At 53.0% G+C, this 141,669-nt stretch overlaps 2 protein-coding genes across 7 annotated transcripts; one reads left to right on the top strand and one right to left on the bottom strand.

Moving 5' to 3' along the window:
* Positions 1 to 75,992: 75,992 nt before the first annotated feature.
* On the bottom strand, positions 75,993 to 97,406 carry DCAKD (dephospho-CoA kinase domain containing). Of its 6 annotated transcripts, none has more exons than XM_077806378.1 (5): positions 97,376 to 97,406; positions 86,928 to 87,045; positions 84,219 to 84,422; positions 77,807 to 77,894; positions 75,993 to 76,923 (listed from the first exon to the last, which is right to left on the bottom strand). In XM_077806378.1, exons 2-5 carry the CDS (start codon positions 87,037 to 87,039, stop codon positions 76,638 to 76,640), a joined length of 690 nt encoding a protein of 229 aa, XP_077662504.1. In that variant the 5' UTR covers positions 87,040 to 87,045; positions 97,376 to 97,406; the 3' UTR covers positions 75,993 to 76,637. The 6 variants fall into 6 exon arrangements, with proteins under 6 accessions (XP_077662504.1, XP_077662508.1, XP_077662507.1 ...); XM_077806382.1 differs by having other exon boundaries at positions 86,928 to 87,040; positions 97,376 to 97,395; XM_077806381.1 differs by lacking the exon at positions 97,376 to 97,406 and adding an exon at positions 96,412 to 97,349 and having other exon boundaries at positions 86,928 to 87,040.
* A 1,525-nt stretch (positions 97,407 to 98,931) lies between these two features.
* NMT1 (N-myristoyltransferase 1) lies at positions 98,932 to 134,465 on the top strand. Its single transcript, XM_077806116.1, has 12 exons — positions 98,932 to 99,085; positions 113,057 to 113,168; positions 115,134 to 115,275; positions 118,747 to 118,865; positions 120,402 to 120,493; positions 125,149 to 125,265; positions 126,090 to 126,260; positions 127,193 to 127,301; positions 128,887 to 129,057; positions 129,491 to 129,658; positions 130,215 to 130,352; positions 134,133 to 134,465. The coding sequence occupies exons 1-12, from the start codon at positions 98,958 to 98,960 to the stop codon at positions 134,151 to 134,153; spliced, it is 1,488 nt and encodes a 495-aa protein (XP_077662242.1). The 5' UTR covers positions 98,932 to 98,957; the 3' UTR covers positions 134,154 to 134,465.
* Positions 134,466 to 141,669: the final 7,204 nt, after the last annotated feature.

Here is a 141,669-nt window from a genome sequence, read left to right as displayed (position 1 = left end):
TGGTAGTGATGCACAGCCAGCTATGTTCTGCTGCAACCCACGGAGAGGGGCCACGTGGTAATGATGCACAGCCAGCTATGTTCTGCTGCAACCCACGGAGAGGGGCCACGTGGTAGTGATGCACAGCCAGCTATGTTCTGCTGCAACCCACGGAGAGGGGCCACGTGGTAGTGATGCACAGCCAGCTGTGTTCTGCTGCAACCCACAGAGAGGGGCCACGTGGTAATGATGCACAGCCAGCTATGTTCTGCTGCAACCCACGGAGAGGGGCCACGTGGTAATGATGCACAGCCAGCTATGTTCTGCTGCAACCCACGGAGAGGGGCCACGTGGTAATGATGCACAGCCAGCTATGTTCTGCTGCAACTCACGGAGAGGGGCCACGTGGTAATGATGCACAGCCAGCTATGTTCTGCTGCAACCCACGGAGGGGGCCACGTGGTAGTGATGCACAGCCAGCTATGTTCTGCCGCAACCCACAGAGAGGGGCCATGTGGTAATGATGCACAGCCAGCTATGTTCTGCCGCAACCCACAGAGAGGGGCCATGTGGTAATGATGCACAGCCAGCTATGTTCTGCTGCAACTCACGGAGAGGGGCCACGTGGTAATGATGCACAGCCAGCTATGTTCTGCTGCAACCCACAGAGAGGGGCCACGTGGTAGTGATGCACAGCCAGCTATGTTCTGCTGCAACCCACGGAGAGGGGCCACGTGGTAGTGATGCACAGCCAGCTATGTTCTGCTGCAACCCACGGAGAGGGGCCACGTGGTAGTGATGCACAGCCAGCTATGTTCTGCTGCAACCCATGGAGAGGGGCCACATGGTAATGATGCACAGCCAGCTATGTTCTGCTGCAACCCACGGAGAGGGACCACATGGTAATGATGCACAGCCAGCTATGTTCTGCTGCAACCCACGGAGAGGGGCCACGTGGTAGTGATGCACAGCCAGCTATGTTCTGCTGCAACCCACGGAGAGGGGCCACGTGGTAATGATGCACAGCCAGCTATGTTCTGCTGCAACCGACGGAGAGGGGCCACATGGTAGTGATGCACAGCCAGCTATGTTCTGCTGCAACCCACGGAGAGGGGCCACGTGGTAATGATGCACAGCCAGCTATGTTCTGCTGCAACCCACGGAGAGGGGCCACGTGGTAGTGATGCACAGCCAGCTATGTTCTGCTGCAACCCACGGAGAGGGGCCACGTGGTAGTGATGCACAGCCAGCTATGTTCTGCTGCAACCCACAGAGAGGGGCCACGTGGTAATGATGCACAGCCAGCTATGTTCTGCTGCAACCCACGGAGAGGGGCCACGTGGTAATGATGCACAGCCAGCTATGTTCTGCTGCAACCCACGGAGAGGGGCCACGTGGTAATGATGCACAGCCAGCTATGTTCTGCTGCAACCCATGGAGAGGGGCCACGTGGTAATGATGCACAGCCAGCTATGTTCTGCTGCAACCCATGGAGAGGGGCCACGTGGTAGTGATGCACAGCCAGCTTTGTTCTGATGCAACACACGGAGAGGGGCCGGAGCAGGTGCTCCAACAGCAGCAGTGGAGAGAAGCCTTCAAGCTGCCTGTTCGTGTGATGCGGTGGCTCAATACTGAGCTGGGACACTGGAGACCTGGTTCTAATCCAGGGGTGGGCAAACTTTTTGGCCCTAGGGCCACATCAGGCACAGAAATTGTATGGAGGGCCGGGTAGAGAAGGCTGGGGGAGGCTATGCCTCCCAAAACAGCGAGGCGTGGCCTGGCCCCCGCCCCCATTCCAGCCTCCCGGAACTCCCACCCCAATCCAACCCCTCCTGCTCCCCACCCCTGACTCCTACATCCTATCCAAACCCCTCCTGCTCCCCACCCCTGACTCCTACATCCTATCCAAACTCCCCTGCTCTCTGCCCCCCTGACCACCCCCGGGACCCCCGCCCCATCCAATCTCCCCTGCTCCCCACCCCCTGACTGCCCCCCTGGGCCCCCCCAACCCCTATCCAACCCTCCCTGCTCTCCCCGCCCCATGTTACCTGTGGGGTGGGGGAAAGTGGGGCTCAGTCCTTTCCCTGTGCATTTCCCCTGCTTGTTTGGCTGCTCTCCCTGGCAGTTGGGCAGGGCTCACTCCCTGTCTGGGCTTGGCTGCTGGGGACGGGGGCCAAGCATGCTGGAGGTGGAGGGGGGCCCTGGCTTGCTCTGCACCTGTCCCCAGCAGCAGGGCCCAGGCCCCTTGACTGCCCCCTCCCTGCAACCGCCCCTGCTCCTCGCCTCCCCCCCGAACGCCCCCTGGCCGTGCCGCCCTGGAGCACCAGATCTGGCGGTGCATAGCTGTGCCAGCCGGCAGAGCTGCAGCCCCGCTGCCCGGCGCTGGGGGACCTGTGGCTGCGAGGGCAGCAGGGAGGGAGGGGAGCAGAAGGGGAGGGGCCGGGGCTAGGCTCCGCCCCGCTCACCACGCTGCCTTTGGCTGGCTCCTCTGCAAGCCTGTCCTGACCCCGTTCCCTGGCAGGAGCTCGGGGGCCAGAGGGGAAGGGTCCTGTGGGCTGGATGTGGCCCGCAGGCCGTAGTTTGCCCCCCTCTGTTCTAATCCCAGTTCCTGGACTGACTGTAGGCAAACCCCTGCTGCTCCCAGCCTGTTTCTGTTTCGACTGTCTGCTCTTTGGGGCAGGGCCGGTCTCGCTCTTTCTACCATACCGAGTGGGTCTCGGTTGGGCCTCTACGCACGACCTTCCTGCTTGTCATCAATGCTGCTAACCTGCTCCTTAACAAGGCCAGATCCAGCTGCATTTCTACCAATGAAATTTGGAGACAAACACTGTGAACCTGCCTTTCCCGTCACTCCAAACAAGCCTTGCTCCGTGAGGACATGTGCACACAAGACAAGATCTTCTCCGGACAGCGAGCGGGATAAGGCAGTCTCCCTCCTTAGGCCAACCATCTTGGGAGTGACGGATCTTGGTAGCCAGCCAAGAGACGGGGAATTTGATCTCCGCTTGAGGGAGGCCCAGCATGCACAGGCATGGATGCTCTCGTGTCACCGGCCTGTGACCATGGCTTTGCCCCTCTGATGCACACAGGTCATTGGAGACCTGGGGTATCTCCAGTGATCAAAGACTTTTTGGGAGAGGGCTCACCTTCAGGGAGAGGATGATCCAAAGGGGTCAAGCATGGAACTTCCCCGTTGGCTATGTCCACTCCCTCCAAGACTAGCCGAGGAGGGAATTCACATGATGAACTTTAAAGAAGGAAGCACATATGTTTGGCTACAAAATCCACTGGCAGAAGCTATTCCCATCCCCAGGCACTGTAACTTGGCCTTGTGTTGGCCTCCACATAAGCAGGTCACGACTTTGTGTCAGTTGCTGGGGAAGTGCCAAGAGGAGCTGCTAATGGAGACACATGCTAACCTTCGTCGGGGTTAAGAACATAGGAACAGCCACACTGGGTCAGACCAAAGGCCCATCTAGCCCAGTATCCCGTCCTCTGACAGCAGCCAACACCAGGTGCCCCAGAGGGAATGAACAGAACAGGGAATCATCAAGTGATTCATCCCCTGTCGCTCATTCCCAGCTCCTCGCAAACAGAGGCTAGGACACCATCCCTGCCCATCTTGGTTCAGCCAGTGGAGCTGTTCCCCTCGGGCTAGTGAGGGCCTGGAGTTTGTGTTAGGGAAAACGATAACAATCAAGGGGGTTCTGTCCGCCCTAGGGGCAGCCCCAGTCTGACATTCTGGTCAATTACAAACAGGGACCTGGTTCTGTGTCGTTAGTCACAGCAGCACAGCGGGGTGTAAAGTGCCCCCAATCAGCAGGGCAGGGGGGTTACACACTTCAGCACTCCCTTTACACAGGTGTCGTTGGCTGCCCAGGTACTTGCCCCCAAGTCCCTCCCCTAGGTATTACCCTACAATCAAGTGCCCACTCTGTTCTTAAAGGGACAGCTCCCATTGACCAAAACCCAAAGAATGGCTTAAGTTCAGCAAAGAACCCAAGCCAGGGGCTGCGGGCTGGCTGCCCCAGCTTACTGTCACCCAGGGACACCCCTGTCCAACAGGAACCCCCAGCTTCCCCATGAGGGCAGCTCTTCACTGCCAGAGCTGCTGGAAGGGGCTGAGGATCTGGCTCAAACGTCAGAATCTGCTGCCCAGCCTCTGCCTGCTCCAGGCCTGTTCTTAAGAAAAGCTCAGGACGCCCCCAAGGACACACTGCTGCCTCTACCAGGCTGTCATGCCAGGGCACTGGCCCTGTAATGGAACGCTAACCACTAGGTAGCACTGTGTGTAAAATACCTTATTTAATCAATCTCAGCCGTACCTGGCAGAGCGTTAAAGAATCCTACATTGAGCACATCTGGAGGGTATAAGTGAGCTCTGTGGCCAGTCCAGACCTGGTAGAGAGGAATGGGACACGGTGTCAGGAGCAAACTAAGAACAGAAACAGAAGGCAAACAGCAACAAAGGTTGCAAACACACTTGTCTGTGCCCCAGAGAACTTCAGCTTTGTCAGACTTTCCCAGTGGACAGACTGGAAGCAGTATTTTGCAAGATTTAGAATTGCAAATGAATCCACAAAGAAACTGGAGATACACAGGTATCTTCTTTAATTTATGCTATGGGAAAGCAAGCGGAGAATTTCTTTAAATCCTTTAATGTTACTGAAGACAGTCACCAAGATGACTGTGAAAGGGTTCTGGCTATGTTTGATGCATACTTCATACTGCAGAGAAATATGGTTTATGAAAGAGAATGTCTTCACCAGAGAATTCAAGAACCAGGGGAAAATGTTGAATGTTTTATAAGAGTGCTGCAGACATTGGCTGAAAACTGTGATTCTGGGAACATGAAACACATGAAAATATCAAAAAGAAAAGGAGGACTTGTGGCACCTTAGAGACTAACCAATTTATTTGAGCATAAGCTTTCGTGAGCTACAGCTCACTTCATCGGATGCATACTGTGGAAAATACAGAAGAAGTTTTTATACACACAAACAATGAAAATATGGGTGTTTATCACTACAAAAGGTTTTCTCTCCCCGCACAAACCCACTCTCCTGTTGGTAATAGCTTATCTAAAATGATCACTCTCCTTACAATCTGTATGATAATCAAGGTGGGCCATTTCCAGCACAAATCCAGGGTTTAACAAGAACGTCTGAGGAACAGTGGTGGGGTGGGGAATAATAAGCGAGGGGAAATAGGTTACTTTTTATAATGACTCCATTCCCAGTCTCTATTCAAGCCTAAGTTAATTGTATCCAATTTGCAAATTAATTCCAATTCAGCAGTCTCTCGTTGGAGTTTGTTTTTGAAGTGTTTTTGTTGAAGGATAGTCACTTTGAGATCAGAAATCGAGTGACCAGAGAGATTGAAGTGTTCTCCGACTGGTTTATGAATGTTATAATTCTTGACATCTGATTTGTGTCCATTTATTCTTTTACGTAGAGACTGTCCAGTTTGCCCAATATACATAGCAGAGGGGCATTGCTGGCACATGATGGCATATGTCACATTGGTGGATGTGCAGGTGAACGAGCCTTTGATAGTGTGGCTGATGTTATTAGGCCCTATGATGGTGTCCTCTGAATAGATATGTGGGCACAGTTGGCAAGGGGCTTTGTTGCAAGGATAGGTTCCTGGGTTAGTGGTTCTGTTGTGTGGTATGTGGTTGCTGGTGAGTATTCGCTTCAGGTTGGGAAGCTGTCTGTAGGCAAGGACTGGCCTGTCTCCCAGTATTTGTGAGAGTGTTGGGTCATCCTTCAGGATAGGTTGTAGATCCTTGATAATGTGTTGGAGGGGTTTTAGTTGGGGTCTGAAGGTGACGGCTAGTGGCGTTCTGTTATTTTCTTTGTTGGGCCTGTCCTGTAGTAGGTGACTTCTGGGAACTCTTCTGGCTCTGTCAATCTGTTTCTTCACTTCCGCAGGTGGGTATTGTAGTTGTAAGAGTGCTTGAGAGAGATCTTGTAGGTGTTTGTCTCTGTCTGAGGGGTTGGAGCAGATGCAGTTGTATCGCAGAGCTTGGCTGTAGACGATGGATCATGTGGTGTGGTCAGGGTGAAAGCTGGAGGCATGTAGGTAGGAATAGCGGTCAGTAGGTTTCCGGTATAGGGTGGTGTTTATGTGACCATCGTTTATTAGCACTGTAATGTCCAGGAAGTGGATCTCTTGTGAGGCCTGGACCAGGCTGAGGTTGATGGTGGGATGGAAATTGTTGAAATCATGGTGGAATTCCTCAAGGGCTTCTTTTCCATGGGTCCAGATGATGAAGATGTCATCAATATAGCGCAAGTAGAGTAGGGGCGTTAGGGGACGAGAGCTGAGGAAGCGTTGTTCTAAGTCAGCCATAAAAATGTTGGCATACTGTGGGGCCATGCGGGTACCCATAGCAGTGCTGCTGATTTGAAGGTATACATTGTCCCCAAATGTAAAATAGTTATGGGTAAGGACAAAGTCACAAAGTTCAGCCACCAGGTTAGCCGTGACATTATCGGGGATAGTGTTCTTGACGGCTTGTAGTCCATCTTTGTGTGGAATGTTGGTGTAGAGGGCTTCTACATCCAGAGTGGCCAGGATGGTGTTATCAGGAAGATCACCGATGGATTGTAGTTTCCTCAGGAAGTCAGTGGTGTCTCGAAGGTAGCTGGGAGTGCTGGTAGCGTAGGGCCTGAGGAGGGAGTCTACATAGCCAGACAATACTGCTGTCAGGGTGCCAATGCATTCCACACAAAGATGGACTACAAGCCCTCAAGAACACTATCCCCGATAATGTCACGGCTAACCTGGTGGTTGAACTTTGTGACTTTGTCCTTACCCATAACTGTTTTACATTTGAGGACAATATATACCTTCAAATCAGTGGCACTGCTATGGGTACCCGCATGGCCCCTGCGGAAGTGAAGAAACAGATTGACAGAGCCAGAAGAGTTCCCAGAAGTCACCTACTACAGGACAGGCCCAACAAAGAAAATAACAGAACGCCACTAGCCGTCACCTTCAGACCCCAACTAAAACCCCTCCAACGCATTATCAAGGATCTACAACCTATCCTGAAGGATGACCCAACACTCTCACAAATATTGGGAGACAGGCCAGTCCTTGCCTACAGACAGCCCCCCAGCCTAAAGCAAATACTCACCAGCAACCACATACCACACAACAGAACCACTAACCCAGGAACCTATCCTTGCAACAAAGCCCTTTGCCAACTGTGCCCACATATCTATTCAGAGGACACCATCACAGGGCCTAATAACATCAGCCACACTATCAAAGGCTCGTTCACCTGCACATCCACCAATGTGACATATGCCATCATGTGCCAGCAATGCCCCTCTGCCATGTATATTGGGCAAACTGGACAGTCTCTACATAAACGAATAAATGGACACAAATCAGATGTCAAGAATTATAACATTCATAAACCAGTCGGAGAACACTTCAATCTCTCTGGTCACTCGATTTCTGATCTCAAAGTGACTATCCTTCAACAAAAAAACTTCAAAAACAAACTCCAACGAGAGACTGCTGAATTGGAATTAATTTGCAAATTGGATACAATTAACTTAGGCTTGAATAGAGACTGGGAATGGAGTCATTATAAAAAGTAACCTATTTCGCCTCGTTTATTATTCCCCCCCACCACCACTGTTCCTCAGACGTTCTTGTTAAACCCTGAATTTGTGCTGGAAATGGCCCACCTTGATTATCATACACATTGTAAGGAGGATGATCACTTTAGATAAGCTATTACCAACAGGAGAGTGGGTTTGTGTGTGAGGGGTGGGGAGAAAACCTGGATTTGTGCTGGAAATGGCCCACCTTGATTATCATAACATTGTAAGGAGAGTGATCACTTTAGATAAGCTATTACCAGCCGGAGAGTAGGGTGGGGGGAGAGAAAACCTTTTGTAGTGATAAACACCCATTTTTTCATGGTTTGTGCATATAAAAACTTCTTCTGTATTTTCCACAGTATGCATCAGATGAAGTGAGCTGTAGCTCATGAAAGCTTATGCTCAAATAAATTGGTTAGTCTCTAAGGTGCCACAAGGACTCCTTTTCTTTTTGCGAATACAGACTAACACGGCTGTTACTCTGAAACATGAAAATATCAGTGACAGGCTGGTTAATGAGTTAACAGATAAAAACCTTTCACAGCAGCCACAACTGAAGAGAGATTTAACCCCAGCCACAGCTATACAAATAGCAGAGCAGTCAGAATTAGAATCATAGAATATCAGGGTTGGAAGGGACCTCAGGAGGTCATCTAGTCCAACCCCCTGCTCAAAGTAGGACCAATCCCCAATTAAATCATCCCAGCCAGGGCTTTGTCAAGCCTGAATTTAAAAAAACTTCTAAGGAAGGAGATTCTACCACCTCCCTAGGTAACACATTCCAGTGTTTCACCACCCTCCTAGTGAAAAATTTTTTCCTAATATCCAACCTAAACCTCCCCCATTGCAACTTGAGACCATTACTCCTTGTCCTGTCCTCTTCTACCACTGAGAATAGTCTAGAACCATCCTCTTTGGAACCACCTCTCAGGTAGTTGAAAGCAGCTATCAAATCCCCCCTCATTCTTCTCTTCTGCAGACTAAACAATCCCAGTTCCCTCAGCCTCTCCTCATAAGTCATGTGTTCCAGACCCCTAATCATTTTTGTTGCCCTTCGCTGGACTCTCTCCAATTTATCCATATCCTTCTTGTAGTGTGGGGCCCAAAACTGGACACAGGACTCCAGATGAGGCCTCACCAGTGTCGAATAGAGGGGGACGATCACGTCCCTCGATCTGCTCGCTATGCCCCTACTTATACATCCCAAAATGCCATTGGCCTTCTTGGCAACAAGGGCACACTGTTGACTCATATCCAGCTTCTCGTCCACTGTCACCCCTAGGTCCTTTTCTGCAGAACTGCTGCCTAGCCTTTCGGTCCCTAGTCTGTAGCGGTGCATTGGGTTCTTCCGTCCTAAGTGCAGGACCCTGCACTTATCCTTGTTGAACCTCATCAGATTTCTTTTGGCCCAATCCTCCAATTAGTCAAACAATAAAAGGCAGGAGTAACTTGAAAAACCTGAAACTAGCTTAGAAACTGTAAACAGACATTTGAGTATTGAAAGTCATTATCATAAAATCCCTGAGGCAAGGAGAGAGAACTCCACTGCTGAGAGGGACAAATTCTAACTAACTTGCACAAGGTGTGGAAAAATTCATATCCCAAGGGATGATGCACATCCAGCCAGAGGCTCACAATGTATTAAACGCATGAAATGTGGATATTTTGCAGCTGTTTGCTGCACCAATGCAGTCAGGGAGTTGACTCATGTTAGAAGACAATCAAGAGCCATTGTTTCTGGGATCTACCACTGGTGATGACATAGAGCCTGCCTGGAGAGTGAAATTGAATATTCTTGGCAAGACAATTGACTTTAAAACTGACTGAACAGCTGATGTCACAGTCATCTCTGAAGGGACTTACAATCACTTCCAACCCCGCCCAGAGCTAAAGTCACCTGACACAGCTGTGACTAGCCCTGGAATGGATTCTGAACTGCATGGGCCAGTTCACCACAGAAACAACTTACAAAGACAAAAGCTTTGCATTCAGAATGCATGGGATCAAAGACTAACTGCCTTTTCAGCTGCAGCATGGCAGCCATGACGGGCCTAGCGAGAAAGATGGAAGAACTCGAAGGAGGATTTGATAGTACTAGACTTTTGAAAGGGGATCCAGTACAAATCAACTGAAGAAACAATGCTGAATCATACAGTGTACAAACATCTCTACAAGAGAGACTTTGGAAGAGACTAACTGCAGATTTATGCAGATCCAGAGGACAAAGTTACCTGGTCATTGTGGACAATTTTTCCGGGTATATAGAAATAATGTACACAGAGACATAATATGTCACCGTGTTATCAAGAAACTGAAGTGCACTTTTGCTCACTTTGGTATTCCAGAACAACTAGTGATGGACAATGGACCACAATTCATTGTAGCAGAATTTAAGTAATTCCAAACGAAATGTGATTTTGATCTATTACTAGCAACCCACATTACCCACCAGTGAATGGAGAGGCTGAGAGAACTATATAGACAATCAAGAAAATCCTACAGCAGGAAGACCCATTACGCCTAAGTTACAGATCAGCACCAATAGCAGTTACTGGACATAGTCCAGCACAGCTCCTAATGGGAAGAAAACTCCAAACTGCTATTCCAACTTTGGAAAAGAACCTATTCCAAAGAGGCCAGACATGAAGATAGTAGCCAAAGCAGATAAACAGGCTAAGATAACATATGGACACTTATAACAGCTGTTCATTCAGTTAGCGAACAGCCAGGTCTAGAACCTGGTGACCACGTTCATGTCAAATTGATGGCGAGAAAGGATGGACAACTCCAGCTCTCATAAAGAAAAAAGATTAATCTTCTGGATTACATGTGATTGAGGCAAACAGTAGAGAGGTCAACAGAAACCGTCGACGTCGGCAGTTTGTGCCTCAGAAAGAACAACCAACAGCGCAAATTCTACACATGGCAGATGAATAACAAGAGGAAGAAGACTCAAGGATCCCAAACCGACCACAGCCAGTCATTGCAAGTAGGGGACAGCCAGCTTTGTTACGTGGCCAGGTCCCGTAATTAGAAAACCAGGACGATTTAGAGACACTCAACAGACTGATCCATACTGAAATTCACAGACGGCGTGATAGTGTCAATGGTGGGATGTAGAACTTAACGGGAGACGGAATGGAACGCTAACCTGTATGACACCGTTCCTGCACTAGGTGGCGCTGTGTGTAACATGCCTCATTTACAGAAGCCTCAGCCAGAACTGGCAGAGCATTAAAGGATCTTGTGCTGAGCGCAACTGGGGGATACCAGCAACCTCTGTGACCAGCCCAGATCTGGTAGAGGAAAATGACAGGCCACGTGCCCTCGACCAGGCTGCTGTGTGTGGCATGGGCCCCGCACTCTCGACCAGCCTGCTTTGTACGGCACAGGCCCTGTGCCCTCGACCAGGCTGCTGTGTGCGGCATGGGCCCTGCACCCATGACCAGGCAATGTGTGGCATGGGCCCCGCGCCCTGCTGTAGCTACTGATTGGAATGTATCAGTCCTGCTTCACTGTGCGCATGAGGAGGAGCGAATCTTGCCCTCTGTGGGTGACCAGTTGCAGAAGACATTTCAGCCCCAGTTTCACTGTAGCTGACGGCATGGCCCTTAGAACCAAGGTGTCCGTGTGACTGCAGGGTACGGAGGAGCTGACCCCCCCCAGATGTGCCTGCAACCCCAGAATCACTGCACCTTGGGCCCTGTCCCAGCCTCGGTCTCTGTCTTTATGCATGGGAAAGGCACCTGGCGGGGGGAGGGCAGCCAGGGGAGTCACCATCAATGGCGGTGGAGGGCCTGCTCCGAGAGGCTCGGCTCCCCCTTGCTGTGTGTCACACCCCTGACCTCCATCATGTGTGGCCACAGGACTGTCTGGGTGCTCATGGGCCCTGGACAGTATGTGACATTCCCCCCCGCAGCCCCAGCTTGCTGCCCAGCTGCCTTGTGCAGCTCAGCTCCAGGCAGAGGGAAGGGGCCTTGCTCCAGCAGCTAGCAAGGGAGCAGGAGGAAACACTAACCAAGAGGCTCTGGTCGTGGGCTGGGCTCTCCCTGCACATACTGGGGCTCTGTCCTGCTGCCCTTCCCAACTGCTAAAGCCCTCTGAGCAGCCAGGCAGGGGAATGCAGCACAGCAGCCCCCAGCAAGCGCCATGGGGAACACAGCAAACGAGAGCTGGAGAGGGCTGGCCAGAGTCGAGTCTAGTGTGGGCAGGCACTGGGCAAGCCCCCCGCACGCAGCTGTGCCGGTGCCCCTCACTCCCGACCTTCAGCCCCTGCTTTCCCAGTCCTGGGATCTCCATTCCCATGTCTCCTCTTCCCCAGCAACGCTGGTGCACCTCAGTCCTGACCCACACCCCTCTGCTATGCCAGCCCTGAGCACCTCCCCAGCACTGAATCGCTTTGCAATGACTCCAGCTGCCAGCCAGGCAAGGAGAAGTGGTTGGAAGGCGTCTGGCTGCAGTCAGAGGGGGGCAGGGGCTTCTACCAGCTTTTCCTAAGCCTGCACCTGTGCTGTGTGCCTGGCAGGGAGACCCCAGAACACCCAGCGGTGGGCAGAGCTCCTCCCCTGCGGTCAGTACTGAGTGCTGCCCACAGCGGCCATCCTGCAAGGGGACACAAAGCCAAGGGCCTCGGGAGCTGTAGCTCATCACGATCTCTTGGGAATTTTCATAAGAGGTGGAGCATTAACCCTTAACTCCCTGGCCAGATACCAGTGTGCCTCCCGAGGCTCCCCTGCCCGTTCCGCTGGCTCCAGTATTCTGCAGGCCCATGTGCTGACAGCTGCTTTGCTTCATGCCAAAGGTGGCTGGAGCTCCCTGGCACAGCAGGTGCTGGGACCCATGGAGATCTGTTCCCTACGTGACAGGGTTGCTCTGAGCCATGGTTAATTCATGTTTACCAAGTGCTTTGAGATCTCCAGATGGAAAGTGTTACTGACAAGCAGCGCGCTCTCCAACCAGCGCGGTGACAGACGCCCAAGGGAAAGAGGCTGCCATGAAACGAGGATCTAATGATGATACATTTGGATGTTTAAATGTGACAACCAGCCATGAAGGCAGCTGCCTTGCTGCAGCAGGACCATCTCCCTGATCACAGCTTGTCTGCGCAGCAAGACGGCCCCTACGGTGACTCTTGTGCACCCCACAAAGCATCCCTGATACGAGCACCACGTGCTGCAGTCAAACTGACAGAACCAGTCCCCATTGGGCTGGGTCCATTGATTTCCTTCACAGGTTGGAGCTTAAACATGTCTTCAAGCCTCTGCATGCAACTGAAGTATAAGTGCTGGGCTCAGGACTCTGGATCCAAAACCCTCAGGGACTGGTTTAATATTCAGGCTGCAGAAGCCTAAAATATACAGATCAGTGGCCACTTAAAAACAAAGTGATCGGCCATCTGGAGAACCTGGTGTCTGATTCACCACACGGCACGAGTTGCTGAGCATCACAGTAGTGCTGGAGGGCCTGTGTTGCTCTAAGCCTCTGCATTGCTGAGCATCTTGGGATCATGGCCACCTGGCAATGCACAGCTGGGAATCACAGAGGTCTGTGCATGCCCGTCAGGCAGTCACGGTGCAGCCATGCATCATGATGCAGCAAGAGGCGCTAGGAACCCCCAGTCACTGTGCAACCAACCATCTGCGCATCACCTCATCCTTACGCAGCGTGGTGACTCCTGAGTCCCTGCACATCTGCATGTGGCTGTGTATCCACGAGTCACTGCACGTCCATGCATGGCTGTGTATCACTGCATGGCTGCGTACCCCCACCTCATGGCACACCCGTGCCTGGCTGCATATCCCTGTGTCACCACACCTCCACACTTGGGTGTCTGTTTCTCTAGTCCCTGCCTGCCCAGATCATCTGTGGTGGAGCTCCCCATGTTTGTAACACTAATTGAATGCAGCAGGTGCTGGGCTAGCCCCCTGGCAGGGTTTTGCTGTACGTGAAGTTTGTGTTTTCTAGGCTGCTGTTGTCAGGAGAGCTTAGCGATATCTGCAGCATCCCAGCACTCCAGACAATCACAGCCCCGCCCGCCGGCCCTGAAACTCCCCAACACTCATGGATCACGGACTTCTCCACAATCTGGCCAACTCCTCCTTCCCACTCCCGCTCTTCCCAGCCTGGTGTGACAGAACTCCTGGCTGCGCGCAGCCTGTTAGCACTCTACAGGCTGGGACTCCTGAGGGCATGGGGGCGCTTACCCAAGAGCTGGGCGCTCATGCTTTCCTGGCCCAGACTAGCCTCACTCCAGCTGTTACTGTTAGTTTCTGATTGGTATTACCTAGTGCTTGAGCCCCAACTGCAATCACGCAGGGGGCTGCACAGCCAGGGAGAGACAGGCTCAGCCCCAGAGAGCTCAGAGATACAGCGAGGGGCAGTAATTTGCCCTAGGGGCAGAGCTGAGAAAAGAGCCCAGGTCCCCTGAGTCCCTGTCCAATCCATGAAATCACCCTTCCGCCTGGGTGACGGCTGTGTCGGGCCATTCATTTCGGTGGCGTTACCACTGATTTATAGCCCACAAGTGGCAGCAGAATCCAGCCTCTGCCAACCTCGGTGCGCTGGGTATCGGCTCCTCGCTGGATCTTACTGCATTTCATAGAATCATAGAATATCAGGGTTGGAAGGGACCTCAGGAGGTCATCTAGTTCAACCCCCTGCTCAAAGCAGGACCAATCCCCAATTAAATCATCCCAGCCAGGGCTTTGTCAAGCCTGACCTTAAAAACTTCTAAGGAAGGAGATTTTACCACCTCCCTAGGTAACACATTCCAGTGTTTCACCACCCTCCTAGTGAAAAAGTTTTTCCTAATATCCAACCTAAATCTCCCCCACTGCAACTTGAGACCATTACTTCTTGTTCTGTCATCTGCTACCACTGAGAACAGTCCAGATCCATCCTCTTTGGAACTCCCTTTCAGGTAATTGAAAGCAGCTATATCAAATGCCCCCTCATTCTTCTCTTCTGCAGACTAAATAATTCCAGTTCCCTAAGCCTCTCCGCATAACTCATGTGTTCCAGTCCCCGAACCATTTTTGTTGCCATCTGCTGGACTCTTTCCAATTTGTCCACATCCTTCTTGTAGTGTGGGGCCCAAAACTGGACACAGTACTCCAGATGAGGCCTCACCAGTGTCGAATAGAGGGGAACGATCACGTCCCTCGATCTGCTGGCAATGCCCCTACTTATACATCCCAAAATGCCATTGGCCTTCTTGGCAACACGGGCACACTGTTGACTCATATCCAGCTTCTCGTCCACTGTCACCCCTAGGTCCTTTTCTGCAGAACTGCTGCCTAGCCATTCGGTCCCTAGTCTGTAGCGGTGCATTGGATTCTTCCGTCCTAAGTGCAGGACCCTGCACTTATCCTTATTGAACCTCATCTGATTTCTTTTGGCCCAATCCTCCAATTTGTCTAGGTCCCTCTGTATCCTATCCCTGCCCTCCAGCGTATCTACCACTCCTCCCAGTTTAGTGTCATCTGCAAATTTGCTGAGAGTGCAATCCACACCATCCTCCAGATCATTTATGAAGATATTGAATAAAACCGGCCCCAGGACCGACCCTTGGGGCACTCTGCTAGATACCGGCTGCCAACTAGACATGGAGCCATTGATCACTACCCGTTGAGCCCGACAATCTAGCCAGCTTTCTATCCACCTTATAGTCTCGACCCCCCCTCTCAGCGGAGAAAGACTCCTGGAAAAGGCATAAGGACACACCCACCTGCTGAGATGCTCGGGGTTACCCCAGCAGCTGCCACTGAGGCAGGATTCCCCCAGCCTCAGGGACCTTGGAGCCAGCTGTTATGGACAGACCCAGGACTGACCCTGGCTGCAGACCTCCTGGAACTCTGAGGCAGGCCCCGTTCCAGCATGCAGCCGAATGGCGCACCGTGTGGACCTGGCGCTGTGACCCTGGGCTGCAGAGCAGATCCCAAACTCCCCTGGACTTTGGGGCAGTTCTGGGCTCTGTAACTCTGTGCAGGACTTTGCTCCTGCCCAGCCTGTGAGCCCCGCGGGCCAGAGGGCTGTGCTCTGTAACTGATCACTGACGGGAGGCCTCCCCGGCCCTCAGAAAAGGACAGTGATGGAGCATCGCGAGTAGCAATAAATGAACGACATTAATGAATTAGTGACTCGTGCTCCAGGGAATTGACGCCAGCAGAGGATGCAGCCCGGCGCCTGGCCCCAGTGCGACAGGAGTGATAGATCAGCCCCGGAGCTGGGAGGAGAGGTAGGGGTCGGGGGGGATTGATCCAGGGATGTAGATAATCTGGCCAGGATGATCCATTATTCAGTCCCGGCACCCAGCAGCAGAATAAACATGCACAAAAACCACAGCTGATGCCTCTCTTGCGGGGTGGGCACGGCTCCCGCTGAGGTTACAGGATGAAAGAGCAAAGACAGGGACTGGTTGTGTCCTGGGGCCTGCATGACCACCCAAAACTCAGCCTCCCTGAGGGCCTCCCTCCGTGTCCTTTCAGCTGGGGGCTTTGGCTGCCTGTCCTCAGGGTGGGGGTTGGGCTCAAGGCATATTCCATGGAGGCCCCATGCAGAGAGGTCAGCTCACTCCCGGCAGAGCCCAGGACACCCGGGGGTCACGGTGCTGAGCCCAGGACACCCGGGGTTCTCTGGAAGGCATGAGCCATGGAAATTGCCTGGAGCCCCCCCACATCCCTCCCACTCACCACGGCCTCAGCCACACAGCAGTGATGGGAACTCCCCAAAGCAGAATGAAGCTGTGGAGTGACACTGGTTTTTCACTCAAGGCCAAAGGGCGGGAAAGACCCCGTATTACTGCCTTTCACTAACTGGCTGCTACAGCACTCTGGGGACTTGCAGAGTCCCTGATTCGGGACAGGATCGTCTGCCGTCCGTGGGCTCACCACCTGCCGAAGCGCCTGTTCTGGGAAGGGGATCTCACATTAGGCAGATGCTTAGACACGGGGCATGCAGTGGAAGCAAGAGGGGGAGTCCCATGGCCACTGGAGACCATTTGGAAAGCACAGGGGGATGTTTTCGAAGGCGGCGGGTGCCTTGAAGGAAAGCTGTGATTGGACATAGACCCCCGCAGTGGAGAATTCCAGTGGCAATACGTAGCCCCCTATGCAAGGAGCTTGAAAGTCTGCAGAGCGCGGGTATCCTACCACTTGTGGAGGCCAGTATGGCTGGGTAAGCAGCATGCTGGTGGTAACGAAGCCATCCTGCAGATTACACAGCTGCATAAACCCAAAGCCACTGAACTAGGCCTTGAGAAGATGCCACTCTCCACTGCCCGCAAGTGATGACATCTTGTCAGAACCCTCCAAAGCCAGAATCTCTGTGGTCCGTGAAGTGAGGAATGGGGTTTGGTACATAAGGCTGGGTAGAGGGTCCACATGCTGATGACATTTGGTCACTGCAGATGGCTGCGCATGTCAATAGGCATGAGCCCAGCACCGGAGGTATTCCAGAGGAGATGCAGCCAAGCTCTGGACGGACTGTCTGGGATGAAAATAAATGCAGCCGCTTTCCTCCTTGCAGGTGAAAGGAGCAAGGACACAGACACTGAATGAGACCATGACAGAAAACCAGAAGCCTTTCTACACTGATGCAGGGAGAGGATCATAAAACTCAACCCAGTACAAATGTGACTCGAACAGCATGGGTTGACGTGCGTTGGACATCTGCTCACAGCGAGATTAAGGCAGAGATGTGCCCAGCTCCAGTGCATGTGAAAGAGGATCAGAGCTTCGTAGGAATGATAATTTTCCTGTCCAAGTTCTGTTCACACCTGGCTGCAGTAGCAGAACCCACAAGTCAGCTCACAAGGGGGGATGTTGAGTGGCACTGGGCAGGTCCCCAACAGTTAGCATTTGACACGCTGAAACAAATGATAACGGATGCCCCATCCTGAACCACTGGCGCTCCTGTGTGATGTATCACAGAAAGGATTGGGTCGTGTGGAGGTGCAGCCCGTCACTCAGCCAGCAGAGCCTCTCACAGACTGACCAGGGGTACCCAAGTAGAAAGCGCTTCTGGCTGTGATATTTGGGGTGCAACGATTCCATTAGTACAGCTCCGGCCACCCCGTCATTGCCCAATCTGACCACAAACCCCAAGAGACAGCCACGGCAAAGCCTCTTAGTGCTCCAGAGAGATGGCAGCTCATGGTGTCACAAAGTGTGGGGAAGTCCAGGCGATGCACCCCTCTTCCTGGGATTCACCATGACTCTCAGCCAGCCAGTAAAACAGAAGGTTTATTGGACAATAGGAACACAGTCTAAAACAGAGCTTGTGGGTACAACCAGGCCCCCTCAGTCAAGTCCTTCTGGGGGAGCAGGGAGCTTAGACCCCAGCCCTGGGGTTCCCTGTGTTCCTCCACCCAGCCCCAAACTGAAACCAAAACCCCTCCAGCAGGCTCTCTCCTCCAGCCTTTGTCCAGTTTCCCGGGCAGAGGTGTTACCTCCCCCTCCCCGTCCTGGCTCAGGTTACAGGCTCTCAGGTCTCCCATCCCCAGTGAAACTCCCCAGCCACATTCCCAGGTCAACACTCCCCCCTCCCTGCTGCATCACATCTCCCCACTCCCTACTGCATCACATCTCTCTCCCCTTCAAGACTGAACTGAGCGGGGTCACTCTGACCAGTGACCTGGGGAAGTTCGGGGCCCCCTCTCTGGGACAACACATCTGCTGTCATGTTGGCACTTCCCTTCATATGGACCACGTCCATGTCATAATCCTGCAGGAGCAGGTTCCACCTCAGGAGCTTGGCGTTGGCGCCTTTCATCTGGTGCAGCCAGGTCCGGGGAGAGTGGTCGGTGTATACGGTGAAGTGTCGCCCGAAGAGATAGGGCTCTAGTTTCTTGAGGGCCCACACCATGGCCAGGCACTCCTTCTGGATGGCCGCGTAGTGTTGCTCCCGGGGTAGCAACTTATTGCTCAGGTACACGATGGGGTGTCTCTCCCCCTTTTCATCCTCCTGCATTAACACCGCCCCCAGTACCGTGTCTGAGGTGTCGGTGAACACCACAAAGGGCTTGTCAAAGTCTGGGTTTGCCAGGACTGGGCCACTGACCAGAGCCTCCTTCAGCGCCCGGAAAGCCTCCTGGCACTGCTCGGTCCAGACCACCTTGTCTGGCTTCCCCTTCTTGCATAGCTCAGTGATGGGGGGTGGCTATGGCGCTAAAGTGGGGCACAAATCTTCAGTAGTATCCTGCCATCCCAATAAAGGCTTGGACCTGCTTTTTGGTGTGGGGAGCGGGCCAGTCTCTGATCACCTCCACCTTGGCTGGTTCCGGCTTTAGGCGGCCGCTCCCCACCCAATGGCCCAGGTAAGATACTTCAGCCATCCCCACCTTGCACTTCTCCGCTTTTACAGTCAGCCCAGCCCCCTGGAGTCAGTCCAGCACTTGTCTAACCTGGGACACGTGGTCCTCCCAGGTCTGGCTAAAGACACAGATGTCATCAATATATGCCACGGCAAAACTCTCCATCCCCCTCAGTAGCTGATCCACCAGGCGCTGGAAGGTGGCCGGCGCTCCCTTGAGGCCGAAAGCCAGGGTCAGGAACTCATAGAGCCCCAGAGGGGTGATAAAGGCCAATTTCATCTGCATCCAGCGGCACTTGCCAGTAGCCCTTTGTAAGACCCATGGTGGTAAGGTACCGAGCTCCTCCCAATTTGTCTCGGAGCTCATCAGGCCTGGGCATGGGGTAGGCATCAGATACAGTGATGGCATTGAGCTTCCGATAGTCCACGCAGAACCGGAGCGACCCATCCTTTTTGGACAGCTCCACCACATAGTTTACCTCATTGAGCTGCTTGACGACCTTGAAAGAGCCCTCCCAGGCGGCCTGTAGTTTGTTCTTTCTCACGGGGATGAGAACCATCACCTGATCCCCGGTGGCGTAGGCACAGGCCCGCGCCGTGCGGTCATACCAGACCTTCTGCTTCTTCTGGGCTCTGGTCAGATTCTCCCTGGCCAGGCCCATGAGTTCAGCCAGTCTCTCTCAGAAGATCAGGACATACTCCACCACTGACTCTCCATCGGGAGCGGGTTTTCAGCATCATCTTTAGCGTCCCGTTAAACCTCTCCACCAGCCCATTGGACTGGGGGTGATAAGCTGAGGCCCAGTTGTGCCGGACCCCACATTTCTCCCACAAGCACCGGAGCAGGGCCGACATGAAGTTGGACCCTTGGTCTGTCAAGACTTCCTTGGGGAACCCCACTTGGCTGAAAATGGTCAGGAGCGCATCTGCCACGCTGTCTGCTTCAATGGAAGCTAAGGGCACTGCCTCGGGGTAGCTGGTGGCGAAATCTACCACCACCAGAATGTATTTTTTCCCTGACCGGGTCGTCTTGCTGAGAGGCCCCACGATGTCCATGGCCACCTTCTGGAAAGGCTCCTCTATGATGGGCAAAGGTCTCAAAGCTGCTTTCCCCTTGTCCCGGGCCTTCCCCACCCTCTGACAGGGGTCACAGGATCGGCAATACTGCCGGACAGTGGTAAAGACCCCGGGCCAGTAAAAGTTCTGTAGCAACCTCTGCCGGGTGCGCCGGATTCCCTGGTGCCCTGAGAGGGGGATGTCATGGGCCAGGTACAGTAACTTGCGGCGATACTTCTGGGGGACCACCAGCTGCCTCCTGATCCCCCCGGGCTCCATTTCCCTTGGGGGAGCTCATTCTCGGGACAGGAACCCCTTCTCCCTCAGGAACCTCTCCTGGCAGCCTCTCCCCATGGTCTGTACCGCATTGAGGTCAGCCAGATCCCTGAGCTTCCGCAAGGAGGGATCTTTCCTCAACTCGGCCTGGAACTCAGCGGCTGGGGAAGGGATGGGGCCCGGTTCCCTCTCGCTGGCCGGGTCAGAAGCTGCAGCCTCTCTGAGCCGTGCCCCTCGGCGCTCCCTCCCCACCAGGGTAGGGTCCTGCGCCTCCGGTGTGGTACCCTCCCCAAGGTCGGGGCACAGTGCCCCTCGCCGGCTCTGGCTACGGGTCACGACCAGGGCGTTCTGTGGGTTGCTTGGCCAGTCCTCTAGGTCCCCCCCGCATCAACACCTCATAGGGCAAATGGTGGTGCACCCCCACATCTTTGGGGCCCTCCTTGGCCCCCCATTTCAGGTGTACCCTTGCCACTGGCACCTTGAATGGGGTCCCGCCCACCCCCGTCAGGGTCAGGTAGCTGTTGGGCACCACCCGATCGGGGGCCACCACCTTGGGCCGGGCCAGCGTCACCTCCACGCCCGTATCCCAGTATCCATTGACCTTCCTCCCATCCACCTCCAGGGGAACAAGGCACTCTCTCCGGAGGGACAGCCCCGCACCCGCTCTGTAAACTGAGAACCCTAAGTCCAGAGCCTCCAGCCCTCCGGAGGAGCTGGCCTGGGGTACTCTTCCCTCCTGAGCAGATGGCAAGCTGTCAGCCCCCCTTGCCTGGGCTGTCTGCCCCTTGTCCAGCTGGGTCCCTACCCAGTTAACCCTGGGTAGGTTGGGTCTGCTCAGTCTGTCCCTGAGCCTGGGGCACTGGGTCCGTATGTGGCCTCTCTGGCCACAGTGATAACAGCTCAGGTCACGTTGGTCCCCTCGAGCAGCTCAGAGGGTTCTGAAGCCAGGCGTTCCCCTTTGGAGGGGGTTCTCCATATTTCCCCGCTGGGAGGTCCAGGCCTGTTCTTTTGAGACTCCTCCCTGCTACCCCCTGACCGACTGTTCACAAACTCTTCGGCCAGCTGCCCTGCAGGCTGGGGGTTCTCTAGCTTTTTGTCCACCAACCAGAGCCTCAGGTCGGAAGGGCACTGTTCATACAGTTGGTCCAGTACGATTAGGTCAAGCAGGTCCTCTTTAGTTTGGGCCCCAGCTGTCCACTTGCGGGCATATCCCTGCATCCGGTTGACCAGTTGTAGGTATGTGATCTCAGGCATTTTACGCTGACTCTGGAACCTTTTCCGGTACATCTCGGGGGTCAGCCCAAAGTCACGGAGCAGGGCCTGTTTGAACAGTTCGTAGTCCCCTGCCTCCGCCCCTGTCATTCGGCTGTACACCTCCACGGCTTTGGGGTCCAGTAAGGGGGTGAGGAACTGGAGCCTGTCTGCAGGGTCAACCCTGTGCATCTCGCAGGCGTTCTCAAAGGCCATCAGGAAGCTATCTATGTCCTCCCTCTCCTTACGCTGGGCCAGGAAGCACTTATCAAAGCTCCTTGCAGTCTTGGGTCCCCCCGCACTCACCACAGCCGGGGCCCCACTGCTCCTCAGCCTGGCCAGCTCCAGTTCATGCTGTCTTTGTTTCTCCTTCTCCTGACATTCCCTCTCCTTCTCCTCCTGCTCATGTTAACGTTGTTTTTCATGATCCTCCAGCTCCCTCATTTTCATCTCCCTCTCCCATTCCAGCCGCATCCGCTCCAGGGATGGGGAGCTCCGCCGGGAGGATCCCCTGCTGGCTGCCGGGGTCAGGGTGCCCTCAGTATTCGCTGGGCTTCCCCCAACCCCTTCCCCAGGCCTAGGTAGGAAGGGTCTCGGGATGTCCTTGGCAACAGTCTGACCCATCCCAGCCCGGTCAGGCCCCAGGGCCTACGCTGCGTCCGCCGGGCGGCTTCCCTCCGGGACAGGGATCGGGTCATCCAAGTGATCCTTCTCCTCCAACTGGGCAATCAGCTGTTCCTTGGTGGACCTCCCAATGCGCAGCCCCCTCTGCCTGCACAGCTCCACCAGGTCACTCTTAAGGCGTTTAGCGTACATCTCCCTGCTGGCCACTCGCAGGCCTGTGCAGCTTTCCACAGTTTCCAGGAAAAGCCCTTAGTGTGCCAGTCCTTCTTGAGGTCACCACCTCTTTGCCAGGGTCGAGCTGCAGACTCCTCCGCCCCTGGGACCGCTCGCTGCGATCCCCCGGGGGACCCTGTTACTGCAAAAGTCCTTCTCTCTGGTCACACACTCCCAGGGGTTAACCGCCCCCTGAAACCGTCTCTCTCTGAATCTTCAGCACGCCTGGTCCCCGTCAATCCCCCTTCGTTTTACTGTTCCCCAGTCACTTACTGCAGGAAGCGCCGTCCACGGGGTGCAGTAGATCCCACCGCTGCCACCAGTTGTCACGGAGTGTGGGGGAGTCCAGGCCCTGCACCCCTCTTCCTGGGATTCACTGAGACTCTCAGCCAGCCAGTAAAATGGAAGGTTTATTGGACCACAGGAACACAGTCCAAAACAGAGCTTGTGGGTTCAACCAGGACCCCTCCGTCAAGTCCTTCTGGGGAGCAGGGAGCTTAGACCCCAGCCCTGGGGTTCCCTGCGTTCCTCCACCCAGCCCCAAACTGAAACTAAACCCCGCCCCCAGCAGGCTCCCTCCTGCAGCCTGTCTTCACATTCCTGGGCAGAGGTGTCACCTCCCCCTCCCCCTCCTGGCTCAGGTGACAGGCTCTCAGGTCTCCCACCCCCAGGGCACATTCCCAGGTCAACACTCCCCCCTCCCTGCTGCCTCACAGGGTGTGACACCAGCTGGTCCTGTGATCACCACCAGCAGAAAGAGAACCTGTTACCACAGGAGCTGCCCACCTGACCCCGGGAAAAGCTGAGAGCAGGCTTATTGACCGTCAGTGATTTCAGTGGGCTCCTATTCGCACCAGGGAGGTGAACGCGTGAGGAGTTGGGCTGGAAGCAACACAGCCACCGGGAGAGAGCAGGGCAGGAGCTTCGGACAGTTCTGCTTCTTCCACTGCACCTGCCTACAGCTTCCCTCTACAAATGAAACACTGCTGAGCCCGTAGCTCACCGGGGGTCTCCTCACTGAGCCCATAGCTCACCCGGGGTCGCATCGCTGAGCCCATCGCTCACCGGGAGGTCGCATCGCTGAGCCCGTCGCTCACCGGGAGGTCGCATTGCTGAGTCCGTAGCTCACCAGGGGTCGCATCACAGAGGCCGTAGCTCACCGGGTGTCACGTTGCTGAGCCCGTAGCTCACCAGGGGGTCGCATCGCTGAGCCCGTAGCTCACCGGGGGTCGCGTTGCTGAGCCCGTAACTCACCAGGGGTCGCGTCACAGAGGCCGTAGCTCACCGGGTGTCACGTTGCTGAGCCCGTAACTCACCAGGGGTCGCGTCACAGAGGCCGTAGCTCACCGGGTGTCACGTTGCTGAGCCCGTAGCTCACCGGGGGTCGCGTTGCTGAGCCCGTAGCTCACCGGGGGTCACGTTGCTGAGCCCGTAGCTCACCGGGGGGTCGCGTTGCTGAGCCTGTAGCTCATTGGGGGTCACGTTGCTGAGCCCGTAGCTCACCGGGGGGTCGCGTTGCTGAGCCTGTAGCTCATTGGGGGTCACGTTGCTGAGCCCGTAGCTCATCGGGGGGTCGTGTTGCTGAGCCTGTAGTCACCCCTCTGCCCCCCAGCTCCTTTCACCAGTGCTAGAGCAGAATAGGTGGGTGCTCTAGGGACAGAGTGCTAGACAGTGGGGTTGGGTGCCCGGGCAGGCCTTGGCCTAGGCCCTGGCTGCCCCAGCTGAGGCTGCCTGTGGAGACTCCCTCTGGCTCTGAGCAGAGGCTGCTGCGGGTGTGGAGCCTGCCTCTGCCGGGCTGGGAGTGCAGGAGGGCTCAGCACTGGCCGGTCAAGTATCAGGCTGTCCGGCTGGGGCTCTTTGCCTCCTCCCAGTCTACCGTGGACAGCCAAAGTGCGACGCACACATCCCCCGTCCCTGCTCGGCCCTCGCCTCCTCTGCGAACGGAACGAGGTCAAGCCACGGGTCCAGCCCAGCGCGGGCGCCTGTCCGAGGCACGGCAGGGGATGGGCCCGGCTCGGGGAGGGGTCAGGCCTGGCAGGGACTTGGAGCTGTCTCGTTCGGGTGTTGCGGGGAGGCGGGGACCGTTCCCTGCGGGCTGCAGCGAGTCAAGTGTGGGCGCTCCCAGGCTGAGCGGCGGGAGGCAGTGGTCTGCACTTCTGGCCCTGTGTGTGTGTCACACCGGTGCAGGCTCCCTTGGCTTCCCTGGCCCCCTTTGACACAGCTAGACCCTGGGCCCAACGCAGAGCCATATGTAGGCCACGGGGGTGTGTGGGTTCTGCGTGGGCAGAGGTGTGGGTCTGAATGAGGGACTGACGCCGGCCCCTTCACGCTGCAGTGGCATACAGAGGCGAGTGCCCTCGCAGATCCCCCGTCTGGGCATTCCCCACCCCAGGGGGATTCTCTGAGCAGCTACAGCCAGCTTCATGGCCTTGCCTTGAGTAGGAGCATGCCAGGAGTGTGGCCAGGGGCCTGGCTGGGGCGTAGCCAGATCTCTGCACTCTCGTTATTCTGTGCCCAAGGCTCACGCAGCGTCTCGGACCCAGCTCAATCCAGATGCAAACTAGGGCTGCTCTGTCCTGTGCTCCGGGCTGCACAGCCCGAGCTGCACCCGCAATCAGCTGCTGAAACCATGCCCTGCGGGGCTGGCAGGTGAGAGCACTGCAGGCGGCCCCCACCTGTCCACACCGGGCTGCAGGACACCACCACACTGGGCTGCATCTTGGGAAGACAACAGCCCAGAACTAGGGCATGGGGGTGAAGAGCTTCAGCCCCAGATAGCCCAGCTGAATGCCCCGACGGGGCCTGATGTTGCTCTGCTGCAGCATCTGTCCTCCCATCTTCTCCTCCCATGGGCCGGCATGCTGCTCGGCTCCCAGCCATCTTCTCCCAGACAGGACCCCGCTGCCCCACAGACCACTGGGCACAGCAGCATAGACTGCGGCTCCTTGGCCTTGCAGCCCGAGGGCCCCTCCCAACCTGGTTTCCCGGGCAGCCCCAACCAGAGGCAATTCCAGGGTCTGATGGAACCCGGGCCGCCTGGCCTAGAGCCACCCCTGGATGATGCATCCCTCTGCTGGCTCCCCACTCCCAGCCACTCACCCCACAGTAATTAACAATTCCTGGGGACCGGCAGGGCGAAGCAGCTCGTGATGGTCTGTAATCAAAGGGCTGCCAGCACCATTACTTAATTACACTGCAGCTGGGCAGGTGTGACGCAGCAGGGGGGGGGGGGGGGGATGGGACGCAGCCCGGGGGAGGGGGGAGTGTTGACCTGGGAATGTGGCAGGGGAGTTTCATTGGGGATGGGAGACCTGAAAGCCTGTAACCTGAGCAGGAGGTGGGAGGGGGGGATTGGGGAGGTAACACCTCTGCCCTGGAAACTGAAAAAAGGCTGCAGGAGGGAGCCAGCTGGAGGGGTTTTGGTTTCAGTTTTGGGCTGGGTGGAGGAACGCAGGGAACCCCAGGGCTGGGGTCTAAGCTCCCTGCCCCCCAGAAGGACTGGACTGAGGGGTCCTGGTTGTACCCACAAGCTCTGTTTGAGACTGTGTTCCTGTTGTCCAATAAACCTTCCGTTTTACTGGCTGCCTGATGATTCCCAGGAAGAGGGATGCAGGGCCCGGACTCCCCCACACTCTGTGACAGCAGGATGCTCTGTGATTGATGGAAAATCTCTCCTTCCCGGCAGCGAATGACCCGTCACTTCACCGACCGGCCGGTAGGACACGCGAGGGCATCCGCTGCCGGATGGACTAGAGGGTCCCGCTCGCCCCAACACGGGCACTTGTCACAGGAGGGCTCCTCCCGAGACCCCGGCACTCGCAGCCTTTTCTGACGTAATGGGGGTTGCCGAGGCCCCTTGCTCCTGCCCTGACAGGGTGGGGGTGGAGTGGCTGTGCCCCCTTTTCTCTCGGGGCACACACCGCTCTCCTGCTCTGTGCGGCCCAACGCTGTGCCCTCTCCCGCTTCGGACACTTCGTCAGCCCTGGGTCTGTGCCCGTGCAGGGCCCAGCCGCCCCCAAGCAGAAGATTCACTGCGGGCAGTGACCTCAGTGGGCCGTGCTGGCTGGAAGGGGTGTGACCGGGGGGTGCCCAGATTCAGCTCCTCCTGCTAACTGAGCTTCTTTGGAGCCTGGACCCGGCCTACACCTGCTGCTGCCCCAGGCCTGGGGAATAATGGGCATGGGCCACAAAGAGAAGGAGAGACATGGGAAGCCTTCGATTCCTTCCTCACGCAGCCCCGGGGGGGTCACCATGTTTCAGGGGCTCGTTCGGGAGGCTCAGGACTGCGGAGGTTGCACATTCCAAGCCACCAGTGCAGGGTGCGAGGGCCTGGGGCAGAGCCTGGGCGGTGGGAACACAGAGCCTGGGAACACACCCTGCTGCATTTGGAGCAGATGCACATCCTGGCACTAGCGCCCTGGGGCTGGCCGTGTGAATGGGCACAAGTGCCACAGAGAATCTAGGAGCGTGGCTCATGACAGTGTGTGGAGGGGTGAGGCTGGATCCTGACCCCGGTGTGGGGACTGCGCTGTGCGGCGATCTGCATGGCGCTCTCCTTCCGCAGATTGAGCTTGAGCATGGCCGGGGAGAGCTGGCCCGGTGCTCGGGGGTTAACCGCCCCCCCGCCACATCCTTGCGGAGCTCCGGCAGGTTCCCACTGTGACTGTGCCGAGCGTGGGTCACAGCTGAGAATGCCAAATGAGGACAGACTGATAAAAAACAGGGCAGTCACCCCCCAAACAGGGGGCTAGTCTAACCTTAGATTTCACCAAGCCAGGAACAAAAATGAGCTCCTGTCTCACCACACTGGTTAACAAGGAGCTAAGACACAGTCCCCTTGGCATTCCAGCCCAATCACCAGATTCATCATACATGTGGTTCTTCTAATCCCAAAGGATCAGCCATTGCCCTGGGTCAATGGATATATACTTTAGATCTTACCAAATACCACACAGTAGCTATGTCCCTAGGAGAACTATCACTAGAGGTTTATTAATAAAAAAAGAAGAAGAAAGTTTTAAATGGCTAAAGGAATCATATAGATTCCAAGGGATTTCAGAGTCTGCAGGTCAGGTTCATAGCAGTGATGGTAAGTCTGCTAGCTTGTAATACATCTCTCTGGTTCACCCATTAGATTGGGGGTCATCAGTCCTTTGTTCAAAGCTTTCCGTTGTTAGAAAACCTGTCCAGAGGTGTGGAACAGGAATGAAGACAAAACCCTGATGTCACTGTCTCCTCTTTTATGCTTTCAGCCCAAGTGCCTGGAAAGTAGCTCACGAAAGCTTATGCTCAAATAAATTGGTTAGTCTCTAAGTGCCAAAAGTACTCCTTTTCTTTTTGTGAATACAGACTAACACGGCTGTTACTCTGAAACCTGGCACAAAGATGGAGTCTCAGGTCACATGTCCTTACATGCCACACTGAGTCACAGAGCAGCCACTGCCTCATTGCTCTATGAAATGTCTCAAGGGGGCTCACACGATGAGCTGATTGTCCTTACTGGGCCAACAAGCAGGCTGGCTAGCTGGGATGCAAATCTGTCTTGGGGCATCACCCAAGAAAACAACATGGCTGAGATACAAACAGGTAGCAAATATTCATAGAAGAATTAGTAGGGGAAGCAAAAGTGGATGGGAACCTCGCAGGCAGCGACCATGAGATGGTCGAGTTCAGGATCCTGACACAAGGAAGAAAGGAGAGCAGCAGAATACGGACCCTGTGTCACGGAGTCCCTGGGTGATGCTCTGGAACTGCTCCCTACGAAGCCAGTCAGGACTCTGGGGAAGTCTCCTTTCTGGGAGCAGCCTGTCTGCAGGACACACAGCTCACCCAGCTTCCACCTTTCTGGGTCTGACCTCGGAGCATTCAGCATCCTCCGCCCCTCCGTGCGCTTCCCACAGCAAGCCCACCCAGGTGGGGTCCTGGGGAAGCCAGGGGGTCCTGCACCCCAACTCCGCAGTCAGACGTGACTCTCAGCCAGCCAGTAAAACAGAAGGTTTATTAGACGACAGGAACATGGTCTAAAACAGAGCTTATAGGTGCAGAGAACAGGACCCCTCAGCTGGGTCCATTTTGGGGGGCAGTGAGCCAGACAGCCACGTCTGCACTTCACTCCATGTCCCCAGCCAGCCCCAAACTGAAACTCTCTCCAGCCCCTCCTCCCCTGGGCTTTGTCCCTTTCCCGGGCCAGGAGGTCACCTGTTTCTTTGTTCTCCAACCCTTTAGCTCTCACCTTGCAGGGGGGAAGGGCCCAGGCCACCAGTTGCCAGGAAACAGGGTGTCGGCCATTCTCTGTGTCCAGACCCCTGCCCACACCTGCCCTCTAGGGCTCTGCAATGATCATACATCCTTATCGCACCCCCTAGATACTTAAGAACTGCATAGGAGAAACTGAGGCACTCCCACACTATTCCGAGGAAACATTAAGAACAGTCCCGCTTCGTCACACCCTGGATTTCAGAAAAGCAGACTTTGACTCCCTCAGGGAACTGATGGGCAGGATCCCCTGGGAGACTAACATGAGGGGGAAAGGAGTCCAGGAGAGCTGGCTGTATTTTAAAGAATCCTTATTGAGGTTACAGGGACAAACCATCCCGATGTGTAGAAAGAATAGTGAATATGGCAGGCGACCAGCTTGGCTTAACAGTGAAATCCTTGCTGATCTTAAACACAAAAAAGAGGCTTACAAGAAGTGGAAGATTGGACAAATGACCAGGGAAGAGTATAAAAATATTGCTCGGGCATGAAGGAGTGAAATCCGGAAGGCCAAATCACACCTGGAGTTGCAGCTAGCAAGAGATGTTAAGAGTAACAAGAAGGGTTTCTTCAGGTATGTTAGCAACAAGAAGAAAGTCAAGGAAAGTGTGGGCCCCTTACTGAATGAGGGAGGCAACCTAGTGACAGAGGATGTGGAAAAAGCTAATGTACTCAATGCTTTTTTTGCCTCTGTCTTCACGAACAAGGTCAGCTCCCAGATTGCTGCACTGGGCAGCACAGCATGGGGAGGAGGTGACCAGCCCTCCGTGGAGAAAGAAGTGGTTCGGGACTATTTAGAAAAGCTGGATGAGCACAAGTCCATGGGGCCGGATGCGCTGCATCCGAGAGTGCTAAAGGAGTTGGTGGATGTGATTGCAGAGCCATTGGCCATTATCTTTGAAAACTCATGGCGAATGGGGGAGGTCCTGGACGACTGGAAAAAGGCTAATGTAGTGCCCATCTTTAAAAAAGGGAAGAAGGAGGATCCGGGGAACTACAGGCCAGTCAGCCTCACCTCAGTCCCTGGAAAAATCATGGAGCAGGTCCTCAAGGAATCAATTCTGAAACACTTCGAGGAGAGGAAAGTGATCAGGAACAGTCAGCATAGATTCACCAAGGGCAAGTCATGCCTGACTAATCTAATTGCCTTCTATGATGAGATAACTGGCTCTGTGGATGAGGGGAAAGTGGTGGACGTGTTATTCCTTGACTTTAGCAAAGCTTTGGACATGGTGTCCCACAGTATTCTTGCCAGCAAGTTAAAGAAGTATGGGCTGGATGAATGGACTATAAGGTGGATAGAAAGCTGGATAGATAGTCGGGCTCAACGGGTAGCGATCAATGGCTCCATGTCTAGTTGGCAGCTGGTATCAAGTGGAGTGCCCCAGGGGTCGGTCCTGGGGCCGGTTTTGTTCAATATCTTCATTAATGATCTGGAGAATGATGTGGATTGCACCCTCAGCAAGTTTGCAGATGACACTAAACTGGGAGGAGAGGTAGATACGCTGGAGGGTAGGGATAGGATACAGAGGGACCTAGACAAATGAGAAGATTGGGCCAAAGAAATCAGATGAGGTTCAACAAGGACAAGTGCAGAGTCCTGCACTTAGGACAGAAGAACCCAATGCACCGCTACAGACTAGGGACCGAATGGCTCGGCAGCAGTTCTGGAGAAAAGGACCTAGGGGTTACAGTGGACGAGAAGCTGGATATGAGTCAACAGTATGCCCGTGTTGCCAAGAAGGCCAATGGCATTTTGGGATGTATACGTAGGGGCATTGCCAGCAGATCGAGGGACGTGATCGTTCCCCTCTATTCGACATTGGTGAAGCCTCATCTGGAGTCCTGTGTCCAGTTTTGGGCCCCACACTACAAGAAGGATGTGGAAAAGTTGGAAAGAGTCCAGCGGAGGGGAACAAAAATGATTAGGGGACTGGAACACATGACTTATGAGGAGAGGCTGAGGGAACTGGGATTGTTTAGTCTGCGGAAGAGAAGAATGAGGGGGGATTTGATAGCTGCTTTCAACTACCTGAGAGGGGGTTCCAAAGAGGATGGAGCTTGGCTGTTCTCAGTGGTAGCAGATGACAGAACAAGGAGTAATGTTCTCAAGTTGCAGTGGGTGAGGTTTAGGTTGGATATTAGGAAAAACTTTTTCACTAGGAGGGTGGTGAAGCACTGGAATGCGTTACCTAGGGAGGTGGTAGAATCTCCTTCCTTAGAAGTTTTTAAGGTCAGGCTTGACAAAGCCCTGGCTGGGATGATTTAGTTGGGGATTGGTCCTGTTTTGAGCAGGGAGTTGGACTAGAACCTCCTGAGGTCCCTTCCAACCCTGATATTCTATGATTCTATGAACCTATTGAAAGATGCCAGGGGCTACACCTTATGAGACAGCAAGGCATGTAGGGGCAGGCCGATGGACAGAACTCGAAGGCTTTTCCATGCCATGTGCTGGGAAGCTTGTGTTTGGGACAAAGGAAGCACAAGCTACATGGCAAAAAGGAATATAAAAGACAGCTGCATTATCTCCATCTTGTCTTCAATCCTGCTGCTTACCTCTGGAGCAACTTTTTACAGTGCCCAGGGCTTACCAACCATCCCAGGCCCCAGGCATTCCCCGAGGTGCAGATTGAAATAACTTTCCAGGCCCGACTCCTCCCTGGCGTCACCCCAAGAATTTGGCCTTTCTAGCCCTGATTCTCCTCTCACGCCAGAGCAGCTCCCTTGACTCTGGAGTCACTCCTGATGTACAGCTGGCTAAAGCAGAGTTGGTCCCTCTGCAGTCGGCCTGTGCTCCCCTTGGATTTCCCATTCCATGTGCTCAGCCTCCAAACTGCTGTGGTTCTGTGAAGGGATCTGTGCCAGGGCATCACACTGCACATCTGGACACGCCCCACCCGTCCGGCTTGTCCCACCGGAGCAGGTTCTATTGCGCGGCGGGGCTGTGATGGGAGCTGGGACTGGGGATGAGGGATGGGGAGGCCACTCTCAGACGGGGGCCAGGAGGGTTCTTTTGTTCTTCTCTCGGTGCATTTCCAGAAGTGCTCTGGAGAGGCGGGAGCCTGGCGGGGCCTGGCGGGGCCTGGCTGCCTTTGAATACTGAGGCTGGGAACCACCATAAGAGTGGGATGAATGGGACTTGGAGGAGAGCACCCAGCTCCGCCGTTACTGGCGTCTTTACAAACTGCGTGTGGCACTGCATGATTGTGGGCAGGGCCGGGCTGGGGCTGGGGCAGGGCTGGGCTGGGGCTGGGGCAGGGCCGGGCTGGGGCTGGGGCAGGGCCAGGCTGGGGCTGGGGCTGGGGCAGGGCCACGGGCTGGGGCTGGGGCAGGGCCACGCGCTGGGGCTGGGGCAGGACCACGCACTGGGGCTGGGGCAGGGCCGGGCTGGGGCTGGGGCTGGGGCAGGGCCACGCGCTGGGGCTGGCGCAGGGCCACGTGCTGGGGCTGGGGCAGGGCCACGGGCTGGGGCTGGGGCAGGGCCGGGCTGGGGCTGGGGCAGGGCCACGGGCTGGGGCTGGGGCAGGGCCGGGCTGGGGCTGGGGCAGGGCCACGGGCTGGGGCTAGGGCAGGGCCGGGCTCGGGCTGGGGCAGGGCCACGCGCTGGGGCTGGGGCAGGGCCACGCACTGGGGCAGGGCCGGGCTGGGGCTGGGGCAGGGCCACGCGCTGGGGCTGGGGCAGGGCCACGTGCTGGGGCTGGGGCAGGGCCACGGGCTGGGGCTGGGGCAGGGCCGGGCTGGGGCTGGGGCAGGGCCACGGGCTGGGGCTGGGGCTGGGGCAGGGCCGGGCTGGGGCTGGGGCAGGGCCACGGGCTGGGGCTGGGGCAGGGCCACGCGCTGGGGCTGGGGCAGGGCCACGCACTGGGGCAGGGCCGGGCTGGGGCTGGGGCAGGGCCACGCGCTGGGGCTGGGGCAGGGCCACGTGCTGGGGCTGGGGCAGGGCCACGCGCTGGGGCTGGGGCAGGGCCACGCGCTGGGGCTGGGGCAGGGCCACGGGCTGGGGCTGGGGCTGGGGCAGGGCCGGGCTGGGGCTGGGGCAGGGCCACGCGCTGGGGCTGGGGCAGGGCCACGTGCTGGGGCTGGGGCAGGGCCACGCGCTGGGGCTGGGGCAGGGCCGGGCTGGGGCTGGGGCAGGGCCACGCGCTGGGGCTGGGGCAGGGCCACGCGCTGGGGCTGGGGCAGGGCCACGGGCTGGGGCTGGGGCTGGGGCAGGGCCGGGCTGGGGCTGGGGCAGGGCCACGGGCTGGGGCTGGGGCTGGGGCAGGGCCGGGCTGGGGCTGGGGCAGGGCCACGGGCTGGGGCTGGGGCAGGGCCACGGGCTGGGGCTGGGGCAGGGCCACGCGCTGGGGCTGGGGCAGGGCCGGGCTGGGGCTGGGGCAGGGCCACGCGCTGGGGCTGGGGCAGGGCCACGCGCTGGGGCTGGGGTAGGGCCATGCGGTGGGGCTGGGGCAGGGCCACGCGCTGGGGCTGGGGCAGGGCCACGCGCTGGGGCTGGGGCAGGGCCACGCGCTGGGGCTGGGGTAGGGCCACGCGCTGGGGCTGGGGTAGGGCCACGGGCTGGGGCTGGGGTAGGGCCATGCGGTGGGGCTGGGGCAGGGCCGGGCTGGGGCTGGGGTAGGGCCACGCGCTGGGGCTGGGGCTGGGGCAGGGCCACGCGCTGGGGCTGGGGCAGGGCCACGTGCTGGGGCTGGGGCAGGGCTGGGCTGGGGCTGGGGCAGGGCCGGGCTGGGGCTGGGGCAGGGCCACGCGCTGGGGCTGGGGCAGGGCCACGGGCTGGGGCTGGGGCAGGGCCACGTGCTGGGGCTGGGGCAGGGCCATGCACTGGGGCTGGGGCTGGGGCAGGGCCATGGGCTGGGGCTGGGGCAGGGCCACGCGCTGGGGCTGGGGCAGGGCCACGCACTGGGGCAGGGCCGGGCTGGGGCTGGGGCAGGGCCATGCGCTGGGGCTGGGGCAGGGCCGGGCTGGGGCTGGGGCAGGGCCACGTGCTGGGGCTGGGGCTGGGGCAGGGCCACGCGCTGGGGCAGGGCCGGGCTGGGGCTGGGGCAGGGCCATGTGCTGGGGCTGGGGCAGGGCCACGCGCTGGGGCTGGGGCAGGGCCACGGGCTGGGGCTGGGGCAGGGCCACGCGCTGGGGCTGGGGCAGGGCCATGCACTGGGGCTGGGGCTGGGGCAGGGCCATGGGCTGGGGCTGGGGCAGGGCCACGCACTGGGGCAGGGCCGGGCTGGGGCTGGGGCAGGGCCATGCGCTGGGGCTGGGGCAGGGCCGGGCTGGGGCTGGGGCAGGGCCACGGGCTGGGGCTGGGGCTGGGGCTGGGGCTGGGGCAGGGCCACGCGCTGGGGCAGGGCCGGGCTGGGGCTGGGGCAGGGCCATGTGCTGGGGCTGGGGCAGGGCGACGCGCTGGGGCTGGGGCAGGGCCACGCGCTGGGGCTGGGGCAGGGCCATGCGCTGGGGCTGGGGCAGGGCCACGCGCTGGGGCTGGGGCAAGGCCATGCACTGGGGCTGGGGCTGGGGCAGGGCCACGGGCTGGGGCTGGGGCAGGGCCGGGCTGGGGCTGGGGCAGGGGCAGGAGCAGGGCCAGGCACTGGGGCTGGGGCTGGGGCTGGGGCAGGGCCATGCGCTGGGGCTGGGGCAGGGCCACGCGCTGGGGCTGGGGCAAGGCCATGCACTGGGGCTGGGGCTGGGGCAGGGCCATGGGTTGGGGCTGGGGCTGGGGCAGGGGCAGGAGCAGGGCCAGGCACTGGGGCTGGGGCTGGGGCAGGGCCAGGCACTGGGGCTGGGGCTGGGGCTGGGGCAGGGCCGGGCTGGGGCTGGGGCAGGGCCATGGGCTGGGGCTGGGGCAGGAGCAGGGCCAGGCACTGGGGCTGTCAACCCCAATGAGCCTGTTCATCACTGCTCACTGAGCCGCTCCCCAGGCACATGCCTGCCGTTGCTCAGCTATTCAGTCAATCAATGATGGCTCATAGATCACTGCGGGAGGCCAGGCTGCGTGGCACCCCCAGGTCAGCTCAACTCCAGGCCCCAACAGTAGGGGACTTGGGAAGGCACCTGGACGTAGAGTGATCTGCCCCTTGGAGACACTCCGGTAAGGTCCCTGGTGGCGCAGCTCTTCCTGCTGGGAGACAAAGAGAGATGGCACTAACCCAGCTCACTCACACTCTGGGGCTGTGCTGGGAGCCCTCCCAGCCCTGGGGAGCCCCACTCATCCTGCCAGCGCCCGCCAGACACTGGGAACCCTCCCAGCCCCAGGGAGCCCCGCTCACCCCTGCCAGCCCCTGCCAGTTCCTAGGAACCCCACCCACCCCTGGGAGCCCTGCCAGCCACAGGGAACCCCACCCTCCCCGGGAACCCCATCCACTTCTTCCAGTCTTTGCCAGCCCCTGGGAACTCCGCCAGCCCTTGCCTGTCCACATAACAGGCCCAGGAACCCAACACTCCTCACTGAGATGCACTCTCACCAACCCCAGAAGCCAGATCTCCCTGACCTTTGGGGCAGTTCAGAGCTGGATCCTACTAGCAGAGCGTGGGGCTGTCGCTGCCTCTTACCCGAGGGTTGCCTGGAGAACCCAAAGGCCCTTTGCTACCTGGGTGTGAAGATGTGCACCCCGCCTGTCCTGGATGCATCCAGGGTTACTATTCATTTCGGCTGAGAGGGCGAATATTCCTCCCTTGAGTGCATTCTGTGGCTGCAGCCACCAGGCTGGAGAGTGAATGGTTTCTAGGGGGTTGCAATCCTCTTCGGCAGGCTGTCCACACTGGGACTGAACTGCTGCAGAGCCCAGCACTGAAGAGGCCTCCTTCCGGGCCTGGCGGAGGGGCTTGTCACTGATGCCAAGAGTCTCAGCAGCCTCAGGCCAAACCTTGCCGTTTGCACTGGCTGTATTTTCAGTGAATGTCGAAAATCTGGTATTTTCAAGAGTTTCTGTCCGGTAGAAAGGCCCTTCCTGAGACAGGCAATCGCCATGCAGGGAATCTTATGAGAGGGAGGAGAAGGGATTTTTGGCTTGTTTATGAAGGGTGGTTCTGCACAGAGAACAAATGCTCTGAATGCCGGTCGCTAATTCTTCTTCGGACTGGCCCTTCGGCAGCCAATCGGCTAAGTAGGGAAGAGAAACACGTCTGTGCCGCTACCGGAGGGCGACACTCGGTAAATACTCGGTGCAGTGGAGAGACCGACTCTGTACTGACCACGGAGCAAAGCAAGGACAAAGCATAAGTACTTTTGGTGGGATGATCTCTGAGAAAGTGGAAATACGCCTCCTTGAGATCGGGAGCAGCGGCCAGCCTGGAGCAGCCGGAGGAGAAGGGGAATGACTCGACCCAAGGACAGCATCCTGAACTGAAACCTTGTGATCTATTTTCTGAGATCCCGAAGATCTACCATCGGTCTGAGGTCTCTGTTCTTTGGGGGATTAGAAAGTAGCGGGAGCAGATCCTTTTGTTTCCAGAAGCCAAGGGAACTTGTTCTCTCGCACCCACATTCAGAAATCGCGTACTTCTATCCCTAGCAGTGTTTCGTGGGAGGAGCCCGAAAGAGGGGGAGGGGGTGTGGTATGGAGGGAGTCACCTGAATTGGATGGTATAACCTCCGTTACCATATCCAAACCCAGCTGTCCGAGGTGCTAGTTGTCCAAGCATTGTAAAATGTGGACAGATGGTTCCCCAATTGATTTACTAAAATTGGCTCAAAGCTCTCGACTAACATGAGGGGATGTGGCTGAGGGATTCTTTGCCTCATATGAGGTTTCACAGCTTTCTTCCTGTCCTGAGTCTGAGACTCTGTTTGTTGCTGATGAAACTGTCACCTCCTCTGACAAAAGGTGGATGAAGAAAGTGGTGTGTACTGCCTGTCATATCTAAACACCGGGGTAGAAGTTCTTCTCCTGTAAGGTGGCATAACCTTGGAGGCCTAGCTGTAGACCGAATCTCCTTCCATTTGCCCAATGTGTCATCAGTCTTAACACTAAATAAGTCATCTCCTCTGAAGGCTAAATCTTCAGTTTTGGCCCTGGTATCCAGTGGGAGGGAAGATGAATGTAGCCAAGCATGTCTACACAGAGACACTGCTGTTGCCAGTGATCTAGAGGATTATCAGAGATGTCAAATGGTGCCCATAGGGAATATTTAGCTACATTTTGGCCTTTGTGAATAACAGCTGTTGTCCTTTGGCCCTCTGATGGGTGTTTGGTGAAAAGGGCCATCTTTTCCCACAATTGAAATTGATTCCTGACCATCACCACTTGGAAGCTGGCTATACGCATGTTTGAGGATGCAGAAGAAAATGATTTCTTACCCAGAGAATCTAACTTCCTTCCTTCTTTATCCATTGGAATCTCGGTCTTGAAGTTCAGCTGCTGTGACCAGGGAATTTGGCTGTGGATATATGTGAAAGCAAGAGAATCCTTTCTGTGGGATTTGACTTTTTAGAAACTGGCTGGCATGAAGATGTCTTGGACCAAAGGTCTTTGCTGGTTGTCATAACAACCCTTTGAATATGGGTAAAGAGACTTTAGGTTTCATCACTGATCCTAAGATGTCAGATACGGGATGTGCCGTCTCCCCTGGTGCTGGAGATGGAAAACTCAGGGTCAGTGCCATCCTATGCACTAATTGGGGAACTGAATTGCATCCTCAGAGGCAGACAAAGCTGTTGCTACTCCCACATTCCCATTGGGGAATGAACAGTTCTGAACTCCCCTGAGTCAGAAGGAAACTCAGCGTGTGGCGGTCCCTCTTGATATTCCACTTCCGAGGTTACCTCCTCTTCTGCAGGAGGGAAACGATCTGACGATCTTGGATCTGTAGCTGAAGGATCTGGACATCTCCACTCCATCGAATGCGTTGGAATCTGTTCCAGCCCTGGAGCGTCCAGTCTTCTCGCATGTAAAGAAAAAGGAGGAATTGGCCAATATGGCCATGACATCCATGAAGTCATAGGGTAGTCGTGCCAGCTTGGGCAGTCTGATATCATAGTTTCCAGAGGATACCTAGAAAATTCTGGCTCCCTCTTTGTCTGATCACTTCTTCCATGATAAAAGCATCCAGTCAAAACCTGTACTGGATCTGGCTCTAGCTGTGTGATCATGGGGGTCTTCAATCTGAGTGATGCATGCTGGGGTCTCATGCTGCCAGGCCTAAAACATCCTTCGAATTTCTAAATATTAGAGATGAATTTCCTAATTCAAAAAACGGTTGCAGCCAACATGGGAGAATTCTTTGTTAGACCCTGTCTTGACAGCTAAAGAGGAACTCATCACAGAACTAAAAATTAACACTAGGTTAGGCACAAGTGATCATGACTTGGTCACATTTATAATGTGCCAGCAGAATAAAGTCCAGGCCAGTGATATAGATACTTGGTGCTTTAAATGGCCCAATTTCACAAAGCTGAAAACAGTTATGAGCCAAATCATCTGGGAGGAAGAATTTAATCAGAAAAATGTGAATGATAGTTGGGAATTGTTTAAGAACCCTTTACTAGATGCCCAAATAGTCATACTCTCACTGTGACCCAGTGTGCCTGGGGTAGCCCTCACTGAAAATGCCAAGGTCAGAGCAGGCTGCAAAAGGGATTCTCCCAAAACTGGTGGTTAACATTGAAGTTATACGTGCCAACCAGCCACAGAGTGTGCTCCTGATCCCCCACACTGGTTATCGAGAAGCTAAAAAAAGAAATCACATATTATTGCATTCCAGTTCTCTGGCGCTGTGACAAAGTGGAACTGTTCTTATTGTTTCCTCTGAATACTATAGGGGTGCCTCAGTTTCCCCTATGCAGTTCTTAAGTCTCTAGGGGGTGGGATAAGGGGGTTGTTGTAGTTGTTGCAGAGCAAAGAGCCAGGGTACATAAATGGCCGACACGCTGTTTCCTGGCAACTGACGGCCTGGTCCTTCCCCCCTGCAAGGTGAGAGCTAAAGGGTTGGAGAACAAAGGAATCCAGTGACCTCCTGGCCTGGGAAAGGGACAAAGCCCAGAGGAGGAGGGGCTGGAGAGAGTCAGTTTGGGGCTGGCTGGGTACATGGAGTGAAGGGCAGACGTGGTTGTCTGGCTCACTGCCCCCCCAAATGGACCCGGCTGAGGGGTCCTGTTCTCTGCACCTACAAGCTCTGTTTTAGACCATGTTCCTGTCATCTAATAAACCTCTATTTTACTGGCTGGGCTGAGAGTCCCATCTGACTGCAAAGTTGGGGGGCAGGACCCTCTGGCTTCCCCAGGACCCCACCTAGGCAGAAGCGCATGGAGGGGCAGAGGATGCTGAATGGTCCGAGGTCAGACCCAGGAAGGTGGAAGCCGTGTGAGCTGTGTGTCCTGCAGACAGGCTGCTCACAGAGAGGAGACTTCCCCAGAGTCCTGACTGGCTTTGTAGGGAGCAGTTCCAGAGCATCGCCCAGGGACTCTGTGACAGGCTCCCAGTCAGCACATAGGTCCAGTACAGTGAGAAGTTATTTAAAAGCTTTGCTCACTATACAAAATATTCTTCTGACCCCAAAGAGCCAGCCCCGTTGCCAGGTCAATTTTAGTTTAGATCTTGCCCAAAATATCATGGTGCCAGCCAATCCTTTAGTGTCTAAAACTAAAGGTTTATTATAAAGAAAAAAGAAAGAACAAGAAGAAAGTTGTTAAACTGTAAAGCAATCAGATAAATACATAGAATCATAGAATCACAGAATATCAGGGTTGGAAGGGACCCCTGAAGGTCATCTAGGCCAACCCCCTGCTCGAAGCAGGACCAATTCCCAGTTAAATCATCCCAGCCAGGGCTTTGTCAAGCCTGACCTTAAAAACCTCTAAGGAAGGAGATTCTACCACCTCCCTAGGTAACGCATTCCAGTGTTTCACCACCCTCCTAGTGAAAAAGTTTTTCCTAATATCCAATCTAAACCTCCCCCACTGCAACTTGAGACCATTACTCCTCCATTACATAAGACTTCAAAGTCCATATATCAGGTTCTGAGCAGTATTGGTGAGTTTGCTGGCTTGAAAGTCCCTCTGGAACAGATCCTCAGCTTAGATGGGTCGTTCAGTCCTTTGTTCAGAGCTTCATTTGTAAAAAGTTGCTCCAGAGATAAGCAGCAGGATTGAAGACAAGATGGAGATAATGCAGTTGTCTTTTATATTTCTTTTTGCCATGTAGCTTGTGCTTCCTTTGTCCCAAACACAAGCTTCCCAGCACATGGCATGGAAAAGCCTTCGAGTTCTGTCCATCGGCCTGCCCCTACATGTCTTGCTGTCTCATAAGGTGTAGCCCCTGGCTTCTTGCAATGGGTTCATTGTACAGCTGATGTCCCGTGATGGGCCATCAAACAAGCTAGATAGTGCTGATGCCAATCTGTTTGGGGCTGTCACCCAGATGCACAACACAAGTTTGAAATACATATGTACCGTACATACCTATAACTCACAATCCCAAGATGACACCTACATACAAACATGATTACAATATTTAGCAAACTATGACTTTTCCACTGATACCTTACACAGTATATCTGGTAAGATTCCTTGCAATTTTATAATATTGGTATGGACGATATCATAAAGTGTCTCCCAGATTCCACACAGCGTCACACTCACAACTGAGGAAGAAGGCAGTAGTGGTTAAAAAACTGACTGGGTTTAGAACAGAAGTGAAGGCAGCTATATAAATATTTTAAAAAATAGGAAATAGAAGAAAGGGGAAGTTGATAATAACAAACATAAATCAGAAGCTAGGAACTGTAGAAAATTGGTAAGTGAAGCAAAAGGACACAAGAAGAAATCAATGGCCAGCAGAGTTAAGGACTCTGGAGTTGGTGAGAGCTGGGCCAATCAGAGGTGGGGCTGCGAGGGCCATTTGGGATGAGCCTCAAACTCAAAGGGGGCCTCAAATGTAGACACTTGTTAATTTTTTGGCATTTGATAAGTTTTGCAACTTGTTTTTATGTGCATCCCTATCAGACCAAAATGTGACACACTCTCTCAGCTTAGAGCTGCAAATTTAAGCAAATAAGAGATGTGATTTGGTAAAAGACATAATTTTGTTGTTAACTGATACAGATTTTGTCATATTAAAGAGTTAAAAATGTTCATAAATATTAATAAAAATATATCGGTTCTGAGGGCACAAGATTAGACCATGATGAATGTGTCCTCTCAGATCAGCTGATTATATAAACAATCCACTACTAGTGGCTGGTGCTGGATCAAGTGCGTGTTGAAAGGTAGAGAATTGTTACATTTTAGTGTCTTTATAGTTTTACGACGAGTTGACGAAGGAATTATTGATGTGTGAGAATTCCGCATTAGTATCTTCATAGGGGAGCTAAGAGAGGTGACTGGTTGGTTGGTTGGTTGAGCCCTAGCTTGGTAGCTTGGCCATCGTCATGGGCTTTCATAGGCTGCAGGCCCAGATTCAAGGTGAACATTTGTGAGGGCAATCTTGTACAGTGAGTTTCGTGAGGACACACGTTTGAAATTTTTGGACATTATCCCTCTGTCTGTATCCGTGTCTGTGTTTACTATATATACGTCATCCTTTGTCTTCAGCTCAGCCTGTTCTCTTCTACCTGCTTGCTTGAGTTTTGATTCAGTGATAAGGATAATAACCTGTCAGACTGTTGTGACAATGTGACGCATCAGGGAGGGGGGGAGTGTTGACCTGAGAATGTGCCCTGGGGATGGGAGACCTGAGAGCCTGTCACCTGAGCCAGGAGGGGGAGGGGGAGGTAACACCTCTGCCCAGGAATGTGAAGACAGGCTGCGGGAGAGAGCCTGCTGGGGGAGTTTAATTCAGTTTGGGGCTGGGTGGAGGAACACAGGGAACCCCAGGGCTGGGGTCTAAGTTCCCTGCTCCCCCAGAAAGACTTGACTGAGGGGTCCTGGGTGTACTCTGTTTTGGACTGTGTTCCTGTTGTCCAATAAACCTTCTGTTTTACTGGCTGGCTGAGAGTCTCAGTGAATCCCAGGAAGAGGGGTGCAGGGCCTGGACTCCCCCACACTCCGTGACAACTGGTGGCAGAGGTGGGATGTACTGCACCCCGTGAACGGTGCTTCCTGCAGTAAGTGACTGGGGAACAGTAAAACGAAGGGGGATTGACGGGGACCAGGCGTGCTGAAGAGTCAGAGAGAGACGGTTTCAGGGGGCGATTAACCCCTGGGAGTGTGTGACCAGAGAGAAGGACTTTTGCAGTAACAGGGTCCCCCGGGGGATCGCAGCAAGTGGTCCCAGGGGCGAAGGAGTCTGCAGCTCGACCCTGGCAAAGAGGTGGTGACCTCAAGAAGGACTGGCACACTAGGGGCTTTTCCTGGAAACCGTTGAAAGCTGCCCGGCCTGCGAGTGGCCAGCAGGGAGATGTACGCTGAACGCCTGAAGAGCGACCTGGCGGAGCTGTGCAGGCAGAGGGGGCTGCGCATCGGGAGGTCCACCAAGGAACAGCTGATTGCCCAGTTGGAGGAGAGGGATCGCTTGGATGACCCGATCCCTGTCCCTGAGGGAAGCCGCCCGGTGGACGCAGCGTGGGCCCTGGGGCCTGACCGGGCTGGGAGGGGTCAGACTGTTGCCCAGGACATCCCGAGACCCTTCCTACCTAGGCCTGGGGGAGGGGTTGGGGGAAGCCCGGCGAATACCGAGGGCACCCTGACCCCGGCAGCCAGCAGGGGATCCTCCCGGCGGAGCTCCCCATCCCTGGAGCGGATGCAGCTGGGATGGGAGAGGGAGATGAAAATGAGGGAGCTGGAGGATCATGAAAAACAACGTCAACATGAGGAGAAACAACGTCAACATGAGCAGGAGGAGAAGAAGAAACAACGTTAACATGAGCAGGAGGAGAAGGAGAGGGAATGTCAGGAGAAGGAGAAACAAAGACAGCATGAACTGGAGCTGGCCAGGCTGAGGAGCAGTGGGGCCCTGGCTGCGGTGAGTGCGGGGGGACCCAAGACTGCAAGGAGCTTTGATAAGTGCTTCCTGGCCCAGCGGAAGGAGGGGGAGGACATAGATAGTTTCCTGACGGCCTTTGAGAATGCTAAGCTAAAGAGGACCTGCTTGACCTAATCGTACTGGAGCAACTGTATGAACAGTGCCCTTCCGACCTGAGGCTGTGGCTGGTGGACAAAAAGCTAGAGAACCCCCAGCACGCAGGGCAGCTGGCCGACGAGTTTTTGAACAGTCGGTCAGGGGGTAGCCAGGAGGAGTCCCAAAAGAACAGGCCCCCCCCGATGCAGAGAGAGAGTCACCATGGGGCCTCCCAGCGGGGAAATAGGGAGAACCCCCTCCAAAGGGGAACGCCTGGCGTTGGGCCCCTCCGACCCGCTCGAGGGGACCAACGTGACCTGAGCTGCTATCACTGTGGCCAGAGAGGCCACGTACGGACCCAGTGCCCCAGGCTCAGGGACAGACTGAGCAGACCCAACCTACCCAGGGTTAACTGGGTAGGGACTCAGCTGGACGAGGGGCAGACGACCTAGGAAAGGGGGGCTACCAGTTTACCACCTGCTCAGGAGGGAAGAGTACCCCAGGCCAGCTCCGCCAGAGGGCTGGAGGCTCTGGACTCAGGATGCTCGGTTTACAGGGTGGGCGCGGGGTTGTCCCTCCGAAGAGAGTGCCTTGTTCCCCTGGAGGTGGATGGGAGGAAGGTCAATGGATACTGGGATACAGGCGCGGAGGTGACGCTGGCCCGGCCCGAGTTGGTGTCCCCAGATCGGGTGGTGCCCAACAGCTACCTGACCCTGACAGGGGTGGGCGGGACCCCATTCAAGGTGCCTGTGGCAAGGGACACCTGAAATGGGGGGCCAAGGAGGGCCCCAAGGATGTGGGGGTACACCACCATTTGCCCACTGAAGTTTTGATGGGTGGAGACCTAGAGGACTGGCCAAGCAATCCCCAGACCACCCTGGTTGTGACCCATAGCCAGAGCCGGAGAGGGACACTGCACCCTGACCTTGGGGAGGGTACCACACCGGAGGCGCAGGACCCTACCCTGGTGGGGAGGGAGCGCCGAGGGGCACGGCTCAGAGAGGCTGCGGCATCAGACCCGGCCAATGAGAGGAAACCGGTCCCCATCCCTTCCCCAGCCGCTGAGTTCCAGGCCAAGTTGAGGAAAGCTCAGGGACCTGGCCGACCTCAGTGTGGTACGGACCATGAGGAGAGGCTGCCAGGAGAGGTTCCTGTGGGAGAAGGGGTTCCTGTACTGAGAATGGGCTCCCACAAGGGAAATAGAGTCCTGTGGGATCAGGAGGCAGCTGGTGGTCCCCCAAAAGTATCGCCGCAAGCTCCTGTACCTGGCCCATGACATCCCCCTCTCAGGGCACCAGGGAATCTGGCGCACCCGGCAGAAGTTGCTACAGAACTTTTACTGGCCCGGGGTCTTTACCACGGTCCGGCAGTATTGCCGATCCTGTGACCCCTGTCAGAGGGTGGGGAAGGCCCGGGACAAGGGGAAAACGGCTTTGAGACCTTTGCCCATCATAGAGGAGCCTTTCCAGAAGGTGGCCATGGACATCGTGGGGCCTCTCAGCAAGACAGCCCGGTTGGGGAAGAAATACATTCTGGTGGTGGTAGATTTTGCCACCCGCTACCCCGAGGCAGTGCCCTTAGCTTCCATTGAAGCAGACAGCGTGGCAGATGCGCTCCTGATCATTTTCAGCCGAGTGGGGTTCCCCAAGGAAGTCTTGACAGACCAAGGGTCCAACTTCATGTCGGCCCTGCTCCGGTGCTTGTGGGAGAAATGTGGGGTCCGGCACAACTGGGCCTCAGCTTATCACCCCCAGACCAATGGGCTGGTGGAGAGGTTTAACGGGACGCTAAAGATGATGCTGAAAACCTTTATGAACCAGCACCCGCAGGATTGGGACAAGTACTTACCTCACCTGCTGTTCGCGTACAGGGAGGTGCCCCAGGAGTCTACCGGATTTTCGCCTTTCAAACTGTTATATGGCAGGAGGGTGAGGGGCCCCCTGGACCTGATGAGAGACGAGTGGGAGGAGAAGGCCACTCCCGATGGAGAGTCAGTGGTGGAGTATGTCCTGATCTTCCGAGAGAGACTGGCTGAACTCATGGGCCTGGCCAGGGAGAATCTGGCCAGAGCCCAGAAGAAGCAGAAGGTCTGGTATGACCGCACGGCGCGGGCCCGTGCCTACGCCACCGGGGATCCGGTGATGGTTCTCATCCCAGTGAGAAAGAACAAACTACAGGCCGCCTGGGAGGGCCCTTTCAAGGTCGTCAAGCAGCTAAATGAGGTAAACTCTGTGGTGGAGCTGTCGAACCGGGCGCACCACCGCCGGGTGTACCATGTGAATATGATGAAGCCATATTATGCCAGGGGGAATGTGGTGTTGGCCGTGTGTGGACAGTGGGAGGAGCAGGGAGATGACCCTTTAGTAGATCTATTCCCTGGGACCAGAGCTGGTTCCCCCCTGGAAACAATTCCCCTCTCGGATCAGCTAACCCCTGCCCAGCAAGCTGAGGTCAGGGGGGTGCTGCATCCGTACCGACAGCTGTTTTCCAACCAGCCTGGACACACTAATCTGACTGTCCACTGGGTGCAGACCGGGTCGCACCCGCCGATAAGATGCTCCCCCTTCTGAGTCACAGAGCAAACTGCTCAGGACCTGGAAAGAGAGGTCCGGGACATGCTGGCTTTGGCGGTGATCCAGCCATCTGCCAGCCCTTGGGCCTCGCCGGTGGTGCTGGTCTCCAAAAAGGATGGGTCGCTCCGGTTCTGTGTGGACTATCGGAAGCTCAGTGCCATCACTGTATCTGATGCCTACCCTATGCCCAGGCCGGACGAGCTCCTAGAGAAGCTGGGAGGAGCTCGGTACCTTACCACCATGGACCTTACAAAGGGCTACTGGCAAGTGCCGCTGGATGCAGATGCCCGGCTGAAATCGGCCTTTATCACCCCTCTGGGGCTCTATGAGTTCCTGACCCTGCCTGTCGGCCTCAAGGGAGCGCCGGCCACCTTCCAGCGCCTAGTGGACCAGCTACTGAGGGGGATGGAGATTGCCGTGGCGTATATTGATGACATCTGTGTCTTTAGCCAGACCTGGGAGGACCACGTGTCCCAGGTTAGACAAGTGCTGGACCGAGTCCAGGGGGCTGGGCTGACTGTAAAAGCGGAGAAGTGCAAGGTGGGGATGGCTGAAGTATCTTACCTGGGCCATCGGGTGGGGAGCGGCCGCCTAAAGCCGGAACCAGCCAAGGTGGAGGTGATCAGAGACTGGTCCGCTCCCCACACCAAAAGGCAGGTCCAAGCCTTTATTGAGATGGCAGGATACTACCAAAGATTTATGCCCCACTTTAGCGCCATAGTCACCCCCATCACTGAGCTATGCAAGAAGGGGAAGCCAGACAAGGTGGTCTGGACTGAGCAGTGCCAGGAGGCTTTCCAGGCGCTGAAGGAGGCTCTGGTCAATGGCCCAGTTCTGGCAAACCCAGACTTTGACAAGCCCTTTGTGGTGTTCACCGATGCCTCAGACATGGGACTGGGGGCGGTGTTAATGCAGGAGGATGAAAAGGGGGAGAGAGACACCCCATCGTGTACCTGAGCAATAAGTTGCTACCCCGGGAGCAACACTACGCGGCCATCGAGAAGGAGTCCCTGGCCATGGTGTGGGCCCTCAAGAAACTAGAGCCCTATCTCTTCGGGCGACACTTCACCGTCTACACCGACCACTCTCCCCTGGCCTGGCTGCACCAGATGAAAGGAGCCAACGCCAAGCTCCTGAGATGGAACCTGCTCCTGCAGGATTACGACATGGACGTGGTCCACGTGAAGGGAAGGGCCAACCTGATAGCGGATGCGCTGTCCCGGAGAGGGGGCCCCGAACTTCCCCAGGTCACTGGTCACAGTGACCCCGCTCAGTTCAGTCTCAACGGTGGGAGAGATGTGAGGATGTGACTCAGCAGGGAGGGGGGAGTGTTGACCTGGGAATGTGCCCTGGGGATGGGAGACCTGAGAGCCTGTCACCTGAGCCAGGAGGGGGCGGGGGAGGTAACACCTCTGCCCAGGAATGTGAAGACAGGCTGCAGGAGAGACCCTGCTGGGGGGGGTTAGTTTTCAGTTTGGGGCTGGGTGGAGGAACGCAGGGAACCCCAGGGCTGGGGTCTAAGCTCCCTGCTCCCCCAGAAGGACTTGACTGAGGGGTCCTGGTTGAACCCACAAGCTCTGTTTTGGACTGTGTTCCTGTTGTCCAATAAACTTCTGTTTTACTGGCTGGCTGAGAGTCTCAGTGAATCCCAGAAAGAGGGGTGCAGGGCCTGGACTCCCCCACACTCCGTGACAACTGTTTCATTTTGAGTTCTTATTTAGTAGTCCTTCCTTTTGAGTCTTTTCAGCATTTGTGTACACGTTTACAGAGGAAGCTTTCACATGTAGATAAGCCATTTATTTACAGCAGAATATTTCAAGTGTGGATAGGCCACATAGTGACCAGATGGATCACTATGAAGAGGAGATTTGAAAGTGGTGCAAGCAAGAGACGGTGACAGCGACTGAGTGAAGCAGCAGCTAAGAGCTCAAAGCCAAAAACTTCATTGCTCAAACCAATGGAAAACGCGCCTTACCCGACAAACAATGCTACAGATAATGAAAACTCCGCAACTGCAACAGGTGACATGTCAATGCCAATCCCTGACCATGAGGACAGTAGTCAAGAAGGAGACATGCCTGTTTTTATCCTGGCTAGGGGCCTCAAAAGCTGGAAGTGGCCCGGGCCTCTCTGGACCCCTGAGAGGGCCTGGGTGAGAGAGCTCCTTCCCCTTGCTTCTCCATCTTCCACTTTTCTCCCCTGCCCCCAGGACACTGCACACACCTGAGTGGCTGGGGGGAGTGCCAGTCAAACCCGGAGAATTAACCTGTGGCAGGATTTGAGCGAATGAGTTGGAGGGGATGGGGACCAGCCCAGGACATTCAGAAAGGAAATGAAGAATGAGAGCAGAGACCTGAGCCGGGGAGGAGCCGGCTGCTGGCAAAAGGCGATTCTTGTAAACTCGCAACCTGGAGCTGAGACCGTGTAACTGACCCACCATCCTGAGCTCACCCCACCTGCCAGCACCAGGCCAGCGCCCGGACAGCTTGGACTGACCCAAAGGGAAAGGATGGCATTGACATGGGGCAGGGTCTGTGTGGGTCTAGCCAGGCATGGTGGGGGAGAGCTGCCTGTGTGTGCGGTGCTGGGGAGAGGGAGTCTGTGTAACCCTGCTAGCGACCTGGCCTGGGTCTGCTCCTGTCTGTGCCGGGTTAGACAAGACGGTGGTGCTGTTGTTACGTGTGGGGCTTGACCCCTAGGAGGGAGGGCTGGGGTCTGTGCCGAGGCGAATGGCTGGGACCTGGGAGCCCTTCCCCAGCCCTGGGCACCCCCACCTGACAAAGACAATAAGTGTGTTAGGGACAAAAAGAAACCGAGAGAGTGGTACTGGGCTGTTGTACCAATATAGACAGAACATACGGCCACTGGCGTTGCTGTAGCCCTGTCCCTGTCCAGCGTTAAACACTGTTAAACGGGCCAGCGGCTGGTTTCCAGAGACCTTGGCCTGCTCGGCACCATGGCCAGCTCCCCAGTCACCATCCCTGCGACCTCTCATGAAAGACGCAGAAAAGGAAACCAGTCAAAGCCTCGGGAGTGCACAGGCCGAGGTGAGGCTTTCGTGACAGCAGCACCGCGCCTCGCTCCCTCCCCCTTTGGCTGGGGAGCGTCTTCGACGGAAAAGCCCCCGTCTGACGGGCTCTCGGGCGCTATCAGAGATGGAGAGAGCTGTCCTCGGGGACAGAGAAGACGTCCGTTGAGAAGGGCTGGAGCTGCTATTGTTACAGTCTCATCCCATTTCAGGTGGCATCTGGGGTTCATCTGGAGCCGGTCAGGGTGGTGATATCATCTGGGTCCCTCTCTCTGGCCTGGTCGGGTCAGGACAGCCCTCAGGGTCAGGCAATGTAGGTCCAGGGGTCCCAGGAGACGGTGGGCTGGCAGCCATGATGGTGAAGCTCACTTCAGTAGCCTCTGTCTGTTCTTCCCATATTTACCCCGCAAACTCTCTTTTAGGACCCCCAAAGGGAGTGGTGGGGGGAATCGCCCCTCCCCTCACTATTTTGTCCACCCATCAGGCCTAATATCTGACACATCACGATCGGTTCATTCATTTCCAGTTCCAAAGCTTTAGTTTTTACCAGCTCAGTCCTTGGACAATTTCAACGTGTCCTTTTTGTTGGGACTAATTTAGTCTGTCTGGTTCTTTTGCACCTGTTTATAACGTGATTTATTTTCAATGAACATTTGTTCTGATCGGTTATGGCAACATTTTATCAACTTGTAAATGCTGTACATGTCACTTGCTGGAGGATTCTCTGCTCCTTGAAGTCTTTAAACCACGATTTGAGGACTTCAATAGCTCAGACAGAGGTGAGAGGTTTATCACAGGAGTGGGTGGGGGAGATTCTGTGGCCTGCGTTGTGCAGGAGGTCGGACTAGATGATCATAATGGTCCCTTCTGACTTTAATATCCATGAATCTATGCTTTTTATAAATCAGCAAGACGCACTGCCATAGTGAACAAGAGCTTTCCCCCATCTGTAAATCGTATTAAAGAACGTTCCCAGTTCCATGTTTCATCACCAGGTGTGAGGAGCATGGACCCAGCGATGCCGGACTAGGCCCAGCATGTCCCTTCTGCCCAGGGCCTCAGAAGCGACTAGGGCCAGGTCCTTGTTTTTATGGGATTCCCTACGATCTGCTTAATTCTGACTCGAGCTGCCAGCCGGTGATCCGGGAACCTGTATCTGCTGGGGGTGCCTGTGCCAGGCCATTCCACACGCAGCAGGGGTTTAAACAAACGTTGCAGTTTAACACTCCCTAGAACCTACCACCTGAGGGAGCCGCGAGGCTGCACCGCTCTCTAAGCTGATGTAGATGGACACAAACTCCTGTTCCCACCCCAGTGCACACAGCTATTCGCAGGCTGCTGCTCTCCTGCCCGGTGCTGTGTGGGAGGGGACCCAACTTGCCCTGTTCTCTGCCTGGGGCTGCCCAAGGGACTGGCCCGGCTGCAGGGCAGCGGGAGCAGGACCAGCAGGGCTGAGCTGGGGCAGAGAGACAGCAGGGCGCAGGGTGTGGGCTGCAGCCAGCTGCTGCGCTGGTGGTGGCTGCTGCCGACAACCAGCCTGGAGCTTGCAGCACCGCACAGGCCAGGCCGCCGGACCCACTACTCTGAGCTCACAGCCCACGCCCGAGTCACAGGGCGGGACACGGACAGACCCAGAGATGGGGTGGATGGGCTGTGTGCCAGGCCAGGTCTGAGCAATGTAGGTAAGCCCAGCGCCGACGCCGGGCTGTGCCTGGATTAGATAGCAGTCTTGTTCTGTCCTTAGCCTGGTGCTTGTTCCAGGATTAACTCCGACCCCCTAGGAGGGCGTGGCTGGGACGTGGGAGCCCTCTCCAAGTCTGGGAATCCCCCTCCCTACAGGGACCCGGCCCACGGCCTCTCCGCAGGCAGGGAGCGCTGGCAATCCAGGGATGTCCTGGCGTGTCATCCAACATCAGTACCAACACACGCCAGCTCCAGACCCTTCCTGGCACAGCACGAGCCCCGTGGTGCAGGGTCGTGGCCTGGCCGAGGCGGGGTGGAGAGGAGGGAGCGGGCACCGACGGGGGTGGGTTGGCTGTTGTGTTGCAAGCCAGGGTCTCGTCTCCCCTGGTTCCCAGCGTCTGTGTGGGCCGCAGGAGAGCCGCAAGGGTCTGGCGGCAGAGAGGAGCAGCCTGATCCTGCTTGTCCAGAACGTGGCAAAGGGCTTGGTTCTGCTGCTGCCTGAAAACCCCTCCAGCGACGAGCTCTGCATTAAAGACACAGCCCCCACCCCGGCTGCGACCACTGAGACCGCCCCAGCACAGCCCACGCCTCCCGCACTCCTCCTGCCCAGCCCTCTGTACACTTCCCTGGGTGTGCCACGAGGCCTTCCCTCTGGGGAGCCAAGGAGGAGGGCTTGGGGAGGGAGGGAGAACAGCAACAGGCCCCCAATGCCAACGCTCACTGCTGAGAACCACAACACCGCAGCCTGGAGTCCCGTCCCAGCCCCGGGCACGCTCACTGAAGACTGAGAGGAGAGATCAGGGCGCCAGCTCGAGAGAAATCCTGCACTGGGACTGGCCGTCCCTGCCAGCAGCACCCAGCCCAGTCCTGCCAGCTGGCTAGTGAAGTGGGTGCAAATCAGAACGCTAGTTGCAACAATGTGTCCATCCATCCTTTTGTCTGCCCCCCTTTGCCAGTCAGAACACAGCCAGAACTTGGCACTCTCATTCACCCTTTAGTTACAGGATTAAAACACTGGGCAAAAGTAGATGATAGGGAGGAAAAGGAAAATTTCCAGAAAGTAAAGGTTCTACCGTGGGGATTCTCCAGCTGACCCCAGGGATCCCAAAACCAAGGCAGAGAACAGGGCAGACAGCCTGGATCCTCATGGCCTGGCCTCTTCTTTTCAGCATGGGCCAACCTTCCTTCCCTGCTGCAACAGAATCCAGAGAGAACCACGCCCAAGAAGGAGATGACCAGGCAGTGGCGTCTGTATATGGGGGAGAGACAGGTCGGGGAAAGAGGCAAGCTGATTTGGAATAGGAATGGGGGAAAGGAATACCCCTGCCTACATAACCCCACTGGTTCACTACCAGGATAACAACCTACTAGTGCTGCCAGCCACTAGAGTTGCTCTCTTAGCTCGAGAGGTCCAGGTCTGTGGTATGGTGCTGAAGGTCCAGGGTTCATTAGTTGTGCTTGTGCTGCCCCTAGAAAGGTCGAGCAGGCTGGAGGCAGAGTGGAAGTGGCTAAGACCTTGACTGGTCCTCAAGACACTTGGGTCCCTTCCTGGCTCTGCTGCTGACTTGCTGGGTGACCTGGGGCAAATCACTGCCCAGCACTGTGCCTCAGTTTCCCCTCCTCCTGTATCTGTTTACCGTGTGAGCACTTGGCAGGACCCACCCTCACTATGTCTGTTCAGTGCTCAGCATCACCTGCTCCTGCCTGGACTCTCCGGTCGCCACTGTAACATCGTTGTCGTCGTTCGGCTTTTCAGATGGTGCTAATTTCATTTGCTTTAGATCTAGGGGTTAAATCAGGCCCCAGGACGGCAGCTCTGTTCTTCTTTCTTTGGAGCAGTTTCATCCCTGAAACGTGATGAACATACGCAATATCGATTGCACTTTATTTTTTCCTGCCTTCTGCTGTTACAATGTTTACCCGGGTGTCAATCAGCCGGAGAATTTGGCTTCCTAATTTCGCTCCCCTTCCCTAGGGGACCTGGAGCTCGCAGCAGCACACGGACACAGAGTCCAGCATCAAGGTCACTCAGAGTCCTGGGGCACTCCGCGCCACTGAGAGCACATATATTAAAGTCACTCGTTGATTTATATTTGCAGGTGCCTCCTCCTAGCCTCTCTTCGCCAGCAATGTCCGTATGTATCTATCCGAGAGCGTCTCGCCAACAGCTTCCTACTCCCGGGCCCCTCTGGGGCGCTACTTTTAAACACACACGGCATTTAAATGTCAGCTCTAATACCCTTTGTACACGGGAGCGGGGGAAGGGGGCTCAGGCATGGGGGAGATCACTACGTGCCTGGGTTGCATGTGGGCTGCACAGGGTCGGCAGAGCGTCTGGGAAAAGCTGGCTCCTCTCGGTGGAAAATAAAGCAAAGGAGAAAATCAGTCCCTCCTGCAGAGAAGGTTCACTCTGGGTGTCCATGCTTGTACGCAGATTTCTGTGTCAGGAGCAAGTCTGGAGCGTAAACACCCACGCGGGGGGCTGAACAACTGACAGTGACCGAAAGAAGTTTTACAAATGGCCCCCTAGCCCCCTTCATCCATCTCAAAGCACTTTACTACAGCTCGCAGATACCCTGTCTCCCAGCCCCAAGGGACCCTTGGGTCACCCAGTCCAACCCAGGCCAGAGAACACCCAAGGGTGCCTGCGGCCAGCCCAGCCTGGCTCACGGAGCGGGAGCATGTCTGGTAAAAAGAGCCAGGCTTGATTTACAGACACCCAGTGTCTGTAATTTGGGACTAAGCCAAATGCCCTAAAGGAGTCTAAGAATGTTATGTCAACACAGTTATCTTTATCAACCAAACTTGTAATCTCATCAGAAACCTATATCCAGTTTATTTCCCAAGACCTAGTTTCCATAAAACCATGCTGACTGGCCTTAATCATTCTGCCATCTTTCGTTCTTTGCTGATGGCATCCCATGGCAGCAGTTCCATTATTCTGCAAGAGCTGACATCAGGCTGACAGGCCTGCAGTGTCCCTGGTCATCCTATTTACCATCTTTAAATATTAGCACAACATTCGATTTTCCCGGTCCCCTGAAACTTCCCCAGCATTCCAAGATTTGTTAAAAATCAATAATAATGGTTCAGAGAGCTCAGCCAATTCTTTTAATACTCCCAGCTGCAATTATGCAGTTCTGCTGATCTAAAAGAAAGCTTTAATAGTTGCTGTTTAACATTCTCCCCCATTTCTGTTCTCACAGACAGTATTTGAGTATCAATGTGAGATGTTAATGCACCATCCCGCTTCTTTCCAAATACAGGACAGCAATATTCAATTATCTTTTCTGCCCTTTCTTCCTCATGATTGACAATTTTAACCATCTTTATCTGATATGGGACCTAGACCATTGCTAAGATTTTGTTTGTTCCTGATGTGCTGAAAGTATTCCTTCTTCTAGCCCTTAACCTGACCATAGGTTTGTCATTGATACCTTTAGCTTCCCTAATCAATTGTCTGTATTTCCTAACTGTCAAGTTATACTCAATGATCTCAACTTCCCCCTTTTCCTATTGATTATGTATGTTTTTAGTTTTAAAATCAATCAAGAGCAAACTGCATGGGAGTAAAACATAAAACTGCAAATGACTTTGGGAGTTATTTAAAAATACCCCACGCCCACAATTTTGCTTCATATAAGAAGGCTTCTTGGTTAAAAGTATCAGAGGGGTAGCCGTGTTAGTTTGTATCCACAAAAACAACGAGGAGCACAGATGCATCTGAAGAAGTGGGCTTTTACTGATGAAAGCTTATGCCCAAATAAATCTGTTAGTTTTTAAGGTGCCACCGGACTCCTCGTTGTTTTCTTGGTTAAAAACCAACATGGACAGGACAGGAAGTGAAAGTAGATATTACAATTAAAAACGTTAGCCTCATGAGGGTCCTTGGAGGTAGGCACGGGATAGATCGATACCCTCACCACTAAAATGCAGTCACTTCTGGGGCAAGGCAAGGCAGCTGTTTAACAGCTCACAGCAACACTGCCCAACAGCTGAGCAGAGGAGGGGAAGAGGCGATCAGATCCAATGAGAACAGCAGGGGCAGCAGGAAGGGGACAGGATAATTCCCTGAGTTTGCCCAGGGTACCAGGGTTCATGTCCCATCTGTAACCAAATGTGGCATTTGGAGTCTGTAAGGGCCCCGAGCAGCTGTAAGGGCCCCAGTGGGCGGCTGCGCTGAGTGGGGGAGCCAGGCCCCCAGGAGGCCCCTGCCACCCAACTACCATTTCCTCAGCCTGCCGTACGTCTCCAGGGCAAAGATGCGGGCCCAGCCTGCTGCCCAGACCCCCTCACCCAAAACCTCAAAGTCCCCACGCTCACTTTTACACCCAGCTGGAGGTTGTGTCACTCGCACATGCACCATCAGCCGGGTTTGAACACATGGGCCTGGAGATCCACAGCACAGGCCTCGTCCTCCCGTCAGCGACAGGAGCCAGTGGCCGAAGGAAGCTGGCTGCTCCTCTGTGCGTGGACCGCCCCATGCAGGGACCCGCAGCCTCTAGCCCGTGGGCTGCACCGGTGCTTGTGAGAAAGCAGCAACGTGCTGGGCAGCGGGCTGCGTGGGTTCCATTGCTGGCTCGGGGAGCAGACAGCCGAGCCGAACGCGGGGCCCGGCCCCACAACCTCCGCGGGGCAAAGCCCAAGCTGGGCCCACGAGGGAGGCAGCTCTGAGCGGGTGGCAGATCACTAAATGCTCTGTGGCCTGGCCGCGAGAGGGTGGCACACCACTCAGTGCCCGCGCGTCACAGACTCTGACTGCGAGCTGCTCTTTGGCAGAGCCTGATCTGTTCTGTTAGAGCCCGGCCGCCCGGTCCCAGCTCTGCCTGCCCCGGGCACCGCACCAGAGTGTCACGGGAGATGTCCTGGGGCACAGGGCTCCTGCGCTGGGGTGTCCCCTGGGGACTTTGCAATGGTTTGGCAGGCAGGCCCCTTGCACAGAGGGAGACAGACGGCTGTGGGTCAGTGCTGAGAAGGGCCCGCACTGCCGGGAGCCGGCCCTGGGAGGCGCATCGGGCGGGAGCCAGTGGCGGAGCTGTCCCAGCCGGGCCCTCGTTCCCAGAGAACACATGTCCCCCAGGCGGGCAAACGCGGGCCGGAGTCGTGCCCAGGGCTCTCTTTGCCTTCCGGCCCTGGGAGGCCAGAGCTGCCTGCATTAGGGCCCGAGCTTTCAGCAGCTGCTCGTGGGGGCCCAGAGCAGGGCAGCGTTGGGCCCCATGAGAGAGTCTCGCCGGGCCCCTGCCAGGTCACTGAGCGACCGAAGCAGAGGCCAGTCCAGCAGGGGGCAGGAGCACGGGTCGAGGCCCCGTGGCCGCAGCACTCATTGGTTGGCACTGAGCCAAGCACAGGGGGCCAGTCACAGTCAGTGGCGAACAAACGGGACCTGGGGCGCCAGGTGGTGAGGCCGGCGATGACCCGGTGGGGCTGCTCCCCGCATCGACTCACCTCGGGGGGCGCCGCAGACCCCAAGTTCACAGGCCCGCTGGTGCAGAGCGTGCCCCTGCTCCGCTGCCTGACACTGCTCCACAGGCTCACAGGCTGCGTGAGCGCCCCCCGCTGGCCGGGCAGGGCAGAGACACCAACACGCAGCGCGAGCGCCCCCCGCTGGCCAGGCCAGGCAGAGACACAGACACAGGCTGCGTGAGCCCCCCCCGCTGGCCGGGCAGGGCAGAGACACCAACACGCAGCGTGAGCGCCCCCCGCTGGCCGGGCCGGGCAGAGACACTGACACAGGCTGCGTGAGCCCCCCCCGCTGGCCGGGCAGGGCAGAGACACCAACACGCAGCGCGAGCGCCCCCCGCTGGCCAGGCCAGGCAGAGACACAGACACAGGCTGCGTGAGCCCCCCCCGCTGGCCGGGCAGGGCAGAGACACCAACACGCTGCGTGAGCGCCCCCCGCTGGCCGGGCCAGGCAGAGACACAGACACAGGCTGCGTGAGCCCCCCCCGCTGGCCGGGCAGGGCAGAGACACCAACACGCAGCGTGAGCGCCCCCCGCTGGCCGGGCAGGGCAGAGACACCAACACGCAGCGCGAGCGCCCCCCGCTGGCCGGGCAGGGCAGAGACACCGACACAGGCTGCGTGAGCGCCCCCCGCTGGCCGGGCCGGGCAGAGACACAGACACAGGCTGCGTGAGCGCCCCCCGCTGGCCGGGCCGGGCAGAGACACAGACACAGGCTGCGTGAGCCCCCCCCGCTGGCCGGGCAGGGCAGAGACACCGACACGGGCTGCGTGAGCGCCCCCCGCTGGCCGGGCCGGGCAGAGACACAGACACGCAGCGTGAGCGCCCCCCGCTGGCCGGGCCGGGCAGAGACACCGACACGCTGCGTGAGCGCCCCCGCTGGCCGGGCAGGGCAGAGACACCGACACAGGCTGCGTGAGCGCCCCCCGCTGGCCGGGCAGGGCAGAGACACGGACACGCTGCGTGAGCGCCCCCCGCTGGCCGGGCCGGGCAGAGACACAGACACAGGCTGCGTGAGCGCCCCCCACTGGCCGGGCCGGGCAGAGACACCGACACGCTGCGTGAGCGCCCCCCGCTGGCCGGGCAGGGCAGAGACACCGACACGGGCTGCGCGAGCGCCCCCCACTGGCCGGGCAGGGCAGAGACACAGACACAGGCTGCGTGAGCGCCCCCCACTGGCCGGGCCGGGCAGAGACACAGACACAGGCTGCGTGAGCGCCCCCCGCTGGCCGGGCCCGGCAGAGACACAGACACGCTGCGTGAGCCCCCCCCGCTGGCCAGGCCGGGCAGAGACACCGACACGGGCTGCGTGAGCGCCCCCCGCTGGCCGGGCAGGGCAGAGACACCGACACAGGCTGCGCGAGCGCCCCCCGCTGGCCGGGCCGGGCAGAGACACCGACACACAGCGTGAGCGCCCCCCGCTGGCCGGGCAGGGCAGAGACACCGACACGCAGCGTGAGCGCCCCCCGCTGGCCGGGCAGGGCAGAGACACCGACACGCAGCGTGAGCGCCCCCAGCTGGCCGGGCCGGGCAGAGACACCGACACGGGCTGCGTGAGCGCCCCCCGCTGGCCGGGCCGGGCAGTGACACCGACACGGGCTGCGTGAGCGCCCCCCACTGGCCGGGCAGGGCAGAGACACCGACACGCAGCGCGAGCGCCCCCCGCTGTCCGGGCCGGGCAGAGACACCGACACAGGCTGCGTGAGCGCCCCCTGCTGGCCGGGCAGTGACACGGACACGGGCTGCGTGAGCGCCCCCCGCTGGCCGGGCCGGGCAGAGACACAGACACAGGCTGCGTGAGCGCCCCCCGCTGGCCGCGCAGGGCGGAGACACCGACACGCAGCGTGAGCGCCCCCCGCTGGCCGGGCCGGGCAGAGACACCGACACAGGCTGCGTGAGCGCCCCCCGCTGGCCGGGCAGGGCAGAGACACCGACACGGGCTGCGCGAGCGCCCCCCGCTGGCCGGGCAGGGCAGAGACACCGACACGCAGCGCGAGCGCCCCCCGCTGGCCGGGCCGGGCAGAGACACCGACAGGCTGCGTGAGCGCCCCCCACTGGCCGGGCCGGGCAGAGACACCGACACAGGCTGCGCGAGCGCCCCCCGCTGGCCGGGCAGGGCAGAGACACCGACACGCAGCGCGAGCGCCCCCCACTGGCCGGGCCGGGCAGAGACACCGACACGGGCTGCGCGAGCGCCCCCCGCTGGCCGGACAGGGCAGAGACACCGACAGGCTGCGTGAGCGCCCCCCGCTGGCCGGGCAGGGCAGAGACACCGACACGCAGCGTGAGCGCCCCCCGCTGGCCGGGCAGGGCAGAGACACCGACACGCAGCGTGAGCGCCCCCCGCTGGCCGGGCAGGGCAGAGACACCGACAGGCTGCGTGAGCGCCCCCCACTGGCCGGGCCGGGCAGAGACACCGACACAGGCTGCGCGAGCGCCCCCCACTGGCCGGGCCGGGCAGAGACACCGACACAGGCTGCGCGAGCGCCCCCCGCTGGCCGGGCCGGGCAGAGACACCGACACAGGCTGCGCGAGCGCCCCCCGCTGGCCGGGCAGGGCAGAGACACCGACACAGGCTGCGCGAGCGCCCCCCGCTGGCCGGGCCGGGCAGAGACACCGACACAGGCTGCGCGAGCGCCCCCCACCGGCCGGGCCGGGCAGAGACACAGACACAGGCTGCGTGAGCGCCCCCCGCTGGCCGGGCAGGGCAGAGACACCGACACGGGCTGCGCGAGCGCCCCCCGCTGGCCGGGCAGAGTCATAACAATGGTTTGATGAAGAAGGCAAACAAGCTAAATACCTCGGTCATCTGGAGGTCGGCTTCGCTCTCCTTCCTACCATCAAACTCCCTGCTCGGCATCAGCTTCCCTCGGGTTGCTCCCCCACCCACCACCCGCCCATGCCAGGAATGAGTCTGGGCAGCGTGAGCTCCCTGGGTCTTTGTGTTGCCTCACTTCAAGTCCACCTGCCCTGGACTGTCCATCTCCCTCGTGGGACACTGTCCCCACCTCTGGGCTCTTGGGGCTGCTCTTGCTTCCAACTCAGTTCCTCCCAGCCGTAGAGGGGAGCCCCACAGTGCAGTGGCATGTGTCCCCAAGAGGCAATGTGGTTCTCTGGTTTGATGGGGGACTGGGAGCCAGGGCTCCTGGGTTCTCTTAGTACTGTACTCACCTTACGGGAGGGTCTTGGGGCTGGGAGTCAGGACTCCCAAGTTCTTTCCCCACCTCTTGCTGTGCAATCTGGGGCTAGCCATTCCCTGGCTTTATGCCTCAGTTTCCCCAGCAGCATTGTGCGGTGTAATTAAGCTGCACCAGTGAAGAATCTTGGAGACCTTTAGTCACAGACAAAGCATCTGCCTCCCCGCAGCTAAGGGGGAAGTTTGCCCTGAAAGTCCCCTGTAAGAAATAACCACCTAGCCCCCGCTGGCGTGTGGACTTGCCACCACTCCCCTAGTGCTCCAGTCATACATGCACAAGCAAGACGGCTATTTTTCTAGCAGCCTGTCAGCTCGGGAGAGAGAAGACGTTCCCGTCAGACGCCGGCCTGCACGGGGAGAATGAGCAAAGACCAACTTTTTCATTGAAAATCCTGGCCCAGCCTGGCCAGTGCCAGGTGATGTATTGCAGGGCCTGATGAGAAACGTGTCTCTGGACGGAGCTCCAGGCCCGGGGACGGAGGGAGCCGTGCAGCGCCTTGGAATTGGGAGCCAAGCGGAGCTGGGGGTGGAAATGCCAGCGGCAACCCGCAGAGTAATTGATCTGGAGGCCAATTTGCAGCAACTAAATATTTGGCTTGTGTGCTGAGCTTGCGCGGCTCCCTGCTCAAACAGACTTCAATTAAACCAGAGGGATGGAGGAGGCCGCAGCCGGCTCAGCAATGTGGGTGAGACACAGCCGATTGATCGCAGGTGATGCAGTGTCACTGATCTTGCCTGGACCAGTGAGAATTGGCTTCTTCCTGCGGGAGACGGCTCCAGCACCCACCCTACCGGGGGGTGGGGGAGTGGGGCTCCTCCAGGAGCGGGAGCAGCTGGGCCAGGCTTGCTGAATCTGGGGTGGGCTATCAGTCGGATGACCCAGACCAGCCCCGTGCAGGGTCAGCAGCCCAGGGCTCGCCAAGGTCGGGTTGCCGAGGGCATCGGCTGTGGTTTGTTCGTTCGGGGCATCGGCTGGGCTCTGGCCTGGGCACGTACCAGGATCAGGCGTCACCAGTGAAATGCAGCCACCTCTGGGGAGGGTACAGCAGCTGTTCACCAGTGCACAGCAGGCTCAGCGATCAGACACGTTTGGAACGTACGGGGTCGAAGAGCCCAGCTCTCAGGGAAGACTGCCGGGTCCTTTGAGAGCCAGGAGCGCGTTCTCCCAGTGAGCTGCCCCTCCCCAATGTACCAGAGCAACAGGAAGCGCTAACCCTGCTCGCAACTCCTGGGTAAGGGAGAGCTGAGCGAGCATGGGGCTGTTAGGGACTAGAACCCAGGAGTCCTGGCTCCCAGGGCCCCGCGCTAGCCACTAGCACCTTAGCGGAGACCTTTGGGAGGAGCAGGAAGCACATAGAGTCACAGGCGTCGCCTCAAGGGTCGTCTAGCCAAGTCTCCCGCGTGTGCCCGTGGCCAGGCCAGCTGCCTCCGAGGGCACTCTGGTGCCCAGCGGCGGGATACCCCTCGCCCAGGCAGCGAGCGGCTGCAGCGAACGCCTTGTCTCTGGCGCGCTGTGTGGACACTACCCGGCCGCGCGGGGCAGGCCGCAGGCAGCGATTTGCATCCCCCTTCAGCTCCCGTTCAGGCCCATCGATGCTGCTATCGACGATATTGGACGCTATCGCCAGCTTGCAGAGTTGCCGGGGGAGGCCAGTGCTCCGGGGCAGCGCCGGTGCATAATGGTAACAATGAATGCCAGCAACGAGCACAGACCCTTGGCCCCGACGGGCGTGAGCTGGGTGCTGTGGGGCACTGGAGCCAGCCCAGGCCAGGGCTTGATGGATGGAGAATTTGGAAATGGCTTATAGAAGGGTTTGTCCCCTGCTGCGTGACAGCCAGGAGAGAGCCTCACCATGTTCACCGGGGCAGTGAAAAACTCCTCAAAGGGGCCGGCCAGCCTGGCGGGTTAGGACCTGGCTTTGGGCCCTGGAGACCTGTGCCAATGCCTGCCGTGCCCCGGGCTCCCTGGGTGACTCAGTCACTGAGCCGCTCCGTGAAGGGGGGCAATGGCACTTCCTTTGTATGGCCGAAGAGTGTAGGGATTGTCCCTGGCTGTGTACATACAGCTCCGAGCACAGCATGGTGCCTGCTGGGCTTGGCTGGAGCCTACAGGGTCCTCGGAAATCAGAATGCTACGGCCCCTCCGCTGCTCGTCGCCTTCGATGAGAGCTCTCCGTCTGCACCACCTTTCATTGCAACAGCTCCAACATTGCTTGAACTGGGAGGCAGTGACTTGCCTCCCTCATGCAAATAGTTCCATGGGAGCCAACAGGACTGCTTGGGTAGGTGAACTGAGCACAGCAATCACTTCATCCACCACTGAAATGCAGCCACCTCTGAGGTGGGACGCAGCAGCTTGTGGGAACACTTTGTGGCTGTAAGAAGGCAGACGGACTTAGCCAAAGAATGCTGCTTCGCTCCGGCCCAGGGCTTAGCTACCATTGCCACAAGAGTGGGATAACACCTCGGGCCATGTTCTCTGCAGCTGTGAGGGCACTGCAGCCAGTGCATAGCCCAGACCTGGCACGGGCCTGTGGAAGTTTAAACCCCCATCCACTCTGCAGGCAGAGATGGCCCAGACCAGCAGAGATCAGTGTTTGCTGCTCGCTGGTTTGTGAGTGTGCAATTGTTCACTTGCCGAGCTGCAGCAGCACCCGTGACCCCAGCCAAGGATCAGGGTCCTGTCATCCTGGGCCTGCCCCGGGGGTCCCAGCCAGGTTAGTGATGCTGGATACACAGGATGGGAAAGCTCACGGTTACAGGGGGAATTGCTCTGCCCGGGGTAAATGCTGCTCAGTTACAACGGCCCCATGATGGCTGCTGAGACTGTGCCAAGGGCTGAGCGACCACAACCGGGGGCAGCTTTTCAAGTGCACTCAGCTGGGGGTCAGAGCACCTTTGGCCTCTCCGGGGGAGCTGCTGGGCGCTGAGCCCCTGGGAAAACCCAGCCCTTCCATAGGCACCTCCCTGGGGAGCTGAGCCCTTTGGAGATCAGGCCGCACTGCGGGGTTGTGCCCTGGGAGATCAGCTCCCTTTTCCAATCCTAGGTTCTGACGAGCTCCCTGTGTGGGCTGCTTGGAGCCGGGACTCCTGGCTCGCTTCCCTAGAATGCTGAGCACAGCTGAAGCTCTCTGACTCCGTTTCACCTCTCCCAACGGTGGGCACCGCGCTTTCCGTGCACAGCTAAATGCATTGGTGTTTGTGCAGTGCTGGAGCTCCCCGAGCAAGGCCCCGAGTCTGGTGCCTGCCATGGCCCTGGGCCCCAGGACCACTGGGGGCAGCTTTGCTGGCAGGGAGGGCTGAATTAAGTGCTTCTTTCCGAGGTGCGTGGAGCGCTTGCATCAGGCCTGCCTGCTCCCAAGGCTGATATATGATTTGGTGGAGGGACTTTCAGTGCCATGCACTAGAATTTCAATGAAAAGCAGATTTCAAACAAACAGGAACTGGGTGAGCTTGTCCACGGGTGAGCATGTCTCAGGACCGGAGCACTGGTGTATGTATGGCTGTCCGGGGCGGGGGGGGGCGGGGGGCGAAGCAGCCCAGCCCCCCAATCTAGGAGATAAAGGGAAAAGTGGGGCCTACCTAGTACATGCAAATCACCCCATGTGCCAGAGAGCCAGACAGGAAACCAGGGGGCTTTGACCTGATGCCCCATCCATGCTCCAGTCTGTCACTTTGAGTTCTTCCCCCTCCTTTCATCGCTGGCTCCAGCACTCGGGCCTTGGGGGGAGAACTATGTGACAGGGGAGAGGGGAGGGTGCATCAGGGGGGCTGGCCTCCTGCTCTCCAGGCATTCACGCTCACTCTGCTCACTCTGGCAGAAGCCCCCGGGCTGGGATCATGCTGCCCTCATTACCCGAGGCTTCCATGGTCCATGAGCGCAGCTACCCCATGAGCCCTCAATGGAGAGGTGACCTCACAGCAGAGATCATCACTCATTTGGTGCAATTTGTGCGGGGGGGGGGGGGGTCTCCACTCAGCTCCCCAGAAAATAGCCCTGGGGACAGCTTGGTGGAAGCCAAGGACTAAATGAGCCCAGCCCTGGCTGTGTCCCCTCCAGCATGTACGTACATGTGCTGCCCCTGCTCCCACTGCACCCACCACACTCATTGCCAGGGCAGTTCTCCCCACCTGCAGCATCACTGACCCTCCTGGTTTCAGCATGAGGCTCGTGCTATTAGTGTTTTAAAGCCTCAGCTCCTGGAGTCCTGGGATTACTGAAAATCTCAGCTTTCAAAAAGTAACTTTCTAGCCCAGTTGACTGCAGAGAAAAGCTAGAAACAGGGGCTGGTTCCCCCTCCAGGCTCAGAGAGAACCCCAGCTGGAGCTGGATTTTTAAAATCTTGTAATTTTCAAACTACTCTCCTGATTTGATGGCCTGACTCACAAATTTTGAGCTGGTCCAGGGCACTGCTGCACCTGCCCTTGGCTCTAACCCCCTGGGCCCATGACCTTCAGCAGAGGGAGCCTGCATGGACCCCATTCCCACGTGCTCTGCTGCACACAAAGCCGGCCTCCTGGAGCTCAGCTGGAGCAAGGCTCCCCGGCTGCTCCAGTTAGCACTGCAGGACTAGCAGGCAAGAAGGGGGGAAGATAGTGAGGGATCAGAAACCCTAGCCACAAGCCCCCTGGGCCATGGCCAACTCCGCAAGATGTGCCCAAGAGGGAGCTCTGGGTTGGGTGTAGAGCCAGCCTGGCCGTTAGTGAGGCTGTCTTCCATGGGGCAGCCTGAAGGCTACTAGCACTAACCGAGAGAGGCCAGAGGAGGGCCCCAGGCAGTCCCCGCGAGGCAGCTATCGCTAGCAGCACAGAGCGGGAGCTGCTGCAGGATAAGCTGGGAGATCCCACAAGGAAGGCAGGCGGAAAGAGCCACAAAAGCAAAGTCAGGTACCCCACACTGGCTGCAGTGGGGGAGGGTGGCTAGGGTACTGGCCCCTCTCCCTCCATGCACCCTCCCTTACCTAGCTCCAGTCTCCTCTTTGTTCTTTCAGAGCCAGGCAGCCGGAAGCGGTTGCTATGTGCTCAAGGGTCCTACGGGGAGGGCTGCAGGCTGGTAAGACATTTACTTAGCAACAGGTGCTGCACAGGGCATTCCTCCGGCTGCCTTCCCAGTCCTTCCCTCCCCGGGATGGGAGCTGGACAAAGGGCACAGACCTAGTCTGGGTGGGGGCAACGTGGCCAGGCCAGTGGGAGTAGCCTGGCACAGCTGGAACACTGCACAGAGCAGGGGCGCTGGGGCGAGGGGGGGGGAACCAACACGGGCGTGTCCCACACCTCTGGGGCGATACAATGAAAGGGCAAAGAGGGAGGAGCAGAGGGAGACCAGAGCAGGAAAGGCTGAATCATAGTGGGGAGGAGGAGATGAGACGAAATCAGCTGGTGCATGTGATCCCAAGAGCGCAGGAGCCAGCCAGATGGACGGACGTGCAAGCCCAGTTCTCCACACCCAAAGCTTGTAAATATTCCAGCAGCTGGGGCAATCAAGGCAGAGCTGAGCTCTCCTCCCTCAGCTCATCAGCAAGGAGCAGGGGGAATTACCATAAGACCTGGCCAGAGCAGAAGCCTGCTGCTACTAGGGCTGAGTTACCTGTCGTGGTGGCAAGCCTGGTTCCCAGTGCTCATGTTTCCCTTCCAGACCCCCACCCCACCCACCACTTAGACTTACAGAGGCTTCACCAATTCACATAAGGATTCAGATGGAGAATACGCGGCGGGGGCAGATCCCAACCTATCACAGCGCTGTGACTCCAGAGTAACTCCCTGTGGAATTGCACCAGGGACTGTAGATCAGCACCTGACCCCTTAGCTATAAAACCTTCCATCCTAACCCTGTGAGCCTAGCCCAGCTCCCTCCTTTCACCTCCCCGCTCCTTTGCATTTAGCACCAACCTCCTTTGTCCTTCCCCCGCTACGTGCCCTGGCCATGATCCTCTAGATATCCACATCTCCAAACCTCCTCCGATTTCAGTGGAAGTTTGGAGCCTAAATACTTTGCGGAGCTGCGCCTCCATGTCTTGTGTAAGAGGCTTCTCCTCTGTAGCTCCTGCTCTCTGGAGCAGCCCTCCTATGGCTTCCCCTTCTCCCTAGGATCACCTTCAGCTCCATCTGCCTCCTCCTCACTGCCCCGTTTAACCTCTGCTTCCTGGAGGCCAGGGGTTCTCAAACTGGGGGTTATTAAATGGGGGGTTTCAGCTGTCAGCCTCCACCCCAAACCCCGCTTGGCCTCCAGCATTTATAATGGTGTTAAATATATTTCAAGGTGTTTTGAATTTATAAGGGGGGCACACTCAGAGGCTTGCTGCGTGAAAGGGGGCACCAGGAGAAAAGTTTGAGACCCACGGCTGTGCCTTGCCTGGGTGGCGCATGCTATGTACACGTGCTGCCTTCGTGCCCGGGACTAGCCCGAGCCGCTGGAGCTGGGTACAAGCCCCTGCTGCGTTGACGCACCGGAGCAAACACCCAGCCCTCTGCCACGCACGGCCCGTAACTGGGGCGGTTTGTACGGGGGCGTCTGTCCCATCAGCGACGGAGAACTCAGCCAGGCAGATTTCTAACCTCTCCCCAGGGAGCCCAGCCCTGTGCCCTGCCAGAACTTGGCCCCGGGAAAGCTGGGCCAGCATTGCCCTCTGGTGGCCAGGAAGGGACATTACACAGCAAGTGGCAGGCGCCTGTCAGGCTGGTTACTCCTGGCTCTGGTCCCCTTTTCTCCCCGGTCAGGTTTGACCCAGTGCCGTAGGGGAGGCCTTGCACGAGGTATTGGGCACATCCATCCATCCATCCTCCCATCCATCCACTCAGGTCCTAGAATGATCTCAATTGGCATCCTGCTCCCTCTCCCACTGGTTTAGTGCCAGTAAGACGACCAGGTGCTTGGCCTGCTGCAGGCTCTGCGGGCAAAGCCACACTGTTACAGAGGGGGTTAACCGGTGCACAGGGAGGCGAAGTGATTCTCCCGAGGTCACGCAGCACGTCAGTGGCAGAATCAGGCAAAGAACCCAGGATTCCTGATTCCCAATAATCTGCTCTAGGCACCTGACCCCCCCCCCCAAGAAAACACACAGCGTTAACAGTTTCTCCACAAAGCAGGGGCAAGGTGGAGGCAGTGTGGTCCAGGGGCAGGGCTGTGGACAGGGAGGCAGAAGACCTGGTTCTGTTCCTGGCTCTGCCATGGACAGGCTGAAGGCCCTTGGGTAAGCCCATTTCCCCTCCCACACTTCACTGTCAAGGCTGTTGCAATAGTTGGTTGAGGCAGGGCTGTCATGTGCAGCCCCCAGCCCAAGGGGGCCCTGATTTTGGTTGGGACCTATAGGCACAAATCATACCCAGTGAGCCCTCCCTTGCTGTATCTACAGGTGGACCTGTGCATAACTCACATACACTTACAGGTGCAAGGTAGCACTGGCTAAGTGTCTAATCATAGCTCCCTCCCCATCTACCCTGCAATTAGACACTTGCAGCAGGCCGGTGCCACCTGACTCAGGCCAATGGGCTGTTTAATTGTGGTGTAGACATTTGGGCAGCCCAAACTCTGGCACCCTCCCACCTTACAGGGCCCTAGGGCCCAGGCTCCAACACGAGCCGGGCCGTCTACACTGCAGTTAAACAGCCACTAGCTGGAGCCCTGCAAGCCTGAGTCAGCTGACATGAGCCAGCCCTGAGTTTTTCATTGCAGCGTAGACATACCCACAAGCGCTTGGTCCATGTAGAGCAGCGGTGATCAAACTACGGCCCGCGGGACCATCCAGGCCAGCCCTTGAACTCCCAGTCAGGGAGGCTAGGCCAGCCCCTCCTCCGCTGTCCCCCTCCCCCACAGCCTCAGCTCGCCATGCCGCCAGCACAGGGGCCTGGCTGGGTGTGGGCGGGCGGCTGTGAGCTCCTGTGGCTCTGAACGGCCTGGTTGGGGGGGGGGGGTTGGATAAGGGGCAGGTGGTCCCTAGGGGCAGTCAGATAGGTGTGGGGTCGGTCGATCGATGTGTGGATAGGGGTCGAGGCAGTCAGGGGCCCGTAGGGAGGAGGGTTGGATAGGCGTGGGAAGCCGGGGGGGGCCTGCCAGGGGGTGGGGAAGTCAAGGGATGGTGGGGTGGATAGGGGTAGGATCCCAGGAGGCAGTTGGGGCAGGGGGTGCCAGGAGGGGGCGGTTAGAGGATAGGGAGCAGAGGGGTTGGATGGGTGGGAGGTTCAGAGGACGACAGTCAGGGGGTGGGAACTGGGAGGGTGCGAGGCTGCTTTGGGAGGTACAGCCTTCCCTACCTGACTCTCTATACAGTTTCACCCCAATGTGGCCCTTGGGCCAAAAAGCTTGGCCACCCCTGATGTAGAGTCTGCTCCTTACAGCTGAGGGAATCCTATTCCTTCTGCTCAAGGGGTGGGGGCTCATGTTTCTGGGGGGAAGTATTCAGGATTCAATCCCTGTCAGTGACCCATGGAAGGCTCTTACTGCTGCGATTATGGAAACCAGGTTACACTGCAAGATGGGGTGTGTACCCCACAGACTGTCAGTGGGGTAATGGGGGCTGGAGGCCAATTGTTACCTGGCTGCACCTGGCAGGAGCAGGGAGGTTAGGATAAGGAGAGGAAGTGGGACTGGCTGACAGAGGAGATAGCAGGGTGCTGGTGTCTGGCTGGTCGGCAGGAATAGGCTAGGTAGAGGACTGCATCAGGACCCAGCTCCCAGCTGAAACAAGGCTGAACACAAACTAACATGTGACGGGTGGGAGGGGAGGAATGCACAGAAATGAAAAACAAACCCAGGATAAAAGTCAACACTTCATAATTGTCAAGTCCTGCCAGAAGATGTGAAAATAGGAGATGTTAACCCCTGAAAATAGCAGAACGGAGCAAGCGAAGTGTTGGTGACGTACAAAGAGCTAAATGAACGCAGGGTGCAGATCTATTGATAGAATGTACACATAAGGAGCAAGCTGAAAAACCTTCTTAAAACTGTAACTGCAGGGACAATGAAAATTACTTGTCAACTGCCTACATTCCTGACAGAAGCAAGAGGGCAATGTCTGGAATGCCACTAGGACTGGCTGAGGATAATATCAAAAGAGCATAGGTGAAGATGTAGTATTGTTTGTTAAATGGCTAGCTAGGGGAGAGGGAGAAAAATCTGCCATTGACAGCTGTACGCATAACACTTAAAGGTGGGACACTTGCAGATCTTGATACCCCATTTAGATCCTATTACTGGATATTCTCTCTCCTGTGAGCAGCTATAATTGTCAGAGGTTTGGACACGCGGTAGCCATGTGCCAGGGAACACTGAGGTGCAGTAACTATGGAGGAAATCACTCCTATGAGAGCTGTGCAGAAGGAACAGAACCTACACGCAGCAATTGCGAGGGAATGCGCAGTGAAGCATATAAAGGATGGGCAGTAACAGAACAAGCTAGAGAAGTACAAAACAATCAAAATCATTCCAAAAGTATCATACACAGAGGCTACCAAAAGGTACCTGCAGCAGAATGAGGAGGAAAATATGAGAGGGGGGGGGGGGGATGTATTGCTGATAGGTAAAGATATGTACAGTGTTCGTTATAGAATTAAATGCACCTTGCAGACAGGGGAAAAACCTGAAAGGATTAAAATCATCGCAAAAGCGGCAGAAAAATATCTGCTTGCTAGACTGTATTCACACAATTTTAAATGAAGGTAATAACACAGCTTAAATAACTGGTCTTGACAATCCCTAGCTGGAACGTGCAGTTTAGTAATGCAGGGACAGGAATTTAAGACAGCCATCTTTGAAACTGAAAAAAATGAAGTGGGGAAAAAAGCCTTATGTACACAAGAAACCTGGCTAATAAATAAACGGACGTTCAATCTGCTGGGATAGGATATACTTCAGAGGGACCGAGAGGCTCGAAGGGGGTGGGGGAGTTGTCTATATCTTTATAAAAGAGGAATTTAGTTATTATGAAATGGATGTGCAGAAATTAAGTTTTGAATATAATGCTACCACTGCACAAAAAACCACTTACATATGATTTATAATATTTATAAACCATGTAAAAATTAGTTATTTTAGAATTAGAAAAAACTAGTTAATGCCCAAAACCAATTCAAAATTTGCAGAGACTTTAATAGTCATAATGAGCTATAGGGAAGTAAGAAAGCTGACCTCAATGGTAAATACTTAGAACAATTTACTGATATGCAAAACCTGGAAATATTGAATACAGGAGCACCTACTAGATTTAATTCAGTGGTGGATCCTTTCCTGTTTATAATTTGTTGCAGTTCTCAAATCCCATATAAGCTAGTAAATGCAGCTGGGAAGTTCAGAAAGACAACTGAATAGAAAGTGATCACTGCCCTACACTTACTGAGTACGAAGACCAAAGAAATGTTGAAAACTACAAAAAGACTTCCTAGCTGGAATGTTCGAAAAGCTGATTGGGGCCTTTTCAAGACTGAATGGGGTAAATATGTATTTAGTAACCACAAGTGACAACATAAGAGAACAACAACAACATAATAAAAGGAATTACAGCAGCAGCCGATCTGGCCATTACAAAACATCAAAGTGCCCCCCCTTTTAGAAATCTGGTTCCCTGGTGGAATGAGGATTGCACATGAGCAATCATGGAAAGTAATAAGGCATACAAGCAAGTGAACACACAATGGACAGTAAAGGCTTAACGAATGATCAACTATGTGATCAATAGCTCCATGTCTAGTTGGCAGCCGGTGTCAAGTGGAGTGCCCCAGGGGTCGGTCCTGGGGCCAGTTTTGTTCAATATCTTCATAAATGATCTGGAGGATGGTGTGGATTGCACTCTCAGCAAATTTGCAAATGATACTAAACTGGGAGGAGTGGTAGATACGCTGGAGGGCAGGGATAGGATACAGAGGGACCTAGACAAATTGGAGAATTGGGCCAAAAGAAATCTGATGAGGTTCAATAAGGATAAGTGCAGGGTCCTGCACTTAGGACGGAAGAACCCAATGCACAGCTACAGACTAGGGACTGAATGGCTAGGCAGCAGTTCTGCGGAAAAGAACCTAGGGGTGACAGTGGACGAGAAGCTGGATATGAGTCAGCAGTGTGCCCTTGTTGCCAAGAAGGCCACTGGCATTTTGGGATGTATAAGTAGGGGCATAGCGAGCAGATTGAGGGACGTGATCGTCCCCCTCTATTCGACATTGGTGAGGCCTCATCTGGAGTCCTGTGTCCAGTTTTGGGCCCCACACTACAAGAAGGATGTGGAAAAATTGGAAAGAGTCCAGCAAAGGGCAACAAAAATGATTAATGGTCTGGAACACATGACTTATGAGGAGAGGCTGAGGGAACTGGGATTGTTTAGTCTGCGGAAGAGAAGAATGAGGGGGGACTTGATAGCTGCTTTCAACTACCTGAGAGGTGGTTCCAGAGAGGATCGTTCTAGACTATTCTCAGTGGTAGAAGAGGACAGGACAAGGAGTAATGGTCTCAAGTTGCAGTGGGGGAGGTTTAGGTTGGATATTAGGAAAAACTTTTTCACTAGGAGGGTGGTGAAACACTGGAATGCGTTGCCTAGGGAGGTGGTGGAATCTCCTTCCTTAGAAGTTTTTAAGGTCAGGCTTGACAAAGCCCTGGCTGGGATGATTTAATTGGGGATGGGATCTGCTTTTGAGCAGGGGGTTGGACTAGATGACCTCCTGAGGTCCCTTCCAACCCTGATATTCTATGATTCTATGTAAAGGGGAGGCACAAAGAATTATCAAAAAGATGAAAAGTTGCAGAAATGTCTGTGGGAAACCGAAGAACGATTCAAAGCTTTCAGCAATCTAGAAGCAAATTAAGAGAGTGACTGAAATTCGAGGTAGAAATAAAATGTACAGCTGGTCTTATTGCAAACAATGAAATGGAGGTCTCCAACTGCGGGAAGGCAGACATTATAGCAGAAGAATTCCACAGGGTCAGTAGTGATATGAATGAAAGCAATGACTTTCATAGGGGGTGGGGAAAGGGTTCATTGAAAACTGAGCTTTTAAATGGCTGGAGAGAAGATACCGATGATGTGTTAACTAACATTTTTGTTATGCAGGAGCTTATTGCAGCCATTAGGAAAAAGAAAACTATAGCTCCAGGTAAAAAGAAAGTAAGTAATGAAATGCTTCAACACTTGTCGGAAAGTTGTCTACAGATTCTGTTGTGGTTATACAAGGACATATGGGAAACGGGACTGCTGTCAACAGAATGGCAACAAGCACTGGTGACACCATGTAGGAAACCAGAAAAGGCATATACAAGAACTGCTGCTTATTGCCTTCACATCGTGTGTGGGAAAAATCATGGAAAAAATGACAAATGTAAGACTAGAAGAAAACTTGGGCAAAAATGATATTATAACTGAGGTACCAAGTGGACTCAGAAAAGGAAGATGCACAGTTGACCACATCGGGAGACTAGAAATGGAGGTACACAAAAGCATAAAGACCGAGGACTTTATGATAACAGTCATCCTGAACACTGCAAACGCATGACGTACGGTGGCGGGAAGGCCTTCTATATAAACTAGCCAACACTGGAATAAAAGGGAGAACATAAGAATAGAATAGCCAAAGGTCCATCTAGCCCAGTATCCTGTTTTCCAACAGTGACCAGTGCCAGGTGCTCCAGAGGGAATGAACAGAACAGGGAATCATCAAGTGATTCATCCCCTCTCGCCCATTCCCAGCTTCTGGCAAACAGAGGCTACGGACACGTCAGAGCATGGTTTTGCATCCCTGCCCATCCTGGCAGATAGCCATTGATGGACCTAGCCTCCATGAACTTATCCAGTTTTTTTTAAACCCTATTTTGAACCCTGCTGCCTATTAATTTCATTTGGTGACCCCTAGTTCTTCTGTTATAAGATGGAGTAAATAACATTTCCTTATTTACTTTCTCCACACTAGTCATGATTTTATAGAAATCTATCATCTCTCTTCTTAGTCATCTCTTTTCCAAGCTGAAAAGTACCAATCTTGTTAATCTCTTTTCATATGGAAGCTGTTCCATACCCCTAATCATTCTTGTTGCCCTTTTTGTACCTTTTCAAATTCCAGTATATCTTTTTTTCAGATGGGGTGACCATAACTGCTCTCAGTATTCAAGATGTGGGCGTACCATGGATTTATATAGAGGCAATATGGTATTCATGGTCTGCTTTGGACTTCACTATCTTGAGTAGTTTTGTATCATCTACAGATTTTATCATCTCACTGTTCACCCCTTTTTCCAGATCATTTAAGAATATGTTGAATAGGACTGGGCCCAGTACAGACCCCTGGGGGACACCACTATTTACCTCTCTCCATTCTGAAAACCGACCATTTATTCCTACCTTTTGTTTCCCATCTTTTAACCACTTATCAATCCATGAGAGGACCCTCCCTCTTATTCCACAACTTACTTTGCTTAAGAGCCTTTGGCGAGGGACCTTGTCAAAGGCTTTCTGAAAATCTAAGTACACTATATCCACTGGATCCCCCTTGTCCACATGGTTATTCACCCCCTCAAAGAATTCTAGTAGATTGGTGAGGTATGATTTCCCTTTACAAAAACCATATTGACTCTTCCCCCAACAAATCATGTTCATCTATGTGTCTGGTAATTTTGCTCTTTACTATAGTTTCAACCAATTTGCCCAGTACTGAAATCCAGTTTACCAGCCTGCAACTGCTGGGGCTGCCTCTGGAGCAGTTTTAAAAAATTCGCATCACATTAGCTATTCTCCAGTCCTCTGGTACAGAAGCTGATTTAATGATAGGTTACAGATCACAGTTAGTAGTCCTGCAATTACACATTTGAGTGCCTTCACAACTCTTGGGGGAATACCATCTGGTCCTGGTGACTTATGACTGTTTAATTTATCCGTTTGTTCCAAAACCACCTCTAACGACACCTCAATCTGGGACAGTTCCTCAGATTTGTCACCTTAAAAAAAAAAAAAAAAAAAAAAAAAGGACTCAGGTTCTGGAATCTCCCTCACATCCTCAGCTGTGAAGACTGATGCAAAGAATTCATTTAATTTCTCTGCAATGGCCTTATCTCCCTTGAGTGCTCCGTCAGCATCTCGATCGTCCAGTGGCCCCACTGGTTGTTTAGCAGACTTCCTAATTCTGATGTACTTAAAAGAAATTTGCTGTTAGTTTTTGAGTCTTTGGCAAGCTGTTCTTCAAATTCTTTTTTTGACCTTCCTGGTTATATTTTTACACTTCACTTGGCAGTTCATGCTCCTTTCTATTTACTTCACTAGGATTTAACTTCCAATTTTACAGGATGCCTTTTCGCCTCTCACTGCTTCTTTTATTTTGTTGTTTATCCACAGCGGCATCTTTGGGTAGAGAAGGGAGATTAGGAAGGTGAGGGAATCTGTTTTATTAGACCAACTTTTGAGCCAAGCTTGTCTCTCTCACCAACAGAAGTTGGTTTAATAAAAGATGTTACCTCACCCACCTTGTCTCTCTAATACCCTGGGACCGACATGGGTTGATAAGGTAGAATTCTATCAAAGGGGGAACGGCTTTATCCGAAATCTACAAGCTTACAAATGGAATTCCGCAAGGGACTATTAACAGCCCTACTTTGTTTTCCATTATGATAAATGACCTCCAGAAAGCGTTCAGACAGAAATAGGTATTTCCCTTTTTGCAGACACCTACACTACACGGACTACGGAGAAATGACAAAGTAGCTAGAGAAAAGGACAAATGAGACACTCCAGAGAATTTCCAAGAAGGGAAATGATTGGGTATTTAAATTACATTTTGAACTCCAACTTGTCAAAAAGGACATGAAATTGGATAAAAGATCCTTGGGTCCTGATTCTGTCATCTCAGATCTGCAGGGGAAGTTTGAGTCACAAGACTGAGGTCCCAATTATGCTGGTATGCCCTGAATATGAGATTTGGACAGTGAACTATAACCTATGAACTGAATTCTAAAGAAACTCTTTGCAACTACAAAGCTCACCATCTCTGCTATGAATCTGAACCTCAATGGATTGAACTCATGTCTGTCTGTATATTGATCTTTTAACCAGACTCTCTCTTGTTTTTTAATAAATTTTAGTTTCATTAATAAGAACTGGCTGTAGCGTGTGTTTAGGTAAGATCTGAAACATTCATTAACCCGGGAGGTGATGTGTCTGATTCTTTGGGATTGGTGGAACCTCTTCTTTTATATGATGAAATAAGACTTACAGAAATTTTCATCATATTTGACGTGGATACCTGGATGGAGGCCTGAGGGTGGATCACTTTAAGGGAACGGTGTTGTTTGGACTTCTGAGTAATCGGTGAGGTAATAAAGAAGCTGTTTTATGCTGGCTTGGTAAATCTAAGTTTTGGAATATCCACCAGCTTTATGGGGATTGTCTGCCCCATTCTTTGCAGTTCACTCTAATCGAGTGACCATAGCTGGCTCCCCACTAAGATCCTGGTCACACTTGGACTGAAAGATTTTTCCCTAAAGGGACTAGTAAGAAAGTCAGGAAAATGGAGTAGTACAAGTGAAAGCCTTGCCGAGTTTCCTTAAGGAGACTAGACTGAGTGAAAGGTTATTTAAAAAAAACCTGGCTAAAAAGGAATGAGGGAAGTGGCAGTGACAACCTCGCAGGATGAGGCTGCTGTGCCAACAAAAACAAACAAAGAAGCTGGCTGCAGGGAGGGAGTTTGCAGTCACTCTTGGGGAACAGAGAGGTGGGAACCCAAGAGGGAGAATAAAAACCTGGAATCCCGGTCTCAGTCTATAAGGCCAGAAGGGACCATCATTATCTAGTCTGACCTGAAAGAAGGGTCAACTCAGAGGAGTTGTGGGGGGAAAAGCCTGAGAAGGTTAGGTAGGAAGAAGCCCAGATAAACAGGAGCATGGAGTGGATGGTGCAGACCGTGACTGCTGGATACAGGGTCCGTAGGCTGGAACCCAGTGTAGACAGAGGGCCTGAGTTCCCCTACCAGCCACTGAAAAGGTGGCATAAAGCCCCCTGACATAAGGGAATAAGGATAATTCAAAGCCTGCAGGGACACGATGACCACTGGGCCCAGAGTCAGGGGCCAGAGACCTGACACAAGGTCTTGGAATTATTAATTGAACTTTTGTTTGAACCTTGTTACCCCAAAAGGGACAGACATGAACGTTGTGACCTGGCTGGAGGGCCAAGTTACAAAGAGAGCAACGTAGTGACTGTTGGCAGAGGACCCAGAGTGAGAGACAGCTGCTACACCACGCCTAGCCATGAGGAGCGCTCCTGTTGAATGAACTCCTTTACACATACAGACATTGCCATGTTCTGGAACATATTACACTGTGTTTATAAGCTTTGCTTCGGAGCAGCCAGGTTTATAGAACAGCCATGCACTGGGGTAAAAGGGACTAGACGGCAGCATGTGCAACAACAGCACTCCCTGTATGAAGAACTACAGGTGTTCAGCTTTTTATCACTTATTGAAAGAAATACCAGCCACCCCAACTTCTTCTTGCCTCAACTTCTCTGCTCTGGAGCTACTTGGTTAACTTTGGTAAAGGTGGAGCTAAATATTAAGGAATACATTTCATACCATAGCAGCTTTTGTCACACCTCCTAGATCCCTCTTGGACATGTTGGCGCCATGAAGATTCCTCAGTGTTGCCCACACAACTTGGTGTCACCAGCACCAACCTCCTTGTGCCTGAGAAAGATGCAGGCTGGGAAACAGAACCCATGGGACAAGGAACTGACCCAGGAGCTGTGCAGTGTCACTAGTCTTTAGGCTAGCCTTGGCACACAGTCTCTCCTCTGAAAATCCTGGAAATGCTCTGAAGGTAATGTGGGACTGCAATACTGATAAGAGGCAATGTTAAAACAGGGGTAAGGAACCCTTTGCCTCAGGGATCACTGTGGGAGTGAGGTAGCAAGGCCCCAAAATAAATTAGAGAACTGCACAAGTGGGTGGGCGCACAGAGATTTTCTGAGGTGTCAGCTACTGGCCACTCCACAAGGTAGGACACAGTCTAAAGGTCCAACCCAGTTTAACACATCCTCTGGGCTTGTAAATCATGCCCTGCTGATTTGCCAGGCCTGTCTCGATCTGGAGGATTAGGAATTCTTGTGGCATTAGGGACCAAATCCTCTCCTTATGTGCCCTGCACTAGACCTGGACGGACAGACTTGGGGCAGGGAGAACTTTCCTGCTCAGGCCATAAAACTACAGGCTCTGTTATAACCCTGAAGCTGAAGGAGCTCCTGCCGCTGTGGTCTCTCCTGCCAACAACAAGTGCAATGGCCAAGCTAAACACACCATTGAAGAGTGCAGTTATATCAAGCACACACAGGTCTCAGACAGGCAAAGGCATGCTCATGCCTTGCCGCACCCTGAGGCTTACATGTGACTGCTTTAACTGCACCCTTTGCCATGTGGCTTTGCTCACTTGACTCACAGGTAACATCATAATATTTCTTACAGTAAGGTCTCTGAAGCCTGGAAATTGCAACCATAGGTAAAACAAAGCACCTTGTAAAATGATGGCATGAGAGACATTTTATAGTAACTCTTGCAATTTTACAATGCCCTGCATTGGTGGGGTTTAAGGTACTTTGCAAACATTCATTAAATCTCACAACCAGGAAACAGAAGTGAAATGACTTGTCTAGAGTCAAAGTGAATCATTTAGGGCGAGCTCTTGGGAGCTGAGGATGCTGGGAAGTTGGGGGAAGAGAACCTCATAGTCCAGATCCCCACTCCTGGACCAGACTGCCATGAGACACTTTAAGTAATCATATTCCATCTGGGGTTAAATCGACAGAAAGATTCCTCTCACCCTGTAGACTAGCACTTCAATGAGTTGGCCTAAAACATGGTTTTTAATATGTCCATCCTAACAGTGTAATTACTTCATACCCAAACGTCTGAGGACCTCCATCTATTACAACTACCCCTCACCCTCTCCTGCGGCAGTTGCTGACCATTAATAACAGGACTAAAAAGTTAAAAGAAAGAAGCCGAGTCAGAGCATTGGCAAGGAATCCATGCTTCACCTTGAGACGTTAACAAGGAGACTCTGCTCATCTTGTCGTCTGTATTCAGACGGCAAAGCCATTAAGGCTCGTGACATTTCACTGCCCTTTGCAAACTTGGAAATTCCAGGCAGTTTTGGTCCCTTTAAAAAAAAGTGAATTAAGGGAGAAAATGCCTGAGGAGAAAGCACACCAGCCCACCAATTCCAGCAACTGCTGTGACTGCCACTAAGCGCACCAAGAGGAAATCCAGAGAGTCCTCCAGCTGAGAGTGCAGTCTCAGGACCTGCCTCCGCGTGCTCTCCCAGTCCCCGGAGTTGTCAATCACGTGGTCAGCTAATTTGCACTTCTCATCAAGCGGCAGCTGGGAGGCGATGCGCGCTTCTGCCTCTGTCTGGGCCAGGCCATTCCTCTTCATCAGTCGTGACAGCTGTGTTTGTGGATCACTACCGGGATGGGAATGAGACACAGCCTCAGAAAAACATCTGGAAAGGAGTGAGGCCCCCCCAATGCCTCCACATTGCAATTACAGGACACAGAGCACAGTGCTCCAGAGAACAGGACCCCTCAGCCCTATCCCAGCCAATACACCTGGTGGGGAGCAATCCCTTCCCACTCTCCAATCAGAGAGTGCTTCAGCTAAGGCATGTGACCCAGAACCTCCCCAGTTAAATGTCTCCTTTCATAAGGAACCTGCAAAACCAGCAGGATCCAAGGAACTGACCAGGTTTTTCTTAAAAGCCAGTTGAGCCAGCTTTCGTTGCATCGTGGGGTCACCACTGCCAGAACGGGAGATTATACAGCACCGCCCCCAACACAAAGGGCGACCAGATAACATGGCATCAGCACCATCCCCAGCTAGCTTGGGGGGAGTGCATCAGATCTTCTACCCCAGATGGTTCTGAGAGTCCCACAGAAAGTGATTTTTGTCCATTATTAGTTAGCACTATTATTTAGTATTCTTGTACTACACCCCACAGCCTACTAGCACTAAGACCCCACTGGAGATCAGGGCCCCATTGTGCTGGGGGCTGCAAAGACACCTAGCAAGACCATCTCTGCTCTGAACAGCTCACACTCTGATTAGACAAGAAACAAAAAGCAAGAGGGGAAATGGAGAGAGAGAGAGACTCAGAAGGATTTCCTCCCAACAGAGTATGGTCACACTCCCTGTTAGTACCCCTTGAATTCTTAATGTTGGCTCTGTATCTTGATTTGCTGAGTCTTAACATATTCCTGCTTACTTGCATTTAACTAAAAGGCTGCATTAACAAGGGCTTTCAAAATGACACTCGTTCCCCAGTTTCCTTGGCCCACTGTGGCACTTACCTGTAAACCAGCACTGTGTGTTTCATGAACTTGGTTACTGTGTTGGTCTCAAACAACAGAGGAATGTCCAGAATCACATAGCGGTAGCCTGGATGAACGAACCAACCCCCCACCAAAAACAATATGTATATATAAAATGTAAACATTACTACATATAAGGTTTTCTTACCAAACACCTTACACACACACACTCTCCATTAAAAATATGGACCGAGAATTGCATTGCTGCACAGTTGTAGCTGCTGCCCTGGGAAAAGTGAAGTACTTTCACTTTCTTCTTCCTCAAAAACAGCCAGTGTTTTTGTTCAGACTTTCAGACCAGAAGGCGAAAGCTTCAGAAAGTTGTGAGTGGCTGGAAACAGGAGGTTAGAACGGAAAACCTGATGCACCTTAGGACCAGAGCAGGCATTGCCGCTTTGCTACAATATTATCAGAGGTGGGGCTGGCTGTGCTGGGTTGCCCAACATGTCCCAAATGGGCTGGAATTTCCTATGCTGAGTGTCTGCCTCCAGACACGTTTTTGGCAAGTTTTAGCAAAAATGGTTCAGCTGTTGCAGAGAACAAGGTCGGGGAAAATATTTTGTAAAATCATTCACAGCTGTTTTGCTGAGAAGCTGCAGTGCCTCCATGCTTTGGCACAGGGACTGAAGATTGGGTGAGGTGACCCTGGGGTCAGGGATGTGCCCTTTGCTGGCCTCTTGAAAATCTGCCATTTTCAGACTTACAGCTTGACCAATTTGGGCAGTTTGCACATGCTCAGCAGGGCTTTAATAAGCACCCCTCTTGTCCCCACGTTCTCTCTGCACTGAAATTGCTCTATCCCCTCTGTTCCCACCTGCTAACCAGACAGAGCATGTTCCATCCAGGGCTGTAGGAGTGAGACTTTTCCTGAAACTGCTCCTCTTGGCTGCTGCAGGTGCGGGCTTACGGATGAGAACTCAGAGCATGGAGACTGGGCATATGTCTACACAGCAGCTTCCTAGCATGGGCACACAGATGTGCTCGCGCTACTCCAGCTAGCATGCTGAAAACAGCAGCATGGCCATGGCAGCCCAGGCTAGCCACCAGAGTGCAATCACACTGACCGCCTCGGTACATACTTGGGCCACCATGGTCGCACTGCTGTGGAGTTAGTGCAGATCTGTCCACCCCTGTTGGGAAGCACCCTGCCAGCTGCCATTTAGACATACCCAGTCTCTCACAGACACTCAGTACCCCCCGCTGGTGTAACACAGACACACCCCGGTCATTGGCGGGCAGGATCAAACTGGGGACCTCTGGAGCTTAGCGCATGAGCCTCTACAGCATGAGCTAAAAGCCAACTGGCTCTTAGTTAAGGCTGTAGAGCAGACTCATTTATCTCTCTTTCTACATGGTCTCGGTGCCACTAGATGGGACAGAACACCACACCCAAGAGGTGTGTGGGTTACACTGGCACAAAGGTAGCATGGAGGAGAAGGAAGAAATATCCTAACTTGTTTTAAAGCAGTGGGGTGAAGAGTGGGGAGGAGCAGCACATGGACAAGCTGGAATGGAAAGGGGCCTGCTACAAGGTGGGGCTGATAGGAGCCATGAGGACAGGGACACGGCCTTTTACAACCTGAAGTTGAACCCAGGATGCCTCAGTCCCAACATTTCTTTGCTGTCAGCCAATAGCTGTGAAACCCACCAGCAGATGGTCTCGCTCATCCCCCTCTATAATGGCTGGTTCACGTAGAGGATACCAACTTACTACTGCTACCAGTGACATTAACTCAAGTGGCAGAGACCTATGCTAAGGATCTAAAGGTTCCAACCCTGCTGATAATGCACATGAAGTGCGCATGATATTTCAGAGGGTGGTTGTTGTTTTTTAAAAACTTAGAAAGTTACATACAGACAAAATATTAAGGTTGCAAAGTCAAGCCCTTAAAAGTTAAGAAAGGGCAGAATTTAGATTAGTTGTGCATTATTCCTCATGCCCCCATCCTCCCTGCCTCTATCGGTCTGTCCCCACCACAGCCAGCCCATTCTCCCTCTGCCCCCTCCCCAAGCCTGTCCCTCCTTCTGTTATTCCCTCCCCAACCTGCCCATGCCTTGCCCTTGACCCCCTCTGTCCCTCATTCAAATCAGTGGCTTTGTCTTCCTCCTCCAGGTTGCCTGGATGACAGCAGAGAGGGAATGAAAGCGGGGGGGTAGGGGGGGCGGGGGGAAGAGTCTCCTTGGTCTCCGTTCTGGTGTCCAGCAGCACAGTGACCCCCAGCATCTGGAAAGAGCACCTTCAAGACAAATCTAGCTCAGTCACAGGCTGGAGCATCCTCCGTGAATGCTGTGGGGATGGTGGATGCTCAGTAAGGAGGGAATGTTTAGAGAATTTTGCTGCCAGCTTCTAACAAAGCTCTGCTGAGAATCTGGAACTGGCAATTTTCAGAGGTTTATAACTCAGCCAAACTTAGATGAATTTTAATAGAGACAAAAGGCACCTCTCTGACCCCTGCAAAATTTAAAGTCTCTGCTGCAAAACATGGAGTGTTCTGAAGCTCCTTAAAGCATTTGTAAGCATTTAACATGAATACCACAGAGTATTTTTCCTTAACCTTATTGTTGGAAGTTCTGAACTGTTTTTGCTGAAATTTTAAAAATAAATTCCAGCTTAACTCAGAAATCAGCATGGAAAACTGCATCCCAAATGATTACAGTTGGCAAAGTTATAAGCAACCAACTAAAGGGACCTGTTATGATCACCTAACATGTCCCATTATGATAGGTATCCCTGCCTATCATAAATAGAGAAACTCATGGTGGCAATTTCCACACAACCAAGTGTATTTATTTTATACCTTAGAACACTTCTCCTGTACTCTGCTCACTCACCTGTCTCCTCCATGATTAACACTCCAAACCTCAGAGCAGCTTCCAAGAGCCACCTTTTCTGTTTTTAGAAGAAAAACAACCTGCCACAAAAGTGTTTCTTTATTTCCCTCCAGATGGCGCCCACCATTCCATCCCAATCATCCACCATTACCCCCCAACCCTGAAAAATACACTGGTCTGAGGAGCAGCAGGGGCTATACTCAATCCTGGACTAGGTGACAGGTTTAAAGTCCTCTTGAATCATCAGGGCTACAGCAGAGAACTTGATCCCTTGAAGGGCAGGGAATCCCCTTCGCCCAGTGGGTGACAGGAGTTATAGAATCACTGGGTTAGAAGGGACTGCATGGATCATCTAGTCCAGTGGTCATCAACCGGTCGATCATGATCGACTGGTCGATCCCAGAGCCTCTGCCAGTCGATTGTGATCTCCAGCCGGCAGCACAGCAGGGATCAGGCAGGCTGCCTGCCCTGGCCCCATGCCACTCCCGGAACTGGCTGGCTGCTGACATGTCACTGCAGCCCCTGCAGGGAAGGGGGTGTGCGAGGTGGCTCAATGGGAGCTGCGGAGGTAGTGCTCATGGGCATGGACAGCGCCCGGAGACCCGCTGCCCCCTCCTGCTCCAGGGGCCACAGAGATGTGCCAGCAGCCAGCCGCTTCTGAGAGCGGCATGGGGCCAGGGCAGGCAAGCAGCCTGCCTGAGCCCCACTGCACTGTCAACCAAGTGCTGCCTGTGGTAAGCACCTCCCAGCTGGAGTCTGCACCTCGCACCCCCTCCTGTACCCCAACCCCCTGCCCCAGGTCAGAAACCCCTCCTGCACCCAAACTCCCTCCCAGAGCCCTCACCCCCTCCTGCACTCCAATTCCCTGCACCAGCCTGGAGCCCCCTCCCGCACCTAAACTCCCTCCCAGAGCTTACACCCCTCACTCCTACATCCCAATCCCCTGTCCCAGGCTCAGCCAACACACACCCCACAGTTGAGAATGTTACACTGATTTGTGACAATCCCTGAAGGATGTCACAAATAACACTAATAAAAAGTAACACTCATGAAATGTCCAGTGGCTTCTATGAGATTAGGTGCAGTGTGACCACATGACCCCTGCACCCAAACTCCCTCCCAGAGCTTGCACCTCTCATTCCTGCACCCCAACTCCCTGCCCCACGCTCAGCCCAGAGCCCCCTCCCAAACTCTGAAACCCTCAGCCCCAGCCCAGAGTCTGCACCCCCTCCCACACTCCAACCCCCTGCCCGATGAAAGTGAGTGAGAGTGGGGGAATGAAGTGAGTAGGATGGGGATGCAGGGAAGGGGAGGGGTAGATCCTGGGTTGATCTTAAATTCAAAAAGTGATCTTGTGCATAAAAAGGCTGAAGACTACTGATCTAGTCTAACCCCTGCCAAGATGCAGGATTTGCAGGATTTCTAGCCACGGCTGCTTGCTGCATTAAGGTCTGCTGTCTTGCAACTTTAACTTACAGAAAAGCTATTTTAGAACAGTTTTAGATGCTTCTCAAATTAATGAGTGTTACCTGGTTGTCTAGCCAATGCCCCCTTGTGGCCTATTAAGCACGACTCACCCTGCTCGGGCATCACCCCTCACAGATCCAGTTCCATGGTACCTTAGCATGTCTAGCTCTGTCTAGCACACAGGGGTCTACCCCTCACAGGGTGTTAGAGTCGAAAACAAAAAGGAAAACAGATGGACTGCAGAGTCATTGGCAGGACCCTTCTGCTCTGGCCTTGTCTCTATGTGGCTAGTCCCTTTTGACAATCTTCCTTGGTCTAGTCGTCCCACCTATCAAATGGCTCGTTCAGGAACCAAGCTGCCTCAGGCTCTGGGCTGAAACCAAGCTTCCATCAGTAAAGTAGCAGCAGAGCTCTGCTCTCTTTCCTGGTCACCCACAACTGGCCCTTTTAACTCCTCTCGCCAATCCCGGACGTTGGCTGCAGGGTCACTTGGGCCCACAGGAACTTCCTTAACCCCATGTTGCCAGTTCCCACCAAAATGAGTTATAATTTTTTCTCCTTCTAAGGCCTGTACAGTGGGACCCATAGTGCTAAGCTACCTGGCTTTATAAGAAGGAAACATTTAAAAAAAACAAACCATACGTGGTCTTAAAAAGAGAGAGAAGCCCCATGACAGTGTGGGGTGGACCAAAGGGTTATTAGCCCTGTATCGGTTGTGTGTATCTCATTCCACGTGTGGGTCTATAAACCCTTCGTGCCATAACAAGCTCTCTCATCATCATCTGTAGACACTACTGCATGGGACAGAAAAAGTCAGGAAGATATCTGGCATTTTTTTTTTTAATAAATGGAGAAATCCTACTTTATGTATTTCTCCATCTAGATGCTGTTTTATATCCCCTCTACTTATAAAGCAAGATGGTTTTGTTACCCAAGGCACCCAGAGATAGAAAATGAACATTAGTCTAAAAATGATCTAAAATAGCTTTTCTATGCCAAAAAACGAAACACCGTCATGGCTTTAAACTCTGATCTGTTGGAGGGCAGACGTGAGGGCTGTGTATTCCGTTGGAAAACCCTCTTCCAGCTCTGCAAGACTGCAACTTATAAAGCTTTAAACTCATCAGCTGCTACAGGACTGGGCTTCAGACCAGTGGAACTTGGGGGCAGGGAAGGGATTCCATATGTGCACAAACCCAAAACCTTAGCGAAAGCCATTTGGCCTAAGACACCAAAAATAAATATCCCGAGTCAGTTGCTGCAAACTAATTAAGACAAAATCATTTGCAAAATGATAGCTGGAGCAGTTGGTAAAGTTCCCCCAATGGCTTCCATAAGCTCATTTAGATACGCCTCTTATTTCCTTTGTCTATTTCTCCAGTTTCCTTTCTTGTCACTTTCCTTCATTGGCTTACTTTCTCCCCCTGCATCTCTCTCAGGAGAGCTTGGCTTCTTCAGCTCCCTAGCAAAAGGTTATTCAGCTGTCACATAGCTCACCCTTGATAAGCTCTGCAAACTAGGCTGACTCTATTAAGACATCCCTCTGTCTACACGGAGACCTCCGAAACAGCTGGTGATCTTATCTGGCATTTGATTAGACCAAGTCTGACGGCTGTATTTGTTATATTTATCAGAGGGAAAAGCAGAACTCCAGAAACCACAGCTGTCAACCCATTTTTCACCTTATCGAGTTTAAGAGAGCTTTATGGCTTTTAGTGAAGCAGGGGGTGGAGGGGAATAATATTAGAACATTTCAGAAGGTGTGACATTATCTAAGGAGTAATCTCAGAAGAAGCCATACAATGCTTCCCTCAGACCTTACAGATGTACTTTAAACCATATAGGGGAGAAAATGTGAAGGGCAAAAATAAAAGGCAGACTTATCTGAAGAGGTACAATGAAAGGATAGCCACATTGCTAAAGGCCACTAGTGACATAGCACAAAGGCAGTCAGTCAACATTTTAGCTCCCTTTCTCCTCTAGTCCCTTTCCCTGCTAAAGGAAAAAACAAGCAAACACATATTGCTGGTCGCCAGTGTGACCAGAACCCCCAGATGTCCAAGGATTCCATAACAATTGTTTAGTTTCTTACCTAACACAAAGTATTTAAAGATCTGTTTCAGCATCTCTTTCTGGATCTTAGGGTGAGTGATGGAGTTCAGCAGCTGCCGTTTTTCCGGGTGGGAGAAGATAATGTTTCCCAGAGCCTCCCGGTTTATCTCCCCACTCTCCAAGAGGATTTCATTTCCAAAGTAATGCACTATCTGCTGATAGGCTAAGAAGCGGGGCTGAACCACTGATAAAAATAAACAGCTGGAAGTTAGTGCCAATTCTGCATAACAGGAAGTGCTTACATCAGTGAAGGGTCTAAAATGAATCTCATTCACTGAACAACTGAGGTCTATTCCGTTCAAGGGAGAACATGTCTATTGACCAGCATACACTGAAGCAGGGCTGTGGAACATCTCATCCTAGGGGTCTAAAATCTACAGGAGAACCAACTTTGAATCTAGTGCTGCAGAAACAAATTTGCTAAACTTTTGTTCCAATAACACTTAAATTTCTACAGTGCCAGACACCCAAGAGATCAAATTACTTTGCAAACGTTAATTAGCGTCATCATTCTCCTAAGAGGAAGCATTATCCCAATTTTAAAGATCAGTAAACTGGGAGAAAGGACTTGCCCCAGGTTGCACAGTAAGTCAGTAGCCAAGCTGGGAAAAGACCTGCAGAATCATCATGGATTCGTCACTCTCCAGCAACTAGGTCTCAGAGGATTCTCTGTTGGAGAGGCCGTGTTTCTAACTGAACCACTAGGAGCACTCAGTAGTGATACATGTTATTTCAGTTGGTTCCTTTCAAAAGGGAAAACACTGCAGTGAGCAGAGTTGTATGAAACCCTTTATAATGTATAGTTATCAAGGGCCACAGTTTACATTTTGACGGATCTTTCTACACGCATGCCTTAAGACAGTGGTGCTTTCTAGACTCATGTCCCTAGAACACGGGGGGGGGGGTGGGGGAGCAATGCCAGGTAGCTCAGGCCAGCCCCAAGGAGGGCAGGAAGGGTGCGCCACCTCAGCAGGCCACCCAGCCTGAAGGTCAGCTTGCCACACCAATATCTGCCTTCGTGCCCAGCGCCAACTCTGCCCCAGAGACAGTTGCACGTGCCTTCCCCAACCCTGAAAATCTGAGGGAGGAGGGGCAGAGGGACATGTATTGGCCCTGCCCTAGTGCTGCCGCCTGGCTGCAAGACAGAAGCTGCCCGCTGCTGAAGAAGCCTTGGCTGTGCAGTAATGGGGAGTGGGCATGGATTTGGTTAGCGATAAAGGGGGGCAAGACTGGAAAAGTTTGCGCACTGCTGCCTTGAGAGAGCACACATGACTGCCATAGATTTTGTTCTATTCCAGTTGGGCGCAGAGTAGGGAGATTTTAGAAGACAGGCACAAATATTCGGCTTGTTCTAACTGAAAACTCTTGGGCTGGATGAATAGCGTAGCTGGGCTCCCACAAGGGAGTAGGAGGTTACTAAATATCAAAGAGGACTGAATATTAATAGGCTTAAGGTTTCCAATATCATGAGAATCAAGCCATAAGGGCTTCTATAGAATACGTGAGATTCTTTGTGATAAATTGCACATGAAAGCCTGTAGGAGGCCAATTCTCAAGAGCTGTTTGCAGCTTATTATAGACTAGCGTGATGTAAGGAAAAGTATGTCATTTTAAAAAGTCATCAAACTTGCTACCCAGAGGATATACTAATAAAAAAAGTAATTGGGAAAAGGCTGGGGATAAAATGAAGTGTAAAAAAATTAATGTATATTCTCAAAAAGAAAAGGAGGACTTGTGGCACCTTAGAGGCTAACGAATTTATTAGAGCATAAGCTTTCGTGGGCTACAGCCCACTTCGTTGGATGCATAGAATGAAACACATAGCAAGATCAGATAGATTAGATACACATATATACACAAGTTGCCAAACAAACTGTGAAAGGATAATTAGTTAAGATGAGCTATTATCAGCAGAAGAAAAAAACGTTTGTAGTAATAATCAAGGTGGCCCATTTAGACAGTTGACAAGGTGGTGTGAGGATACGTAACATGGGGAAATAAGTTTAATATGTGGAATGACCCAGCCACTCCCGTCTCTATTCAAACCCAAGTTAATGGGATCTAGTTTGCAGATTAATTCAAGCTCAGCAGTTTCTCGGTGTAGTCTGTTTTTGAAGCTTTTCTGTTGCAGAATTGCCACCCTTAAATCTTTTACTTAGTGGCCAGAGAGATTTAAGGGTGGCAATTAATCTTAACAAAAAAGCACCCACCAAACGTCTATGAATGAAGGCTGAAATGCTCTTCTGGGGGTATTGGCGACATTCACCGGTCACTGAAGCTCCACCAACAGCCCCTGACAGATAAAGAGTTGTGTCATGGTAAATTTGGTGGTGGCTGGAGGAAGGGAGAGTCACAGATTTGCAAAGAGAACTTTGTTATGCTCCTTTACAGACAGCTGCTCTACAAAGCAGTGTTCACTGCACTATGTTCTAGGAGTACAACACCCAGAGTGAAATCTCTTCGCAGTGTGGGTCATTAAGATGGGACTTTTGATGAATAATGTATCCTGTTTCCAATCCTCAAGACAGCCAGTCCACACATATCTTGTCTTAAACTGGGGAAGCAAAAGGTAACAGTTATTGACTGAACACAGAGCACCCTCTACTGTCTAAACTCCAAAGCACCATCAGCAATTGACTCCAGATTGTCAGGGAAATATGAGAAAAGAGACCAACAATGCAAAACTAACCCTGTCTGGCAATAACATCGGCATCAATCACTGCACAGCCCAGTTCCCGGAATACTGCCACTACTGTGCTTTTTCCTGAAGCAATTCCACCGGACAGACCGACCAGGAACATCCTGCTCTGGAAAAGAAAGAAAGCTTAAAGCACAACAAAATAAGACCGGGTTTCACTAATTCTGTACATGCACATGTTTGTCCTAATTTAATTCAAAGAGGATCAAACTTGTATTTCTATGGCATGTTTTCATTAGAGATCTCAAAGCACTTTAGGAACATTAATTAACCCTCACCCTCTCTTTAAGATACATAACTTCATTTTACACACTGAGGAACTGAGATAAAAATTAAGGCCAAGATCTCTGAATGTCCGCTAGTTTGGAATGCACAATCTGAATCAAGCAGCGTCTAATTTTCAGAAGCGCTGAGTATCCGCAGAGCCAGTTGGCTAACTGGAATAGTGGATGCTCAGCACTTCCAGAAGTTAGGCCCCAAGTCTCAAATGATGACTACCAAGTTAGTAGACATTTCTGAAAATGTCAGTGTAAGTGACTTGTCCAGGGTTATAACAAAAAGCAGTGACAGAAATGGGAAGAGAACTTAGCCCCTCCCTGCTCATAACATCCAACCCCGAGATGAAGAACTTTGTGGATGGTCAGGGAGAGCATCCCAGCTGATCTCAGGTGGGATACACCTGCAGAAAGGCTGCCTCTAACATAACCAGCATCCACACCACATTGAGCCTTATCAACACATTAAACTGCACCAGCAAACTAACGTCAAGTCAGTGCTATCTATGGCAAATGTGCAGTGTGCTCTATGCAAAAGGCAATAGTAAGGTAGCAGGCTGTTATTTTCTACACTAACTGAAGGTTCCACATGTCTCAAAGGGTAACTACATAGAGTTTCAGAGTAACAGCCGTGTTAGTCTGTATTCGCAAAAAGAAAAGGAGTACTTGTGGCACCTTACAGACTAACCAATTTATTTGAGCATGAGCTTTCGTGAGCCACAGCTCACTTCATCAGATGCATACCGTGGAAACATAGAGTTTATTTAGTAATCCAACCAATTTGCTCAGAACTATGAATCTCACTGGCACCCATGTTACTTTGCTAACACATTAAACATCCTAAGATTTAGTTTGTTGCGAGTTAAGATTAATTTAATACGCTTCAGGGCCGGAACAACTCCGTTCTGATCACCTCATCCAACTGCCTGTCTAGCACAGACCAGAGCATTTCACCCACTGGTTCATGCATCAAGCCCATTTCTTTTAGCTGAATTAGAGCATTTTTCTTTAAAGAACATCCAGTCTTGATTTTAAGGGATGGAGAATTCACCATACCTCTAAATTCTAATGACTAATTACAATCACTGTTAATAATGTGTGCCTTATTTTTAGTCTGAATTTATCTAGCTTCAGTTTCCACTGGATCTTCTTATGCCTTTGTCTTCCAGATTAAAGAACCACCTACTATCAGAAATATTCTTCCCTTTAGGTCTCTATGGATTATGATTTAAGCCACCTGGTAACTTTCGCTTGCTCAATATATTTGGCTTATTGCTCTTCTCCAGTCTCTCAACATAAAACATACTTTCCAGAAACATTCTTACAGCTCTTTTCCGAATGCTTTTCAAACTTTCAACATCCTTTTTGAAGCAGACAAATCAGAACTGGACCCAATATTCCAGAAATGATCTCCCCAGTGCCCTATACAGAGGTCAGTGTTTTTTCTGATGAGCAGAGATATCTAAAAAGATACAAAATACAGCAAGTTTCCCCTATTTTGGAGAGTCTGGTTTGACTTATAAACAATCCAACCTCTTCAACATTAGAGCTCCCTTTTTTTTTCCCAGTGAAGAAAACTCTTCTGCCAAATGCAGAGTGTTGGGGGCAAAGAGTAAGTAAATCTCAGTCCAACAGTGTTTCGCAATCTGCTCATTTTTAGCTCCTCTGCACTTGTTTGTTCAAAGGACTTTAAATCCCTTCCAGTGCAGAAATAGTAAAATATACTAAGTTTGACACCATTTCTTCCCTATATATAAATGTGGATGTGTATCATAACTTATCACACAAGCATTAAGCCACTGGATGCCACAGGAACCACTCCCCCCATACAGGCAGCAGAAGGTATACAAATATATTATTTCTGGTAAATGATAAGCATTCTTTGTGCGGTGTACTGTGGCTATTCTTTGAAATTATTACAGAGAAGCAGCTATTTAGACTAGAAGGATCCTCAACTCTACCTCAAATAACTCTCCATTAAACAACAACCATATAGTTAATCATAGAATATCAGGGTTGGAAGGGACCTCAGGAGGTCATCTAGTCCAACCCCCTGCTCAAAGCAGGACCAATCCCCAACTAAATCATCCCAGCCAGGGCTTTGTCAAGCCTGACCTTAAAAACTTCTAAGGAAGGAGATTCCACCACCTCCCTAGGTAACGCATTCCAGTGTTTTACCACCCTCCTAGTGAAAAAGTTTTTTGTAATATCCAACCTAAACCTCCCCCACTACAACTTGAGACCATTACTCCTCATTCTGTCACCTGCTACCACTGAGAACAGTCTAGATCCATCCTCTTTGGAACCCCCTTTCAGGTAGTTGAAAGCAACTATCAAATCCCCCCTCATTCTTCTCTTCTGCAGACGAAACAATCCCAGTTCCCTCAGCCTCTCCTCATAAGTCATGTGTTCCAGTCCTCTAATGATTTTTGTTGCCCTCCGCTGGATGTTTTCCAATTTTTCCACACCCTTCTTGTAGTGTGGGGCCCAAAACTGGACACAGTACTCCAGATGAGGCCTCACCAATGTTGAAGAGAGGGGAACGATCACGTCCCTTGATCTGCTGGCAATGCCCCTACTTATACAGCCCAAAATTCCATTGGCCTTCTTGGCAACAAGGGCACACTGTTGACTCATATCCAGCTTCTCGTCCACTGTAACCCCTAGGTCCTTTTCTGCAGAACTGCTGCCGAGCCATTCGGTCCTTAGTCTGTAGCGGTGCATTGGATTCTTCCGTCCTAAGTGCAGGACTCTGCACTTTCCTTGTTGAACCTCAGATTTCTTTTGGCCCAATCCTCTCATTTGTTTAGGTCCCTCTATATCCTATCCCTAACCTCCAGCGTATCTACCTCTCTTCCCAGTTTAGTGTCATTTGCAAACTTGCTGAGGGTGTAGTCCATGCCATCTTCCAGATCACGAATGAAGATCTTGAACAAAACCAGCCCCCAGGACTGACCTTTGGGGCATGCCGCTTGATACTGGCTTCCAACTAGACATGGAGCCATTGATCACTACCCGTTGAGCCCGACAATCTAACCAGCATTTTATCCACCTTTAGTCCATTCACCCAGCCCATACTTCTTTAACTTGCTGGCAAGAATACTGTGGGAGACCGTATCCAAAGCTTTACTAAAGTCAAGGAATAACACGTCCACTGCTTGCCACTCATCCACAGAGCCAGTTATCTCATCATGGAAAGCAATCAGGTTAGTCAGGCATGACTTGCCCTTGGTGAATCCATGCTGACTGTTCCTGATCACTTTCCTCTCCTTTAAGTGTTTCAGAATTGATTCCTTGAGGACCTGCTCCATGATTTTTCCAGGGACTGAGGTGAGGCTGACTGGCCTGTAGTTCCCAGGATCATCCTCCTTCCCTTTTTTAAAGATGGGCACTACATTAGTCTTTTTCAAGTCTTCCGGGACTTCCCCCGATTGCCATGAGTTTTCAAAGATAATGACATATGGCTCTGCAATCACATCTGCCAACTCCTTTAGCACCCTCTGATGCAGCACATCCCGCCCCATGGACTTGTGCTCATCCAGCCTTTCTAAGTAGTCCTGAATCACTTCTTTCTCCACAGAGGGCTGGTCACCTCCTCCCCATGCTGTGCTGCCCAGTGCAGCAGTCTGGGAGCAGACCTTGTTTGTGAAGACAGAGGCAAAAAAAGCATTGAGTACATTAGCTTTTTTCACGTCCTCTGTCACTAGGTTGACTCCCTCATTCAGTAAGGGGCACACACTTTCCTTGACTTTCTTCTTGTTGCTAACATACCTAAAGAAACCCTTCTTGTTACTCTTAACATCCCTTGCTAGCTGCAACTCCAGGTGTGATTTGGCCTTCCGGATTTCACTCCTGCATGCCTGAGCAATATTTTTATACTCCTCCCTCCTCATTTGTCCAATCTTCCACTTCTTGTAAGCTTCCTTTTTGTGTTTAAGATCAGCAAGGATTTCACTGTTAAGCCAAGCTGGTCGCCTGCCATATTTACTATTCTTTCTACACATCGGGATGGTTTGTCCCTGTAACCTCAATAAGGCTTCTTTAAAATACAGCCAGCTCTCCTGGACTCCTTTCCCCCTCATGTTATTCTCCCAGGGGATCCTACCCATCAGTTCCCAGAGGGAGTCAAAGTCTGCTTTTCTGAAGTCCAGGGTCCGTATTCTGCTGCTCTGCTTTCTTCCTTGCGTCAGGATCCTGAACTCAACCATCTCATGGTCACTGCCTCCCAGGTTCCCATCCACTTTTGCTTCCCCTACTAATTCTTCCTGGTTTGTGAGCAGCAGGTCAAAAAGAGCTTGCCCCCACTTGGTTCCTCCAGCACTTGCACCAGGAAATTGTCCCCTACACTTTCCAAAAACTTCCTGGATTGTCTGTGCATCGCTGTATTGCTCTCCCAGCATATCTCAGGGTGACTGAAGTCTCCCATGAGAACCAGGGCCTGCAATCTAGTAACTTCCGTTAGTTGCTGGAAGAAAGCCTCGTCCACCTCATCCCCCTGGTCTGGTGGTCTATAGCAGACTCCCACCATGACATCACCCTTGTTGCTCACACTTCTGAACTTAATCCAGAAACTTTCAGGTTTTTCTGCAGTTTCATACTGGAGCTCTGAGCTGTCATACTTCTCTCTTACATACAATGCAACTCCCCCACTTCCAATTACTGTACAACAATGGTTCTCAAACTGTGGGTCAGGACTCCCAAGTGGATCACAACTCTCTCTGAATGTGGTCGCCAGGCCTGGCTGAGACTTGCTGTGGCCCAGGGCCGAAGCCCAAGCCCCACTGCCCAGGGCTGAAGCCTGAGGGCTTCAGCTCTGGGCAGCAAGACGCAGGTTGCAGGCCCCCTGCCTGGGGCTGAGGCCCTTGAGCCCCCCTGCCTGGATCAGTGGGGCTCGGGCAGGTTCAGGCTTTGGTCCCCCCCCTGGGGTTGTGAAGTAATTTTTGTTGTCAGAAGGGGGTCATGATGCAATGAAGTTTGAGAACCCTGGCTATAAGGATGCTGCTTGAAGTTGGGTTGGTTGCCCACAAGGTGTAACCCTTCCCTCCATTAAAAAGGAAGTGAAGCTATGCCTATAAACCTAAATAAACTTACATTTATATAGTACCTTTCATCCAGAGGGCTCACTAAGATGGTTGTCAAATTTTACTAGCCAGCTCCAAACATTGTGTGTACACACACAGCCACCTCAAGAGGGATGTGTCCATCATGTTCCAGCACAAATTACCACTGATGAGCAGTACAGGCGCAATAAAAATTAACAGATCCAAAAGAAACCACTGGAAGGAATTTAAGGAGGCAGAATATAATTATCCAAGAGAGTTTGATCAACACATTTTGGTATTAACTTAGTTGTGCAAAAAGAGCTCCAGAGTCTTTAATAACCACAGGTTTCAGAGTAGCAGCCGTGTTAGTCTGTATTCGCAAAAAGAACAGGACGACTCATGGCACCTTAGAGACTAACTAATTTATCTGAGCATAAGCTTTCGTGAGCTACAGCTCAATTCATCGGATGCATTCAGTGGAAAATACAGTATGGAGATTTATATACACAGAACATGAAACAATGGGCATTACCATACATACTGTAAGGAGAGTGATCACTTAAGATGAGCTATTACCAGCAGCAGAGCAGGGGGCGGGGGGGGGGGCAGAAAACCTTTTGTAGTGATAAATCAATGTGGGCCATTTCCAGCAGTTGACAAGAAAGTCTGAGGAACAGTGCGGGGGGAGGAATAAACATGGGGAAATAGTTTTACTTTGTGTAATGACCCATCCACTCCCAGCCTCTATTCAAGCCTAAGTTAATTGTATCCAGTTTGCAAATTAATTCCAATTCAGCAGTCTCTCATTGGAGTCTGTTTTTGAAGTCTTTTTGTTGTAATATTGCGACTTTTAGGTCTGTAATCGAGTGACCAAGAACAAATGGACACAAATCAGACGTCAAGAATTATAACATTCATAAACCAGTCAGAGAACACTTCAATCTCTCTGGTCACTATTTCCCCATGTTTATTCCTCCCCCCCCAAACTGTTCCTCAGACTTTCTTGTCAACTGCTGGAAATGGCCCATCTTGATTGTCACTAAAAGATTCTCCCCACCTCCCCGCTGGTATTAACTCACCTTAAGTGATCACTCATTACAGTGTGTATGGTAACACCCATTGTTTCATGTTCTCTGTGTATATAAATCTCCACACTGTATTTTCCACTGAATGTATCCGATGAAGTTAGCTGTAGCTCATGAAAGCTTATGCTCAAATAAATTTGTTAGTCTCTAAGGTGCCACAAGTCCTCCTGTAAGTCTTTTTAATAACCGTGAGTGGTACATCTCATCTGCAAATCTTGGCTACTTACATATTAAAGGGTGGCACTGGATGTGCTTCTTTTCCTTTTCGCTGGTGATCTGTATGTGTATCTATCATATAGATCAAATTTCATAGTCCTGTAAATAGGACATATAGAGGCAGGCTGTGAACTAGTGATGCCAGAGGCCTAATGGGGGGGCGTTTCCAGAAGATTCTGTGGCAGTTGGAGGCAACTCTTCAAAGGGGGAAACCGTGCCAGGCTGTAACATGAAGGAAGCCAATACCAGATGCCCTGCATAACTATCGCACTGCAACTCACTAGTTCTGCTGCTGTCAGTACCCAAGAAGGTACTCAAGTATCCCGATACTGCTTGGAACGGGAAGCAAGGGCATGTTCCTACTTGTTCTTCAAAAAAAGCTTAGGAAAGCAGACTGGGTCAGGCAGTCCCAACGTAACGAGATCCAGGAGGGATTAATAAGGAAATCAGAAATAGAAAGACTACTAATAGTGAAGTCAGTTTTTCACAAGACTCTGACAAGTCACCTTGCTGCCAGTTGAGGAAGACCGAACCATGCATTCCTACTTCAGTGAGCTTTGGATCCAGACATTAGGGCCTAATTCTCCATTCCCTTGCACCTTGAGTCATCACTTACCCCACAGGTGGGGTAACTTTTTGGCCCAAGGTCCACAGCGGGGTATGTAAATTGTACAGCGGGCCATGAATGCTCACAAAATTGGGGGCTGGGGTGTGGGCTCTGGCTGGGGGTGCAGGCTCTGGGGTGGGACGAGAAATGATGAGTTCAGGATACAGGAAGAGGCTCCGGGCTGGGGCTGAGGGGTTGGCAGTGCAGGAGGACTGTTAACAGTTACCTTTTAGATTTCCATAAGGTGCTTGATTTAGTGCTGAATCATAGAATATCAAGGTTGGAAGGGACCTCAGGAGGTCATCTAGTCCAACCCCCTGCTCAAACCAGGACCTTCTTAATGTTCTGATTAAAAATTTACCATACAAAAACAACGTAGTCCAGTGGTCCTCAAGCTTTTGTATTGGTGACCCATTTCACACAGCCAGCCTCTGAGTGCAACCACCCTTATGAATTAAAAACACTTTTTAAATATTTAACACTATTATAAATGCTGGAGGTAAAGCATGGTTTGGGAGTGAAGGCTGACAGTTTGCAACCCCTCCGTGTAATAACCTTGTGATCCCCTGAGGGGCCATGACCCAAGTTTGAGAACCCCTGATGTAGGCCATATTAAATGGATTAAAAACTGGTTAACTGAAGAAATTGTATATGGGGAATTAAAGCCCTACAGAGTGCTTCTAGTAAGGTCCTGAAGGGATCTGTTCTCAGCTCATTGCTATTCAATATACTTCTAAAGAGATCTGCTCTAGGAATTATTTTGGGGAAGTTCTCTGGTTTGTTATGCAGGAGGTCAAAGGATCACAACTCTCCCTTCTAGCCCTGGAATTTATGAATATCTTTAATTATCTGAAAGAAAATATAAAATCATTGGTTTCAGAGTAGCATCCGTGTTAGTCTGTATTTGCAAAAAGAAAAAGGAGTACTTGTGGCACCTTAGAGATTAACAAGTTTGAGCATAAGCTTTCGTGAGCTACAGCTCACTTCATCGGATGCATTCAGTGGAAAATACATCCAATGAAGCGAGCTGTAGCTCACGAAAGCTTATGCGCAAATAAATTTGTTAGTCTCCAAGATGCCACAAGTACTTCTTTTTTTTAATAAAATCATTGCTAGTCCAATGCACAAATGACAAAAATTGGGAGACTGGTAAATAATGATGGGGACAGATCAGTTATACATACGAATTTGGATTGCTTGGTAAAATGGTGGGCTCAGATGAACAGCATGTTTTAATACAGTCAAATGTAAGGTCATATGCTGAGGAACAGAGTGAGGGTCACACTTATAAGATGGGGGACTGTACCCTGGAATGTAGTGACATGGGGTTATGGTACATAACCCACTGAAAAGACGCTCCCAGTGCAATGCTGTAGCTAAGAGGGCACACATGATACTTGGATACTTAAGCAGGAGAATACAGATTATCAGCTCTGTACAGCATTTTGGAGGAGTTTATTGGAAGGCTGTATCCATTGCTTGTGTACACACTTTAAAGAGGATGTTGAAAATTGGAAGAGGTTCAGAAGAGAGCTGCTAGAATGATGTGAGGTCTGGAAAGCCTGCCTTATAGCGAGAGACTAAAGAAGCTCGATCTATTTAGCATATCCAAGAAATGACTTGACCATGGTCTATGAATAGACCACTGGAGAAGAGATTTCTGAACATAAAATGGTTCTTTAATCTACCAGAAAAAAGCATAACAAGATCCTATGGACAAAAGTTGAAGCTAGGCAATTCAGACTATAAATAAGGCATATAGTTTTAACAGTGAAGGTAGTTAGTCATTGGAATGACTTACCTAGGGATGCAGTGGACTCTCCATCACTTGAAGTCTTTACTTGTAGACTTGATATATTTCTAAAAAAATATGCTATAATTCAAACAGAACTTATGGGCTTCATTCAAAACTTACTGGGTGAGATGTCATGGCCTGTGTTAATTCAGGAGGTCAGTTTAGAGGATCACAATCACAGAAATGGATAATCATTATCTCTTCTGATCTGAAAAAATAATCTAGGAATTGGTGAATATTGATTCCTTGGCCCCTTATCACACAAGGAATGGGCCCCAGGAATGGGCCCCAAACCAAAATGTTTGATCTTAACTTGTGAGCAGCTCAATATTCAAACTTTTCAAGGCCAGCCCATCTCAATATCACTCATCCCATTTTATTTTTTAAATGGAACATCCTGATTCTGATGGGATTGTCTACCTAGACTCTTGAACTGGGAGGAAGGGCAGAAGTACCAGTGAATGGAGAGACGGATGAACAGGAGAGGGAGTTTCAAGGTGAGCAGGGGCAGCTGGCACCAGGGTGGGAAGGAGAATCCCAGTAGCTTCTACTTCCATACTGATGGGAGTTCCTTGGCAGCTGGTGCCCGGTCTCATCCCCCACTCCGGTGGCTTGCATCCATTGCAGTCCCCATCCCACCCCTGGCAGCTGGGATGCACATGCTCCAGCCCCTGCCACGGGCCAGGTATTTCCATTAGGACGCCCGGTGGCTGGAAGAAGGGACCGGGCGAGGCCACGCCCTGACAGCCAGCCCAATGTTGTGCATCACTATGGTCCTGCTCTCCTCTCCACCCCCACGCCACAGCAGTGGGACACAGCCAGGGCCTGCCCTCTCCGCCACAAGACATTGTGGGGACAGAACACAGATCCACTCCCCTCCAGACTGCCGTTCCGGGGTGCTAGCCCCCCCATCTTGAAAAGCCTGCCCACGGACTGCCCCCCGGCCCGCGAGGCGAACCCTTCCAGGCACGTGGGGGGAGCCCTGGGCCAGGCGGGCCCCCCCAGGCGGCTCGGGGCGGGCGGGGCGCCACGCCAGCTGCTCTCCGGGGGGGCGAGCTCCCCGGCGCCTCGGACTGGAGCCCACGGGGCCTTAGGAGCCGCGGCGCCCAGCGCTCGCTCCAGGGGACACGCCCGCAGTCCGGCCCCGGGTTCAGGGCACGTCGCGGCCAGGCCGGGCCCGGGGAGTCCCCCGCCCAGCCACGGGACAGGCCCCCCCGGGCCATGGTGAGGCCCCCGGGACGGCGGAGGGCAGAGCCGCTCCCTGAGGAGCGGGCCCGGGGCGGCGGGGGGCGGTTTGCCCCGGCCGGGCCGAGCGGCCTGCCAGTGCCGCGGGGTGACCGCCCCCCGTGGCAGGGGGCGCCGGGCCGAGCGGTCACGTGACGGGAGCGGGATCACCGGCGGATCTGGCCCGGCCCCCACCTCAGCGTCCGTCCGTCCGTCGGTCCCTGACCCTGGGCCCCCCCCTCAGCCCCGCCACTCTCCTGCCCTTTCATTGGCGGAGAGGAACCCGGCTCTGCCCGCTCAGCCAATCGTTGCGGCTCTTACTCGGCTCGCCCCGCCCCGCCCCGCCCCGCGGCGCCCAGGGCGGGGCCGAGGGGTGGCGGGGCGCGTGAATCGGGCCGTGGGGTGGGTGGAGGACAGGGGGTGGGTCGTGGGCGTGGCCCAAAGAGGGGGGTTGTGGGTGTAGCCGGGGCCGAGAGCGTGTAGGAACCAGTGGGCCCTGGTCTGTGCTTGGATCCACAGGGACCTGGACCTCTGCAGAGCCTCCCGGCCCAGGAGGCTGCCCAGAGATGCAGGGGTCTGTCCACCTGGATCTGATTGCACGAGAGAGGTTTTTAAAACTAATCTGTTACTTTATACCCAGCCAGCATAACGAACACAGGGCAGGCGAGATGACTGCTGTCTCTCTGCTCAGTGCACAAGTGTACTTTGGCCATCTGTGCAAGCTGCAATTTGCCAGAGTTGCCCTGAAAGAAGAAAAATGCAATATTGGATCCTTACAGGCACAGGACTATGTGTTGCCTTTGTCCACCTGTTTGGGGACAAATAAGCATGCAGCTTACATACATGATGCAACCAAAGTAGATATCTTTATACCATACATGATACAAGGTTTTCCGTATTAAGGGCATGTCAGAAGTGATGCCACAAATATTTACTAATCAGATTTCTCCTTCTACCTCTGAATAGGTCCCCTCAACAATTGAAAACCTGAAGTAGGAGATTGCATCCTCATATTGAAAACCTTCTCAGGTGGGTTGAGGCTGAGCTAGTTCCGATACTAGTCCAATACCTCACCTCCTGCTAACTGCAGAAAGCAGTCTTAGTCTCCATCTTTTACTGCACCAGTTGAAATAATTTGTCCAACTAGTCTAGTGTCCAGTTGGCAATTCCTGATGCTTTTGAGAAAGGTGAACCATCTCCCCTCCCGTAATGTACTTCCCCATTCATTGCACAGCATCCTGAGGTTCTTCATAGAACTCAGGAAAAACAGGATCCTGTCTGGAAAGCTTAAGAAGGCCCATTGCAATGCAGTACATCGTGGTGGGACTGAGTTTCCTTCTTGACCATTGAGACCTCCCATAATCCACCTGGCCCACTGCACAATGTAGTACTTCTGTTCCCCTCGGAGGCTCTGAGATCCCGTTACCTGTGTTTAAACCTTCATAGTTTTAAGCCTCATTATTGGTCAAAAATTGATAGGTTCTGCACCTAGCAGTCAAGACCAATTTAAGGTCACAATTGCTAGCCCCTTTGTTCAAGAAGGGGCTACTAAGAAGAATACTACACATCCCAGCATGCCCGTGGTCATGTACAGACTGATCTACCGCGGCAGCCTCCTCCCAAAGGTTTATGGGAATTGTAGTCCCTGTCGCTTTAACGGGCTCTTCCGCGTTCATCTCATTGCAGACTACAAGTTCCAGCATGCTCCACGCGGCACCGCCCAATCGTGGCGCGCCTAGCTGTGGGGGCGCGGCAGCCGGCGAGGCCCCGTTTCAAGATGGCGGACGACAGTGAGACAGCAGTGAGGCGGCCGCCGTCGAGGCCCCAGCGATCGTCCTGGGAGGAGAATGATCACGAGCACTGCAGCGATTGCGAGAACGAGGAAGAGCACAGCTACAACCGGGGGTAAGAGGGGCCCCAGCGGCCCCACAGAGCGCAGCCGGCCAGTCCCATGGAGAGAGGCTGCGGCCGGGAGTGCGCCGAGTTCCGCCACTGGCGCCTCCTGATTGGCTGCAGGGTGGTATTCCACACTGTGAATGGCTAACGTCTTTGCCAGTCAAAAGGGGAGGGGCCCATGGGCTGCAGCGGCATGTCTCGCAAGCTGAGCAGGGTCAGGCCTGAGCAGGGCGTGGATGGGAGACTTCTCCTGGGCAGCCTCCAAGGAGCAGTGCCGTGTGGACCGGGAGTGGGAGTCGTCTGTGGCTAGGGAGCTGCTGGTGACGCTACTGCCCCAGTAGGAGGCTGGTGGTGTTGCCCCTGCTGGTGCTTGGGTACTGCCACCATTCACTGTGGTTCCTGGGAGAGGCACCTGCTGGAGGGCACAGGGAAGGGAGGTTGAGCATAGGGAGGTTGAGCATGGGAACCTTCACCACAGGAAAACATAGATAAAACATTCAGCTGGGGTCCTGAGCTGTCATGGTCATTAATGATCCTGGGGTGCTTTGCACCGGAGTTAAACCTAGGGCTCTGGCCAGGTTTCAGCTGGGCAAAGTACATTTGTCCCCCCTGAATCCACCTGCAGTTTCGATCTGAGGTTTTAATTCCCAAACTGCTGCCATGTTTGCTGTGTACTTTTGCAGCTCCAGTGGTGGCTGAAGTGACTCCTGTGCACAGCAAGTACATATCATGTAATGTATATTATGTCAATATAAGTGAAAGGTTCCACATAAATGTAAGGTGCAGTGACTTGCATCTAATATAACTTCCCAGGTGCTTTGCATTCTGGACGGTGTTAAAGAACCAATTCAAATATGTATTACTGTAAAGTGGTTACCGTGTAAAGCAGAAATTTTGTAAACAGCGAGAAATCAAAAGGATCAGGGGTTTTGCAAAATATGGATGTGTCTAGGGGCTGCAAAACCATCAGTGCTGTAAGAAAATAGATCACGTACAGCAAGAAAAGAGGGGATGGATCCATGCTGCAGACAAGACTCTGGTTGTAGGTGGATCCTGTCTTTGCAGTAAAGCAGGATGTTCCCAAACTGAGTAACTCCATTTTGCTTACCTGGCACTAATCTTCAGAGGCATTCCTTCCTACTGCCTCAAACTGGTGTGGAAGGAAAAAGGGATAAAGGGAATTTGAACACAGACATCTTAGTTTTCTTAGGAATAGAGCAAGAGTCAGGCAAACTCTAATAACTCGAGACTTTAAGGGAGGGCCAAAGCAAGTGGGAAAACTGTAAGAGATGCTGTTTTGACCTTGTGTTAGATAAGAATGGAACGCAGACTGTAGCAGGAACTGCTGAGAAAAGTGAGATATCAGGAAGGAATATGTATAAACAAGACATGGCTGTTGATCATTATTGTATGCAACAAAAGGTATAAATGCTTGCCCTAATTGTTTATCTGGCAGAGACCTGCCTAGAAAGGGGGAATCCCTGTCCGTGCGCACTCTCCCCCTTGCAAATGCGTGAGAATAAACTGTCTCTGACTTGTTGCAAACAACCTAAGAGTGAAGACTGCGTTTTTCTTCTACACTGGCAAGGGTACTTATTATCTGCACAGAGACTGACTCCTCAGTGTCCCTTTCCTGATATACCGGCTCCTCCTCTCTCCATGTTAGCAAGCGTGTAGCACACCCCTTGGTTCTGTAGATAGAATAGGAATACTTCATTAAAGTTTCATTCCAAGGTTTTATTCTAGTACTTGGGCTGTTACACTGGAGTTAGTTAAGAAAGGCAGTGTCTTCGGAACCTGTATTTGGAACTTTAATTTTTTAGGCCCTGTGCACACGTACCTACAGTCATGGATTAAACAGGATTTTAGTGTGGTTTTCCTGATCAGTGTGAGCCAGGATTTTTTTTCCCCTCTGAAGTATGATGCTGACTAACTCCTTGGGCCTCATTTACTCACATAGATCAGGGAAACAAGGGTGAGGGTCTCATTTTGCTATTCTTGTCTAATCTATTGGGCTTTTGTAATGACCTGTTCTTTTAATGGAATATTTATGCTGGAGATTTTGTCCTGCGTTTGCTATTTTGGTACCTAAATAACAGCTTGAGGAAGCCGGTTCATGGATAGAATCTTGCTGTTTTGCAGTTTCATATTGTGGATCTGTGTATGGAGTAGGGCAGGCTGGTTTTAACAGTCCTAGTGTGAAATGCAATTGTAGTGTCCCAGGTATAAGGCTGCTTATGGCACCCATGTTAGGGCTCTGTTCTCCACCATCTTCTTATTGCTGTCCATAGTAGGATACAGAAAACTTCAGTGATGTGGATAGCTTAAAGGAGAGACACCCCCTCACCCGCCATTAGGATCATAGAATATCAGGGTTGGAAAGGACCTCAGGAGGTCATCTAGTTCAACCCCCTGCTCAAAGCAGGACCAATCCCCAATTAAATCATTCCAGCCAGGGCTTTGTCAAGCCTGACCTTAAAAACTTCTAAGGAAGGAGATTCTGCCACCTCCCTAGGTAACGCATTCCAGCGTTTCACCACCCTCCTAGTAAAAAAGTTTTTTCTAATATCCAACTTAAACCTCCCCCACTGCAACTTGAGACCATTACTCCTTGTCCTGTCCTCTTCTACCACTGAGAATAGTCTAGAACCATCCTCTTTGGAACCCACTGTGTGTGCATTTTAGTTTACACACTGGAGCTGACAGTCACATGTATGATCACATTTTTCTAGCGGTTCCTGGCTTGTGCTGGGCAAATCTGAGCTTCAGTTGAGAGACTTTTTATGTTTTTCATATCCTTGACCCCATTAGGTAGTTGGTATACTATGAGCTGAAGAGCAGTCTCTCTTTGTCAGCAGCTTTTATTAGGCAATGTCACTTGTGAAGAAACCATAGCTAATAAAAGGTCAGACTGGAAACATTGAAGAAGCTTTCTTGTGTCGACACAGCCTTGCTGTAATATTTCATTTGCCTCCTGGGTGGGGCACTGCATCTTAATTGAATAAGGTTAGCTCTGCTCTGGGCTTGGAAGCTGTAATTTCTTTCTTCTCTGACATGATTTGGTTTGTAAGAGCAGATCCAAGCAGAAATGAGAAGCAGGGTTTGATCACGACTGATGACTCTGCTTTGTGTTTCCTAATTATATTTCCCAGTCAAAATGAGTTTTAAACTCTCAGGTCCTGTATTCATTAGGGAAGAAAGTCTATTTCTAACCTAGTTTAGCATCCTAGTGTAGACAAGGCAAGTTATTGTTTAAACCCTCACATGGGGAAGCTATAATTACCTTGTCTTCCCTAGAATTAGCACATGACAATTAAGAGATGAAGTCCTGGTCTACACCTAAAACTCAAGTCAATCTAGCTACATCTCTCAGGGCTGTGAAAAATTTTGCACCCCTAGTGCCATAGGTAGCTCAGCCTGACCCCTGGGGTAGATGTGGCTAGGTGGACAGAAGGATTCTTCTGTGGACGTAGCTATTGGCTCTCAGAGCAGTGGATTAACGACATTGACAGCAAAACCCTTCCATTGATGTAAAACGTGTCTATGCTACAGCGGTAGTGTGGGCATAGCCTAACGAACGTCAAACGTTTGCTGTGTGGAACAGACGTCAGGGGTGTCCAGACTAGACTTCGCAAAGGTGTTTGGAAAGTTTTTAAAACTCGTTTCGACTGGCGATGACGTTCGAAAGCAGAGTCCATAGATATATTGATAGTGAAGACATGCCTTGACGACTCACCCAAACACCCTTCCCCCACTTTCAAAGGACCCTGAAAGAGAAAAGACCAAAGAGGAAGAAAATGAAAAATTCCAGAACCCCATCTGAGCGGTTTCATTGTTGGTGATGGATGTGCTCTGTGATTTCTCATGCTTGTATTAGACGAACATGCACACAATTCATTAATCTAGTTACTTGGGCTGCCCACAATTCATGCTATCAAACAACAAATTGGGGTGGAGAGAAGCATTTTGAAATTCAGCCTTAATATACCACCTGTCACGCAACTGTTTGCTAGGTGGACTTGCAAAACAATTTGGGGAGTTCTCTCTCTCCTCGGTGCCCCATTCCCTATCAAAGGGCCTTTGTGTTTTTGCTACAAGACTGAAAAAGCCAGGTCTAACTTAATTATTAGCAATAGTGCTGACTGGTTTTTTAAGGGTAGGAAAGAGGGGAACTGGTTTATCTCTGATTTGCTGGTGTATCAGTGCTGTAAAGTATCAAATGAGCCTGTTTCAGAGAGTCTGTGATAAGGCTGAATGGTTTACTTTTCTAGAGAGCGAGTGTAGTTTAATATTTTCTCTGATCACTGTTTAGTTTAAAAAAAAAAGTTCATAGAAATAAAACAAGTCCTATTCTTGATTGTGCTCTCATCTATAGGAAGCCTGTAAACCGTTGTAGCCTTGGTCATTGGCACTATTGTGCTGTGTGCCAGTCAACTGCCGCTCTCCGCACCTGAAATGGCTGCATTTCGGTGGTGTCTCTTGTCAGTATCGGTCAAGAAGTATTTTGACATTATTTGGATTGTAGAGTGGTCCAAAAGTGGAGGCTGTAGCAGGAACACAGTGGTGATGTTCTTCTCGAGAGACTTTGGATTCACACCTGACATGGGTCACATGGTGCCCTCCCAAGTGGGCATCAGTGCACAATGTAGAATCACCGCCCGCAGCCGCACAGTGAGCAGCTGTTGTGGGCGTTGCTGCTGTCCCTGTGGGGAAGGGGAAGCTTGCACTACTGCCTTGTGCTGTCTGTACAGGCTGGACCACAACTGGTTGGGATGCCTGGGTGGTATAAATGCAGCAGGGGAGGGTGACGGACGGGGGCTTCTCTGGGTGGTCTGTTTAGAAATGTTGGTGCAGCTTCTCTAATTTTGTAAATCATCCCCTTCACTGGCACCATGACGGGATGTGTTCTGTAAATCCCCCATCAGAGGAACTCCATGGAGTTTAGTTTCTGAATGGTATAGAGCCATGTATCTCAACCTTTTCGACACCAGAGCCCAGCTTGCTGCCTTCCTAAATGGTGTCAGGGAAGATCTCAGGGACCGGCCCTTGAGAAACACTGGTGTAGAGCACAGTAACACTTAGTGCTGTATTTACATTCTCTTGCTTTCTGCCCCACAACATGTAATTTGCCATCTGGACAGCCTCTTAAAAATATCATTCAGCCTTCCTTCTCACAGCCCTCTGGACTCTAATGAGATTACCTGTGTAAGTATCAGGCCTGATTAACAGTGGGCTTGCCCGGAAGATTTTCAAGCATCTAAATATGGGACAGAAAATGATCTCACTGACTGACCGTTGTTTGGGATCTTTTTGACCAGGGAGCTGAGCTCTGCAGTGGGGAGTTTATGTAGGTCCTTCAGTCTGGTATGTGAGCATCTACAACTACATTTCCAGCTCTTTGGGTGGGGCGGGTGTGGGGGCAGTGTTGAAGGAGAACTGAAAGACTGTGGTGCCATTTTCTTTCCTTTATTCTCTGGATTTTTTCTCTTTCACTTTTTGAGTAACAAAACTCCTGCGACTTTGGTTTGCATTTCAGGTTATGTTTAGAAAAGTGACTATAAAAAAAATAACTCCTTGTTACCCAGTGTGTCTCTTCCATCTGTGTCTGAGTCACACCTGATGCCTTAACTGATGCAAAGTATTTCTCCTGGTAGGAGCTGATAAAATCAAGGGAGAACAAGCTGGAGTCTGCTCTACTTCATCAGAAGTGTCAGCTAAGCTTTGACTGTTTCTGAGGCAGCCAGGACTCCGCAAACCCAGGTTGAGTTGGCAGTTTGAAAGATTCTGTCCCCACCACGCACTCTTGAAAACGAAGGGTGTTAGAACTGAAGTCACAAGGGGAATAAACGTGGAGTTTCATGATGTTACTATCCTGACTGTATAACCAGGGATTTCAGTGATGGTGCATTTCTAGATTTTGGTTGCATTTGGCATTTCAGTCAGTTTTCAGTTAAGGTTGATTATGCTCTTTGCAGTGAATGCCTCCACATCCAGGTAAAATCTAGCCTGGAACCTGCCTGGATAGTTCACTTAAATAGTATATCATGCTTTGTTTGAATGTCAGTTCCAAGGTGGAGATTTTAGCTCCTTTCCCCCTCCCTGCCATGCGTGCGAGATGCTATCCATCGCAAATGGTGGGAGGGAGGGGTGAGCCAGCTCTTTCATCATGCAGCCTTTCCTGCACTTCCCATTGCCTAGAATATGCAATAACCAGATCAATTTCCAGGCAGAGAGCTTAAAAGTCTGGATGGGAGTGAATTCAATTCATTGCGAGGAGCGATGGCTTCTGCTTAGATCCTCTGGGCAATTTGGAAAGTTACGAGAAATGTCCTGCACTAATATGATGACAATGGGTGTCGGACCCACCCCATCTGGCAGAGTCTCGGGGATTCAAGGAAATGGAACCCTGTGAGCACTGTTCGGAAGATCCCATTGCTTCAGACAGAAACTCGGTAAGGGCAGATTTGCCCCATGGCTAACCTGGAACTATTCTAGCCCATTGGAGTGGGTTCAGGGAGGGAGCTCTCAAGAAGCTGCAGGTGTGCTGTGGTGCCACAGGAAAGCAGGCACTCCTTGTGCTGTTACACCAGCGGCCTCCAGCTGCATTGGCACTGAAATGGCCTTTGGCCCCAGTCCACTGCCTGGAGATCGTCTGAGTGTGGGCATGAAGGGCCTTGTCCGTATGCGTAGCGAGCCCATGGTTCTGAAGATGTTAAATGTCGCTCGTGTAGACAAGGCTGATGCTTGTTCTCCAGCACCAAAGTGGAGAAAGAAGAGCCTTGGGGTTTTACATAGCAAAGGAAAGAAAACAGATGAAATTCTGAGACAGATCGGGATTCCTGTTTGATAGTCATGCTTCCCCTTGGCCTACAAGCCCTGTGATCTTAATCAGTTTTGCCCTTAATTATCAAGGCTGCAGTGTGAAGGTCCTGAACGTCTTGAAGGTCTCATCTGCTAAGTAGGGCGATTATACCTTTGAACACCAGTGGAGACATTTCTGTCATCCAGGAGCTTGCGTTGCCCCCTAGTGCAGGTAGCCTCCCTGGGCCACAGTAAGTATCCACCTAGAAATGGCAGGTCTCTAGTTATTCTCCCTTGGTGTCTTCCATATCACAGCTGCTCCATTTGCAGATCAGGACAGGATTCTTCTAACTGCTTCCCCTCAAAAACCCAGCCTGGCAGCCAGAAAAATCAAGCTATTTTGTTTCTGCTTCATACGTCTCTGCCAGCCACCACCAGCAATAAGCATTGCAGAGTCTGCACTCGCCCAGTAGTTTGATTCATGAGACAGATTGGAGCTCAGCCTGCTCTTCCACACAGGCGCTGATGGGAAATAAGCAGAGATGCACACAGAGTAGGTCTGGGCAGGAGCAAGGAGCTGCTTTAGAGGCTCTGGGGTAGAACATCACTCTGAGGCTTAATCTACGCTTAAAATGTAGATTGACATAGTATCGTCCCTCAGAAGAATCCAACACCGATGAAGTGAGCAGTAGCTCATGAAAGCTTATGCGCAAATAAATTTGTTAGTCTCTAAGGTGCCACAAGTCCTCCTTTCCTTTTAACCCCGAGCACAGTAGCTTTGGTGGCCTCACCCCTGGCATAGATGGGAGGTGATGTTCCTACACAGACAGAAAAAGCCCTTTGTCGCTGTACTAAGCTACAGGGTTACATCCGCATAATACAGCGCCTCAGCCGTGCGCCTGGAGTCCCCATAGCACAGACAAGGTCCAAGACGTGCGTGGTTTATAGTAACTGTGGGTGAATCAAGTGACCTTTACTGGTCCTGCACTATATAATAAAAGGAGACTCCTTACTGCTCTGTTTGAACTTGCATTCAAACATCCTTTGGGGCAAATACACCAAGGCCTGTGAACAGAGCTGTCATTTGAATTCTCTGTGGGCAGGCTGGGGGGAAATTCACTATGTGCGTTTTAAAATAACTTTTTTAATCGGGCATAAACTGCAGCTGTGCCCCTCTCTGGCTGGGATCGCCTCAGGGCTTGCCCAATAAGCAGAGACATACTGACTGGGTAGGAGAACTCCAAGGAATATTTTAACTGCTGTAGGAAGTGATGTTGATTACTTTCCTCTTAGTCAGCACCGCACCACTGCCCCAGAACACTGTGCGGGTCTTGTGTTTCTGGAGGTGCCATCTGGCAGATGAGACCTGTACTACGCAGCATTTATAGGTCCAAAATGTCTCACCAGTGAGGCAGGTGAACTACATTCCCATTGTACCGATGGCGAAACTGAGGCACGGGGGGGTGAAGTGACTTGCCCAATATCACCCAGCAAGCACTGGCAGAGCTGGGAATAGAGTTCAGGACTGTGGCTTTTCAGTCCCCTGTTTAAACCTCCAGATCAAAACACCCCTGAACTTGGGCTCCTCTCACCGGGGGTTATTAAAGGTACCAATGAATGATTTTACCCCCTGTGTCTTGGCAAACTGTCTGTGTGCTCGTTCTGTCTCCCCTAACTGCTGCTGTGTTGTCTGGATGGTTTTGAGCTATTAAGGGCAGTTCCACTGTGCGAAGTGACCGTACAGTCAGTCTGGTGGGTGGGGTCCACTTTTTGTCTGAATGATTTCTGCATAAAATGTGATGTTTGCAAAGGAAAAGATCCTTCCCCTCCCCCCCACCAGCCTAGCAACCTGCTTTCAAACCTGCCAAGCTGTTCAGAAAATAAATTACAAAGAGCCTCCGGCTTGGGCTTTGAGAGACCATCAGGAGCAGAGATCCTGCAGGCGAAGTTAGGTGTAACTGAGTAGGAATCTTTCCCAGGCAAATGCCCTTAACTTCGGCAGACTCGAGGCTTTCGCTAGGGAGCTGCTTTTTGGCTGTGAAGACGTGGCCCAGACGCACACTGCTGCAGCACGGTCTTCCCAAGGCTGCCGGGTTCCAGCGCGGCGGCTGTGGCTATGCAGGAGCCTTGCCTTGCTGCGGTCCTGACAGCGGATTAGTCTTGTCAGGTTTCGCTGCTGCTAATGGAAACCCTGTGGGCAGCAGTGAAACCAAGAGGAGTCAGGTCAGTTTCACTCGGGAGAGAGTCTGAATACAGCTGGGTGCTGTATTGACTTGAGTGTACTTTCAACCCACTCTCTATTTTAAAAATGTAACTTACTGCATCTCTCCAGCTTCCGTTAAACCTTCTCCTGCATGGCTTCCAGTGTCTCAGCCAGTCTGTTTTTCCTTTCCCTCCGTTCTCTGCCCTGCTCTGTCCACTTGTCTCTTTTAGCAGGTCAGCTCCTCGGTTCACCCCAGTCCTGTGCTGAGCTGTGTACAGGTGGATCTGCTTGCCTGCACGGCCCTGTTGTTGTCAGCGTGGCCCGTGCGGGGGCAGGCGTCTGTCTGATGCGAAATCACAGTCTTAGCCTGAGAGCAGTGACCACTCATGGCTCTAAGTTCAGTGACTCAGTGAGCATCCACAAGGGTGCTATAAAACGTTGGTGTCAGTTTTTCCATCTTTCCCACCCCAGCCACCACTCAGCTCTTTGCCCCATGCACAGAACTTGTAAAATTTACCAGCCCTAATAGCCAGAGGCCTGAAGAGAGCTGTACTGTCAGGAGCAACGCACAGGGCAGAAGCCAGGCTCTTGAAAGGAAGGGTGGCTGCATGGTTTGGCCCTAGCCTGGGACTCAAAAGACCTGGGTTCACTTTCTGCTCTGCCATAGACTCTCTGCGTGACCTTGGACAGACAGTCAGCCTCTCTGCCTTACAGTAGGGACAGAAGCACTGCACGACCCCTAGGCTTGCGAGGGACTCCCAAGTCTATGGCAGTGGGAGCCAGAGAAGTATCTACGAGAGCTGCGGGTGGCAGCCCAGCGGCTGGGAGGTGATGTTCCTACACAGACTGGGTGGCAGCCCAGTGCTGTGCCATCATTGGTAGAGAAGGGAAGGACAGGAAAAGGAGCACGCTCCTTGACCCCAGAGCCCTCTGGTTGCTGGGAGGATGGTGGGGGCTTCTGCTGATCATCGTTTCCCTCCGTCCCTGATTTTCATTCTGCTGGCCCAGTGAATAGCTCCAGGGCCGCCCACCACCATTTCACCTCCTGGCTGAGCAGAGCCAGGTGTGACGCTCGGCGTGCTGGTGTCTGTCTCTTGAACACTGTCTCTGATCAATTCCAAAGTGTCGGGAATGTTCTAGGCACCAGGGTACAAAACCCTATTGATTCTGATGCAAATCGGGGGACCTGTGAAGCCCCTGGCATCTGATTAGTAGACCAGCCTCACTCAACTCTGGAACTCACTGTAAATCAAAGACTGGTTGATGGCAGCCATTAGCACCTTCCAGCATAACACCACCCCATCTCAGCTCTGCCTTTCCTCCCAGTAGAGGTTAAAATCTTGACACCCTGAATGACTCAGGGCTTATCTCCGTATTGAGTTCTTCAGCTATTCCGGAACAACTTCCTGTGATGGACACTCTAACCTACAGAGTGCCCCTGGAATGGAATGGGAGGGGAGAATGGGGTGGCACACAAACCCCCTGGCACTGGGAAAATGGGTGACGCACAGCCTCTGGCATGCGGGGAGAACTGAGGATCCTACTATGGGGGGAAGAAGGGATGGGAGGTACCCAGAGCCTTTGAAATGGGGGAATGCAGAGCCCCTGCTGTGGAGGTGCAGGGAGTCCCTGGTGGCACGCAGGGAGGGTGTGGAGGGATGCCAGGAGCCCTGGTGAGTGCAGTGAGTTTGGCTACAGCAGCTAGGAAGTGTTTAAATTCTAGTTTTTACCCTGGCTAGTGAGCTTAGTTCTCCAGCTAGAAAGTGCCAGTACGTTTTCCAGGCCCCGATATTATGTTGTTGTTTGTTTTTCGTTAATTCTCCATTCCTGTAATTGGCAGCGTAACCGTTAGATACACTTACGGTGTCCGACTCTGCAAGGTGCTGAGTGCCTGGGGTTTCCGAGGCAGACCCGGGAGCTGAGGGTAGTTCATAGACATGGCCCCTCAGTTCACAGTCCTGTCTAAGGTCCTGTAACTCAGGGCTTGGTTACACTTACATTTTATAGCACTCTAACTTGCTGGCTCAGGGGTGTGAAAAATCACAACACCTTCCCCCCCCCCCCCCCAGCGCAGCAAGTCAGAGTGCTATAAAGCGCTAGTGTAAACAGGCTCCGAGCGCTGGGAGCTAATCCCCTCATGGAGGTGGAGTACCAGGAGCGCTGGGAGAGCTCTCTCCCAGCGTTCGCACGCGACCGTACTCGCATTTCAAAGCGCTGCTGCAGGAGCGCTTTGAAGTTTCCAGTGTAGCCATGCCCAGAATTTCTCCTTGTGCAGGTCTTGCCCAGTGCAGATAATAGCCAGTTTGTGAAGGATGCAGCTCTTGGCTGATACCCAAAGAAATGCTCTGTATTCTGGGGTCTGCAAACCAACTGACCTGTGAGCTCAGCAGGGGTCTGGGTGCAGGTCTGGGGCTGGAGGGCCGATCGGCTGCTTGCTGAGTGTGTGGTTGAGGTGCCTCTTCTCTCCACTTGCTGCAAAACATCCCCCTTCTGGCTTCCTCCGGGGTCTCCTGCCGCTTGCTCTGAGCGGCAGCTGGCTAGGCCTGTGCTGGTCGAATTCTGGCCCCTGGGCAGCCTAGCTGTGCTATGTGATTGGGTTATATTGTGTCTTACTGTCCGAAGGGGTATCAGTTGCCAGGGGCTGGGCCGGCTGGTTCCACTGGGACAGTAAAGCATTTCAAGAGGAGCTGTTAGGCATGTGTCACCTGACTTATGAGGAGCAAAAGACTTCTTGCTCTCTCCTCACCTCCTGTGAAGGGCCCTACCAAATTCACAGGTCATTTTGATCAATTTCACGGTCATAGGATTTTGAAAATCATGAATTTCATGATTTCAGATATTTAAATCTGAATTTTCATGGTGTTGTAACTGTAGGAGTCTTGACCCAAAAGGGGGTTGGGGGGGGTCACAAGGTTATTGTAAGAGGGTCGTGGCCACCCTTATTTCCGTGCCGTGAGCGGCGGCTGCGGGCTGGGAGCCCAGCTCTGAAGGCAGAGTCTCCACTAACAACAGTGCGGAAGTCAGGGTGGCCTGGTGTGGGATTGCCCCCTTCCTTCTGGGCCGCTGCCTTCGCAGCTGGGCCCCTGGCCAGCAGCCACCACTCTCCAGCCTCCCGGCTCTGCGGGCAGGAGCACAGAGGTCAGGGTGGCATGGCATGGCATGGCATGGCATTGCCACCCTTATTTCTGTTCTGCTGCTGGCAGGGTGCTGCCTTCAGACCTGGGCGTCCACTTAGCAACCGCGGCTCTCTGGCCACCCAGTTCTCAAGCCAGAGCAGAAGTAAGGGTGGCAATACCGCAACCCCCCTACACTATCCTTGCGACCCCCTTGTGACCTCCTTTTGGGTCAGGACCCCCACTTTCAGAAACCCTGGTCTGCACCATGAAATCTGTATAGTACAGGGTAAAAGCACACAAAAGACGCATTTTTTTCTGCCGTGAATTTGGTAGGGCACTACTCATTTGCCTCCTGTAGCCCTTGTGTTCAGGGTCCCTTTGGTAGAACGTCCTCCCGTCCCAGGACTGCTAACCTCCTGTCTGGCCTCCCTGGCTGCCCTGACCGCTGCTCAGCTCCCGGGGCATCGGGATGTTTTGGGGAAGGGCTGGTGATCTACCTCCAAGGGTTACCGCAGAAAGGTGTGACTCTCAAATTGGCTACTCCATTCTCTGCTCCTTCTCTCTGACCCTGCTAGTTGGTGCTACACATGCTCTGCACAGGGCAGGACGTCGTTCCTTCTCTTCTACATTTTGCCCTCTGTGTTTTGTTCAGATCTTGCAGGTTAGTCCCTGTGGTTTTGAGGAGCAGCTGAGGGTTAATGTGGTTTTCAGGTGCGGTGGCTGAAGGTCAATGCTGAAGTTGTGGGTTCGAGTCTCATGCAATCTTGCTGAAAGGCCAGCTCCAGTTCACCCAGCTGTAAAACGGGCACCTAATCCTTCAGGTCAGGGCACTCAAAGGCCCTCGGGTGTGATGCTGGCCACTCCCTTGGGTACTGTTTGCTATGAAACTGAAGTGCCTTAGCCACATCAGCCTGATGAGCCATGGCTTGGACAGCTCTGAGGTTTAAGGAGGAGTGTGGAGATCGGCTTGTGTCTCGGAATTCGTAGTTACCAGCATTCCCTGTGCTGCTTGTCTCCTGGGCACCTACTGATTGCTCTGTGCATGGGTGGGAATGCCTCTGAACCCCCCACACAAGCTCTGCCACTGGTATGGATGTACCAATACAGAGTATGGGCCAGATCCGTTAACTTCCCCAAACTGGTAAGATCAAGCAAGAAGAACAGAAAATTCCCTCTGTGGTGGGGCAGTTCACAGATTGTCTCCGCTGCGTTCGCGTACATTTCGGTCTCTGAACCCCAACCCCCGCCAATATAGCGGAGCTCCTCGGGGGCCATGTAGGTTGTACAGCCCAGGAGAGAGCATGGCAGAGCCCGGGGCAGAACATCCTCAGGGGAGGCAGCTCCCAGAGGAATCTAGATGAATCCGGAGTCTGAGCAGCCTCAGGAAATGCTGTGATACCGTCCTCTTTGATTTCCTTCATAACTGGAACGACGTTCACGGCGTCTGCCATTCCCACTCCCGTACCCCACAGAGCACTTTCCCTTTCCCAGAGTGGGAGGGGAGCCCCAGCCTCTGTCCCCCTGGGGACTCCCTCTCGCCAGCCTGTGTCAGGCAGAAGGTGCTCAGATCCTGCAGCGCTGGGCAGCGGTACCAGTCTGAAAAAGGATGAATATTTTTAACCTTCCTTTATTAGAGGCTTTTTCTGGGAAGTGCCGTCGCTAAGAAATGGGCTTGAAACTAGCCCAGGAAATGCACTCTTGGCTGCATTCCTTGTTTGTGGATTATTCAGGCTCCCGGAGCAGGTGTGATGCATCTTCGGGTCTGACTTAGAACAGGGAGCCCTTTGTTTTCTCTCGAGATGCTGAGACTGTATAAATGCCCTCAGAAAACGCTCCAATGATGTTTACTTTGTTCCCTAGCGGCTTAAGTCCAGTGGATGACAGTGGAGCCAAAAAGAAGAAAAAGAAACAGAAACGGAAGAAAGAGAAGGGAGGAGAACAACTTGATCCGGCTCAGGATCAGCCAGTAAAGGTGAACTGCCCCTGACCACCAGGCTGGTGGGTCTTTCCCCCAGATGAGAGCCTGCCCTTTGGAGAGCGAATATATCCTCTGCGTGTGTGTATGTGTGTGTCTCCAGCATGACTCGTGGGTGGGGAAAGAGGCTACTGATGCTGAGACTTGCCCTTGGCATTCTGTTACTCAGAGCTCTAAGATTTAGGGCCCTCTCCGAGCCTTGATCCATGTGCCAGAACTCCCACTGATGCTAGCAGATGTTTGTGGGCAGATCTGGGCCTGGACACGACCCTTTGCTAGGAAATGCAAGCTAGCACCGGTGCTGTAGTAAGCATGCCCAGACTGGCGCTTGTGGCCAGTCAGCTGCTGCCTTGCTGTGAGGTGGCCAGGAGAGGCTCACTGCTCTCTGTGCCAGCCAGACCCTTCCGCCGCCTGCCAGTGTCTTGCCCTTGCCTGCACTGGAGACAGGGCCAGTATTGTCTGCTTTTTGGACAACATCTGATCCTGATTTGCTCAATTCAGGGGACTTCAAACTGTCTGCACCTCAAACCCCAAAGCACTGAACTCCAGTCCCACATTCAAATTAAATTGCAGCAGGAGCAGTTTAGGTTGGACATTAGGAAAAACTTCCTAACTGTCAGGGTGGTTAAGCACTGTAATAAATTGCCCAGGGAGGTTGTGGAATCTCCATCATTGGGGATTTTTAAGAGCAGGTTAGACAAATGCCTGTCAGGGATGGTCTAGATAATAGTTAGTCCTGCCTCGTTTGCAGGGGACTGGACTAGATGACCTCTCAAGGTCCCTTCCAGTTCTATGATTCTATTATTCTAATCCTTCGGGTCCCCCCCGGAACTGTGGGTAATCCTGGGTGTGTGAAGTATGGCGGAGGGAGAGGGGAGAGAAGGGTGCTGCTGGCTATGGGGCAGTAGGAATGGCTGCTGCTGGCTGGGCTGCTCTCTTCCTCCCCTGGGCCTGCACTGTGCTCTGCTCCAGGGCAGTGCTGCTGGGGAGGAGCTGGAGAAGCAGCAGGGGCTGTGGTTAAGGCAGCTGACTCCTCGCCACCTTTAAGCAGTGCTTCTCAGCAGCAGCACTGGACATGGGGGGCAGGTGGCTGGGGAGGGGAGGAGGAGGAACTGCCATAACACACACTGTGGCCTGGTGTGTAGGGCACTGGACTGGGACTCTGGGAAACCTGAGTTCTATTCCTGGCTCTGTCACTGAGTGAGGGCAAGTAACAGCCCCTCTGGGGGGGCCTTTGGATGGTAAATTCCTGTGTGTGTGCGTACAGCTCTGAACGCAGTGGTCTCCTGATCTCAGCTGGAGCCTCTGGGCATTATCCTAATACAAATGCTGCATCACTAGAGAGGAGATGGCGGGGGGCTGGGCAGGGCAAGATGAGGAGGGAGAGAGCCATGCTGCTGCACTTGTTTCCCTGGGTCCTAATGGCCATGGTGTTTTTGCTACTGTTTGCATCACGCAGCTGCAATTATCAGTTTGCAAAGTCCTGGCTTAATAGGAGGTGAAAGATAGGGCCAAAGCGGATCTCACTGTGAGAGCCGAGTGCTGGTATGTGTCTGCTGGGCAGCTCTTCCTGCCCAAAGGGCGGCCTTGAGGATGGCTCGCTTCACTTGTCCTGCTGGCCCCTGGGCTCCCGTGCCTGTACTTCACAGTTTCTTAATACAGACGTGCCTTGGACGCAGCTAACGCCCTGGAGATGGGGGGCATGTCGATGTCATTCCACAGAGCATTGTGGGAGAGACATGAGCAGGACGGGCAATAATATCCTTTGTGCTCCCTGCACCTCCTAATTCCCCATCCCCACCCGCAAGCGCTGCCCTCATTCAAATGCCCAGAGCAAGTCGAGGCACAGGTGATAGGACCTTCCTTCTTGTCTGTTTTAGACTCAAGCTCCAGGAGCCGACAGAGTCTGGTAGCATGGCTCACTGTCGTCTGTCGTCTTGTGCCCCTTTCTCTGCTACTCAGGTGAAACTGCCAGCTGAGAGGATCCAGGAGATTCAGAAAGCCATTGAATTGTTCTCTGTAGGTCAGGGACCCGCCAAGACCATGGAGGAGGCCAGCAAGCGCAGTTACCAGTTCTGGGACACACAGCCGGTACCCAAACTAGGTAAGTACCTTATGGGCATCCTTCCTACGCTAGTGTGTCCTGGATCCCTTCACCGTGACCATGACTGTGTCCTGGGTGGTGGTAAACCCCAAACTTCTGTATCCGGAGTCTGCCTAGCCCAGCCTTTGCTGAAGCAGGTTTTTGGTTGGTCAATATTTATCGTTCTCTTTGTAGCTTGATACTCCTCTGTCCCTCATCATTATAAATGGATTCTATCCTCACAGCGCCCATGTGAGATAAGGAAACCTTATCCGTGTTTTACAGATAGGAGAAACCAACACGGGGAGACTAAAGGACTGGCCCAAGGTCACACTGGGAGTTGCGGGCAGGCAGGAATTGAACCAAGGTGTTCTGAGTCCCATTCTAGTGCCTGATCCACTAGACTATATTTCCTTCCATTGTTGTTCACTATTGTCATGGTGCAGATAGGTGACTAAGACTTATGCCAGGGCCGGTACATTATCATAACGAACTTGCAAGGCTCTCTGTCGAGATTCTCCTTTTGGACCCATCACCTTAGTATTTGGGCTGGCCTAGGTAGGTTCACTTCATTTTGTTGTTCTTCCATAATAACACCACCCAGCACAACCCAAGCACAGTAAGGCTGTCAGGGATACCCAATATTTGAAACGTAAATTGCCGAGACCCTAAAGACCCCGCTTAAGTTGGTATACGTTTGCAGTTGAAAATAATATTTTTAAAGTTAGAGCCATAACATTTGCTCATATTTGTCTCATCTTTATTTTGTCAGTGGAAACTGCTGGTTCCAAGTTCCTTTAACAATTAAACCAACCCTGCATTTGATCAGTTTTACCAAGTTCCAAGGAAGGTTGCTGAGATCTCCACAGGTCATATTCAAGTCTCTCTTAATCGAACTTGTTGTTTCAAATCCTCTCTTCTCCTGTTTGAGTACTTGAGTAAGGAAGTATTATTTACCCCTTCACATCTCAATGAACGTGGCGTCACCCAACAAAATTAATGGTCAGCAGGTTTAAAACAAAAGGAAGAACCTCATTACCAGGGGATGTTGTAAAGGCCAAAAGTATAACTGGGTTCAAAAAAGAATTAGGCAAGTTCATGGAGAACAGGTCCATCAATGGCTTAATCTGCTTCTTTGTTCGACAGCGGGGACACTGAGACACAGACTTTGCCAGTGTTGCTGTGACACCGGTGCAGAGCTGGTAATCAAATCCAGGAATCCTGACGCCCACTAGTCTGCTCTCAATCTCTCGACGTAAGGGAAAAGCAGTAAATCTCCTCAGCAGGGCGGGATCGTGACAAGAAGTCTGATCTGCTCATAGTTCAGCTGGCCAAGCTGGCCTGGGCATTATCTCTGGAGTTGTTCTTTGGAAAAGCAGCAGCTTCCCCCAGTAAGACTTGTGCTGACCCTGTTCGAAGGGGGATTTTAGGTCACTTGCGCACTAATAACTGCGTCTGACTTGGTGAGTGTGCACTGAAGTGATGCTGTCCAGTAATGAGCCATTCCTCTGTCCTGGCCAGAATGCTCAGCTGACAAATGGTTTTGAAAGGAAGAGAAGCTCTTTGATGCGGAGAGCTGTGTCTCTGGAAGGACTTTGCGTCCTGGAGGAATCGGAGCAGATCTCTGCAGAAACTCCCGTGGTGTCTGTGTGATTGCATTGCTTCTTCTTTCTGCTTCTGGCAACGCCCACCCTAGTCCAAACTGAGCTGAGAAGAGCTTTACATCACAGTGGCCAAACTGTTAGTTTTCTTAGGTGACCCAGGGTTTGTTCCTCCTTGCGATGACTGGGAAATTGGCTCTTTTCAGCAACTCCTTTGAAGAAGCCTCTGTCTGATCCCCCTTGCCGCCCATGTCACGTCTGGCTAGCTCTGTATCCATTTGTCAACACTGGCACCTTACCAGTGTATCTGATTCTTTATCTGGCTTTCTGGAAGGGCTGTTCTGTGGAAGGGAATGAGCTCAGGTAGTCTGGCACGCAGACCTCAGTCCTTGTTCTGTTGTCTGGATGGTTACTGTAATACACCAGTGTGCTGTAGGTGTCCTAGGGGATGGGAATCCGATCCTAGAGCGTGTGAGGATCCCAAAGGGCTTTGTAAACATCAGTTAAGCATCACAAACCCCTGTAAAGCAGAAGGTGTTCTCTCCATTTCACAGATGGGAAACGAGGCACAGAATGATCAGGGGCCTTGTCCAGAGGTCACATCAGTGGTAGTGTTGGTACCAGAGCTCCGACTGCCTGAAACACCCCCCACCCCCGGCTCTCAATACTAGACCATGCCGTCTCCCCTGGTGTTTGGTTAAAGGACAGTATCAAGCACGCAACATGACTTGTGCGATGCTCCTTAGAATCTGGTGAACATAAGTAGTCTGGATTTGAGGGGCCGGATTTTCTAGCGCTCCGCATTCATTGAGCGCGATGGGAGCTGCTCCAGGTGAGCACTGGCCCTGAGGTTCTGGGGTAATTAATTCTCTGGGTTCTTGTTTGGATCTTAAATTCACCTCTCTGTTGCCTAGAATTTTTTTTTTTAATCCTTTTTTTTTTAAATCCTTTTTTTTTTTTTTCCCCTTAACGGGAGGCATGAAGACAATGTGTTGTACTTTCTTTTCAGTGGCACTTAATTAGCACCACCACTTCCTGGGCTGTGCTAACCTCCCAGTATGGCTGGTGCCCAAATCGAGATCTCTTGGCTTGATAAAGTGCTTTAGGAGTCACAGTAGTTAAACAAAAGTAGCCTTGTTAATTTCAACTGCATTTAAAGCACAGAGGGTGGGAAATCCTGGCGTTTGCCAAATGGCAAAAGCTGGAGCTGGCAGGGAGAAACTCTCCTTTGGAAGCTTCCAGGAGGGTATTGTGGACAACGGGGGAGTTTCAGGAAAGGGCTGGCTGGTAGGCCAAGGACTATGATGGTGCAAATTCACAAAGAGAAAGATCTGCTGTTTGTGGCCTCCAGCTAATACCATCTCTGGCTGTAACTTTGAGATCTGACCCGCTGAGGGGGTTGGGTTTGGTCAGTAATGGAGTGGGAAACTGAGGAAAAACCAGCATCTGCAGGGAGGAGTTAATGATTCCATAGAGTCACCCTTCCCTCAGAGTAAGAAATAAACCAGTACCAGCGAGCAGCAGGCAGCTGGTGTGGAAGCATCACCTTCCAAGTGAGGCATAAAGCCAGTGCCTGTCCACTTCTTAGCCCTGGGCCCAGTCAGAGTCCAGCTCTGCTCCCCTAAACCTGCCTGCCGTTTAATGGAATGAGCTCTTCAGTTCCTCAGCTCCATGGCGTAGTGTTGCTGTGTACTGTTAAACAGCTGTTCTGCTCCACCTGAGAGCTGGCTGCTTTTCAATAATGGGGGAATGATCCCTGTATATACAGCTGTGAAATTTGTTGGGACCCTTTGGGGTGAAAGGTGCTCTCAGAATGTCAGAGCATGTTATTAAAACGCAGGTGGCTCCCAGAGGCTGAGGGACCGTTTCATTGTTCCTGTCTCTTTCCCAGGAGAAGTGGTGAACACTCATGGGCCGGTGGAACCAGACAAAGACAATATCCGTCAGGAGCCCTACACCTTGCCCCCAGGCTTCACCTGGGATGCCCTGGACCTGGGGGACCGAGGCGTGGTAAGAAGGGCCAAGGCAGGACAAGCCGGTTGGGAGGGGTCTCTAATGTAGAGCCCCTGCTGTGGGCCCCGAGTACTGAGCTGCTGGAGTTGTTTTTGGAGCCGTAGAATTCGTTCTCCGCCCCACTTCCCCGGCTCAGGCTAGCAGTTGGGCTGCTCTCTCCTTGAGGCAAGGCGGGCCTCTGCGCATTTGTAGCTTCAGTGTCGTCAGTCCCCCTACCAGACCAACCCTCCCGGCGGGAGATGGAAATTCCCACCTGTCTCTGGAGCTCGGGGTTGGGCGACCCAGCAGGTGCCTCCCTGGGAATCTAAACCTGCCTGCTGGAGATGAAGTGAGCCTGACAAAGAGGAAAGAAGCAGGAGTGTCTGTCCCCCCCTCAACTCCAGGGCCAAGGTTGCACCCACAGATGAGTTGGGAGCTAAGAGGTTTCTCCCATATCGAGAAGAGGGCACGTGGCAGCAATGGCCAGAGCTGGCCAAGGACTGCTCCTGCAGCAGCAATGACTGGCCCAGTTACTGTTGCACTGGCTTACTCCCGGGGGAATTCGGCGCTGAAAAATAACAAAATTTGCACCAACAAAATTAAAAATTCTGCACACAATATTTTAAAAAACTCTGCATATTTTATTTGTCAAAATAACACACTATAAAATTAGGCCAGTTTCAGTTATTTAGCTAATTTATTTCAAAATAGCTGTAGGCAAGTATGTCTGTGATAATACAGACCAAAAAAAGATGCCCGTAATATTTTTTAATAAATAGATTTCTTACTAGGCATTTTAATACAGAACATTGAGTAATTCATTTAAATTACAATACAGCACTGTATTTCCTGCACCTGTCAGAAGCAGTGCAAAGGCTTGGGGGAGTCAGGGATAATGGAGGAGCTGACGGAGAGGGAAAAAGCCTAGAGTGAACCTGGAGGGTTGTTGGGATTGGGTGGGAGAAGTATAGAACAGGGTGTTTTTGTGTGGGGGTGGGGGGGTTGTTAGGGAGTTGGGGAGCTTCCGCCATGCAGACCCTGGCTGGCCCCAAGCCTCTCCCATTCAGTCAGGCACATCTGCCCCGTCCCTGTATCCTCATCCCCATGGGTCTCTGCAACCTCTTCCCTCATCTCCATGTGTCTCTGTAGCCCCCAACCCCAGGCTCGATGCTGTCACCCTACTAGCTCCTGAGTCCACGCCCCAGTCTGTGACCCCCGGAAGCCCAGTGTGCCCCACTCTGTCCTAACCTGGCTCCGCAGGCAGGTTATGAACTTCTGCTCTTGGCGCATCCACGGTAATGGGTGCTTAGGCAAAGGAAAGGGGGAGTTTGAGGGACATGCTCCATGGTACTCAGGCAGCAGCTGGTCTCCTGACATAGGAGGCCACCTTCAGCGGAGCACCAGCATTAGCTTGGCCTTTTTAAAGGTGTTCTTTCCCCACAGCAAATGGGATTTCCCCTTGTCGCTGCTGCTGTCCAGTCAGGGGGCCCAGCTGAGGGGGGCTGTTACTGACTAGCCGGCTTTGCCTCCTCAGCCGACTGATCTCTCTCTTAGCTAAAAGAGCTGTACACGCTCCTGAATGAGAACTACGTGGAAGATGATGACAACATGTTCCGGTTTGATTACTCACCTGAATTCCTGCTGTGGTGAGTAGCAGGCTCTTCCCAACCTTGTGAGCAGGGGCCAGGGCGCATGGGGATGGGGGCCCAGCAAACCTGGCTCCCCTGGGCTGGTGCTGCAGCTATTTGTTGATTCTCTTGCCTCCTTCCCCACCAAATCTCCCTTCATCCACTGCCGTCCCCATCCCGCCACATGCACAGTGGTGTGGAAAGGTCGATGTCTCTGCCATGCAACCCCAGGTATCCTGCAGGAGGATTTGGACACATGTGGCTCTTCCTGCTCTGAACTCCTCTGAGCCTTGGGAGGGCAGAGCATCCCAGCTCTGAGCTTGTCCCCGACCCTGACTGTGCTGTTCCCTTGGAAGGGGGCGTGAGCACAGTTAGCTCAGTCGCTTCCTGACTCGACCTGTGCCCTGCTGCCCTGGAGCTGCAGCATGAAGACTCCGATGACCAGATTGTGCCAACAATATAAACTTGCTGTTAATTGGCTGATAAGGCCAAGGTGGCATTTCTGTAGAGCCTCCTTCCTCATCCCCGTGCCATGGGTAAATGTTAGCTGTGGTTACAGAGGAGGGCAGGTTGACCCATGCCAAAGGTCACTCAGGAAGTCAGTGTCAATGCTGGGGACTGATCCTAGATCTGCCTGGTCCCCTGCTGTACCGGGTTGGACCCGCATTCTGGGATGCCACCTGATGTATTGGGATTTCACTGAGCCTGCCTGCTCCACTAGCCTGGGCTCCCAGTCCCTGTTTTGCGGAGTCAGGCTCTCTGGCCGCACACTCACAGGTAGGGAGCACCAGCTGTAGAATCACACAGAGGCTGCAGACAGCCCTCTATGGGAAGTTTCAGCACGGAAATTGCCCAGCACTCAAGTGCAGCTTCCCTCTGGAAAGTACACCCAAGATAATATTGTCTTGCACTGTATAGAAAGATCTGCACATTGCAAGCTCATAAAAATTCGCTCTCTCCCTCAATGTGAAGAGAAATATGCACAACTTCTTACCCCCCCTCCCCCAGTTATAAATTGCACAAACTGGGTTATGTTATAATAAACTGTTTTCTTGTTTAACTATAAAAGGTAAAGTTGAAGTGATTATAAGAGATAGGAAACAAAGCAAGCAGATACTAAGCAAATAAAACAAAACACGCCAACTAAGTTTGATTCGCTAAATGTAATTCCTCACCCTAAATGTTGACTTGGGCAGGATGCAGAGTTTCTGTAGCTTAGATTTCCAGTTACTTCTCTTTACAGACTAGACTCTTCTGTCTCAGGGCTTGGCTACACTTGCACGTTATACCGCCGTAAAGCCTCCCAGAGTGCTCTACCTTACTCCCCGTCCACACTGGCAAGGCACGTAGAGTGCTCTGACTCCCTGGCTGGAGCGCTCCTGGTACTCCACCTCCCCGAGAGGATTAACAGCTATTGCACATCGCCGGAGACGCTCCAGCTCCAGTGTAAATGGGGAGTAACGTTATTACGCACTGATTGACCTCCAGAAACTCCCCATAATCCTTTTAACTGAAGCGTCCTCTCTTGTTTGGTTGTGAGCTCTGGACGTGGACATGGCGTTGGGGGACTGCTTATCAAAAAAACAAACAGCTACTGTTTGCTTTGAATGAGTGAGAGCCAGGCAGGGGGGCTCCGTTTGGAGTGCCGACAGCTAATGTTTGCTTGAAGAGAGAGGCGGTGGGGGGCGGTTGGGGTCCCTTTCCAGGAGCAGCTGCTTATCTCCTCTATGAGGAAAAAAGAAACAGCTGCCCTTTGCTTTCAGTGAGTGAGAGAGAGGCAGCATCCCAAAAATCCACTCTCTCTCCCCTCACGCTCCCTGTCACACTCCACCCCCACCGCCCCATTTGAAAAGCATGTTGCAGCCATGTGAATGCTGGAATAGCTGCCTATGATGCACCGCTCCCAATGCAGCTGCAAGCGTGGCCACGACAGTGCGCTGGCAGCTGGCAGTGTGGACAGACTGCAGCGCTTTCCCTACTCAGCTTTCCGAAGGCGGGTTTAACTCACAGCGCTGTACATCTGTAAGTGTAGCCAGGGCCTCAGTGTTGACTCAGCCCTTGCCTTTCCCTCAGCTTAGTTCCTTTGTCTCTTCAGGTGCTTTTAGCAGTCTTACTTCTTCGGTGGGAAGGCAGCGAAGGGAGAGTGCTGATGGCCTTGCCTCCCAGCCATAAATAGAATTTACATAAGGCGGAAAGCCTTTGTTTCCAATGGGAAAGTACCAGAAATGTCCAAGGTAGTATCTTCCATCACATGATCTTATTACCTGACCTTGCAGTGTCAATGCAGCATTCCAGTAAACGTCTCAGGAAGGAGTGAGATTAGCATTTTCAAAGTTCTATTGTTCTCCTTAATGGCTTATCCAGGATGGTTGCTTGCTGTCCAGCCGGCGTTCCCCAAGTACACACACAGTTGTAATTGTTACATAGTCAATATTCCTAACTTCAGATACAGAAATGATACAAATTGGAGGATCACATTCAGTAAATTATAACCTTCCCAATGATATCTTACAAGACCCATCCTGCATAAAATATACCTTAGGCCATATTCATATCATAACAATATTTCTATGAAGAATATGGAGTATCATGCCACGCCAGGTTCCTCTTCTCAGAAGTTCCAACTAATCCCCAGGCTCTGTGCATTCCCTTCTGATAGGAACTGGTATACATGGTCACGTTCTGGCCTGGCAAGATACCAGCGGTGCCTTCAGCATTGTACGTCTTGGTCACCTGTGAATGGTGGTCACTCTAATCCATTCCCTACCCAATACGCTTGCATGCTGTGTGGCACAGCCAGGCGAAGGAAAGGCCTTGCTGTGAATTAATGGCCTTGCTGTGAAGGGTGAATAGACAGAACTATATTGTCCGCCCCGCCCACAGCAGCTGAAATCACGGGCCCTTCCTGCTGGGCTGGGGCTGGCCATCTCTGTCCTCGCTTGCTGTGGTTGTGTTTGCCATGTGATTATCTCCTTACCCATCTCCTCCAGGACCCCAGTTCCTTCACCCTCTTCCACTCACTTATTGCATCTACTTCAGACTGTTGCTGTCCCCTTGCCGGTCCTGCAGACCCCTTGCACACAGCCCTATATCTCTGCTACTCTTTCTAGAATCTGGATCCTCTTTCATGCTGCATGGGGACCATTCCAAGCATTCCCCCTCCAAAATCCCTCCTCCCACAGATGTACCTGCCTTGGCCTCCTGCTCCTTGTAGGCTGCACACCTCCTTCACCTGAACCATTGCCTGGTCCCTGTGTTCCTCAGGCCAGGGACCAGCTCTTGCTAAGAAGCAGTCAAAGCACGGGGACTGTGCCAGTGTGATATAAATAACCCATGGCAGCTCCCAGCATTCAAAGTTCTTGCTCACTGCATAGCCCTGGGAGGAAGCCGCTCGTTTAGCGATTCTTAGATTTCAAGGCCATAAGGGACAATCATGATCCTTCAGTCTGACCCCCTGCGTAACACAGGCCAGAGAACCTCACCCAGGGATTCCTGCAGCCAGCCCATAGTCTGCTTGTTACTGTAGGCTGGCAGCACGGTGGGGTCTCTTGGGCCGTAGCTTGTATGGCTTTAAACCTGAGTCTTTGTGCTAAACTCTTGGTCCGCTCCATAAAACAGCAATAACACTAATGACCTCCACATCGGAGGGCTGCCAGGTTGTGAAGTAGTTGGAAATCCTGGGGTAAAAGGTGCTCTGTATGTGCTATTGATTAATTATTGCTAATTAATCTGTATATCATTGCCATGGTTGTGAAGAACCCCTAGTGTTTTACAAGTAATGTATCACGGTAGCTGTGCACAGCGATAACCCACCCAGCTGTGTACAGTACAGAGTGATAACCCTGCAGCTGTGCACAGTGATAGCTCTGCCTCCTGGCCGCTACGCCTGTGTCATCTCCCTGCCCTGGGTCAGGACACTGCTCTCCTCGAGTTCGCTTCTAGTCAGCCGCAAGACAGCAGTTGGGTCCCTCCCAGCCCGATGAGGGCTCCGTGCCATGGCAGGGGCTCTGACGTGCTGCTCAGTGCTGTGGTCGGGGTGTCGGGGGTGCTGTCGCTGTGCTCGGGGTGGGGGCTCGCCCTTCAGACAAACAGCCATAAAATATTAATTCTCTTCACAAGCGAGTCAGGCCGAGAACTCTGGGCTGGGGTCTCCCCTGGGCTCTGGGCTCGCTGCTCTCCCTGAGAACAGTGGGGCTTTGAGCGCTGGCCCTCTGTGAACACGGCGCGAGGCCAGCACTGAGCACTGGCGAGACTCGCACTCGTAGCTCTCCTAGGGTGAGCGTGGGTTGCCCATGGCACGGAGGGAATCTCTGGTTCAAACGGTGCCCAGCTAGTCGTGCTGTGTGCTCTCCACCTATCAGACTTCTCTTTGGTGGCCTAGATCCCACTGAGGTCCCTGGGCTGGAAGGTTCTGTGGGAAGTCCCAGGATTGCCTGGCCCATGGAGGCTGAACGTTCTGTCCTCATCTACCTGGGATTCCTCCGGGCCAAGGCTGAAGCACAGCCCTTGGGCCCATGCTGTCCAAGGACAGGGCTGCACTGGTGCCTGTTGCCCGCACTAGAGTCAGCCAGGACGTTGGGGGGAGGCAGGGCCTGTTGGAGAGAAAAACGGGTGCCTTGGGGCCTCTGGTGCAGGAATATGCAAGGACCAACAAAGGCTTGTCCATTCTCCAGGGCTTTGCGTCCCCCCGGCTGGTTGCCCCAGTGGCACTGTGGGGTCCGAGTCATCTCTAGCAAGAAGCTGGTGGGATTCATCAGTGCTATTCCAGCCACGATCCACATCTACGATTCGTAAGTGCCTTTCTGTTCGGCTCAGTCTCAGTTCTTCCCCACTGTGGGGTCGGATGCTCCTGGGCTGGGTCCGAGGGGTCCTTGCGGGGTCGGGCCTGGTGTGCACCGCGGGGGCTCTAGGAGTGTCCCATGATTAGGGAAAGGGGGTTTGGTTAAGGTGGGCAGCTCTTGTCAGAGGAAGTCTCACATACAAGAATCTCCAACACTAGCTTTGTTAGTGCTTCCTAACATGGCCAGCATACAGCTCTGGCTGTAGGAAAGGGACTTCGTGTGGAAATTCTCCAGAGCACGTTGTTCCTTGGACAACTGTTGTGCTCAGAGTAAAGTTCTCAAAAGCGCCTAAGCAACTTGGGCTCCCCAGGGGCCATGGACAATGAGACCCTCTGGCTTCCCTACGCCAGTGTGATGCTATTTACGCAGCATCGAGGATGGGACAGCCATGATTCTTAGTGCATGAGAAGCACAAACCCAACCTGTGTGACTTACCAAACGCTGGTAGCAGAGGGCTCCTATTCGAGAGGCCAGGCAGCTCTGCTGTTGAATTGCTTCGCTGCGTAGCTAGATGAATGCAGCCCAGGAGTGGGGCACGGAGTTGGTGACAGGTGATGGCCCGGAATGGGCAAATGGGGAAACCTCCCACTCCCCTGGCCTGGTTTCTTATACTAGGGATGTCCCATGTCCCTTCTGCAGAGCAGGGAGGGGTGACTCCCATCTGCCCCCCCCCCTCCCCAGGTGAGGCCATGCTCTGGGCTTGGGGAATTGGAGTAACCCTGCCAAGACAACTCTGTATGACTCTTTCCGGGTTTGTTCTCTGTCCTCTCAAGAGAGAAGAAGATGGTGGAGATAAACTTTCTTTGCGTCCACAAGAAGCTGCGGTCTAAACGGGTGGCCCCGGTTCTGATCCGGGAGATCACCCGGCGGGTTCACCTGGAGGGGATTTTCCAGGCTGTTTACACTGCAGGGGTAGTCTTGCCAAAACCCGTCGGAACTTGTAGGTAAGTGACGCTCCAACAAGCAGTGCAGACTTGGCCCTTAACAGACCTCTCTTCCCATGGCTTGTTAGCAGCGCACTCTGATTTACCCACGATCCCACTGGGCTGAGTGGACCAGGTACATCCTGGGGTTCCTCCTGCTAGCAGTGTCCTTCAGGGAGTTGGCTGGACAGCTCTGTGTGTCCTCAGGGTAAGCTGCTGGCTCTTTGAAGGCCATGAAGCAATACCGTGTCGAGGACTCCTCCCGCACATGCACCCCAAGTTGCCCTGGCTTTTCTCTCTGGGAGCCGTTGGGTGTGAATTACTATAGCCCCTAGAGGCCCCAGGCATGGACCACAGCTCCACGGTCTAGACGCTGCACAGACGCAGAACAACAGACAGTCCCTGCCCCAAAGACTTTATAATCCAAGTTTAAAACAGGGGAAGGCAGGTAGATAGAGACAGATGGGAGCCCAAGAAAACAATGCAACAGGATTGGTCCACATGATGGGCAGTGGTCTCAGTACACCAGCGACCTAGCTGTCCTCAGGTTTCTGTGGGCATCACAGCAAAGGAGGGATTTGAAAGTGGGTGATGAGATAATTTGGGGATGTTTACAGGGAGTTCATCCCAAGCATGAGGGGCAGCATGGGAAAGACTGCAAAGGGACTTGTTTGAAAATTTAGCAAGTGGGCAATAGAGGCTGGCATGTTGGGCCAATCAGAGGCAGGTGTTGACAGTAGTGAATAGGTGGGATGGGGACAGGCCATGGAGGGTTTGAAAGTGACGACAGATTGATTAGATTGATGTGATGGAGAGGTTTCTGCCTTGCTAATTAGCCTGATGTCTTGTGCTCTTGCTTGCCACCTTCTGGCACTTAAAAGACTTGCATGCTCTTTCCAGCCTTCTCCATCGCGAGCGTCCTGCATGTGTGACCTAGATTTGTGTTTCTGCAGATACTGGCATCGGTCCCTGAATCCTCGGAAACTGATTGAAGTCAAGTTTTCCCACCTGAGCAGGAACATGACTATGCAACGCACCATGAAGCTCTACCGCCTGCCAGAGGTATGTGCTTGTGAATGGAGTAGATGCTGCCTCTCTAGGTTACCTGAAGGGTGCAAACCACTTACTCCTGAGCTGGCTGTGAAGGGAGGTGAATTGCTGAGGTTCAGACATCCAAGCTGGTTCTGAGTTCCTCCCTGTTGTGGTCAGTGTGGCAGACAGGTCCCAGACAGCCACCACTAGCTGCCTAGCACGTAGCTCATGCTGCCTGAGTCCCTGCGCTTGTCTTCGAGCGTGTGCAGCTGTGGGCCATGAGTTCTCGCGGACTGTGGCCTGGTGAGTCAGACCCCTGCCCTTCGGGGAAGCCAGGTGCACGGGCTTGGCAGCGATTTCAGAGAGGTTTGCTTTAACAATAAGAGGCCGAGCCAATCTGTGTTGTAATCCCCAGGAGCGTGCTGGGGTGGCCACTGCCTGAGTGCAGTTACAGTCAGGAAAATGGCAGTGCCTGCTTGGCTTTGCTGCTCCCTCCAGGGAGTCTGAGGTGCTGTTTTCTGGTCCAGAGCCCCCACAGTTCCCGGGGAGCTCGCAGCCGGCCGGCCTCGCTCCTAAGCAGCTGCTGACTAAAGAATTTTCGTCCTTCTTTAAAGAGTATTTAGGATGCCTGTCGCCATAGCAACCATAGCCCTGGGTCTGGCTAGGCACTGCTGCTCCATGGGGCAGGAATCAGCTCAGACTAGAAACAAACCCCAAAACACCCCAGCCTCCTGTTCTGGTCTCGCCAGACCAGGAGCAGCGAATTCCATTGTGCACTGGAGGGGCGGGAGGCCCAAGGGATGCAGGCTGAGCGTGTGGCCCCCACAGTTCAGAGAACCCACCTTTTGGACGTATAAATGGAGCACGTTGCTCTGGAAGTCACTTAGACCATCGTAAGGAGCTGCTGCTTCCTTGTAGCACCTCCCATCTGGGCGGATCCCAGAGCACTTGATGAACTCATAAATGAGCTGTACATCTCCCCCCATGAACCCTGGACTCAATTGTCCCACTGTGACCATGGGGGGCAGGGCCCTGATTTTGCCTCTTATGCAGAAGCTGGCACCTCCAGTTCACTTTGGCACCGTGACAGGGTGTGGGCTCAGTGCCAAGCCAGGGAAGCTGCCACCTACTGGATCAGCAGCCCATTTCCTGCAGCACCTACGTATTCCTTAATGGTCTCCTGCCCAGCCTGGTCCACTTAGCATGTGTGCCAGAATGGGAGCAGAGCAGGGGGCACCATGGCTGCAAGCCTGGCATGAATCTGGAGCTCCGACAACACCACGCGTTATTGTAGGTCATGGGTGGCTGGAAGCCTCTTTGCGTGTGACAGACCCCAAAGCATAGGATTCTGGGACCCCTGTGCAGGTGGTCTTCGTAGCTTTCTGCAGGGTGTCAGTTAAAGGGAGCCAGGTGGGCAGGGATCTGAGGATGGGCCAAGGTGTGGGGGTCCTGAGCAGAAAAGAGCAGTGTGGGGATGCCCTGTAGGCAGCTGCTTGTGGGAGGATCCCTCTTTGTTAATAATCGTTAGCAATCCTGGCCCTTTGGGTACTGAAAAAATCTGCTCGAGTCCAGATGCTCTAGAGCTGGCACGGACAGTTTCTCCCCCTCTCTCCAGACTCCGAAGACATCCAGCCTGCGGGCAATGGAGCACAAAGACATCGCTGCTGTGCACAAGCTTCTGACCGAGTACCTGAAGCAGTTCCACCTGACCCCGGTCATGAGTCGTGAGGAGGTGGAGCACTGGTTCTTCCCGCAGGAGAATATCATTGACACCTTCGTGGTGGAGGTGAGCCGGCAGGGCTGGAGACTGTCACCCGGGCCCCAGTCACTTTGGAAGGCTCAGCTTGTCCTCTGCCTGCTGAGCGTCTGTAGCTTCCTCCCCTGGCTCGGACGGGGGTCACTGACCCGGGAGCATGGGAGGGGATGGCTCCCGCCGGCTTCGAAAGGGGGGGGGGAGTGCCAGCGTTGGGCTCCACGGGACGGGCCTCGCGGTGCAGAAGAGGCTGGGTTATTGCAATTGTCGCTGTGCTGCCTTGGCACCAGCCTCAGTGCAGCCCTGAGGCACTGGCCTTGCCCTGTGCCGAGCTTGCGGGCAAGGCAGCCAGCTAGTGGCGTGGCCCCTGTTAGCTCCCGAACGGCCTCAGATGGCTCTTGCTTGTTGCTCTGTCCTGTCTCGGCCTCGCTCAGGCCGTACCTATGCTGCTGCCCTTTGCTTTCAGAGCCCCACCGGCGAGGTGACGGACTTCCTGAGCTTCTACACTCTGCCCTCCACCATCATGAACCACCCCACTCACAAGAGCCTGAAAGCCGCGTACTCCTTCTACAACGTTCACACCAAGACTCCCCTCCTCGACCTCATGAGCGACGCCCTCATCCTCGCGAAGTCGGTGAGCAGGCGTGGAGCCCCTTCGCCCCGGGAGCACCAGGGCTCGGCAGAGAGCTGCCAGGGCGGGGGGAGGCTTGAGACCTGTGACCCCAGCCCCTGAGGAGGCTGACTGTAGCCACCTCCTCACCAGCTGCATGCTGCAGGTTGGCCCTTGAGATCTGGGGGGAGCCGCAGACGTGGGCCCCACCCACCTTTAAAAGAAAGCGTGAATGATGACACCTTGTTGTTTTATGGCTGTGAGGAGCGTGTGCTTTGCCCACCCTGGTCTCCCAGAACGACACTGGCCTGACGGCCATGAAGCCAGACCCCCTGTATTATCCAGAGGACACCAAAAGCAGGGGCAGCAGCTGAGCAGGTTTCTCTCAATGGCCCCCATCCCCTAGAGAGGGGGAGTCAATCCAGGGCCTCTCCCCTGGGGCGATCAGCTAAAGGCCACATGGCCAGTTGGGAGGCTTGCAGGACGGGCAGTGCCTGGAGGCCGAGGAGGACAGCACAACTGCAGAGGCTGGCCCTGGGGAAGGCTTACTGATGACCTCGCTCCCCTTTCGCCCGTGCAGAGGGGGTTTGATGTGTTCAATGCACTGGATCTCATGGAAAACAAAACCTTCCTGGAGAAGCTGAAGTTTGGGATTGGGGACGGGAATCTGCAGTATTATCTCTACAATTGGAAATGCCCCAGCATGGGGGCAGAAAAGGTAAGCTCCTTGCTCAGCACAGGGGTCGCCCTGGTGGGGGCTGGCCAGGGGGCTGTGCGGGTAGGTTATCTGGTTTGGTCGCTGGAATGATTTCTGCAAGGCTCTCTCGCAGGACACCTGCCAGTGTGGTACCAAGTCAGATCACCAGCCACTGAGCTCCCGGCAACAGCCACTGTGCGATGCTTTAGCAGAAGGCAGAACCGCTTGTAACGCACTTGTCAAGGGGAATGCCAGGGATGTCTTCCTGAGCCAGCCCTGTCAGCTCCTGCCTGGGCTGGGCTGGGCTGAGCAGCAGCCTTTGTACCCCTGGGAATTAGCGCCTGGACGTACCACAGGCTTTGCTGGGCCCTCCAAAGCTGTTTGCCTGTGTGGGGAGGGTTTCCTTGGGCTGAGTCGCTACCCTGCTACCAAGGGCCAGGCAACTAGAAGCACTAGCCCAAGGGCTCATTAAAAGCAGTCTGTCTGGCAGCCTCCACCAGAGCCCTGGCGGCAGCTGGCTACACCACCTGTGTCTTATCAAAGCCACCTTTCTGTCCCCTTGGAGCACAGACTGAGGTAGGAGCCCCTGAGCCTTAATGGTTTGGGTACTGACTCCTCTGTCACCACAGGGAAACCGAGGCAGGGCAGTTGTGCCCTGCCCATCTGTAAAATAGAGCTAGGACACAAGGCTGGGGAGAGTTGGTGTTGAAAAGTGCTTTGCAGGTGCAGAGCGCGAGGGCTAAGCCCCTGCCTAGCCATCGGGAGCCTTCTTTTGAGGGTGCCTTGGGAACGAGGCAGCATCTGGCAGAAGGTTTGTCCTGTGTAGGGCAGCATGCGGGAATGGGCAGGATACCCAGAACTGCACCTGTGAGTGCCGCACATCTGCCCTCTCTCGGGCCTTTACAACAAGTCCGGTGGCGAAATGCCGAATGACTGACCCCATGGTGCCTGCTGGACACTGCCCGTGTAAGGAGCACGCACCCGTGAGAGTCCAGTGCATGTCCTGCCTGGTCTGAGTCACCGGGCTCTGCCCTCGGTAGCTGATGCTGAGCTCCTGATGGGTGGCTTCACGCCTGCCCACTGGGAATTGCCATTCACCGAACCCTGGGCTGGCAGGGGCCTCAGGAGGTTCTAGTCCCACCCCTGGCTCAAAGCAGGATCCACCCCAACTAAATCCTCCCAGCCAGGGCTTTGTCAAGCCTGACCTCGTAAACCTCCAAGGAAGGAGATTCTACCAGCTCCCTAGGTAACCCATTCCAGTGCTTCACCACCCTTCTAGTGAAAAAGTTTTTCCTAATATCCAACCTAATCCTCCCCCACTGCAACTTGAGACCATTACTCCTCGTTCTGTCATCTGCTACCACTGAGAACAGCCTAGATCCATCCTCTTTGGAACCCCCTTTCAGGTAGTTGAAAGCAGCTGTCAAATCCAACCTCATTCTTCTCTTCTGCAGTCTAACCAATCCCAGTTCCCTCAGCCTCTCCTCATAAGTCATGTGTTCCAGTCCCCTAATCATTTTTGTCGCCCTCCGCTGGACACTTTCCAATTTGTCCACATCCTTCTTGTAGTGTGGGGCCCAAAACTGGACACAGGACTCCAGATGAGGCCTCACCAGTGTCAAATAGAGGGGAACGATCACGTCCCTCGATCTGCTGGCAATGCCCCTACTTAAACAGCCCAAAATGCCATTGGCCTTCTTGGCAACAAGGGTACACTGTTGACTCATATCCAGCTTCTCGTCCACTGTAACCCCTAGGTCCTTTTCTGCAGAACTGCTGCCGAGCCATTCGGTCCCTAGTCTGTAGTGGTGCATGGGATTCTTCCTTCCTAAGTGCAGGAGTCTGCACTTGTCCTTGTTGAACCTCATCAGATTTCTTTTGGCCCAATCCTCTAATTTGTCTAGGGCCCTCTGTATCCTATCCCTACCCTCCAGCGTATCTGCCTCTCTTCCCAGTTTAGTGTCATCTGCAAACTTGCTGAGAGTGCAATCCACACCATCCTCCAGATCATTAATGAAGATATTGAACAAAACCAGCCCCCAGGACCGACCCTTGGGGCACTCTACTTAATACTGGCTTCCAACTAGACATGGAGCCATTGATCGCCACCCGTTGAGCCCGATGATCTAGCCAGCTTTCTATCCACCTTATAGTCCATTCATCCCACCCATACTTCTTTAACTTGCTGGCAAGAATACTGTGGGAGACCGTGTCAAAAGCTTTGCTAAAGTCAAGGAATAACACGTCCACTGCTTTCCCCTCATCCACAGAGCCAGTTGTCTTGTCATAGAAGGCAATTAGATTAGTCAGGCATAACTTGCCCTTGGTGAATCCATGCTGACTGTTCCTAATCACTTTCCTCTCCTCTCCATTTCCCACACTGGGCTTCCCCTCTCCCAACTAGGAGTGTTCGAGCCCCCCTACAGCTTGGGCAATGGGACCCGGGTATCTTTGCATCTGTACGAGGAGCTGTTTTGTCCTGGAGTTCTTGACCACAGCTTCCCTTCCCTTCGTGCTGTCTTGCCCATTTGTCCACCACTTCCACACCCCAGAGGTGACAGCATTTCAGTGCATGCACCTAGCTTGAAAATTGCCTTGGGATGGAAGTTGCACTAAAATTATGAAATATTCCTGTTATATAGCACTGCGTGTGTTTTCTGGGCTGTGCAGTAGATACGGTATCCAGGCTGGCTGGAGTAACAGGACCTGCCACGCTGGTCCAAAGCTCTGGGGTGTCTGCTGTAGTCTTTGGCAGTGGCCAGTCTCTGTTGCTTCAGAGGAAGGTTCACAGAACGCCCCTGGCCAGGTTTGCATTGCTGCTTGTGGCAGTGGGAGAAAATGCCTATGGCAGTTGGGATTATAACCTAATCCGGCCATGGTATTCGGCTTGATGCCCCTTGCAGCCATGAATTCCACAGCAGTTATGTGGGTGCAGAGCCCCAGCAACAGCTAGAACCATATCAGGCTTTTCTCGCTTGCTGAGAATTAGCCTTTACGAAGCAGCCAGTCGGTCACTAACTGGCTCGTTCTGCTCAGCACCGCTTGAAATGGGTGGCACCGGGGGAGCTGTGCTGCTGCGAGTACACAGGAAGGCGCTGAGTACGAACGCCACGGGCCCTGAGCCCAGCTGTGCCCCTTGGCAGCTGAGCAGCTCTGGCCCTTCCCCAGCACCTCCCATCAGCGAATCTGAGCACTTCACAATCCAGAAATGACCCATCACACAACAGCTGGCACCAGGGAACCCCCGAGAGCGGCTGGCTCCTTCTAAAGGGGATCCCCGTGCAGAAAACTGGCTTCTGAACTCAAAGGCACTAACTTAGCCAGGGAAAAACCTGAACATAAATACAAATCACCCCCAAATGCCAGAATCCTGCACTGGCAGGGACCTCTCCAGTGCACAGTGGGGCAGTCCGTGTCACCCCCGTCTTACAGGTGAGTCTCCCAAAGCACAAGGGTAAGTATCTGCCTCAGGTTACGCAGGAACGAGTGGCTAGGCCCCATGGGTCTTGACTCCTAGCCCTATGCTCTTACCACGGGACCACTACTGTGAGGAGGGTGTGCTCTTTCTCCAACACCTTGTTCTTCAGGCCTTTGCCACGGGTTCCCTTGGGCTGTGGGCTCCGTTAGTTGGTCTAACGGAGGCTGCGGCTGGACTCCCCCGTGTGGCTCAGATTGCTGCTGCGTTCCAGCAGCCGTGGGGAGCGCTGGAGAACATGTGCCAGGTGTCCAGAGTTGGGGACTGAAACAGAGAGGATCTGTCACGTCAACATTTCCTAACCTGTTTCCCATTGGCTCTCTCAGGTTGGACTGGTGTTGCAGTAACCAATCCCCGAGAGGAGAGGCGACGTTTCTGAGAAGTTGGGCCAGGAAGCGAAGGTTGCCACTGGCTGTTGGGGTTTCCGTGGAAGCAAGACCCTCCTGCAGAGGAGCAGGGACTTAACCATCACCTGATTTTAATGATTGTGTCACAGGATGCCAGCTGCCACACCCTGGGCAGTGGCATCGGTCTCCTTTGTTTCAATTAATTGCATCCTCGTACAGACGTGATCAAGGGAATGTAACTGCTGCAAACTAGCTCATGATTGGCAAATACTGGAGTTAACGGGTGAATAATAAAAGTATATATTATATATATTTTAAATATCTTTCCTCTTGCAGACTGACCCAGATCACCACTTCCCCAGCTCTGCATGTTGCCTTTTCTCAGCAAGAAGCTGGGTCTAAAATGGGACAGCTGCTTGCCGCCCTGGCCTCTGCAGGTCTGGGTTCAAATCCCATCATGGGTCACAAGCGTGGAGGAGTTTGGTGGCTTCATCACCACCAAGGAAACTGCTGATCAGCGCATGCATGCTAGAGACTGGGCCAAGAACAGTGGGGCAGGGTGGAGGGCGCTGCTCTGGGATGACTGGAGGCCTCAGGACTGAGGCTTGTTGGAGGAGTTGCCTGGCTGTCTCCGGGGTTCTCCCCTCGTTTTCCTGAGCTCCAGATTCATTAACAATGTGATGCGGCAGGCTAGGCGTCCATCTGTGTCCTGGACCCCGTGGGCGGCGAAAGTCAAGGGCTGGAGAAGTGACTTCCTGCTGGAAGGCCCAACCATTGAGAGGAGCTGCCATGAGACTGCCTTACTGGCTAGCCCCAACAGAGCTTGCTTCTTCCCAGCCTAGCCCCTGCCTGGTGCCTGGAGCGAAGGATAGGTGGATTGCCCTGCCGGCCTGCCAGGAAGTAAATCCATATTCACAGCTAAGGGCTATCTGTGTCTGATCAAGGCAGACCTGGGGCTTCAGCCTCCCCCGCACCTTTGAGACGTGGTCCCTCTCTGCTGGGTTTGATGAGCTGAACCGACCCTCCCTATGCTCTGGAGAAGTAGCTATTCATGAAGTGCCCCAAAGAACCCAGCTTTTGGACTCACATTGGTGCAAATCCGTAACTGCAGCACTGAGTAAACTGGATGTAGTCACCCAAACTCCTCTCTGCCCCCGGCAGCCCATGTCACGTAGCTGCAATAACCACACCAGCCAGGTCAGAATCAATTCTCCAACCCCATCACTCTGAAAGGCAGGGGTCTAGTGCACCTTGGCTTGGCTATCTTGGCAGTTCTGGGGTTACCCATTGTTGCACCTTTCGGGGGCTCTGAACGACAGTCCCTTCCATGCTCATTTTTGTTCATGCCTTTTGGTTCATGCCTCTCTCTCTAAATCCCTGGTACACCCACATCTTGAATACTGCGGGCAGATGTGGTTGCCCCATCTCAAAAAAGATATATTGGAATTGGAAAAGGTTCAGAAAAGGGCAACAAAAATTATTAAGGGTATGGAACGGCTGCCATATGAGGAGAGATTAATAAGACTGGGACTTTTCAGCTTGGAAAAAAGATGACTAAGGGGGGATATGATCATGACTGGTGTGGAGAAAGCAAATAAGTGTTGTTTTTTCCTCATAACGCAAGAACTAGGGGTCACCAAATGAAATGAATAGGCAGCAGGTTTAAAACAAACAAAAGGAAGTATTTTTTTCACACAACACACAGTCAACCTGTGGAAATCCTTCCCAGAGGATGTTGTGAAGGCCAAGACTATGACAGGGTTCAAAAAAGAACTAGATAAGTTCATTGAGGATGGGCAGGGATGGTGTCCCTAGCCTCTGTTTGCCAGAGTCTGGGAATGGGTGGCAGGGGATGGATCACTTGGTGATTCCCTGTTCTGTTCATTCACCCTGGGGCACCTGGCACTGGCCACTGTTGGAAGACAGGACACCCAGTGTGGCCGTTCTTATGTTCTGGTTTCTAAAGTGTCCCGTGCAATGATCGGAACATCCCAGCTGATTATTTCCCCCATTGTCTGTGTAACAGCATCCCTTCTCATAGATTTTTATCTTGGGAAACCACCCCACAGCCCCTCCTTCGTCAGGCTTGCATTGCCTTTTAATGGCACTCTCACTGCCCAGGCAGGGGAATGGACCATGAGAACAATCTGTGAGGGGGAGGGGATTTGCCATCACTGGACATTTTGCTGTAGTTCAGCCAGGAGTTCAGGGAAGTCCTGTGGCCAGTGGATAAGGGGTCAAATGATCACAGTGGTCCCTTAGGGCCTTGTAATTATAATCCAAGGCCAGGCCACCCCTTCTCTACTGCTGTTGGCAAAAGCTGTTTCTAATTGTGTGACGAGCTTCGCTGGGGGAAGTGTTTCTGCCTGACAATGAGAGAAGCGTGTAAGCTCCCACAAGGAAATCTACACAGAGCTTGGAGGGCACTTCCTACAGGGAACCAGCCCAAGGTTGCTTGGAAATCTCTGACCCAGCTTGGTGCACAGTCCGGCGGTTGGTGGAAGAGACCCCATGTTTAGCGACCCATTGGTTTTTCACATCCTTGTTGCAGTATAAACTGCAATGCCCTGTCGGTGGAATGGGACCACCACAGAAACAAACTGACCAGGAGCAAAGGCCTCAGCCAGTTCCTGATGTACAGGCCAATGCATGCATGAAAACCCTCAAACCAAGACACCCACTGGCCAGTCTGCAAGGCAGGCAGAGAGCCCCACACTGTTCACCAAGCCAGAGGAACAACCAGCAGTGTGCTCTGATGGGAAGGTCCTGCCCTGGTCTGTGTGGTGGGCACATTCCTAAGGCCTGCACTGCTGACTCGGTGTGACAGGCTATGGAAGGGCACGTCCCCGTTCCGAGCAGGAAAACCCAGACGCAATGAGCCTTTTTCTCTGCATCCTGCTCCAGGCAGGGTGGGGAATATTTGCTTTGGTGGGCCTGGAATTCATGGGGCCCTGGAGCAGCAGCAGCAGGTGATGGGCTGCAACATCGGCGCCTCCCAACCAATGGCTACGCCTAGAACTTCTGTGGCAGGACTTCCTCAGCATTTCTTTGAAATCCAGCTGTGGCCAGCTCCTCTCTAGCCATGGATTCTGGTCACTCCTCTGCTGCCTGCTGAGATGGTGTGCTGCTGCTGTGGCCAGAAGGAGATTTAAACTTCTCCCCAAAGACGTTTCCAAAGCACCATGTATGGCTGGCTCTCGGTGCCAACGCATCGTCGCGCTCTGCCCCGGCTGTGCTCCTGACATAATAGCTGCCTGGCACGTCTTGATGGACAGAAGTGACACCCCCCATTGCATGGAGCCAGCCCACCCCCCAGCCCTGCTGCTTCCTGGGGAGGGGCTGTGGCTGCTGCAGTCCCCTGCTGCTCCTGCAATGAGAACAGGGGGTCTCAGGCGTGGGCCCAGATTCTCTGCTACCAGAAGCTGCTGGAGAAGCTGTGGGACAGCCATAGTACGGTGTCAGCTGCGTGCAATAGGGGTGCAGCTGCCACGTAACATCTGAATAGGGCTGCTGCAGGAACAGGGGTCGCTTTGGATTTCTGAACTGAAGCTGCATCCAAGGAACAACCCGTCTCTCCAGCAGAGGGCGCTCAAAGCCTCGTTTATTCTTCAAGTGCTTGCGCATATCGATCCCAGTTAGGGGCGTGTGCCGTGGGCACAGTCGCCGGAAGGTTTTTCCCCTAGCAGTGCCTGTGGGGTCGGCTGTGGAGCCCCTTGGAGTCACGCCTTCCTGGTGCTGCATACAGGGCCCTGCCGACCTGCCGCCTCTCCAGGTCCTTCTTACCGCCAGTGACGGTCGTTGGGACGCTCCCTCTCTCGCTTGTTGAGTGATCCCCTAGTAGCTTTCGCTTGAAATTTCTTGTAAATAGTTTAGATGTTTGTTATAGTTGTAGTTTAGACCGTAAGTTTTAGTGGTTATTGGGGGTTCTCCTCCACGTTTTTTCCTTTCCCTTCCCCAGGGCCGGGCCAGGCCTCGGTCCCAGGGGTTCAAACCATGTGGGGTCTGCCAAAAACTGATGCCCAAAGGCCACCCACACACAGCCTGTCCTAAGTGCCCGGGTGAGTTCCACCAAACAGACAGGTGCAAGATCCGCAGGAGTTTTCGTCCCCGCACTGAGAAGGAAAGGGGCCATAGATTAAAGCTGTTGGAGGCAACCCTGCAACCGCAATCAGAGTCGAGCTCTGGGGATCCAGCACCGGGCTCCTCTGAGTCAGTCTGCAGTGCACCAGCTTCAATGAGGGAGGCTGCACCACCAAGGAAGGACTCTGGGACTAGAGATCCTCGGCACCGGCATTCCCCAGCACCGAAGACAGCACCGCACACTGACTCTCGGCACTGCTCCCAGTCACCGGTGCCTCCTGAGACGCACAGGAAGACTGACGGGGCACTCCCCCTCTCGAGCGCCGGAGCATGAGACAGCTGAGGGAGTGCGACCCGGGCCGGCTCACTCCTCTCCAGCAGTACAACAAGTGGGCCCGTCGAGTCCGGGGCTGGTGGAAGAGGGACGGGAGGAGGACCTGGACCTTCCTTGTACCCCAGAGACTTTCAAGGCAGCCTTATAGCCCTGATTGACCCGCATTCACCAGTGCCCACTTCTTAAGGTTTGTAGACGGGGTTGCTCACTACCAATTCGCGGTCCTCCCATTCGGCCTATCATCGGCACCTCGGGTGTTCACCAAATGTATGTCAGTCGTGGCCACCTTCCTGCGGAAAACACGTGTCTAGGTATTCCCTTACCTCGACAGCTGGCTAGTGAAGGGCTGGTCCGGGACACAAGTGGATCAACAGGTCACCCAGATAAGATCCACCTTAATGAATCTGTAAACTCAGGGGTTGTACCGTATGACTGGAGAATTGCTAACATAATTCCTGTTTTTAAGAAAGGGGAAAAAAAAGTGATCTGGGTAACTACAGGCCTGTTAGTTTGACATCTGTAGTATGCAAGGTCTTGGAAAAAATTTTGAAGGAGAAAGTAGTTAAGGACATTGAGGTCAATGGTAAATGGGACAAAATACAACCTGGTTTTACAACAGGTAGATCGTGTCAAACCACCCTGATCTCCTTCTTTGAGAAAGTAACAGATTTTTTAGACAAAGGAAATGCAGTGGATCTAATTTACCTTGATTTCAGTAAGGCGTTTGATACTGTACCACATGGGGAATTATTAGTTAAATTGGAAAAGATGGGGATCAATATGAATATTGAAAGGTGGATAAGGAATTGGTTAACAGGGAGACTACAGCGGGTCCTGCTGAAAGATGAACTGTCAGGCTCGAGGGAGGTTACCAGTGGAGTTCCTCAAGGATCGGTTTTGGGACCAAATCTTATTTAATCTTTTTATTACTGACCTCGGCACAAAAAGTGGGAGTGTGCTAATAAAGTTTGCGGATGATACAAAGCTGGGAGGTATTGCCAATTCAGAGAAGGACAGGGATATCATACAGGAGGATCTGGATGACCTTGTAAACTGGAGTAATAGTAATAGGATGAAATTTAATAGTGAGAAGTGTAAGGTCATGCATTTAGGGATTAATAACAAGAATTTTAGTTATAAGCTGGAGACGCTTCAATTAGAAGTAACGGAGGAGGAGAAGGACTTTGGAGTATTGGTTGATCACAGGATGACTATGAGCTGCCAATGTGATATGGCTGTGAAAAAAGCTAATGCGGTCTTGGGATGCACCAGGCGAGGTATTTCCAGGCGAGATAAGGAGGTGTTAGTAGCGTTATACAAGGCACTGAGACCTCACCTGGAATACTGTGTGCAGTTCTGGTCTCCCATGTTTAAGAAGGATGAATTCAAACTGGAACAGGTACAGAGAAGGGCTACTAGGATGATCCGAAGAATGGAAAACTTGTCTTATGAGACTCAAGGAGCTCGGCTTGTTTAGCCTAACCAAAAGAAGGTTGAGGGGAGATATGATTGCTCTCTATAAATATATCAGGGGGATAAATACCGGTCTTTTACCCGAAGCCTCATGCCAACAGCTGTGAGCAGAGGCTCCACGCCCTGGATGTTCGCCAGGCCTTGGCTTTTTATATTGAATGGACAAAATCGTTCCGCAAGTCGAACCAGCTGTTTGTCACAGTGGCGGACAGGCTGAAGGGTCTCCTGGTGTCCTCCCAGAAGAATATCCTCTTGGATCACATCCTGTATCTGGTCAGAATACATCCCCTGTGGTGCTCCACCGTCCTGGGGCTGTAGTGCATTCTGGGAGATGGAGTACAGCTGGTGAAAGAAGCCCATAAAGGGGGCAAGAGGCAGCTGAAGTATCCCAGCCCGGTGCCCTAACAATAGAACTGGGACGTTGAATGCCTTTTTTAAAACAAAAAGAAAAGGAGTACTTGTGGCACCTTAGAGACTAACGAATTTATTTGAGCATGCATCTGATGAAGTGAGCTGTAGCTCACGAAAGCTCATGCTCAAATAAATTCGTTAGTCTCTAAGGTGCCACAAGTACTCCTTTTCTTTTTGCGAATACAGACTAACACGGCTGTTACTCTGAAACCTTTTTTAAAACAGAAGCTGGAAGGTTTCCCCAGAGGCAGGTACTTTTCATGAAAAATTTAGTTTAGGCAAAACCTAACTTTCCATCAGTTCCAGGGGCTGTCCCTGCCCTCGGCTGCCAGTCATGGTCATACAGCTCGCAGATTTCCACATATCATGTCCCACCAAAGCCCCCTGGCCCTACAGCCAGCTGTTACCCCTCTGTGCCATGGGTAACAAGCCCCAGGAGGAGATGGGTCAGTGGCTCTGCTCAGGCCCTGGCTACTGCAAAACGTTTGTTCTTACTGTGCTTCCAGCTCCTGGCAAGTGGATGGCTTCTACGCAATCGCTGCTTTGAATTTTGCTTGTATAATGAGTTTTAATGATTAAACTGAGCTGGCTCCACCGCTTTCTAAACCTCTGTGAGCTCCCCACAGCCCCGAGGGCTCAGGCTCCCAGCTCCTGGTAGCTATTGCTCATGTACAGCCGTAGATGTAAGAAGGGCTTTGCCAAAGCCAGGCCCTGCCCCAAGTTGCTTCGCAGCCTAACTGACCCTTTGCTGGGGGCGTCCCAGGCCAGAGAGACAGAGACGGCAGGCGCCGCAGGAGGGGTCTGGTAAAATAAACTTTTTATTATCGTTTTACAATATATTACACCGCTTGGAACAGGCCCTAGGCTCCAGGGCCTGTCTCACAAAATCCACCCAGGCTGCTGTGCTTACAGCCAAGCCCTGCAGCCAAGCAGAAGGCTCCTTCAGATACAAGCGTCTCAGCTCAGTATGAAGAGAGGCTACTAAAGGGTTAACGGGGAAGTGTGCGTGTGTGTTTCCATCCGTCCCCTGCCTCCCCCCATCAGCGTGTGCCTGTGTGATGCATGGGGGCGTGGGCAGCGTGTAGCCCACAGCTAAATAAATGCCAACGCTAGCTAGAAAAAACACACCACCCGCCTGCTTTACCACTGACCCTGCCGTGGGGCCGCGCTAACAGGCTCCCGGCCGGTTCAGGTCCCTTCCTCCGGCCTCTTTCCAGC

This window comes from Eretmochelys imbricata, chromosome 27 (genome assembly GCF_965152235.1).
Source record: "Eretmochelys imbricata isolate rEreImb1 chromosome 27, rEreImb1.hap1, whole genome shotgun sequence".
Taxonomy (NCBI): domain Eukaryota; kingdom Metazoa; phylum Chordata; order Testudines; family Cheloniidae; genus Eretmochelys; species Eretmochelys imbricata.
Note: the sequence above shows the minus strand (reverse complement) of the source record. Positions and strands in the feature narration are given on the sequence as shown.

Excerpts from the sequence above, each read along its gene's own strand:
- DCAKD (XM_077806376.1), bottom strand. The coding sequence starts at position 96,804 with ATGTCTTGTGGCGGAGAGGGCAGGCCCTGGCTGTGTCCCACTGCTGTG. Across the intron at positions 87,046-96,411 it reads ATCCGTCTCTCCATTCACTG|AGCAGGATGTTCCTGGTCGG; the intron begins GTACTTCTGCCC and ends TTTCTTTTCCAG. Across the intron at positions 84,423-86,927 it reads CGATGTTATTGCCAGACAGG|TGGTTCAGCCCCGCTTCTTA; the intron begins GTTAGTTTTGCA and ends TATTTTTATCAG.
- NMT1 (XM_077806116.1), top strand. The coding sequence starts at position 98,958 with ATGGCGGACGACAGTGAGACAGCAGTGAGGCGGCCGCCGTCGAGGCCC. Across the intron at positions 113,169-115,133 it reads CTCAGGATCAGCCAGTAAAG|GTGAAACTGCCAGCTGAGAG; the intron begins GTGAACTGCCCC and ends TCTGCTACTCAG. Across the intron at positions 130,353-134,132 it reads CCAGCATGGGGGCAGAAAAG|GTTGGACTGGTGTTGCAGTA; the intron begins GTAAGCTCCTTG and ends TGGCTCTCTCAG.